At 37.5% G+C, this 144179-nt stretch overlaps 1 protein-coding gene and 1 pseudogene across 2 annotated transcripts; both read right to left on the bottom strand.

Annotated features, from left to right (window-relative positions):
* Positions 1-32599: 32599 nt before the first annotated feature.
* Positions 32600-127995, bottom strand: LOC136153287 (zinc finger X-linked protein ZXDB-like). Of its 2 annotated transcripts, XR_010660385.1 has the most exons (3): positions 125504-127995; positions 106354-106447; positions 32600-34638 (listed from the first exon to the last, which is right to left on the bottom strand). XR_010660385.1 is itself a non-coding variant. In XM_065914939.1 (2 exons), the coding sequence occupies exons 1-2, from the start codon at positions 127940-127942 to the stop codon at positions 34624-34626; spliced, it is 2454 nt and encodes an 817-aa protein (XP_065771011.1). In that variant the 5' UTR covers positions 127943-127995; the 3' UTR covers positions 32600-34623. The 2 variants fall into 2 exon arrangements, 1 of the variants encoding a protein (XP_065771011.1); XM_065914939.1 differs by lacking the exon at positions 106354-106447.
* On the bottom strand, positions 56213-56518 carry LOC136153934 (cAMP-regulated phosphoprotein 19 pseudogene; annotated as a pseudogene).
* Positions 127996-144179: the final 16184 nt, after the last annotated feature.

Raw genomic sequence — 144179 nt, 5'->3', positions numbered from 1 at the left:
GGAGGTGGAAGTCCCACGGCTAATGTGGGGGTGGTGTAGTCCTGGCTAGCCGCTTCTTGAGCATCAGTGGCATGATTTCCCCGCGCCTTAGGGTCTTCTCCTTTCTGGTGACCGGGGACATGTACTATTGCTACTGCCCCGGACAGCTGGACAGCTTCCAGGAAGCTGCGAATCTTGGGCAAATTTTTGACCTCCTTTCCCTCAGCTGTCCGAAATCCCCTTTCTTGGTATATTGGACCTTGAATATGGGCAGTGCTGAAAGCATATCGACTGTCAGTAAAAATGGTAACTCTATTCCCTTTGGCTAGCTCCAGAGCCTGTATTAGGGCAATCAGTTCTGCTCTTTGTGCAGAAGTGTTTGGGGGAAGTGTCTCAGCCCATATCGTCTGTCCTGAATCATCAACTATGGCGGCTCCCACTTTCCTTTGCCCATCTTTTACATAGCTGCTCCCATCGGTGAACCATACTAGCTCACTGTTGTCTAGGGGTACATCAGTTAAATCTTTTCGTGCCGCCAAGGCCTCAGACAGTATCTCACTGCAATCATGGAGAGGGCGATCTTTCTCTGGGTTGAGTAGGAGCGTGACCAGAATCAGGAAGCAAGAGGTCTGAAAACACACCCATGGAGCATCGAGCAGCAAGGCCTGATAATGTGTCAAGCGGGCACTGGAGATCCACTTACCCGGTGGCTGCTTCAAAACCCCTTCAATGGCATGGGGGGTGTAAACCAAGAGTTGCTGTCCATACGTCAACTTGTCAGCGTCGTGGACGAGGAGGGCAGTGGCTGTGATGATGCAAAGGCAAGGGGGCCACCCAGCAGCCACCGGGTCTAATCGCTTCGAAAGGTATGCCACCGGCCACTTCCACAGTCCCCATTGTTGTGTCAAGACCCCCTTTCCTATTCCTTGCTTTTCATCTACAAACAGCTGGAATGGCTTATTTGGGTTAGGCAGGGCAAGGGCTGGGGCTTCTAGTAGGGCCCGTCTGAGTGTCTGGAAAGCCTGTTTCATTGGCTCAGTCCAAGTCCAGTTTGGGGTCTCTTTACTCCCCTCATACAAGGGCCGGGCCTTCTCAGCAAACCCCATGATCCACAGTCTGCAATATCCAACAGCCCCCAGAAACTCTCTCACCTGGCGGGGGGTCTTGGGCTCTGGTATCTGCAATATTGTTTCCTTCATGGCCTGGGTTAGCCACCTTTGCCCCTGCCTGATCTTATACCCCAAATAGGTGACCTCTTCCCGGGCTATTTGCACCTTCTTTGTGCTAGCACGATACCCCAAGGTGCCTAGGGTCCGTAAGAGGTCACCAGTGGCACGGTTGCATGCCTCCTCGGTGGTTCCAGCCAACATAAGGTCATCTACATATTGTAGCAGAATGACCTCTGGGTTGCAAGTCCGATATTCATAGAGGTCTTTCTTTAGGGCCTGCCTTTTTGGTTTCTCTTTTTCTTTTGTCCGGGGGTCTCGAGGTTCCCTCAATTCTGTTTCGGCCTTTATCCCCACAAAAAGAATCTGGGCTAGCTCCCTCTGGTTCTTCCGGTTTTCCCTCGCTCTATGTTCTCTATATTCCTTCCTGATCCTCTCAGCTAATTCCCTTTCCTCCCATTGAATTCGTTCTTCCCTTTCTTCTAGGGTCTCCCTATTATTAAATAATTTTTCAGCTGCTTTCAGTAAATCCTGTATCATCTGTTCTCCCAATCCCTCTATCTTTTGTAATTTCGTCCTAATATCTGGGGCTGCCTGATTTACAAACGCTAATAGAACTGCAGCGTGTGACTCCTCAACCTGGGGATCCATATGTGTATATTGCCTGAAAACATCCATCAGCCTCTCTAGGAAGGTTGCCGGGCTCTCAGTGGGCTCTTGCCTTTATTAAATTTACCTTTGCCAAATTTGTCAGCTTTCTTGCTGCAGCCCGCAGGCCTGCCATCAGAGTCTGGTGGTACACTCGGAGACACTCCCTACCTTCTGCTCACTCAAAATCCCAGTTAGGCCGCAACAGAGGAAACCCCTCGTCCACGAGATGAGGCTGGGCGGTTGGCCTCCCATCGGCCCCTGGGACCCGTTTCCGCGCCTCTGCCAGAATTCGCTCCTGTTCTTATGTGGTGAAAAGCACCTGCAACAGCTGCTTATAATCATCCCAGGTGGAGTTGTGAGTGGGAAGAGAGAGGGAGAGAGGAAGTCACTGAGAACGACCACCAAAAATCCTACCGGGACTGGCGGCGGCCAAGAGGTTGGGCTTATGGTATGCTTTTGAAACTGTTTATGTGCCTGCATCATTGCACGGAAGTTTCCTTGCTGGGGGCGGGCACCCTAGGGGCTTCTAGCCCATTCCGTGACCCCCTTATCCTCTCACGGGAGACTTCAAGTGGCAGGCGCCCTAATGGCCTTTAAGTGCCTGACCCGTGCCCACACAAAGAATTTTAGGCCACGTCCTCAGTTAAGAATGTTAAAGGAGAGTTTCACCCGCTCGGGCTCTAGTTACTGAGGCTCACTTATTGTAGGGCCTTCAGAGTCCGCCATAGTGTAGCCCTGGCCGGGACTCATCAATTGCCCCCACAACCGTTTGCCTGTTCACTGAAACTCCTGAAAAGAGTAGGAGTTGAGGGCAGATCAGAGAAGAAGGGGGGAAGGAAGAGAATGATGCACCAGAAGAGAACGAGACCAGAGACAATGCCAGCACACACACAAACACGGAGAACTGAAGACAAACACACAGACAGACAAACGTCAGCTGACAACACAGCGCTAGGTTTTTGGGCCCCCTGAGTTTTCGTCCACTGCTCACCAGACTCGGGATCAGGAGAGAAACTCTCCTTCTTGCAGAGCCAGCTGCCTTCCAGAGCGCTCGCTGGCCTTGGCCTTACACCGGCTGGAACATTTAATCCATTCCCCCCTTTATAGAAAGCTTTCTCCTGTGCCAGATATCTTCCTGCTTCACAGCAGGGCCTCGGATTTACACTGGACTTTCCTGTCCTGCCTGAGCACCGGTGCTATTATCTATCCTTCCCCCCTGTCCTGGAAGTGTTCTCTTCCCCAGGTCAAGGGATCCCAGACGAGCCCCCAAATGTTATGCCCGATGTCCGAATCCCCGAGCGGGAAGAGAGAAGGCTTCCAAGACAATGCAACTCACAAAAAGGGAAGTTTATTGCTGACTCGGGTCAGGGCTCCTACCGCATCCAACGCAGTGGTGCGGGTCAAAGAGCTCCGAGCCCAAGCTGTTACACAAATTTATAGGGTGAGCACACGCCGTTGGTAGTTGGTTTAAGCGGATTGGTTACAAGTTTGCAAAGCAATTTCATTGGTCAAAACTTTCGCATGTGTGGGACTTTCCTGGGGGTTTCTGCCCTGTTCCTAATTTCCTAATTGGCAAACAGCAGTCAGTGTTTAAGCAAAAGCTGATTGATTGTATCCAGGTGGCCTGATAATCTTACCACCCAGAAGTAGGAAGGCCTGCTCCTAATCTAAACTGCCTGCCATGGCGTTACTTCTGCTTGCCTCACAGTTACCATCTTTCTAAATGCCATATGTTTATGTTAATATACTGTATTGGTGCTTTTCGTTCTGACTTACTTTGCTCTGTATAATAAGCTCCAGTTTCATCCACCTGATCAGAACTGATTCAAATGCATTCTTTTTAATAGCTGAGTAATATACCATTGTGTATATGTGCCACTGCTTTCTTATCCATTCGTCTGTTGATGGACATCTAGGTTGCTTCCATGTCCTGGCTATTGTAAACACTGCTGCAATGAACATTGGGGTACACATGTCTCTTTTTTTTTTTTTTATTTTTCAGTGAGTTTTGTCATACATTGATATGAATCAGCCATAGAGTTACACATGTCTCTTTCAATTCTGGTTTCCTCAGTGTGTATGCCCAGCTGTGGGATTACTGGTCATATGGCAGTTCTATTTCCAGTTTTTAAGGAATCTCCACATTGTTCTCCATAGTGGCTGTACTACTTTGCATTCCCACCAACAGCATAAGAGGGTTCCTTTTTCTCCCCACCCTCTCCAGCATGTATTGTTTGTAGACTTTTGGATAGCAGCCATTCTGACTGGCTTGAGATAGTACATCATTGTGGTATTGATGTGCATCTCTCTGATAATGAGTGGTGTTGAGCATCTTTTCCTGTATTTGCTAGCCATTTGTATGTCTTCTTTGCAGAAATGTCTGTTCAGCTCTTTGGCCCGTTTTTTGATTGGGTTGTTTATTTTTCTGGAATTGAGCTGCATGAGCTGCTTGTATATTTTTGAGATTAACTCTTTGTCAGTTGCTTCCTTTGCTATTATTTTCTCCCATTCTGAAGGCTGTTGTTTCACCTTGCTTATAGTTTCCTTCGTTGTGCAAAAGCTTTTCAGTTTAATTAGGTCCCGTTTGTTTATTTTTGCTTTTATTTTCATTACTTTGGGAGGTGGGTCATAGAGGATCCTGCTATGATTTATGTCAGAGAGTGTTTTGCCTATGTTTTCCTCTAGAAGTTTTATAGTTTCTGGTCTTGCATTTAGATCTTTAATCCATTTTCAGTTTGTTTTTGTGTATGGTGTTAGAAAGTATTCTAGTTTCATTCTTTTACAAGTGGTTGACCAGTTTTCCCAGCACCACTTGTTAAAGAGATTGTCTTTTCATGATTGTATATTCTTGCCTCCTTTGTCAAAGATAAGGTATCCATAGGTGTGTGGATTTATCTGGGATTTTTATTTCATTCCATTTATCCATGTTTCTGTCTTTGTGCCAGTACCATACTGTCTTGATGACTGTAGCTTTGTAGTATAGCCTGAAGTCAGGCACGTTGATTCCTCCAGTTCCATTCTTCTTTCTTAAGATTGCTTTGGCTAGTCAAAGTTTTTTTTTTTAATTCCATAAAATTGTGAAATTATTTGTTCTAATTCTCTGAATAATGCTGTTGGTAGCTTAATAGGGATTGCATTGAATCTATAAATTGCTTTGAGTAGTATACTTACTATCCCTATATCAGTTCTTCTGATCCGTGAGCATGGTATATTTCTCCATCTATTTGTGTCCTCTTTGATTTCTTTCATCAGTGTTTTATAGTTTTCTATATATAGGTCTTTTGTTTCTTTATCTGAATTTATACTTAAGTATTTTATTCTTTTTGTTGCAGTCTTGAATGAAATTGTTTCCTTAATTTCTCTTTCTGTTTTCTCAGTGTTAGTGTATAGGAATTCAAGGGATTTCTGTGTGTTAAATAATTTTATATCCTGCAACATTGTGTATTCATTGAATAGCTCTAGTAATTTTCTGGTGGAGTCTTTAGGGTTTTCTATGTAGAGGATCATGTCATCTGCAAACAGTGAGAGTTTTACTTCTTCTTTTTCAATCTGGATTCCTTTTATTTCTTTTTCTGCTCTGATTGCTCTGGCCAAACCTTCCAAAACTATGTTGAATAGTAGTGGTGAGAATGGGCATCCTTGTCTTGTTCCTGACTTTAGGGAAATGGTTTCATTTTTTCACCATTGAGAATAATGTTTGCTGTGGGTTTATCATATATGGCTTTTGTAATGTTGAGGTATGTTCCTTATATGCCTGCTTTCTGGAGGTGTTTTTTTTTTTTTTTTTAATCATAAATGGATGTTGAATTTTGTCAATGGCTTTCTCTGCATCTATTGAGATCATCATGTAGTTTTTATCTTTTAATTTGTTAATGTGGTGTATCACATTGATTGATTTGCAAATACTGAAGAGTCCTTGCATACCCAGGATGAAGCCCACTTGGTCATGATGTATTATCTTTTTGATATGTTGTTGGAACTTTGTCAAGGATTTTTGCATCTATTTTCATCAGTGATATTGGTCTGTAGTTTTCTTTTTTTGTGGCATCATTGTCTGGTTTTAGTATTAGGGTGATGGTGGCCTCATAGCATGAGATTTGAAGTTTACTTTCCTCTGCAATTTTCTAGAAGAGTTTGAGTAGGATAGGTGTTAGCTCTTCTCTAAATTTTTGGTAGAATTCAGCTGTGAAGCCGTCTGGTCCTGGGCTTTTGTTTGCTGGAAGATTTCTGATTATGGTTTCAACTTCTGTGCTTGTGATGGGCCTGTTAAGATTTTCTATTACTTCCTGGTTCAGTTTGGAAAGTCATACTTTACTAACAATTTGTCTACTTCTTCCAAGTTGTCCATTTTATTGGCATATAGATGCTGACAATAGTCTCTTATGATCCTTTGTATTTCTGTGTTGTCTGCTGTGATTTCTCCATTTTCATTTCTAATTTTGTTGACTTGATTCTTCTCCCTTTGTTTCTTGATGAGTCTGGCTAATGGTTTGTCTATTTTATTTATCTTCTCAAAGAACTAGCTGTTAGCTTTGTTGATTTCTGCTATGGTCTCTTTTGTTTCTTTTGCATTTATTTCTGTCCTAATTTTTAAGATTTCTTTCCTTCTACTAATCCTGGGATTCTTCATTTCTTCCTTTTCTAGTTGTTTTAGGCATAGAGTTAGATTATTTATTTGATTTCTCTCCTGTTTCTTGAGGTAGGCTTGTATTCATATGAATTTTTCCCTTAGCACTGCTTTTACTGAATCCCACAGGTATTGGGTTGTTGTGTTCTCATTTTCATTCGTTTCTATGCATATTTTTATTTCATTTTTTATTTCTTCTGTGATTTGTTGATTATAAAAAAGTGTGTTGTTTAGCCTCCATATGTTTGTATTTTTCATATTTTTTCCCTGTATTTGACGTCTTGTCTTGAGATGCTTGAGATGATGTCAGTTTTTTTGAATTTACCAAGGCTAGATTTATGGCCCAGGATGTGATCTCTCCTGGAGAAGGTTTCGTATGCACTTGAGAAAAAGGTAAATTCATTGTTTTAGGGTGAAATGTCCTATAGATATCAATTAAATCTAACTGGTCCATTGTATTATTTAAAGATTTTGTTGCCTTGCTAATTTTCTGTTTAGTTGGTCTATCCATAGGTGTGAGTGTGGTATTAAAGTCTCCCACTATTATTGTGTTACTGTTAATTTCCCCTTTCATATTTGATAGCATTTGCCTTAACATATTGCAGTGCTCCTATGTTGGGCACATATATATTTATAATTATATCTTCGTCTTGGAGTGATCATTTGATCATTAGGTAGTGTCCTTCTTTGTCTCTTTTCACGGCCTTTATTTTAAAGTCTATTTTATCTGATATGAGTATTGCTACTCTTGCTTTCTTTTGGTCTCCAATTCCATGAAATACCTTTTCAAGCCCTTCACGTTTAGTCTGTAGGTTTGAGGTGGGTCTCTTGTAGACAGCATATATAGGCCTGTTGTTTTTGTATCCATTCAGCCAGTCTTTGTCTTTTATTGGGGCATTCAGCCCATTGCCATTTTCTTTGTTGTTATGGGTTTGAGTTTATAAACCTTTTATGTGTGTCCTGTCTAAAGAAAATCCTTTAGCGTTTGTTGAAGAGCTGATTTGGTGGAGCTGAGTTCTCTGAGCTTTTGCTTGTCTGTGAAGCTTTTGTATCCTCCTTCATATTTGAATGAGATTCTTGCTGGGTACAGTAATCTGCTTTGTAGATTTTTCTCTTTCATTGCTTAAGTATGCCCTCCTAGTCCCTTTTGGCTTGAAGAATTTCTATTGAAAAATCAGCTGTTATCCTTATGGGCATCTTGTGGGTTATTTGTTGTTTGTCCCTTGCTGCCTTTAATATTTGTTCTTTGTGTATTTTCTCCATTAATTTAATTAATATGTGTCTTGGGGTGTTTTGCCTTAGGTTTATCCTGTTTGGGACTCTCTTGGTTTCTTGGACTTGGGTGGCTATTTCTTTCCCCTTTTTAGGGAAGTTTTCAACTATTATCTCCTCAAGTATTTTCTCATGGACTTTCTTTTTGTCATCTTCTGTGACTCCTATGATTCGAATGTTGAGGCATTTAACATTGTCCCAGAGGTCTCTGAGGTTGTCTTCATTTCTTTTATTTGTTTTCTTTTTTCCTCTCTGCTTCATTTATTTCCACCATTCTATCTTCCACCTCACTTATCCTATCTTCTGCCTCAGTTATTCTACTGTTGGTTCTCTCCAGAGTGCTTTTGATCTCAGTTATGGCACTATTTATTATTGATTGACTCTTTTTTATTTCTTCTAGGTCCTTGTTAAAATTTTCTTGCATCCTCTCAGTTCTTGTCTCCAGACAATTTATCTGTAACTTCATTTTATTTTCAAAATTTTGGATCATTTTTACTATCATTATTCTGAATTATTTTTCAGGTATACTCCCTATCTCTTCCTCTTTGGTTTGGTTTGGTGGGCTTTTATCATGTTCCTTTATCTGCTGAATATTTCTCTGCCTTTTCATCTTGTTTAGGTTGCTGTGTTTGGGGTGCTCTTTCTGTAAGCTTTAAGTTTGTGGTTTCTCTTTATTGTGGAGGTTCCTCCCTGTGGGTGGGTTTGGACGAGTGTCTTGTCAAGGTTTCTTGGTTAGGTAAGCTTGTGTCAATGTTCTTGTGGGTGGAGTGGGATCTCTTCTCTCTGGAGTGCAATGAAGCATCCAGTAGTGAGTTTTGAGTTGTCTATGTGGTGTGACTTTTGGCTACGTGTATTTTTGTGCTTAGGATTATGTTCCTGCTTTGTTGGATAATTATCTTGGTATGTCTTCCTCTTAAACTTGTTGGCTCTTGGGTGGAGCTTGGTTTCAATGCAGATATGGAGGCTTCTGGATGAGCTTTTGACCTTTAATGGTCCATGGAGTCAGGAGTTTTCTGGTGTTCTCAAGTTTTGGATTTAAGCCTCCTGTCTCTGGCTTTCAGTCTTATTCTTATAGTAGCCTCAAAACTTCTCCATCCATACAGAACCGATGATAAAACATCTAGGTTAGTGGTGAAAAGATTCTCCACAGTGAGGGACACCCAGAAAGATTCACAGAGTTACATGAAGAGGAGAAGACGGAGGAGAGAGAGAGGTGACCAGGAGGAGAAGAGGGCAAATCAAAAGTGGAAAGAGCAGTCTAGCCAGTAATCAGTTCCCTATTTGCTCTCCACAGTCTGGAATACTCAGAGAGGTTCACAGAGCTCCATGGAGAAGAGAAGAGGGAGGAAGGACATAGAGGTGACCAGGAGGAGAGGATGGGGATTCTAAAAAAGAGAGACCAATCTAGACTGTGATCAGTTCCCTAAGTTTTCTCCACTGCCTGGAACACCCAAAGAGATTCACTGAATTAAGTGGAGAAGGGAAGGGAGAGGGAGGAGATAGAGTTGACCCGGGGGAGAAAAACGAGAGTCAAAAGGGGGAGAAAACAATCAAGCCAGTAATCACACTCCTAAGTAAAAATGGGTACTGAAGATTGGATTCATAAAGATACAAAATTAATAACAAATACCAAAAAGCAAAGATTAACAATCTAGGGTATAGGTTCAGTTCAGTTCAGTACAATCACTCAGTCGTGTCTGACTCTTTGTGACCCGAAGAATAGCAGCATGCCAGGCCTCCCTGTCCATCACCAACTCCCGGAGTCCACCCAAACCCATGCCCATCGAGTCAGTGATGCCATCCAACCATCTCATCCTCCATCGTCCCCTTCTCCTGCCCTAAACCTTTCCTAGTATCAGGGTGTTTTCCAATTAGTCAGCTCTTCGCATCAGTTGTCCAAAGTAATGGAGTTTCAGTTTCAACATCAGTCCTTCCAATGAACACCCAGGACTGATTTTTAGGATGGACTGGTTGGATCTCCTTGTAGTCCAAGGGAGTCTCAAGAGTCTTCTCCAACACCACAGTTCAAAAGCATCAATTCTTCGGCACTCAGCTTTCTTTATAGTCCAACTCTCACATCCATACTTGACTACTGGAAAAACCATAGCCTTGACGAGACGGACCTTTGTGGGCAAAGTAAATTCTCTGCTTTTTAATATGCTATCTAGATTGGTCATAACTTTCCTTCCAAAGAGTAACTGTCTTTTAATTTCATGGCTGTAATCACTATCTGCAGCAATTTTGGAGCCCAGAAAAATAAAGTCAGCCAGTTTCCACTGTTTCCCCATTTATCTGCCATGAAGTGATGGGACTGGATGCCATGATCTTAGCTTTCTGAATGTTGAGCTCTTAGCCAACTTTTTCACTCTCCTTTCATTTTCATCAAGCGGCTCTTTAGTTCTTCTTCACTTTCTGTCATAAGGGTCGTGTCATCTGCATATCTGTGGTTATTGATACTTCTCCCCAGAATCTTGATTCCAGCTTGTGCTTCCTCCAGCCCGGCGTTTCTCATGATGTACTCTGCATATAAGTTAAATAAGCAGGGTGACGATATACAGCCTTAACGTACTCCTTTTCCTATTTGGAACCAGTCTGTTGTTCCATGTTCAGTTCTAGCTGTTTCTTCCTGACCTGCATACAGGTTTCTCAAGAGGCAGGTCAGGTGGTCTGGTATGCCCATCTCTTGCAGAATTTTCCACAGTTTATTGTGATCCACACAGTCAAAGGCTTTGGCATAGTCCATAAAACAGAAATAGGTGTTTTTCTGGAACTCTCTTGCTTTTTCGATGATCCAGTGAATGTTGGCAATTTGATCTCTGGTTCCTTTGCCTTTTAGACTCTCAAAAATACAATATAATAAAAACAAAAACAAAATCGCAGAAACTTTTTAAAAAAATATGAAGTCTGCTTTAACAATAGAGTCTTCCCCCCCCCAAGGTAATAGTAGGTTTTAAAAAAAAATTGAAGGAATAATAAAAAAGTTAAAATTTTTTAAAAATTTAAAAATGATAATAGTAAAATATATCTAGGAATTTTTCTGGAACTTTTGAGGGCAGTGTGTGGTCAGTTTAGTTTCAGATAGTTTCTTATTCCACCTTATACTTCTTCTCAAGGTCTCTAGGTCACTTCCAATCTAGCCAGTGCTAACTACAGGGTTTTAATCTATTGCACCTGTCACTTCCAAAACTGCTCCCTCTTCTTTGTTTATTTTGGCTTCCTCTGTTTGCAAGTCTCTTCAGTATCTAACTTCTGCCCTGACACAAGGGGGCAAAGGTTGTCATTTATTTAGGCTCACTTGTTCAATTGTTCTGCAGGGAGGGAGGAACACTGCAAACAAATATAGCTGGCATGTGTGGGGAGTGTTTGCAGTGTCTGAGTCACACTGGGTTTGTCCCTGCTCACAGCATGTGTGCTTTCTCAGTCTGCAGTGCTCAGGCTCCATGTTACTCTGCCCTGCAACTGTTTAAGGCGGGTTCTGGGTTGTGTGCACTTCCCAGATCTATGCCCCTCAGGTTCAGGTTCTTGGGTGCTCCACAAAGGTATAGACTAGGTTGGGCCTGAGTTTTGTGCCCTTCCCAGGTTCGAGTGGCTCAGGCGACCAGGTGCTTGGCGAGTGCACTCTCCCCAGGTACAGTGCATCTTATCACTTCCCCACTACCAGCCACTCGGTTTCCTGGGTGTGCAGCAGGAGCACCTTATCAGGTGTGCCGTGTGTCTCCTCTGGAGAGCTGATCTCTGGCTGAGGCCCTCCCGGCGGTTGTCAATCATCCAGGATGCCAGGGGGATTTGGTTATGAGAGAGTCATTTCCTAGGCAGGTTGATAAGAAATCTAGGGGTCCCCAAGGAGAGAGGGGTCTGAAATTCTCAAGGACGAAGAAAGGACAAACTTTTTTTTCCCCCCTCTACATTCCTTAGGATTATATAACAATAATGTATCCTGCCTGAGGACAGTCTCTGGATTAAACCTTCTGGCTAATCCTGTTATCTTAAAATGTAAATTATGGGAGTAGGTCTGGTGAGGTCTTTACAACCTCCAGACATTCTTTGGATTCATTGGAGACTATGTAACTCCCTTGCTAACACTAGCAAGCGGGTACTCTTTCTACCCCCTTCTGATGTTTATGTCAGAAACTTTCTCTATCTCCTTTATACTTTAATAAAAATTTTATTACACAAAAGCTCTGAACGATCATGCCTCATCTCTGGCCCCAGATTGAATTCTTCTCCTCTGGAGGCCAAGAATCCTGGTGTCTTTGCGTGGTTCAGCAACAACCTTTCAGTTAGCAACTGGAAACCTACTCACAGTTTGGTAGGGTATGACATCTCTGGGACCGAGTTTGCCCCTTTCCTTCCAGCTCTGGCTGGTGCCTGCCTGCCTCCCTGCCTCCAGCGAGGGATGGCCTGGTCCACACCCGGCTAACTCTCCTCTGGTCTTTGCTCAGTCCTTTGTCCTGTGAGCAGGCCTAGCAGTGCCCTAGGTTAGAGTTTTTCATGGGAAAGTTCTCTATCTCTTTCCTCTTTTTTTTTTCTTTCTCTTTTCCTCTCTGGCTATCCCAAGGTTTGGGTTGTTATCTCCTGTTAGCTCCCTCAGATTGCCCTCAGGGCATTCAGGCCTGGTCCTTACCCTAAGCAATACAGCCCATGCCTCCCTGTTCAGCCCCTGCTGCTGGTGCCAGACGCAAGCATCTGGTCTACTTCTCCACTGGGAGTTGCCATTAGGCACGTAATCTGTGGGTTTTATTTATTTTTTCCTCTTGGTTATGCTGCTTTATGAGATTCCAAAGCTCCGCACAAACCTGAAAGTGAGAGGATTTTCTGGTGTTTGGAAACTTCTCTTTTAAGACTCCCTCTGCAGGATGGGCATCTGTCCCTAACTCTTTTGTCTCTCTTTTTATCTTTTATAATCTGTCCTACCTCCTTTTGAAGACAATGGGTTGCCTTTCTGGGTGCCTGGTGTCGTCCGCCAGCATTCAGAAGTTGTTTTGTGGTATTTGTTCAGCGTTCAATTGATCTTTTGATGAATTTGTGGGGGAGAAAGTGGTCTCCCCGTCTTTTTCCTTTGCCATCTTTGTGACTTCCCTATTCAATTTTTGAAAGAGTTTTAGAAAGATAGGCATGATCTCTAAATGTTTGATAGAATACTCCTTTGAAGCCATCTGGTCATGGGCTTATGTGTTTTGGAAGATTTTTGATCACAGCTTCAATTTCAGTGCTAATAACTGGGTTGTTCATAATTTCTATTTCTTCCTGATTCAGTCTTGGAAGATTGAACTTTTCTAAGAACCTGTCCATTTCTTCCAGGTTATCTATTTTATTGCCATATAGTTGTTCATAATAGTCTCTTATAATCCTTTGTATTTCTGCATTGTCTCTTGTAACCTCTACTTTTTCATTTCTAATTTTGTTGATTTGATTCTTCTCTCTTTGTTTCTTGTTGAGTCTGGCTAAGTGTTTGTCTATTTTGTTTACCTTCTCAAAGAAAGAGCTTTTAGTTTTATTAATCTTACTACTACTTCTTTCATTTCTTTTTCATGTATTTCTATTCCCATGTTTATTTCTTTCCTTCCACTAATATTGTTTCTTTTTTCTTTTTTCCATTTGCTTTAGATGTAAAGTTAGGTTCTCTATTTGATGTTTTTCTTGTTTCTTGAGTTAGGCTTGTATTGCTATAAACTTCACTCTTAGAACTGCTTTTGCTGCATCCCATAGGTTTTGAGTTGTTGTGTTTTCATTGCCATTTGTTTCTAGAATTTTTTTTTATTTCCCTTTGGATCTCTTCAGTAATCTGTTGTTTATTTAGAAACGTGTTGTTTAATCTCCATGTGTTTGTGTTTCTTACAGTTTTTTCTTGTAATTAATATCTAGTATCATAGCATAGTGGTCAGAGAAGATACTTGATATGATTTCAATTTTCTTAAATTTACTGAGGTTTGATTTGTGACCCAACATGTGGTCTATCCTGGAGGATGTTCCTTGTGCACTATAAGAGGTGTATTCTTCTTCATTTGGCTGCAATGTCCTCAAGATGTCAATGATATCCATTTCACCTAATGTAGCATTTAAGATTTATATTTCCTTATTAATTTTTTGTCTTGATGATCTGTCCATTGGTGTGAGTGGGGTGTTAAAGTCCCCTACGATAATTGTGTTGCTGTCAATTTTTTCTTTTATGTCTGTTAGTGCTTGTCTTCTGTATTGAGATGCTGCTGTGTTGGGTGCATAGATATTCCATTTGTTATGTCTTCCTCTTGGATTGATCCTTTGATCATTATGTAGTGTTTTTCCTTATCTCTTTAATCTTCTTTATTTTAAGATCTATTTTGTCTGATATGAGGATTCCTACTCCAGCTTTCCTCTGCTTGCCATTGTCATGGAATATATTTTTCCATCCCCTCACTTTCAGTCTATGTGTGTCTTGAGGTCTGAAATGGATTTCTTGCAGACAGCATATATATGGGTCTTGTTTTTGTATCCATTCAGCCAGTCTGTATGTTTTGTTTGGAGTATTTAATTCATCTACATTTAAAGTAACTATTGATATATATGTTCCTATTGCCATTTTCTAATTGTTTTGGGTTGATTTTGCAGATCTTTTTTCTTCTGTTGTATTTCATGACTATAGAAGTCCATTTAACATTCCTTGTAAAGCTGGTTTGGTGATACTGAATTCTCTAACTTGTGCTTGTCTGAAAAGCTTTTTAGTTCTCCATCAATTTTGAATGAAATCCTTGCCAGACAAAGTAATATTGGTTGTAGATTTTTCCCTTTCAGTACTGAAATATATCCTCCCATTCCCTTCTGGCTTGCAGAGTTTCAGGTGAAAGATCAACTGTTAAGCAGGTGGAGTTTCCCTTGTGTGTTACTTGTTGATTTTCCCTTGCTGCTTTTAATATTATTTCTTTGTGTTTAGTCTTTGTAAGTTTGATTAGTCTGTGTCTTGGCATGTTTCTCCTTGGGATTATCCTATATTGGACTCTTTGTGCCTCTTGGGCTTGATTTGTTATTTCTTTTTCCATGTTGGGGAAATTTTCAACTATGATCTCTTCAAAAAATTTCTCATGCCGTTTCTTTCTATTTTCTTCTTCTGGGACCTCTGTAATTCGAATTTTGGTGCATTTGATGTGGTCCCAGAGGTCTCTGAGACCGTCCTCAGCTCTTTTCATTCTTTTCTGTTTTTTCTGCTCTTCAGAAGTTATTTCCACCATGTTATCTTCCAGCTCACTGATTCGTTCTTCTACATCAGATATTCTGCTATTGATCCTTCTAGAGTATTTTTAATTTCAGTAATTGTGTTGTTTGTCTCTGTATGCTTATTCTTTAATACTTCTACGTCTTTGTTAATTGATTCTTGCATTTTCTCCATTTTATTTTCAAGGTTTTTTATCATCTTTACTATCATTATTCTGAATTCTTTTTCATGAAATTTTCCTTTTCCTTCTTCGTTTATTTGGACTTCTGTGTTTCTAGTTTGCTCCTTCATTTGTGCAGTATTTCTCTGCCTTTTCATTTTTTCAAATATTGTGTGTGAGATCTCGTTTCCCCAGGCTTCAAGGAAAGTTGATTTCTTTCCTTGAAGAAGGTTGAATTCTTTCTTCCTTTTGGTTTCTGACCTCCAAAAGTTGGCTCAGTGGTTTGTGTGAGCTTTATATAGGGTGAGATTTCTGCTGGGTCTTTGTTTGTTTGATTTTCCTCTGATGGGCAAGGTTGAGTGAGGTGATAATTTTGTCTGCTGATGATTGGGTTTGTATTTTTGTAGTGTTTGTTGTTTAGATGAAATGTCCTGCAGAGGGTGCTTCGGGTAGTTGGATGATGCCTGGTCTTCTATTCAAGTGGTTTCCTTTGTGTGAGTTCTCAGTATTTGGTACTCCTTAAGGTTAGTTCTATGAACTACAGCCTTGTCTAACTCAGTGTAACTAACTCATGCTATGTGGGGCCACCCAAGACAAGATGGGTCATGGTGGAGAGGTCTGACAGAATGCGGTCCACTGGAGAAGGGAACTGCAAACCACTTCAGTATTCTTGCCTTGAAAACCCCATGAACAGTATGAAAAGGCAAAATGATAGGATACTGAAAGAGGAACTCCCCAGGTCGGTACATGCCCAATATGTTACTGGAGATCAGTGGAGAAATAACTCCAGAAATAATTAAGGGATGGATCTAAAACAAAAACAATCCACCAGTTGTGGATGTGACTGGTGATAGAAACAAGGTCCGATGCTGTAAAAAGCAATATTGCATAAGGACCTGGAATGTGAGTTTCATGAATCAAGGCAAATCGGAAGTGGTCAAACAGGAGATGGCAAGAGTGAACGTCGACATTCTAGGAATCAGCCAACTAAAATGGACTGAAATGGGTGAATTTAACTCAGATGACCATTATATCTACTACTGTGGGCAGGAATCCCTTAGAAGAAATGGAGTAGTCATCATGGTCAACAAAAGAGTCTGAAATGCAGTACTTGGATGCAATCTCAAAAACGACAGAATGATCTCTGTTCGTTTCCAAGGCAAACCATTCAATATCACAGTAATCCAAGCCTATGCCCCAACCAATAATGTTAAAAAAGCTGAAGTTGAATGGTTCTATGAAGACGTACAAGACCTTTTAGAACTAACACCCAAAAAAAGATGTCCTTTTCATTATAGGGGACTGGGATGTAAAAGTAGGAAATCAAGAAACATCTGAAGCAACAGGCAAATTTGGCCTTGGAGTATGGAATGCAGCAGGGCAAAGGCTAATAGAGTTTTGCCAAGAGAACGCACTGGTCATAGCAAACACTCTCTTCCAACAACACAAGTGAAGACTCGACACATGGACAGCACCAGATGGTCAACACCAAAATCAGATTGATTATATTCTTTGCAGCCGAAGATGGAGAAGTTCTATACAGTCAGCAAAAACAAGACCGGGAGCTGACTGTGGTTCAGATCATGAACACCTTATTGCCAAATTCAGACTTAAATTGAAGAAAGTAGGGAAAACCACTACACTATTCAGGTATGACCTAAATCAAATCCCTTATGACTATACGGTGGAAGTGAGAAATAGACTTAAGGGACTATATCTGATAGACCGAGTGCCTCATGAACTAAGGACGGATGTTTGTGACATTGTACAGGAGACAGGGATTAAGACCATCCCCAAGGAAAATAAATGCAAAAAAGCAAAATGGCTGTCTGAGGAGGCCTTACAAATAGCTGTGAAAAGAAAAGAAGCAAAAAGTAAAGGAGAAAAGGAAAGATATTCCCATTTGAATGCAGAGTTCCAAAGAATAGCAATGAGAGATAAGAAAGCATTCCTCAGCAATCAATGCAAAGAAATGGAGGAAAACAACAGCATGGGAAAGACTAGAGGTCTCTTCAAGAAAATTAGAGGTACCAAGGGAACATTTCATGCAAAGATGGGCTCGATAAAGGACAGAAATGGTATGGACCTAATAGAAGCAGAAGATATTAAGAAGAGGTGGCAAGAATACACAGAAGAACTGTACAAAAAAGATCTTCATGACCCAAATAATCATGATGGTGTGATCACTCACGTAGAGCCAGACATCTTGGAATGTGAAGTGAAGTGGGCCTTAGAAAGCATCACTACGAACAAAGCTAGTGGAGATGATGGAATTCCAGTTGAGCTATTTCAAATCCTGAATGATGATGCTGAGAAAGTACTGCACTCAATATGCCAGTAATTTTGGAAAACTCAGCAGTGGCCACAGGACTGGAAAAGGTCAATTTTCATTTCAATCCCAAAGAAAGGCAATGCCAAAAATGCTCAAACTGCCGCACAATTGCACTCATCTCACACGCTAGTAAAGTAATGCTCAAAATTCTCAAAGTCAGGCTTCAGCAATACATAAACTGTGAGCTTCCAGATGTTCAAACTGGTTTTAAGAAAGGCAGAGGAACCAGGGATCAAATTGAAAACATCCACTGGATCATTGAAAAAGCAAGAGATTTCCGGAAAAACATCTATTTCTGCTTTATTGACTATGCCAAAGCCTTCGACTGTGTGGATCACAATAAACTGTGGAAAATTCTTCAAGAGATAGTAATACCAGACCACCTGACCTGCCTCTTGAGAAACTTGTATGCAGGTCAGGAAGAAATAGCTCGAACTGGACATGGAACAACAGACTGGTTCCAAATAGGAAAAGGAGTACATCAAGGCTGTATATTGTCACCCTGCTTGTTTAACTTCAATGCAGAGTTCATCATGAGAAACGCTGGGCTGGAAGAAGCACAAGCTGGAATCAATCAGGAGAAATATCAATAACCTCAGATATGCAGATGACACCACCATTATGGCAGAGAGTGAAGAGGAACTAAAAAGCCTCTTGATGAAAGTGAAGGAGGAGAATGAAAAAGTTGGCTTAAAGCTCAACATTCAGAAAATTAAGATCATGGCATCTGGTCCCATCACCTCATGGAAAATAGATGGGGAGACAGTGGAAACAGTGTCAGACTTTATTTTTGGTGCTCCAAAATCACTGCAGATGGTGACTGCAGCCATGAAATTAAAAGACGCTTACTCCTTGGAAGGAAAGTTATGACAAACCTAGATAACATATTTAAAAGAAGAGACATTACTTTGCCAACAAAGGTTTGTCTGGTCATGACTATGGTTTTTCCAGTGGTCATGTATGGATGTGAGTGTTGGACTGTGAAGAAGGGTGAGCATGGAAGAATTGATGCTTTTGAACTGTGGTGTTGGAGAAGACTCTTGAGACTCCCTTGGACTGCAAGGAGATCCAACCAGTCCATCCTAAAGAACATCAGTCCTGGGTGTTCATTGGAAGAACTGGTCCTGAAGCTGAAACTCCAGTACTTTGGCCACCTCATGTGAAGAGTTGACTCAGTGGAAAAGACCCTAATGCTAGGAGGGATTGGGGGCAGGAGGAGAAGGGGACAACAGAGGATGAGATTGCAGGATGGCGTCATCGACTCCATGGACATGAGTTCGAGTAAACTCTGGGAGTTGGTGATGGACAGGGAGGCCTGGTGTGCTGCTATTCATGGGGTCAGAAAGAGTCAGACACAACTGAGTGACTGAACTGAACTGAACTGAAGATTAGTTCTTTGGTAGTCTTGGTTATTGAAGTCAGTGCTCCCCCTCCAACAGCTCTGGGTTTGATCTCTGGTCAGGAACAAATATTCCAGAAGTGGTTTTTTATGGCATTAAGGGAGAGTATAACAAATGCCCAGGAATGAGAAACCAAAGATGAACCACAGACCAATAGCAGTTATAAAATCAGGCAAATAATAATTAAAATAATAGACTATACACATATACATATACACCCATGAACAAAGGGAAAAACAGTCCAACAAAAATACAGTAGATTGATCCGGTGAACAAAGGAAATAAAAAATTATATTTACCAGTTAAGAACAAAACTAACTTAAGAACGAACTGGAAAGTAAAACTAAAGCAAGGTGCCAACTGGGGGATAAAGCAGTGAAAACAAAACTAAGAAATATGTTGAGAGGAAAAGAAAGAAAGACTAAATATGCAAAGTTAAATAAAGGTAGATGAATAATATTTGTATGCATTAAAGATTAACTTTAAGGGGAAAAGAACAGTAAGAAAGTCAAACAAAGGAATGAATGTAGAAAAAATATAATAGGTTTTTAAAAATTAAAATTATTAAAAAAAAAGAAAAGAGTAAAAATGAAAGAAGAAAGAAAAAAGGGGTATAGAAAGAACACTCCACAGAACTGCAAAAGCCCAATGTAGAGGCGGAGGTTTATAACAGCAATAGAAGTGTGACTTAATATACACATATACACACATAAGCAAAATCAAAACAGTCCAACAAAAATTAAGTACAATAGATTGACCTGGCAAACAAAGGAAACCAAAAATTACATCTACCGGAACAAAATTAATTAAAGCACAAAGTGGAAAACAAAACTAAAGCAAGTTGCCAATTGGGGAATAAAACAATGAAAATAAAACTAACAAATATGTTTTGAGGAAAGGAAAGAAAAAAAAGAAAGAAAGAATAGATAAGCAAAGTTAAATAGAGGTAGATAAAGAAGATTTATACACATTAAAGATTAACTGCAAGGGGAAAAGAACATTAGGAAAAACAAACAAAGGAATAAATGTAAAAAAAAAAAAGGTTTAAAAAATATAATTAAAATAAGAGAAAAGAAAAGAAAAAGTGGGAAACTCCACAGAACTGCAAAAGCCCAACAGCGGTTTATGACAACTATAAAAAATGTGACTGAGGAAAAAGAAAAAAAAAGCTCAAAGGCTTAATTGAATTTCTTAGTGCCAATAAAATTGACAACTACAATAGACATGAAAAAAAGGGGAAAAAAGAAAGAGAAAACACAAAGGAATCTACAGAAAAAAATAAGAATAATAAGAATAATAAGTGTTTTTCTTGTGTCTCTGCTGTCAGAGTCCTTTCCCGTGCTGGAAATCACAGTCCACCTTACCTCCCTAGGATGCCCTCCAACATTGTACTGCTCTCTGGACCTGCTGTGGGGGCTCCTCATATTCTAATCCGGTCCTACTCCTGTGTGTTCTTGCCTCCAATGTCCACAGCTGTCAGAGCTAGTACGTTTTCTTTTGTGGGAGCTCTCAATGGCCTTTTATATATTCCATAGACACAGAGTCTGCTTAGTTGATCATGTAGATTTAATCTGCAGCTTGTACAGCTGGTGGGAAGGTTTTCAGTCTTCCTCCTTAGCCACATTGCCCCTGGGTTTCAGTTGTGGTTTTATTTCCACCTCTGCATGTGGGTCGTCCACTGGTGTTTAGCTCCTGAGGCTGCCCTGGAGGGCTTGGGTTTGCCCCTGTGAGGGCCAGGTGTGGAAGTGATACATCTGCTTGGGTCGCAGGGGTTCTGGCAGCAGCATGTACTCTGAGGGGTTGGTGTCCAGGGCAGCAGGAAATATAGTGCTCTAGAAGGCTATGGCAACCTGTATTGGCCAATACGCTTCAGTATTATTGCCTGGAGAACCCCCTTTCTGACAGAAAAGCCTGGCAGGCCACAGTCTAGTAGGTTGCAAAGAGCTGGACAGGACCAAAGCGACCCTGCGTACATAAACACAATACTTTTTTTTTTGTTTGTTTTTGCCTGTGGCAGCTCTGCCCCAGTGAGAGTTGAGGGTGAAGGTGGTGCAACTTCTTGGTTTGCAGGGACACTGGCAGCACCGAGTGTTCAGGGACACAAACTGCCTCCAGGGCAGCAGTTACAGCCCTATAGGAGGCTTTTTTCAAGCCTCTTGAAGCTGGTGATTAGAAGGCTTCTTTGGCCAGTCTTTCTCTGTAGCTCCGCCCATTCAGGCACTTAAAGGGATCCCTTGACTGGGGTCCTTCTCTGTTTTTTGGCAAGTCAGACACATAGAGGGGCCCCCATGATTGGTGTCCTACTGTATAGTTTGGTGCATGAGGCACTTAAAGGGGCACCCTGGGTGGGGTCCCACTCTGTAGTTCAGTGTGCTGCCTATGTTGGCATGTGGAGAGAGAGGCTGTGGTGATGGGTCCACCCCCTATGTGTGACTCAGCAGTATTGCCTTGCTTCCATGACTGCCCAGCTTTCCTCCACAGGCTTTTCCCACCATGATCTCCTCCCTCATATCCCTTTGATTCATCTCTCTGTAGTCAACAGCAGCCCTCACACTGGGATTGCTTCACAATCCCTTAAGTCCAGCTCCCAGCCTTTGCCCCTTCCAGGAGACCCACGTTCCTGCCCAGCGTATGTATGGCTGTGGCAAGGACTGTCTGATTCTCATTCCATTTAGGCTGCCACAGATCAGCTGTTTCACTCTCAGCCTTAAATATTTCTCCTCTGATTCAGACAATTGCCCCGTTGTGGGGATCGGAACCCTGCTTCAGTTCCCCTACCCGCGGAGGGTAGGTCCAGTCCTACTAATACTCTTGTTTTTCCCCACTGTTCCTCTTACAGGGTTTTGCGTGGTTCTATATATTCTTTTCCACCTGTCAGGTCCTTCTTTCTTCTCTCAGCTGGTATTCTGCATGCACTTCTGTGTTTGAAGGTGTATTCTTGATGTATCCGTGGAGAGAGCTGTACTCCACATCCACCTACTCATCCACCATCTTTTTCTCTATATATGTTTTGTTCTGTATATATGTGAGTATGTTTCTGTTTCACTACATAAATTCACAAGTTTTATATTTTAAACTTAACAAGTGATAACATAGAGTATTTGTTTTTGTCTCACATTTCACTAAAGATAATGCTATCTAGATCCATCCACATTATTCTAATTGGCAGAATTCCATTCTTCTGTATGATTGAGTAATATCCCATTGTATACATATATCACATCTTTATTTATTCATCTCTTGATGGACATTTAAGTTGCTTCTATATCTTGGTTGTTGTAAATATTGTTGCTGTGAACACTGGGCTGCATATATCTTTTCACCAATTAGTCCTTTTATCAGATATATATAGCCAGGAATTACTAGAGGATATGGTCATTTTATTTCTATATTTTAAGGAAATCTCATTACTGTTTTCCATAATGCTATGCCAATTTACATTCCAACCAACAGTGTAAAACTGTTTCCTTTTCTTTACATTCTTATTAACATTTGTTATTTGTGGAATATTTGATGGCAGCCATCCGGATATTTGTGAAGTGATATCTCATTGTGGATTTAAGAAGGACTTTGTATAATGTCAAATTTGCCACAAAGACACAGAAACTTTAAGCTCATATGCCTCAAACACCACAGATCCTAAATATGTGAAGCAAACATTGACAGAATTAGAGGGAGAGAAGGCAGGTCAGATAAATAGTAAAATTCTATTTTCAATATTGAATAGAGCAACCAGACAGGAAATCAGTTTTAAAAAAAGCAAGCAAGAAAGAAAAATAACAAACATGAAGAATACTATAAAACAATGGACCTAAGCTGATGTATAGAGAAAATTCTATCCAACAATGGCAAATTCATATTTTCTCAAATTCACACAGAACAATCTTCAGGATAGATCACATGTTAGTCCAAAGGAAAAAAAAAAAGTCTTGTAAATTTAAGAGTATCAAAATCATATAAAGTGTGTTTACAACAACAATGGAATAAAACTAGAAATTAATGGTGGAGGGAAAACTGAAAATCTAGAAATTAAAAATGCAGATACAATACTAATTAAACAATACACTTAAACAATCAATGATCAAAGAAGAAATCACAATGATCAAAGATAGATCAGAAAGTATACTGAGACTATTGATTATAATAACATATCAAAACCTAATGCTAAGAGAAAATTTTAACTGTAAATACTTACATTATAAAAATAATGACTCCCTCAAAAGAAATCCCTGACTGCACACATTAAGAAAAAGAGAAAAGAAAAAATAAACAAACCCACAGCTAAAAGCAGGAAGGAAATAATAAAGATTAGAACAGAGATAAACAAAATAAAGAATTCTTTAAAAGAAAAGAGAAAATCAATGAAATCAAGCATTGGATCATTGAAAAGATCAATGGCCTTGATAAACTTTTAATAAATTCAGATAAAAGAAAGAAGATACCAGAAACTAAAAACATAAATAAAAGAGATATAACAAAATATCTTAAAGAAATAAAGGTATTATAATAAAATACTGTTAACAGTTGGATCTTCTAGATAAAACGGACAATATTTTTTTTTTAGAAACTCACAGTCTTTCAAGCTGAATCATGAAGAAACAGATCATCCGAAAATACCTAAAACTACTAAGGAAATTAAATCAGTAATCAAAAACCTCGCAGAAAGAAAAGTCCAGGACCAGATGTCTTCACTGGTGAATTCTAACAAACATTACTGTAAGGAAGAATTAACATCAATCCTCCTAAAAGTCTTCCAAAATATTTAAAATGGAACATGTCCAAATGTATTACCCTAGCACCAAAGTGAATAAAAAATATGACAAGTTATCTATGAAACAATATCCCTCATGAATATTGATATAATACTACCAAACAGAATTCAAAAGCAGGGTATAAGACCATGTAAGATTTATTCATGGAAAGCAAGAATAGTTCAATATATAAACACCAATCAATATAATATGGCTCATTAAAAAAATGAAAGGGAAAAAACAAAATCATCCCAATTGATGCAGAAAAAGAATTGGAATTTGACAAAATCCAACACACAGTTTGTAACAAATTACAAAAAAAAACCCACTAAGAATAGGACAAAAACTTAATATAATAAAAGTCATATAGTAAAATCTCACATCTATTATACTAAGTATTGAAAGGCTGAAAACTTTACCTCTAAAATTAGGTACAAAACAAAGATGCTTGCTTTTGCCACTTTTATTCAAGATAGTGTAGGAAATTCTAAACAGAGCAGTCATGCAATAAAAAGAAACAAAAGATATACAAATGGGAAAGAAAGAAAGTAAAATTTTTTGCTCACAGAGAGCATAATTTTATATGTAAAATATTCTGAATATAAAAAAACTATTGAAACTAACAAATGAATATAACAGAGTAGCAGGACACTAAATCAACATGCAAAAATCAGTTGTGCTTCTATACAATAAAATAAACAGTCTAAAAAGGAAATTTAGAAATCACTTCCTCTTCCAATAACATATTTGGGAACAATCTTAAAAGGAAATAATAGGCTTGTACAATAAAATTTACAATACGTTGGTGGAAGAAATATTATATATATATACATTATATATATATATATTATATATATATATATATACATATATTAGTACCACCCAGGGAAATCTATTGCTTTGATGCAATCCTTATCAAAATTCCAGTGGTGATGTTTACACAAATGAAAAGTACCATTATAATATCTATATGGGATCTTAAAGAATAGAAAATAAGCAAAATATTCTTGCAAAAGGAAAACCTGAAACTTTTATATTTATAATGATTTCAAGATCTATTGGAAAACATCTTTCATCAAAGCAATGTGGTACTGAGATAAACATAGATATATAGAAAGTAGAATGAAATACAGAGCCCAGGGGAAAAAAAAAAAACTTTATATATATAGTCAAAAATATTTTGACAATGGCATCAAGATAATACAGTGGGTAAAAGCAGTCTTGTCAGTAAATACTGTTGGAAAAACAAGATGTCCACATACAAAAGAATGGAGATAGATTCTTACACCATGCAAAAAAATTAACTCAAAAAGGATCAAAACCTAAATGCAATGGCTACAGCTATAAAAACCTTAGTCAAAAACATAAGGAAAGAATTCAACAGAAGATTTCAAAATGTTTTCTTTAATATAATACCCTACTCACAGGCAACAAAAGAGAAAACAAATAATGTGGGCAAGCTGGAGACAAGTGGTGGAGTAGAAGGACATGAGCTAATCTATTCTGATGAAAACACAAAATCACAACTAACTGTTGATCAACCATTGACAAAAAATTACAAAAAAGAAAAAAAAAAAAAACAAACACTGGAGCCTATCAAAAAAGATATCCTACATACAAAGACAAAGAAGAAAGCACAAGGAGATGGTGAAAGTGAAAGTCACTCAGGCGTGTCTGATTCTTTATGATCCCATGGACTATACAGTCTGTGGATTCTCCAGTCCAGAATACTGGAGTGGGTAGCCATTCCCATCTCCAGGGGGTCTTCCCAACCAAGGGATCAAACCCAGTTCTCCCACATTGCAGGCAGATTCTTTACCAGCTGAGCCACCAGGGAAGCCCAAGGAGATGGTAGAAGGGGTGAAATCACAATAAAATCAAATCCTATATCCACTGGGTGAGTAACCCACAAACTGGAAAATAATTATGCCACAGAAGTTCTCCTGCAATAGTGAAGGTTGCGAGCTCAGTACTAGGCTCCCCAAGCTGGCGATCTGGAAACAGGTGGAGGACCACCCAGAGAATCTGGCTTTGAAGGCCAGTGGGATTTGATCACAAAAATTCCACAGGACTTGGGGAAACAGAAACTCCACTCTTGGAGGGTTGCACACAAGATCACATGTGCCCCCAGGACTCAGGGGGAAAAGCAGATAGAACCTGGGCCAGACCTACCTGCTAGTATTGGAAGTTCTCCTTCAGAGGCCAGGAGCAGATGTGGCTCACTGTGAAGACAGAGACAGTGACTGTGGTGGTTCTGGGGAATATTTTTTGGCATGAGATCTCCCAAAGGCTGTCATTTTCTCACCAAGACAAGGCCCCACCCAACAACCTGTAGGCTACAGTGCTGGGATGCTTCAGTTCAAACAATCAACAGATGAGGTAGCATAGCCCCATCCATTAGCAGACAGACTGCTTATCTTCTTGAGCACACAGCTTCCCAGTGAAAGCAACTGTTCACACATCTCTGCCACCAGAGGAAAAAACTCAGCTTCATCCACCAGGGTTGAGACAGCAGAAGCAAGAACTACAAGCCTGCAGCCTTCTGAAAGGAAACTGCAATCACAGAAAGTCAGACAAAATGAGTTGGCAGAGGAATATGTCCCAGATAAAAGATCAAGATAAAACCCCAAAAGTATAACTAAGTGAAGCAGAGATAGGAAATCTGAATGAAAATAATTCAGAGTAATGAAAGTAAAGATGATTCAAGAACTCAGAAAAAGAATGGAGGCACAGATTGAGAAGGTACAAGAAACAATTAACAAAGACCTAGCAAACTAAAGAAAAAAAAAAAGATGAACAATACAATAACTAAAATGAAAAATGCACTAGAAAAACTCAAAAGAAGAATAACTGAGGCAGAAAAATTAATGAACTGAAAGACAGAATGGTGGGAATCACAGATACAGAACTGAATAAAGAAAAAAGAATGAAGTGAGAACAGTCTCAGAGACTGATAGGACAACAATAAATGCAACAACATCACATTATAGAACTCCCAGAAAGAGAAGAGAGAGAGAAAGGGAAGGAGAATATATTTGAAGAGATAATACCTGAAAACTTCCCTAACGTGAGAAAGGAAACAGTCACCCAATTTGAGGAAGTACAGTATCCCATACAAGATAAACCCAAGGAGGAACATGGCAAGACACATATTAAACAAATTATCAAAAATTAAATGCAAAGAAAAATATTAAAAGCAAAAGGGAAAATCAAGAAATAACTTACAAGGGAACTCTCATAAGGTTATCATCTTATTTCTCAGCAGAAACTCTGCAGGCCAGACATGATAGCAATGATATATTTAAAGTGAGGAAAGGCAGGAACCTACACCCAAGAATAATCTACTCAGCAAGGCTCTCATTAAGATTGGACAGAGAAATCAAAAGCTTTACAGACAAGCAAAAGCTAAGAAAATTCTTCACCACCAGAACAGCTTTGCAACAAATACCTAATGAAAATTTCTAGGTGGAAAAGAAAATTACAAATGGAAAAGCTCTCTAGTAATGGCAAATATACAGTAAGTGTAGCAAATCATTCACACACAAATATGAGATGAAAACCATAAAGAATGAGAAGAGGAGAATACAAATGAAGAATATTTAAATGGATTTGAAATTAAGAGACCAGTAACTTGAAAAAACTTATTTGCATATAGATTGCTACATCAAAACTTCATAGTAACCACAAACCAAAAATCTACAATGTATGTGCACAAAAAAGTAAAAGCAGTCCAAGCATAACATTAAAGTTAGTCATCAAATCACAAGAGAAGGTAACAAAAGAGAAAGGGATAAAAAAAAACCTATGAAAATGAATCCAAAACAACAAAATAGCATTAAGAACATACATGTTGATAATTATCTTAAACATTAATGGATTAAATACTCCACTGAAGACATAGACTGTCTGAATATATACAAAAATAAGACTCATATATATGCTGTCTAAAAGAGAGCAATTTCAGATATATGGACACACACAGATAGAAAGTGAGTGGATGGAAAAAGTATTCCATACAAATGGAAATCCAAAGAAACCTGGAATAACAATACTCATATCAGTAGAAATAAACTTTGAAACAAAGACTGTTGCATGAGACAAAGGACACTATATAGAGATCCAGGCATCAATCCAAGAAGAAGATATAAAAATTATAAATATATATGCAACCTATATAGGAGTGCCTTAATATATAAGGGAAATACTAAAAGTCATAAAGGGTGAAATTGACAGTAATAAAATAACAGTGAAGAAATTTGATACTCTAATTTCATCAATGGACATATCATCCAGACAGAATATTAATAACAAAACACAGGCCTTAAATGACACACTGGACTATGTGGATTTAACTGATATGTATGGATTATTTCATCCAACAGCAGAAGAATACACATTCTTTTCAAGTGCACATGGAACATTCTGAAGGATTGATCACATGCTGGGCCACAAAAAGAGTCTTGATAAATTTAATAAAATTGAAATATTATCAAGTATCTTTTATGACAACAAAGCTATGATATTAAAAATCAACTGCATGAATAAAACTAAAAAACACAAACATGTGGAGGCTAAATAATATGCTACTTAACAACCAATAGGTAATAGGAGAAATCAAAGAAGAAACCTCAAAATACCTAGAAACAAATGAAAATGAAAGCACAAGAATTCAAAATCTATGAGACATAGCAAAAATATTTCTTAAGAGTAAGGATTGTAGCAATACAATCTTACGTAAGGAAAGAAACATTAAAAAAAATCACAAATAAACAGTCTAACCTTACACCCAAAACAGCTACTGAAAAGGGAAAAAAAGCAAAACCCAAAGTCAGCAGAAGGAAAGAAATTATAAAGATAAGAGCAAAAATAAATGTCATAGAGACCAAGAAAAATCAATGAAACTAAAAGCTGATTCTGAAAGGATAAACAAAATTGGTAAGCCTTTAGTGAGACTCACCAAGAAGAAAACTGATAAACTTTTAGTGAAACTCATCAATTAATAAAATTAAGAAAGAAAAAGAATGTTACAATGGACACCACAGAAATAAAATGGATCATAAGAGACTACTACAAGCAACTATATGCAATAAAATGAATGACTAAGCAATAAATGGACTAAGGTAAAATACCCCAAGACAAGAGAGGATGAAATAGAAATAAAAATAGACCAATCACAATTATTAAAATTGAAACTGATTTTGAAACACCAAACAAAGTCTAGAACCATTTGGCTTCACAAGAGAATTCTATCAAATACTCAGAGAAGAGTTAATAGTTATCCATCTGAAACTATTTCTAAAGATTGCAGAGGAAGTACTCATAAACTCATTCTATTGGGTCTCCATCACCCTGATACCAAGACCAAAAATAGATGCCTCCAAAAAAGGAAACTATAGACCAGTATCACTTATGACATAGACACATCAATCCACAACAAAATACAAGCAATCTGAATCCAACAATACATTAAAAGGATCATACACCATGATCAAGTGGGATTTATCCCAAGGATACAGGTATTTTTCAAAAACTACAAATCAATCAGTGTGACACACTACATCAGCAAATTGAAGGAAAAAATATATAGTCATATTAATAGACGAAGGAAAAACTTTTGACAAAATTCAACACCCATTTATGATAAAAAACATTCCAGAAAGTGGGCATAGAAGGAACATATCTCCACATAATAAAGGCCATATATGACAAACTTAGAGCTAATAGAATACTCAGTGTTGAAAAGTATTTCCTCTAAGATCAGGAACAAGATTAAGATATCCATTCTTGCCAATTTTATCCAACGTAGTTTTGGAAGTCCTAGCAAAAGGCAATCAGAGAAGAAAAAAAATAAAAGGAATCCACATTGGAAAAAAAGAGTAAAACTGTCACTGTTTGTAGATGATATGTTCCCACAAATAGAAAAGCCTAAAGATGGTATCATCAATAAATTTGGTGAGATTGAAGGATACAAAATCAATACACAGAAATCTGTTGCATTAATACACACTAAAAATGAAATATCTGAAAGAGAAATTTAAAAAACATTCCCATTTACCATCAAATCAAGAAGAATAAAATACTTATGAATAAACCTGAGGAGACAAAAGACCTGTACTCTAAAAAAGGCACTGATGAGCTAAACCAAAAGGTACTGATGAAATAAATCAAAGATTAAACAAATAGATGGAAAGATACACCATGTTCTTGGATATAAGAAATTAATATTGTCAAAGTAACTATAGTCCTCATGGAATCTACAGATTCAGTGCAATTCCCATCAAATTACCAGTGGCATTTTTCACAGAAATAGAACAAAAATCTTAAAATTTTTAAGAAACACAAAATACCCAGAATAGCCAAAACAATCCTGAGAAAGAAGAAAGAAGCTGGAGGTATCAGCCACCCTATCTTCAGACTATACTACAAAGCTACAGCCATCAAAAACATATGATACTGACACAAAGAAAGAAACGCAAGTCAATGGAACAGGATGGAAAGCCCAGAAATAAACCCATGCACCTATGGTTAATTAATCTATGACAAAGGAGGCAAGCATATACATTCTTAAAAAGACAAGGTCTTCAATAAATGGTACCGGGAAAACTGGACGGCTACATGTAAAAATAAAACTATGACATTCTTTAACATGACACACAAAAATAAACTTAAAATGGAATAAAGACTTATATGTAAAACTAAACACTATAAAACTCTTAGAGGACAACATTGGCAGATCACACTTTAACATACATTGTAGAAATGTTTTTGATCCATGTCTTAGAATAATGATTATGGAAATAAATAAATGGGACTCAATTAAACTTAAAAGCATTTTTACAGTAAAGGAAACCATAAAAAAAAATGAAAAGACAACCAACAGAGTGATAGAAAATAATTTCAAAGGATGCAACCTAAGGGATTAGTCTCCAAAGTTTTCAAACAGCTCATGCATCTCAATAAAAAAAAAAAAAACACTCCAGTCAAAAAATGAGCTAAAGACATATACATTTCTCCAAAGAACAGATATACACGGCCAAGAGGCATATGAAATGATGCTCAACATCACTAATTACTGGAGAAATCCAAATCAAAACTGCAGTGAATTACCACCTCACACTTGTCAGAATGGCCATCATCAAAAAATCTACAAACAATGAATTATGGAGACGATGTGTAGAAAAGGGAAACTTTCTACACTATTTGTTGACATATAAATTGGTACAGCCACTATGGAGAATATGGAGGTTCCTCAAAAAACTAAAAATTGAGAGCTAGCATATGACCCAGCAATCCCATTTCTTGGCATATAGCTGGAGAAAATTATAATTTAAAAATATATATACACCCCAATGTTCATCTTAGCACAATTTACAGTAGCCAGGACATGGAGGGAATCTAAATGTCCATCAACAGAGAAATGTATAAAGAAGATGTGGTGCATATATACAAAGGGATGTTAAGTGGGTCACAAAAAATAAAGTAATGTCATTGCAGCAACATGGATGGACATAAAGATTATAATACTGAGTGAAGTAAGTCAGATAGAGAAAGACAAATGCCATGTTATCACTTATATGTGAAATCTTAAAAAGGCTACAGATGAACTTATCTACAGAACAGAAATGGAGTATCAGATACAGGAAACCTACTTATGGGCTCCAGGGTGTAAGAGGGGAGGGAAAAAATTGGAGATTAGCATTAAGATATACACACTACTATATATAAAATAGATTACTAATAATAACCTACTGTACAGCACAGGGAACTCTATTCAATAGTCAGTAATAACCTATATTTGACTACATGAAAGTATTTGTGTAGATAACAGCAAACTGTGAACAATTCTTAAAGAGATGAGAATACCAGACCACTTTACCTGTCTCTGGAGAAATCTGTATTCGGATCAAAAAGCAACAGTTAGAAACGACCATGGGAACAACTTAGCAACTAAACAACAATAACAATGAACAATGAATGAGGAAAGAATCTAAAAAATAAAAAAGTTGACAAATAAATATGTGTAACAGAAACTGACACAGCAATGTCAATAAACTATATAGCAATAAAAATTTTAAAATTGAAATTGTCACCTGAAATAAGACCTTTCATAATTATAAAGGTAGGTAGTTTTAGTCACTAAGAAGTGTCCAACTCTTGCGACCCTATGGACTGTAGCCCTCCAGGGTCCTTTGTCCATGGGATTTCCCAGGAAGAATACTGGAGTGGGTTGCCATTTTCTTCTCCAAGGGAATCTTCCCAACCCAGGTATTGAGCACAGGTCTTTGCATTGCAAGCAAACTCTTTACTGACTAAGCCACCAGAGAATAATTATAAAACATAAATGCAAATTAAAAGAGATTTTTAAAGTAGGTCAAGCCACTATACAACTGTAGTTGTCTACAAGAAACCTACCTATTTTAAATACAAAGGCACATATAGATAAAAGGTAAATGGATTAAGAAAGCTTGCCATAACACTAGTCAAAAGAATGTGGGACTTTGTAGTACAAAGTCCTCTCCTTTATCTCCCTCTACTGGTAGAACTCACACTCTGCCCTGATTTCTGTCCTTGACATTAGCTATGTGACATTTGCCAATCCAGATATGGACTGTAGCCCTCCAGGCTCTCTGTCTATGGGGATTCTGCAGGCAAGAATACTGGAGTGGGTTGCCATGCCCTTCTCCAAGAGATTTTCCTGACCCAGGGATCAAACCTGGGTCTCCCGCATTACAGGTGGATTCTTTACCATCTGAGCCACCAGGGAAGCCCAATCCACATTGTAAATGTTAGTAAAGATTGCATTCTTTCCTAATTGTAGATAAATGTACAAATAAAACACCAGTACCTCCCCCCAAAAAAAGAATATAGGAGTAGCAAGATTAATTTTAGAGCAGACTTCAAAGGAAGGACAGTTATAGCAGATTTAAAAGGGACATTTCATAATGAAAAATATTCAATTCTCAAAGAGAACATAATTTTTAATATGTGTATACCTAACAACACAGCATCAAACTACATGAAGCAAAAACTGATAGCAGAAATAGACAAACCCGCTATTATAGTTGACGACTTTAACACCTTTCCATAGAAATGTAAAGGCTCAGGAGGGAGAAAATCAAGAAAGACATGGCTGAACTCTACACCATTTATCAACTGGCAATAATGGACATCATTTGAATACTTCATCAAAAAACAGAATACACACATTGTTCTCAAGCTCACACAGAAAATTCATCATTATAGAACACATTCTCATCTATAAAAGATCTTAATAAATTTAAAAAATAGAAATCATACAATGTCTGCTCTCAGTCTACCAGAGAGCAGACATAACAAGGGAGCTAAACTAGAAACAAATAATATAAAGATAGGTGGAAAATTCCAGACTATGTGGAGATTAAGAAACTTACTTCAGAAAAATGAATTAAAGAGGAAATTTGAAAGAAATCTAATCATATGGTGAACCACATGAAAACAAAACACAACTTATCAAAATTTGTGTATGCAGTGAAAGCAGTGCCTACAGGGAAATCTAGAGCCTTGAAGACATGTATGAGAAAGGAAGGAAGATCTAAGCCAATAACTTAAGTTTCTACCTTGTATGACTAGGAAAAGAAGGATTAATTAAATCAAAGTAAACATAAGAAAAATAATAATTAGAGTAGAAATCATTGAAATTAAAAGCAAGAAATCAATAGATATAATAATAGTAATAAAAAGCTTGGCCTTTGAAAAGGTCAATAAAATCAATAAGTATCTGGTCAACTAAGAAAAGAAGCTAGAACACAAATTACTAGTGTTAGAAATGAAAGAGGACATAAATACAAAAGTTATGAGAATTAAAAGGATAACAAAGTATGAAAACTTTATGTTCACAAATACAATAACTTAGATGAAAGAAGATCAATACTTTAAACTATATAATTTACCAAAATTCACAAAGGAATAAGCAATCTGAATAGGCTTATATCTATTAAAAATGAAATAACTAACCAATAAATTTTGAATATAGAAGGCACCTGTACCAGACAGATTCACTGGTAAATTCTACCAAACATGTAAGAAAAACATTATACTGAGTCTCTTAAATTTCTTTCAGAGTATAAAAGTTGAGGAAATACATTTTTTACTCATTCTATGAGGATGGCATTATATTAACTCCAAAATCAGACAAAGATATTACAAAAAAGAAAACTAAAACCTGATATTTTTAATGAATATGAAATCCTCAACAAAATATTAGTCAGCCATATCCAAAAGAGTCTAAAAAGAATTACACACCGAGACTGAATGAGATTTGTCCCTGGTGTGCAAAGCTGGTTCAACATTCTACATAAAATCAATTAATGCAATCTATCATATCAACAGACTGAAGAACAATCATATGATCATATCAATGTTGTTATTCATTCACTAAATCCTGTCCGACTCTATGCAACTCCACCGACTGCAGCATGCCAGGTTAATTTGGTGACACCATTCAACTAGCTCATTCTCTGTTGCCCCCTTCTCTTCCTGTCCTCAATCTTTCCCAGCATCAGAATCTTTTCCAATGAGGCAGCTCTTTGCATCATGTGCCCAAAGTGTTGGAGCTTCAACATCAGTCTTTCTAATGAATATTCGGTGTTGATTTCCTTTAGAGTTCACTGGTTTGATCTCCTGCAGTCCAAGGGATTCTCAAGCATCTCCAGCACCACAGCTCAAAAGCACCAATTCTTCAGCCCTCAGCCTTCTTTATGGTCCAACACTCACATCCGTACATGACTACTGGAAATATCATAGCTTTGACTCTACAGACTTTTGTCAGCAAAGTGATGTCTCTGCTTTTTAATATATTGTCTAGGCTTGTCATAGCTTCTCCTCCAAGCAGCAAGCCTCTTTTAATTTCGTAACTGCAGTAATTATCCACAGTGATTTTGTAGCCCAAGAAAATAAAATCTGCCACAATTTCCATTTTTTCCCATCTTTTTGCCATGAAGTGTTGGGACCAGATGCCATGATCTTAGTTTTTTGAATGCTGAGTTTTATGAAAGCTTTTTCATTCTTCTCTTTCACCTTCACCAAGAGGCTCTTTAGTCCCTCTTCACTTTCTGCCATTAGGGTGGTATCATCTGCATCAATAGAAGAAGAAAAAACATTTTAGCAAAATCCATACCCATTTATGATAAAACTCTCAGATCTTTCACAGATTGATAAAGACTACAAAAACTGTACAAATAACATTACATTTAATGGTGAGAAACTGGGAGCTTTCCCACTAAGATCACATACAAGGCAAGGATGCCTCCTTACTATTTTTTTAATACTATACTGTATAACCTTAGTAATGAAATAAGGGAAGAAAAGGAAATAAATGTTATACAGATTGGAAAGCAAGACAAAAATTGTCTGTCTTCACTGATGATAAGTTCATCTATAAGAATATACAAAAGAGACAGGAAATAATAAGTGGTTACAGAAAGCTTGCAGGATATAAGGTTATTATACAAAATTAAAGTGCCTTCTTATATATCAATAATAAACAAGCAGAATTTGAAATTAACATAAAATATCATTTATATAAATACATATGAAAATGAAATACTGAAGTATAAATCTAAAAAAATATGTATAAGATCTGTATGAGAAAAACTACAAAATTCTGACAAAGAAAATTTTAAAAGAACCAAACAAATGAAGATATATTCCATGTTCATGGATAGGAAGACAATATTATCAATATGTTATTTCCTTTCAACTTGCCTTACATATGCGGTCTATCCCTAATCTAAATCTCAGCAAATTACCTAATGAATTTTGATAAGCTGAATCTAAGTTAAACAGAAAGGTAAAAGACACATAATAGCCAACACCACATTAAAGGAAAAGTCAGAGGGCTGACATTCATAACTTCAAGGAAGTCATGACTTAAAGCAAAATATATATGACAATATGGTATTGGGGAAAAATAGACCAAAAAAACCTGAGGAACAAAGTAGAAAGCCCAGAAATAGACACCATACTTATGGTCAACTTATCTTCGACAAAGGAGCAGAGGCGATATAAAGGAAGAAAAAAAAATTATAACAGTACTGGAACAACTAGATATACACATGTAAACAAGGAAGAAAGAAAGAAAAGAATCTAGAAACAGACATTATGTATTTCAAAAAACTAAAATAAATTGTAAACAAGTGTGAAATACAAGGTTATAAAATTCTTAGAAGATAGTATGACCCAGAGGTATGGGATGGGGAGGGAGGTGGAAGGGGACTTCAGGATGGGGAACACATGTAAATCCATGGCTGATTCATATCAATGTATGGCAAAAATCACTACAACATTGTAAAGTAATTAGCAAACATAGTAAACAATTAGCAAAATATCAAAAGACACAAGAAAGAGGAGTGATATTGAAAATGGTGGTGTAGGGGTATCCAAAATTCCATCTGTTCATTAAGGCATTAAAAAATAAATATGGTAGAAATATCAATCAGAATAAAATTTTTAGAGTCCTAGAATATGCTCAAAGCTTTGCAAAAAAATGCTTACCAGTGATAGAAACTGCTAAATTTCAGTAAGAGTGTTGTGGCACTTTAACTTACTCACCTACCATCCCTCACTCACCAGCTCGGAGGTGACTGTGGGGAGAGTAGTTTCCATCCATTTGTGTGACTTGCCAGAGGGGTTAATACATACCTCGTTATCAATGAATTGTTATCTTTTAATAATCCCAACTTGGAAAGTACCTAGTTGCCTTTTAAGAGGAGAATAGTTTAAACAAACTGCAGTGTGTGTATATATATGTACCATGTAATCATGAAAATGCAAGGAAACAAGATTTTGGTGCATGCAGCAACTTAGATGAATATCCATGGAATTATGTTGAGGAAAAAAATTTAATTCAAAAAATTAATATTCACTGTTATTACATTTACAAAACATCACAAAAATTATAAATTAATAAAAATGATGAACAGATTAGTAATCCCAGTGGAGGAAAGGGGGTTGTGGAAGAAACAAGGAAGTGATGTGACTACAAAATAAAAAAGCAACAAACAGGAAGGTTCTTTGTGATGAGGGAGATGCCGTGTATCTAGACTGTATTAATGTCAAAATTCTGATTTTGATATAGTACCCCAGTTTTGAAAGGTATTAACACTGGAGAAACTGGGTAAAGGGTGAATTGGGACTCTTATCATTTCTTCCACCTGCATGTGAAACTGTAATTATATAAAAAATATGAAGTTTAATTTTTAAATGTTACATAGTATAAAAGCACATTTAGATAATATTTTTTTAATTTATTTATTTTAATTGGAGTATAATTACTTTACAATACTGTAGTGGGTTTTGACAAGAATCAGCCTTGGGTGTACATGTGTACCCCTTTCTAGAACCCCCTCCTACCTCCCTCCCCATCCTATCCCTCAGGATTGTCCCAGTCCACCAGCTTTGTGTGCCCTGTTTCATGCATCAAACTTGGATTGGTGATCTATTTCACATATGGTAATATACATGTTTCAATGCTATTCTCTCAAATCATCCCTCCCTCACTTTCTCCCATAGAGTCCAAAAGTCCATTCTTTGCATCTGTGTTTCTTTTGCTTTCTGGCATATAGGGTCATCATTACCATCTTTCTAAATTCTATATGTATGCGTTAATATACTGTATTGGAGTTTTTCTTTCTGACTTACTTCACTCTGTATAATAGGCTCCAATTTCATCCACCTCATTAGAACTGATTCAGATGCATTCTCTTTAATAGCTGAGTAATATTCCATTGTGTATATGTACCACTGCTTTCTTATCCATTCATCTGCTGATGGACATCTAGGTTGCTTCCATGTCCTGGCTATTGTAAACAGTGCTGTGATAAACATTGGGGTACATGTGTCTCTTTCAATTCTGATTTCCTCAGTGTGTATGCCCAGCAGTGAGATTGCTAGGTCATATGGCAGTTTTATTTCCAGTTTTTAAAGGAAACTCCACACTGTTCTCCGTAGTGGCTGTACTACTTTGCATTCCCACCAACAGTGTAAGCGGGTTCCTTTTTCTCCCCACCCTCTCCAACATTTATTGTTTGTAGACTTTTGGATAGCAGCCATTCTGACTGGCATGAGATGGTACCTCATTGTGGTTTTGATCTGCACTTCTCTGATAATGAGTAATATTGAGCATCTTTTCATGTATTTGTTAGCCATTTGTATGTCTTCTTTGGCGAAATGTCTACTTAGTTCTTGGGCCCATTTTTTGATTGGACTTTATTTTCCTGGTATTGAGCTGCATGAGCTGCTTGTATATTTTTGAGATTAACTCTTTGTCAATTGCTTTGTTTGTTATTATATTCTCCCATTCTAAAGGCTGTCTTTTCACCTTGCTTAGAGTTTCCTTCATTGTGCAAATCTTTTTAAGTTTAATTAGATCCCATTTGTTTATTTTTGTTTTTATTTCCATTACTCTGGGACATGGGTCATAGAGGATCCTGCTGTGATTTATGTCAGAATGTTTTGCCTATGTTTTCCTCTAGGAGTTTTATAGCTTCTGGTCTTACATTTAGATCTTTAATCCATTTGAGTTTATTTTGTGTATGGTGTTAGAAAGTGTTAAAAGTTTCAGTCTTTTACAAGTGGTTGACCAGTTTTCCCAGCACCACTTGTTAAAGAGATTGTCTTTTCATGATTGTAAATTCCTGCCTCCTTTGTCAAAGATAAGGTGTCCATAGGTGCATGGATTTATCTCTGAGCTTTCTATTTTGCTCCATTGATCTATATTTCTGTCTTTGTGCCAGTACCATACTGTCTTGATGACTGTAGCTTTGTAGTATAGTCTGAAGTTAGGCAGCTTGATTCCTCCAGTTCCATTCTTCTTTCTCAAGATTGCTTTGGCTATTAGAGGTTTTTTATATTTCCATACAAATTGTGAAATTTTTTGTTCTAGTTCTCTGAAAAATAACATTGGTAGCTTGATAGGGATTGCATTGAATCTATAGATTGCTTTGGGTAGTATACTCATTTTCACTATATTGATTCTTTCACTATATTGATTCTTCTGATCCATTAACATGGTATATTTCTCCATCTATGTGTGTCATCTTTTATTTCTTTCATCAGTGTTTCATAGTTTTCTATATATAGGTCTTTTGTTTCTTTAGGTAGATGTATTCCTATTTTATTCTTTTATCACAAAGGTGAATGGAATTGTTTCCTTAATTTCTCTTTCTGTTTTCTCATTGTTAGTGTATAGGAATGCAAGGGGTTTCTGTGTATTAGTTTTATATCCTGCAACTTTACTATATTCATTGATTAACTCTAGTAATTTTCTGGTTGTGTCTTTATGGTTTTCTATGTAGAGGATCATGTCGTCTGCAAACAGTGAAAGTTTTACTTCTTCTTTTCCAATCTGGATTCCTTTTATTTCTTTTTCTTGTCTGATTGCTGTGGCTCAAGCTTCCAAAACTATGTTGAATAGTAGTGGTGAGAGTGGGCACCCTTGTCTTGTTCCTAACTTTAGGGGACATGCTTTCAAATTTTCACCATTGAGGATAATGCTTGCTGTGGGTTTATCATATATGGCTTTTATTCTATTGAGGTATGTTCCTCTTATGCCTGCTTTCTGGAGGGTATTTTTTTAATCATAAATGGATGTTTAATTTTGTCAGAGATTTTCTCTGAATCTATTGAGACAATCATATGGTTTTTGTCTTTCAATTTGTTAATGTGGTGTATCACATTGATTAATTTGCTAATATTGTAGAATCCTTGCATCCCTGGGATAAAACCCACTTGATCATAATGTATGATCTTTTATATAACATTCTTAATGGCAAAATGGCAAAATGGAGAGCACATTAGTTGTTACTAAAGGATAGAGATGGACGTGGGGAAGTGAGTATGACTATAAAAAGGGTAACATGAAGAAATTCTTTTGTAGTGACTGACCAGTTGTGTATCTTTTTTTTTTTCATTTATTTTTATTAGTTGGAGGCTAATTACTTTAAATTAATATTTATTGGAGTATAGTTTCTTTACAATATTGTGTTAGTTTACTGTACAGCAAAATAAACATACATACCCTCCCTTTTGGACTTCCTGTCCATTCAGTTATCAGTGCATTAAGTAGAATTCCCTGTGGTATACAATATGTTCACAATTATCTATTTTATACATAGTATCAATAGTGTATATGTATAAATTGCAGTCTCCCAATTCCTCCCACCCCCTTCCCCCAGGTATCAATATATTTTTTTCTATACATTTGTGTCTCTATTTCTGGTTTCCTAAAAGATAATCTATACCATTTTTCTAGATTCTACATATATATGTTAATATATGATAATTGTTTTTCTCTTTCAGACTTACTTCACTCTGTTTGACAATCTCTAGGTCCATCACTGTCTCTGCAAATGACCGAATTTCATTCTTTTCTGTGATTGAGTAAAATTCCATTGTGTGTGTATATATATGTATATAAAACATCTTTTCTACCATTCCTTTGTTGATGGATATTTAGGTTGTTTCCATGTCTTGGCTATTGTAAATAGTGTTCCCACAAACATTGAGAAGAATGTATCTTTTGAATTATGGATTTCTTAATGTATATGCCCAGGACTGGATTTCTGGATCATATGGTAGCAATATGTTCAGTTTTAAAATGAACCTCCATACTATTCTCCATAGAAGCTTTAACAATTTATATTCACAAAAACAGTGCAAGAGGGTTCCGTTTTCCCCACACCCTATCCAGCATTTATTGTTATAGATTCTTCAATGATAGCCATTCTGACCTGTGTGAAGTGATACCTCGTTGTAATTTTGGTTTGCATTTATGTTGAGCAACACTTTTCTGTTTGCTTTGTTTTTAATTTTTTAATTGGTAAATTTCTTTACAATGTTGTGTTGGTTTCTCCCATACAATAACACAAATCACTCATGAATACACAGACACACACACACACACACACACACACACACACACACACAGATATAGATATATATATATATATATATATATATATATATATATATATATTCTCTCATTCTTGAGCATCCCTCCCTTCCCACCATCCCTCCCCTCTAGGTCATCAAAGAGCACCAGGCTGGGCTCAGTGTGCTGTATAACAACTTCCACTAACTATTTTACACATGACAGTGTATATAGGTCGATGCTGCTTTCTCAGTTAGTCCCATCCTCACCTTCCCCCACTATATCCAAAGTCTGTTCTCTACTAGGTTCATCAGTACTTTTTTTCTAGATTCCATACATATATGCATTAATATGTGATATTTGATTTCCTCTTCCTGACTTACTTCGCTCTGTATAAGAGGCTCTAGGTTCATCTACCCTGCTACAACTGACTCAGATTCACTTATTTTTATGGCTGACATTCCAATACCTTGCTACAACTGACTCAAATTCACTTATTTTTATAGCTGACATTCCATTGTATATATGTACCACAACTTCTTTATCAATTATCTGTCAATGGACATCTAGGCTGCTTCCATGTCCTGGATATTGTAAATATTGCTTCAATGTACATTAGTATATATGTGTCTTTTAGAACTCTGTGTTTTGCTTTGTTTTTGGTTTGTTTGTTTTTTAGTACATGTGTCTTACAACTGTGGTTTCTCTTTTAGCATTGTGATTTTCTCAGGGCATATGTCCTGTCGTGGGAGTGCTGGTAGATTTATTGCAAGGTTTTTTTTTTAAGGAATCAACATACTGTTTCCCATAATGGCTGTATCAGTTTACATTCCCACCAACAGTGCAGAAGGGTTCCCTTTTCTCCACATCCTCTCCAAAATTTATTTTATATAGAATTTTTTATGATGGCCATTCTGGTGTGAGGCAATACCTCATTGTAGTTTTGATGTGTGTTTCTCTAATAGTGAGTGATACTGAGCATATGTTCATGTTTATTGGCCATCTGTACATCTTTGCAGAAACATCTGCTTAGGGCATCTGCCCTTTTTTAATTGGGTTGTTTGTTTATCTGATATTGAACTGTATGATCTGCTTATATATTTTGGAGATTAATCCTTTTTCAATTTCTTTGTTTGCAATTATTTTCTCATTACATATTGTTTATAGTTTCTTTTGCTGTGCAAAAGCTTTTAAGATTTATTAGATCTCATTTGTTTATTTCTGGTTTTATTTCCATTAATCTAGGAGGTGAGTCAGAGAATCTTGCTGTGATCTATGTCAAAGAGTGTACTACCTATGCTTTCCTCCATAATTTTTGGTTATACATTTAAGTGTTTGGGCTTCCCTTATGGCTCAGATGGTAAAGAATCTGCCTGCAATGCAGAATATGTGAGTTTAACCCCTGGGTTGAGAAGATTCCATGGAGAAGGGAATGGCAACTCACTCCAGTATTCTTGCTTGGAGAAATTCATGGACAGAGGAGTCTGGTGGACTACAGTCCATGATGTCTCAAAGAGTTGGAAACTGAGCAACTAATAGTTTGTCTTTAATACATTTGGAGTTTATTTCTGTGTGTGGTGTTAGTAAGTGTTCTAGTTTCGTTCTTTTACACATAGCTGTCCAGTTTTCTCAACACCACTTATTGAAGAGGCTGTCTTTTCTCCATTGTATATTCTTGTCCCCTTTGTCAAAGATAAGGTTCCCATATGTGCATGAGTTTATCTTTGCACTTTCTACTTTGTTTCATTGGTCCATATTTCTGTTTTTGTGCCAGTACCATACTATCTTGATGACAGTACCTTTGTAGAATATTTCGAAGAAAGTGAGTTTGATTCCTCCAGCTCCGTTTTTCTTTCTCAAGATTGCTTTGGCTCTTTGGGGTCTTTTGTTTTCATACAAATTTTGAATTTTTTTGTTCTAGTTTGGTGAAAAATGCCATTGGTAATTTGACAAGGATTTCACTGAATTAGTAGATTGCTTTGGATAGTATAGTCATCCTGATAGTATTGATTCTTCCAATCCAAGAACATGGTGTATCTCTCCATCTGTTTGTATTGTTTGCATACAGATTGTTTTGTCTCTTTGAAAGTGAAAGTGTTAGTCACTCAGTCGTGTCCGACTCTTTGCGATCTCGTGGTCTGTAGCCTGCCAGGTTCCTCTGTCCATAGAATTCTCTAGGCAAGAATACTGGAGTGGGTTGGGTTGCCATTTCCTTCTCCAAGGGATCTTGCTGACTCAGGGATCAAACCCAGATCTCCTGAATTGCAGGCAGATTCTTTACCATCTGAACCACCAGGGAAGGTTTACTCCTAGATATTTTATTCTTTATGTTGCAGTGGTGAATGGGATTGTTTCCTTAGTTTCTTTCTGATTTTTCATTATTAGTGTATAGGAATGCAAGGAATTTCTGTGTATTAATTTTGCATCCTGCAACTTTACTAAATTCATTGATTTCCTCTAGCAGTTTTGGGGTGGCATTTTAGGGTTTTCTATGTACAGAATCTTGTCATCTGCAAAGAGTGAGAGTTTTACTTCTTTTCCAATATGGATCCCTTTTATTTCTTTTTCTTCTCTGATTATTGTGGCTAAGACTTTCAAAACTATTGAGTAAAAGCGGCAAAAGTGGGCATCCTTGTCTTGTTCCTGCTCTTAGAGGAAATGCTTTCAGTTTTTCACCATTGAGAATAAGGTTTGCCATGTGTCATCTATAACCTTTATTATGTTGAGGTAGGTTCCTTCTATACTGATTTTCCAGAGAGTTTTTTTAATTGTAAATTGGTGTTGAATTTTGTTAAAGCTTTCCTTTCATCTATTGAAATGATCATATGAATTTTGTCTTTCAATTTGTTAATATGATGTATCACATTGATTGATTTGCATATAGTGATTCCTTGCACCCATAGGATAAACCCTTTTTACCATGGTGTGTGACTCCCTTAATGTGTTGTTGGATTCTGTTTTCTAGAACTTTGTTGAGAATTTTAAAAATCTATGTTCATCAGTGATATTGGCCTGTAATTTTGTTTTTGTGATATCTTTGTCTGCTTTTAGTATCAGGGTGAGGATGGCTTTGTAGAATGAATTTGGGAGTTTTCCTCCTTCTGCAATTTTTTTGGAACAGTTTGAGCAGGATAGTTGTTAGCTCTTGTCTAAATGTTTGATAGAATTCGCCTGTGGGCCAGCTGGCCCTGGGCTCTTTGTTGGAAGATATTTTATCAGAGTTTCAATTTCAATGCTTGTGATTGGCCTGTTCATAGTTTTTATTTCTTCTTAGTTCAGTCTTGGAAGTTTGTTCTTTTCCATTATTGGCATATAGTTGCTCATAGTAGTCTCTTATGATCCTTTGCATTTCTATTGTGTCTATTGCAACTTCTTTTTCATTTCTAACTTTATTGATATGAGTCTTCTCCCTTTTTTTCTTGATGACTGGCTATGGCTTGTTAACTTTGTTTATCTTCTCAAAGAACCACCTTTTATTTTTATTGATATTTGCTATTGTTTCTTTTATTTCTATTTATTTCTGTTCTGATAGTTATTATTTCCTTCTTCCTGCCAACTTTGGGTTTTGTTGTTGTTGTTGTTCTTCTTCTTCGTCTTCTTTTTCTAGTTGCTTTAGATATAAGGTTAAATTGTTTATTTGATGTTTTTCTCATTTTTTTAGGTAAATTTATATTGCTATAAACTTCTCTTGCCACTGTTTTTACTGCATCCCATAGTTTTTGAGTTATCATGTTTTTATTTTCATTTGTTTCTAGATTTTTTTATTTCCTGTTTGATTTCCTCAGTGACCTCTTGGCCTATGAAGTACTGTATTGTTTAGCTTTCATGTGTTTGTGTTTTACAGTCCTTTTCCTGTAATTGATATCTAATCTTATAGCATTGTGGTCTGAAAAAAGGCTTAATACAATTTCAATTTTCTAAAAGTTAACCAGTGTTTGTTTTCTGACCCAAAATGTGATCTATTCTGAAGAATGTTCTACATGCTCTTGAGAAAAAAACTGTATTCTGCTGTTTGGATATGGAATGTCCTATAGATACCAATTAATTCTATCTTGTCCAATGTGTCATTTAAGGATTGATTCCTTATTAATTTTCTGTCCAGATGATCTGTCCATTGGTGTGACTGGGGTGCTAAAACCCCCCATTATTATTGTATTACCCTTTAATAGTTGTTAGCATTTGCATTATGTATTGAGGTGCTCCTATGATGGGTGCATAAATATTTAAAATCATAATATCTCCTTCTTGATCCCTTGATCATTATGTAGTGCCCTTCCTTGTTTCTTGAAAGAGTCTTTATTTCAAAGTTTATTTTATCTGATATAAATGTTGGTGTTCCTGCTATCCTTTTTTTTTTTTTTTTTTATTATTATTTTTTTTAATATTATTTTATTAGTTGGAGGCCAATCACTTTACAACATTTCAGTGGGTTTTGTCATACATTGACATGAATCAGCCATATAGTTACATGTATTCCCCATCCCGATCCCCCCTCCCACCTCCCTCCCCACCCGACTCCTCAGGGTCCTCCCAGTGCACCAGGCCCGAGCACCTGACTCATGTATCCCACCTGGGCTGGTGGTCCGTTTCACCATAGATAATATACATGCTGTTCTTTCAAAACATCCCACCCTCACGTTCTCCCCCAGAGTTCAAAAGTCTGTTCTGTATTTCTGTGTCTCTTTTTCTGTTTTGCATATAGGGTTATCGCCACCATCTATCTAAATTCCGTATATATGTGTTAGTATACTGTAATGTTCTTTATCTTTCTGACTTACTTCACTCTGTATAATGGGCTCCAGTTTCATCCATCTCATTAGAACTGATTCAAATGAATTCTTTTTAACGGCTGAGTAATATTCCATGGTGTATATGTACCACAGCTTCCTTATCCATTCATCTGCTGATGGGCATCTAGGTTGCTTCCATGTCCTGGCTATTATAAACAGTGCTGCGATGAACATTGGGGTGCACGTGTCTCTTTCAGATCTGGATTCCTCAGTGTGTATGCCCAGAAGTGGTATTGCTGGGTCATATGGCAGTTCTATTTCCAGTTTTTTAAGAAATCTCCACACTGTTTTCCATAGTGGCTGTACTAGTTTGCATTCCCACCAACAGTGTAAGAGGGTTCCCTTTTCTCCACACCCTCTCCAGCATTTATTGCTTGTAGACTTTTGGATAGCAGCCATCCTGACTGGCGTGTAATGGTACCTCATTGTGGTTTTGATTTGCATTTCTCTGATGATGAGTGATGTTGAGCATCTTTTCATGTGTTTGTTAGCCATCTGTATGTCTTCTTTGGAGAAATGTCTGTTTAGTTCTTTGGCCCATTTTTTGATTGGGTCGTTTATTTTTCTGGAATTGAGCTTCAGGAGTTGCTTGTATATTTTTGAGATTAATCCTTTGTCTGTTTCCTCATTTGTTATTATTTTCTCCCAATCTGAGGGCTGTCTTTTCACCTTACTTATAGTTTCACAAGCAAAAGCTGAGAGAATTCAGCACCACCAAACCAGCTCTTCAACAAATGCTAAAGGATCTTCTCTAGACAGGAAATGCAGAAAGGTTGTATAAACGTGAACCCAAAACAACAAAGTAAATGACAACGGGACCACACCTATCAATAATTACCTTAAATGTAAATGGGTTGAATGCCCCAACCAAAAGACAAAGATTGGCTGAATGGATACAAAAACAAGACCCCTATATATGCTGTCTACAAGAGACCCACCTCAAAACAAGGGACACATACAGACTCAAAGTGAAGGGCTGGAAAAAAATATTTCACGCAAACGGAGACCAAAAGAAAGCAGGAGTCGCAATACTCATATCAGATAAAATAGACTTTCAAATAAAGGATGTGAAAAGAGACAAAGAAGGTCACTACATAATGATCAAAGGATCAATCCAAGAAGAAGATATAACAATTATAAATATATATGCACCCAACATAGGAGCACCGCAATATGTACGGCAAACACTAACGAGTATGAAAGAGGAAATTAATAGTAACACAATAATAGTGGGAGACTTTAATACCCCACTCACAACCATGGATAGATCAACTAAACAGAAAATCAACAAGGAAACACAAACCTTAAATGATACAATGGACCAGCTAGACCTAATTGATATCTATAGGACATTTCACCCCAAAACAATCAACTTCACCTTTTTCTCAAGTGCACACGGAACCTTCTCCAGAATAGATCACATCCTGGGCCATAAATCTGGTCTTGGAAAATTCAAAAAAATTGAAATCATTCCAGTCATCTTTTCTGACCACAGTGCAGTAAGATTAGATCTCAATTACAGGAAAAAAATTGTTAAAAATTCCAACATATGGAGGCTAAATAACACGCTTCTGAATAACCAACAAATCATAGAAGAAATCAAAAAAGAAATCAAAGTATGTATAGAAATAAATGAAAATGAAAACACAACAACCTGCTATCCTTTGATTTCCATTTGTGTGGAATATCTTTTTCCAGCCCCTCACTTTAAGCCTGTCTGCTTGTGTCTGCTGAAATGAAGTTGGTCTCTAGTAGACAGCACATATAGGGGCCTTGCTTTGTATCCATTTGGCCAGTCTGTATCTTGGTTGGATAATTTAATACACTTACATTTAAGGTAATTGGTATATATGACCCTATTATCATTTACTTCATTGATTTGGGTTTGTTTTTGTAGGTCTTTTCTTTTTCTTGTGTTTCCTGTCTAGAACTTCATAGAGAAGATCCTCTTGCATTTGTTATAGAGCTGGTTTGGTGGTGCTTAATTCTCTTATCTTTTTCTTATCTATAAACCTTTTGATTTCTCTGTCAAATCTGAATGAGATCTTTTCTGGGTAGAGTAGTCTTCATTGTAGTTTTTTTTTTTTTCCCCTTTCATCATGTTAAGTATATACTGCCATTCCCTTTTTTTCTGCAGTGTTTCTGCTGAAAAATCAGCTGTTAACTTTATGGGGATTCCCTTGTATGTTATTTGTTGGTTTTCCCTTGCTTCATTTAGTAACTCTTCTTTGTGTTTAATTTTTGTTAATTTTATCAATGTGTCTTGGCCTGTTTCTTTCTGGGTTTAATTTGTATGAGACTCTCTGGGCTTTCTGGACTTGGCTGGGCATTTCCTTCCCTATGTTAGAGAAGTTTTTGACTATAATCTCCTCAAATATTTTTTCATGCTCTTTCTTTTTCTCTTATTTTTCTGCAATCCCTGTAATTCAAATATTGGTGCACTTAATGTCCCAGATACCTCTGCAACTGTTCTCATTTCTTTACAGTATTGCTTCTTCATTCTGCTCTCCTTCAGTTATTTCCACAATTCCATCTTCCCATTCAATTACCCATTCTCTTGCCTTGGTTAATCCTTTATTGTTTTCTTCTACTGTATTTTTATTTCAGTTTTTATGTTGTTTATTGTTCTTTATTTCTTCTAGGTTCTTGTTAAATATCTCTTGCATCTTCTCAATCCATGCCTCCAGTCTATTTATCTGTGCTTGTACTTTATGTCGGATGTTTTGGATCTTTCCCATCATTACTCTGAGTTCTTCATGTTCAGTTCATTCAGTTGCTCAGCTGTGTCCAACTCTTTGTGATCCCATGGACTGCAGCACACCAGGCCTCCCTGTCCATCACCAACACCCAGAGTTTACTCAAACTCATGTCCATTGAGTTGGTAATGCCATCCAACCATCTCATCCTGTCGTCCCCTTCTCCTCCCGCCATCTTTCCCAGCATCAGGGTCTTTTCAAATGAATCAGTTCTTCACTATATTGGAGTTTCAGCTTCAACATCAGTCCTTCCAATGAATATTCGGGACTGATTTGCTTTAGATTGGACTGGTTGGATCTCCTTGCAGCCCAAAGGACTCTCAAGAGTCATCTTCAACACCACAGTTCAAAAGCATCAATTCTTCGGTGTTCAGCTTTCTTTATAGTCCAACTCTCACATCCATACATGACTACTGGAAAAACCATAGCTTTGACTAGATGGACCTTTGTTGGCAAAGTAATGTCTCTGTTTTTAATATGCTGTCTATGTTGGTCATAACTTTCCTTCCAAGGAGTAAGCATCGTTTAATTTCATGGCTGCAGTCACCATATGCAGTGATTTTGGAACCCCCCAAAAATAAAGTCTGTCACTGTTTGCCCATCTATTTCCCATGAAGTGATGGGACTGGATGCCATGATCTTAGTTTTCTGAATGTTGAGTTTTAAGCCAACTTTTTCACTCTCTTCTTTCACTTTCATTCATCAAGAGGCTCTTTAGTTCTTCTTAACTTTCTCCCATAAGGGTGGTGTCATCTGCATATCTGACGTTATTGATATTTTTCCCAGTAATCTGGAATCCAGTTTGTGCTTCATCCAGCCCAGAGTTTCTCATGATGCACTCTGCATAGAAGTTAAATAAGCAGGGTGATATATGCAGCCTTAACATAGTCCTTTCCCTATTTGGAACCAGCCTGTTGTTTCATGTCCAGTTCTAACTGTTGCTTCCTAACCATGTAGACTATCTATTTTGTCTTCATTTATTTGGACTAGTGTGTTTTTACCATGCTCCTTCGTTTGCTGCATATTTCTCTGTCTTTTCATTTTGTTTAATTTACTGTTGGGGGGGGGGGGTCTCCTTTCCACAGGCTGAAAATCTTAGTTCCTCTTGGTTATGTAGTTTTCCCCCAGTGTGTAGGGTTGGGCCAGTGCTTTGTGAAGATTTCCTGGTTAGGGGGACTTGTGCCTGTATTCTGGTGGGTGAAGTTGGATCTTGTCTCTCTAAAAGACAGTTTTGTGCCCAGTGGTGTGCAGCCTATTGCCTAATGGGAAGGGCTGTGGGAAGTGTTTTGCTAGCTGTTTGTCACAAGGCACCCAACAGTGAAGCTGACTGGCCTTTGGTTGGTCCAGGTCTCAGTGTTGAGATGCAGGCCTTTGGGAGGTTTCTCACTAATTAGTATTTCATGGGGTCAGGAGTTCTCTGGTGGTCCAACATCTTGGACTAAGTCTGTTCAAAAGTCTGTTCTTTACATGTGTGTCTCTTTTGCTGTCTTCCACATAGGGTCATTGTTGCCATCTTTCAAAATTTCCATATATATGTGTTAATTTACAGTATTTGTCTTTCTGTTTCTGACTTACTTACTTCATATAATAGGCTCCAGTTTCATCCACTTCATTAGGACTGACTCAAATGTATTCCTTTTTATAGCTGAGTAATATTCCATTGTGTATATATAACACAACTTTCTTATCCATTCATCTGCTGATGGACATCTAGGTTGTTTCAATGTCCTAGCTATTGTGAATAGTGCTTCAATGAACATCGGGGTATGTGTGTCTCTTTTTATTCTTGTTTCCTTGGAATGTACACCCCATAGTGGGATCGTTGGGTCATTTGGCAGTTCTTTTCCCAGTGTTTAAGGAATCTCCACACTGTTCTCCATGGTGGCCGTACTAGTTGGCATTCCCACCCACAGCATAAGAGGGTTCCCTTTTCTCCACACCCTCTCCAGCATTTATTGCTTGTAGACTTTTTGATTATGGCCATTCTGACCAGCGTGAGATGGTGCTTCATTGTGGTTTTGATTTGCATTTCTCTAACAGTGAGTGATGTTAAGCATCTTTTCATCCCTCCCTCTCCACAGCTCAACTGAGCAAGTGAGCCTGAATAAGTGGCTACTTTTGACCCCTCATGTCAGGGTGGAGATAAGATACTGAAGAGACTTGCAAACAGAGGAAGCCAAAATAAGCAAAGAAGGGGGACCACCCTGAAAGTGACAAGTGCAGCAGATTAAAACCCCATAGTTAAGCTGAGACTGTGCATTTGAGGATGTATTTTTCAAAGAATTTCTCAATTTCTTCCAAGTTTTAAATTTTATTGGTATATAGTTGCTTGTACTACTTTCATGATCCTTTGTATTTCTGTTGTGTCAGTTGCAATGTCTCTGTTTACATTTCTTTTTTGCAGTAGGAATTAAGTAGATATTTATTTTTTGTGTATTTCACAAGTATAACTTTGGAAGAGTTATTTGACAATTTTCATCTTTAATTGCAAACTCTATAGACATATTCAGCAAAAAAAAAAAGGCTTTTATTCTTGGCCTTTTTAATACAGACAAGTGTCCCATTGCATCTGTATAATTTGCAATATTTAAAATGGATAACCAAAGGGACCTACTGTATGGCACATTGAACTGTGGTTAATATTATGTAGCAGCCTGTATGGGAGGGGAATTTGGGGGGAAATAGATACACGTATATGTATTGCTGAATCCTTTTTTTGTTCACCTGAAACTATCACAACATTGTTAATTGGCTAAACCCCAATACAAAGTAAAAAGTTTAAAATAACAAATAAGAGATGCAGTAACAGATTTGAGGGCTTATTTAAAAAATTAGATTTTTCTTCCAGATGCTGTTTAGTTGATCAATAACATTACAAAGATAGTTAATGGTTTTCATGACTATCAGTGATTTATGGAATAAAATCAATTAGTCTACCTATTAAAAGGCAGAAATTAGTAAAATAGTATTAAAATCGGGGTTTTTATCCTTTGAATAACAACCCCAGAATAAGACTTCTTTGATCCCACTTTTATAAGTTGTGATGTGGTGCCAGAGGTGGAAAGGATATGGGGGAAGCCTGGCAGTGCATGCTGAATTGCAGAATTAAGACAGGGGTTCAAACCTGTTCTTGTCCAGATAAAGATACTGTTTTTAAAAAAATTTTAAACGGTTCCTTGCATGTGTGCATGCCAAGTCACTTCAGTCATGTCTGACTCTGAGACCCTATGGACTGTAGCCTGACAGGCTCCTCTGTCCATGGAATTCTCCAGGCAAGAATACTGGAGTGGGTTTCCCTACCCTCCTCCAGGCGATCTTCCCAACCCAGGTGTTGAACATGCATTTCTTATGTCTCCTGCATTGGTAGTTGGGTTCTTTACCACTAGTGCTAACTGGGAAGCCCAAAATGCATCCTTAATTATGGTATACTGGAAAGGACATTAAAGGATTGATAATTAATCAGCCCTAAATACCATTTCATAAATGCCATCAGGGGCCTTAAGAAACAAGCAAGGATGATAACAGGATGGGGGAAGTGAAGTAAAATGAGATAAAAAAGGAAAATGAAAAATGGAAGTAATGTGTCTGAAAGTTGGGGAATGTGAAAAGGCCACAACAGAAGCTTTTAGTTGCCACTCGGACATGCCCTTCCTTCCTATAGGGTACTTGTCCCTGGATCACCAAACACCAAGTTTAGAGCACAGTCCAAGGAGAGTTCACATTTAAGTGGTTGATAAAATTTCAGTAATTTGGGTTGAAAGAATACATATCTGGTTTAGTAAAATGTATCAATAAATACTCAGAGGTATAGTTTTATTGCATCAAGTAAAAAGAGCAACAAATTTCCAGTGAAGTAACAACAAATAGAGGCTGTGGTGAACATTTTGAACTTGTTTTTAGGTGGACAGCACAAGAATTTTGAATAACTTGTAAATAGATTGCAAGCATGCTCCTTCTAGTTCATCAGGACAGTCATTCTTTACTATCTCAACAAGCCAATAAATATAATTTAGTCAGATGTAGCCTTTAAAAATGAAATGTTTCTCAGAACTCTACTATCAAACAGGAGCTACTGGGCATGAAACAGGTAATTTATTTTTATCTGGTTTTAATGAAGTATTTATCTCCAACTTATTTACTCCAACATTCATTTATAATAAAGACAATGATTCAAATTGGCCCTTTCTCAAACCACAAATCTGAAATCATAAAAAGGTTTAATTAAGTTCAACTTAGTCAAAAGTATCAAGCAATGGTGAAACAATCTGCAAATATGTCTTCAATGAACTGAGCTTCTAAACAGAACAAAAACAGAAAAGTGCAAAACCCCTATCCCAATCACCAACAATGAAGGCTAAGCAATTAATCATACCTACAAGTCCTACATGGCAGGTCTTTCCTGATGGAAAGTCCTGAGATTTCAATCACTGTGACTTTACAGAAGGCAGGTTGGTTTAATGAGAAAATTTACCTTTAATAAAAAGACAATATTTTATTAATGAGGAAACTTCCTCTTAATAAAAAGACAGTATTTTATTTTGGGTACTTAGTATTTCACAGATCTGCAACAAATTTTGAGGTAGATAAATATAAGCATTTATTATACAAACTAATACTTCACTAATCAGGGCATCCCTGATAGCTCAGTTGGTAAAGAAAACCACCTGCAATGCAGGAGACCCTGGTTTGATTCCTGGGTTGGGAAGATCCTCTGAAGAAGGGATAGGCTACCCACTCCAACATTGCCATTTCCTTCTCCAGAGGATCTTCCCCACCCAGGTCTCCCACACTGTAGGCAGACACTTAACCATCTGAGCCACCAGGGAAATCAAAAAACAAAAAAACAAAAACCTACTAAATATTACCAAAATTCCACTTTGGGGTATTTTGCAATTCTTAAATAAATCCCACAATGATTATACATACTTTGGTATAACCTACTCACTCCCATTACAAATCTGTTTATATATATAATTAATCTTTATAACAAATTAGCACGTTATTGATTTTGTTGTTTTCTGCTTTTGGAGTGGATGGATCAGGAAGACAATCAGCAAGCTTTTCTCAGAGTGCTAGGCAGTCTTTAAGTGCAGGTGCTATGCTTAATGCACCATTTATGGTAATTTGGGGTCATAGGAAAGCATGTGTACAAATGAAGCCAAGATCTAAAAAAGATGCCTGGATCCAAAAGAGATGGCAGTCCTGAACAATTCGAAGATGAAGAAAAAAATACTATCATCTCAGGCTACAGATCCTCAGTGTCATGCTACAGCATCACAGCTTATAGGCAGAGCTCTGAAAAGAGCAGTAAATTTGTCCCAGTAAAGTCCATTAAAGTTCTAACTAGATAAACGACAAGTAAAATTATATTTACATTTTACTAAAGTGACATCTATAGAAGCAAAATATCTAAATATGAATTATCTGTTCCACATATCATGTAAATTGCTCTAATTGTCACAAGCCTAATTCACTTAGTTCACTATAATTACTTAAAATTCATTTCAACATAACTAGGTTTCTGGGCCAGTCTTCTCAAATATGTGTTTCATTATAAATTTCCTTTTATTTAAACAATTGTCAATTAGTAATAATACAGGATTAAGAGTAGTTAAAAACTGAGAAATCATTGTGTTAGAAAATACAGCATTCAAGAGTAAACTTATAGATACATATGTTTCTGAATAGACTGAACAGCACTGCTGCTGCTGCTAAGTTGCCTCAGTCGTGTCCGACTCTGTGCGACCCCATGAACGGCAGCCCACCAAGCTCTGCCGTCCCTGGGATTCTCAGGCAAGAACACAGTTGAGGCAAAATTATAGATACATATGTTTCTGAATAGACTGAACAGCGCAGCCTGACACAAGTTGAGTCAAAGAAGCAAGAAAAAAAAAAAGGAGGGGCTACAGGAAGCAAATTATTTTATTCTGTATATATGCTTAGTCACTCAGTGGTGTCCAACTCTTTTCAACCACATGGACTGCAGCCTGCAAGGCTCCTCTGTCCATGGGGATTCTCCAGGCAAGAATACTGGAGTGGGTTGCCATGCCCTTTCTCCAGGGGATCTTCCCAACCCAGGGATTGAACTCAGGTCTCCTGCATTGTAAGTGGATTCTTTTTTTTCTTCTTTTTTTTTGTGGATTCTTTACTGACTGAGCCACCAGGGAAGACATTTTATTCTAATGTCCCTCAAATTGACTATGGAAATAAAATGTTTCTACATTAAAAAATGTTAATATAAATTACATGAATTAATTTTCATAAAAGTCAAATATGTTCTGCATAGGACAAAAGACATGCATAAGCAACATAACATATTTGCACGAGGCCACTGAATGTCATGAATATTAGTAACAAATGAAAATTAAGTATATGACAGACTGAGCAATTACCGACTCAATGGACACAAATTTGAGCAAATTCCAGGAGATAGTTAAGGACAGGGAAACGTGGCATGCTGCAGTCCATGGGGTCACAAAGAGTTGAAACCACTTAGTGACTGAACAACAACAAGACTGAGCAAACATTTCAGTTTGGTATTCTATAACCCCAAGACTATAAACTACTCTTGAGAGGGTTAGCAGGTAGGAAGGCCAGAGGTCCCCAAGTCACAGGAGGAAATAAACTGCAAATGGCAGGCAGACATTTTTTCCCCTTCTCTGTTGAGGAAGCCAGTTCTACCTAAGACTAACCTTTTTTATTTATTTTTTTCTTTTCTTAAACCTTGGGCTGATAATGACTCAACAAACCAATATTCATCTCAATTGTTTTATGGCCGAGTATGACACACCTTGTACCATTCTAGCTCAACAAAGAATATTGTGGGAGAGGGGCCTGATGAAACTCCCTCAGTATTGAGGTGTCTCTGTTATCTGATTAGGAGCTCACTGCAAACTGCAGTCCATGTGGTTGCAAAGATCGGGATGCGACTGAGCAACTTGCACTCACTCACTAACAGACTTAAAACACCTTGCTAAAGACTAGAAAGCAGGCATTCTTTCTGTCCCCTTCTGATGTCTATGTCGGAAGCTTTCCCTATCTCTATTGTAATGTAATAAAACTTTGCTACACAAAAAGCTCTGAGTAGTCAAGCCTTGTCTCTGGCCCCAGATCAAAACCGTCTCCTCTGGGCGTCATGAATCCCAGCATAGCAAACAGCTCACAAGCCACAACCTTTCACTCTTACAATATACAAATGACAAATGACATATAGAGTTTTGTATAGGAATTCTTGTACTTCTGGTTAGCACATCATCTACTCTTTAATATATTAAATTAATACAGACAGTTGTGAGAAGTTGTGAAAAAAAATGTACTTACAAAAGTGGCACAAAAGTGAATTCAACAGTTAACGCACATGCACACCTCACATCTTCAACAACAAAAGGTATTTTAACACTATGGAACTTAATAAGAATATTAGCTTCAACGGTTAAGCACCAGAGTCACATAAGTTACAACAGAATGGGCAAATATTGCCTAAGTAACATTCTACTGTTGAAGCTGAAACAGAGTTAAGGTCATTATAGTTCAAGCACAGGATACAAATCTTTTGGAGTCCTGTCTGTATTTGAAATATGTGACTTTTCTTCAAATTTGTGGTCTTAAATTTCTGTTTTACAAAATCCAAAAGGAAAATGTAGAAGAAACCAATACAGTAGAGGCTATATTAAATAAGAGTAACGTACAAAGCTATAATTTAATGAGTTAAAGAAAGCCAAAACATTAAAATTGTAAAACTTACTTGTTACTTGTTGGAACCAGCACTACACTAGGAGTTAGGTAATACATACAATTATTTTCAAGTAGATTACTTTACTCTACCAGTGCACTGTTAAACTAGTAAAAACTCTACATAAATATTAGTATATTCCCTTACCAGGGCTTCCCTGGTAGCTCAGTCAGTAAAGAATTTACCTGCAGTACAGGAGATCTGGATTTGATCCCTGAATTGGGAAGATCCCTGGCAAAGGAAATGGCAACCCACTCCAGTATTCTTGCCTAGAAAATCCTATAGACTGAGGAGCCTGGTGGGCTACAGTCAATGAGGTCGCAAAAGTCAGACACAACTTAGCAACTAAACCACATCCCCTTACAATAGCAGCACACACTACTGCTACCTGCGAAGTCATCAATCTTGAATGACTTAGTGAAAGGAAATAAAAAGCAGAGAAGTAATATATTAAGGGGAAATAATGGGAATTACAAGATACATGCAGTCCAACTCTTTTAATCAACCAGCCAGTTTGCTAACAAGAGATGATTACCATTGAGGAAGGGTGTATGGAGTGGGAATGTGGTCACCAATGACCTCTGTCTTATCTGTGGCTGTGGTAGGAAATTGCTTGTCCTTCATTTTTGCTTTAGCCATACTGTAATTCCCAGAATCAAAATATTTTTGCCCTTTAGGCAATCATTTCTTTAAAAAATCTGAACCTCTAGGCTTTTGTCTCAGATGAGGTTACCTTGCTTTTAATTTTGTTTCTTCAGCTTTCTCTGGACTAGTCACTTTATCTTCCATTTTTTTCTGCTCCTCCATGGAGGTGTCTCAGAGACTTCCATGAACATACTTCTCACTATGTGGAGGAGACACCAGAAAGAGAAGCAGTTATCCGGTAACTGAGGCTGCCCAGCTGCCTGTCTGCCTCAGGTATGCTGGATTCCCACCCAACTCCCTAAGCATTTGGCTGGGCCACCTCCACCCACCTCAATTTTCATTTCTAATTTTAATGATTTGAGTCCTTTCCCTTCTTTTCTTGATGAGTCTGGCTATCAACTTTGTTTAGCTTCATGAGTGGGTAACCATTTCCTTCTCCAGGGGATTGTCCTGACCCAAGGATCAAACCCAGGTTTCTTGCATTGCAGGCAGACTCCTTACTGTCTGAACCACAAAAGAAGCCCAATCAGCTTCTAGTTTTATTGATTTTTTCCATTATTTTCTTCACTTCTATTTCATTTATGTCTGCTCTTATCTTCCTGTTTCCTTCCACTAATGTTAGGTTTTGTTTGATCTTTATTCTCTGATAGCTTTAGGTGTAAGGCTGTTGTTGTTCTTCAGTCACAAAGTCGTGTATGACTCTGCGACACCATAAACTGCAGCACGCCAGGCTTCCCTGTCCTTCACAATCTCCCTGAGTTGCTCAAACTCATCTCCATTGAGTCAGTGATGCCATCCAATCATCTTATCTTCTGTTTCCCCCTTCTCCTCCTGCCCTCAATTTATTTCCCAGCATTAAGGTCTTTTCAAGTGAATCAGCTCTTTGCAGTGGTCAAGGCAAAGAAATAGAGGGAAACAATAGAATAAGAAAGACTAGAGATCTCTTCAAGAAAATTAGAGAGACCAAGGGAACATTTCATGCAAAGATGGGCACAATAAAGGACAGAAATATTATGGACCTAACAGAAGCAGAAGATATTAAGAAGATGTGGCAAGAATACACAAAAGAACTATATGAAAAAAATCTGCATGACCTAGATAAATAGGATGGTGTGATTACTCACCTAGAACCAGACATCCTGGAATGCAAAGTCAAATGGGCCTTAGGAAGCATCACTATGAACAAAGCTGATGAGGTGATGGAAATCCAGTTGAACTATTTCAAATCCTAAAAGACAATGCTGTGAAAGTGCTGCATTCAATATGTTAGCAAATTGGAAAACTCAGCAGTGACCACAGGGCTAGAAAATGTCAGTTTTTCCAATCCCAAAGAAAAGCAATGCCAAATAATGTTCAAACTACTGCACAATTGCACTCATCTCACACACTAGTAAAGTAATGCTCAAAATTCTCCAAGCCAGGCTTCAACAGTATGTGAACCATAAACTTCCAGATGTTCAAGCTGGACTTAGAAAAGCCAGAGGAAGGAGAGATCAAATTGCCAAAATCCGTTGGATCATCAATAAAGCAAGAGAGTTCCAGAAATTCATCTACTTCTGCTTTATTGACTATGCCAAAGTCTTTGACTGTGTGGATCACAACAAACTGTGCGAAATTATTCAAGAGATGGGAATAACCAGACCACCTGACCTGCCTCCTGAGAAATCTGTATTGCAGGTCAAGAAGCAACAGTTAGAACTAGACATGGAATGACACACAGGTTCCAAATCAGGAAAGGATTATGTGAAGGCTGCATATTGTCACTGTATTTATTTAACTTATATTCAGAGTACATCATGCAAAATGCTGGGTTGGATGAAGCACAAGCTGGAATCAAGATTGCCAGGAGAAATATCAATAACCTCGGATACGCAGATGACACCACTCTTATGGGAGAAAGCAAAGAACAAAAGAGCCTCTTGATGAAAGTGAAAGAGGAGAGTGAAAAAGTTGACTTATAATTCAACATTCAGAAAGCTAAAATCACGGCATCTGGTCCCACCACTTCATGGTAAATAGATGGGGAAACAATGGAAACAGTGATAGACTTTATTTTTTTTTTGGGGGGGGGGCTCCAAAATCACTGCAGATGGTGACTGCAGCCTTGAAATTAAGAGATGCTTGCTCTTTGGAAAGCAAAGCTATGACCAAACTAGACAGCATATTAAAAAGCAGAGACATTACTCTGCCAACAAAGGTCCATCTAGTAAAAGCTATGATTTTTTCCAGTAGTCATGTATGGATGTGAGAGTTGGACTATAAAGAAAGCTGAGCACCAAATAATTGATGCTTTTGGACGGCGGTGTTGGAGAAGACTCTTGAGAGTCCCTTGGACTGCAAGGAGATCCAACCAGACCATCCTACAGTAAACCAGTCTTGAATATTCATTGGAAGGACTGATGCTGAAGCTGAAACTCGAATAGTTTGGCCACCTGATGCAAAGAACTGACACATCTGAAAAGATGAGTATCCAGCTATCTAGGAAATGCACACCCTCATGTTGGAGGGTCACTTCGTATGCCACAGACAAAAATACAACTTGGAAGAGCACAAGTTATTGCTCCCGTAGTAGTATCGATAATATCTTCATTTTTAGAGAGTGCGGATATTACTTTTTCCACCCAAGGGTGGGATCTATTGCAAGTTTTTCATATTCCATTAACATGATTCAGTTCAGTTCAGTCAGTCAGTCTGGCCCGACTCTTTGCAACCCCATGGACTGCAGTATGCCAGGCTTCCCTGTCCAGCACCAACTCCCAGATTGTACAAACTCATGATGATCAAGTCGGTGATACCATTCAACCATATCATCATATGTCATTCCCTTCTGCCTTCAATCTTTCCCAGCATAAAGGTCATTTCTAATGAGTCAGCTCTTCACACCAGGTAGTAAAAGTACTGCAGCTTCAGCTTTAGCATTAATCCTTTCAATGAATATTCAGGATTGATTTCCTTTAGGATTGACTGGTTTGATCTCCTTGCAGTCCAAGGGACTCTCAAGAGTCTTCTCCAAAACCACAGTTGAAAACCATCAATTCTTTGGCATTCAGCCTTCTTTATGGTACAACTTTCACATCCATACATGACTACTGGAAAAACCATAGCTTTGACTATACTGAACTTTATCGGCAAAGTAATACCTTTGCTTTTTTAATATGCCAATGATCAAGACCATCCCCAAGATAAAAAATGCAGAAAAACAAAATGGTTGCCTGAGGATGCCTTGCAAATAGCTGTGAAAGGAAGAGAAGTGAAAAGTAAAGGAGAAAGGAAAGATATACCCATTTGAATGCAGAGTTCCAAAAAATAGGAAGGAGAGATAAGATAGACTTCCTTAATGATCAATGCAAGGAAATAAAAGACAATAATAGAATGGGAAAGACTAGAGATCTCTTCAAGAAAATTAAAGATACCAAGGGACCGTTCCATGCAAAGATGGGCACAATAAAGGACAGAAATGGTATGGACCTAACAGAAGCAGAAGATATTAAGAAGACGTGGCAAGAATACACAGAAGAACTACACAAAAAAGATCTTCATGACCTAGATAACCAGTATGGTGTGATCACTCACCTAGAACCAGACATCCTGGAATGAAAAGTCAAGTGGGACTTAGGAAGCATCACTTCAAAGCTAGTAGAGGTGATGGAATTCCAGTTGAGCTATTTCAAAACCTAAAAGATGATGCTGTGAAAGTGATGCACTCAATATGCCAGCAATTTTGGAAAACTCAGCAGTGGTCACAGGGCTGGAAAAGGTCAGTTTTCATTCCAATCCCAAAGAAAGGCAGTGCTAAAGAATGTTCAAACTACTGCACAATTTCAATCATCTCACATGCTAGCAAAATAATGCTCAAAGTACTCCAAGAAAGGCTTCAACAGTATATAAACTGTGAAATTCCAGATGTTCAAGCTGGATTTAGAAAAGCCAGAGGAAGCAGAGATCAAATGGCCACCATCCATTGGATCATCAAAAAAGCAAGAGAGTTCCAGTAAAACATCTATTTTTGCTTTATAGACTCTGCCAAAGCCTTTGACTTTATGGATCACAACAAACTGGAAAATCCTTAAAGAGATGGGAATACAAGTTCACCTTACCTGCCTCTTGAGAAATCTGTATGCAGCTCAGGAAGCAACAGTTAGAACTGGACATAGAACTACAGACTGGTTCCAAATCAGAAAAGGAGTATGTCAAGGCTATATATTAACACCCTGCTTGTTTAATTTATATGCAGAGTACATCAAGTGAAATGCCAGGCTGGATGAGGCACAAGCTGGAATCAAGATTGATGGGAGAAGTATCAATAACCTTAGTTACACAGATGACACAACCCTTATGGGAGAAAGTTAAGAACTAAAAGAGTGTCTTGATCAAAGTGAAAGAGGAGAGTGAAAAAGTTGACATAAAACTCAACATTCAGAAAACTAAGATCATGGCATCTGGTCCCATCACTGCATGACAAATAGTTGGGGAAACAGTGGAAACAGTGAGAGATTTTATTTTTGGGGGGGGGTGGGGGGCTCCAAAATCACTGCAGACGGTGACTGCAACCATGAAATTAAAAGACGCTTTCTCCTGGAAGAAAAGCTATGACCAACCTACTAGCATTTTAAAAAGCAGAGACATTACTTTGCCAGCAAAGGTCCATCTAGTCAAAGCTACGGTTTTTCCAGTAGCCATGTATGGATGCGAGAGTTGGGCTATGAAGGAAGTTGAGTGCTGAAGAATTGATACTTTTGGACTGTGGTGTTGGAGAAGACTTTTGAGAGTCCCTTTGACTGCAAGGAGATCAAACCAGTCACTTCTAAAGGAAATCAGTCCTGAATATTTATTGTAAGAGCTGATGCTGATGCTGAAGCTGAATATGATGGTCAACTGATGTGAAGAACTGACTTATTGGAAATGACCCTGATGCTGGGAAAGACTGAAGGCAGGAGAAGGGGATGACATAGGATCAGATGGTTGGATGGCATCACCAACTCAGTGGACATGAGTTTTAGTGGGCTCTGGGAGTTGGTGATGGACAGGGAAGCCTGGCGTGCTGCAGTCCATGGTGTCTCAGAGTCAGACATGATGAGTGACCGAACTGAACTGAACTGAACTGAATTCATACATATGTATATGTAGATAAATAGATCTGTGTGAAGGGGTATGTATTTGTACTACATATATTGGTACTGATACTTAGAAAAAAATTTATCTGAATATTTGTCTTATTGTAACCTGTACCTGAAAATTTGTCTTGTTGCAACCCCAACCTGAATCATAAATATTTTTCTAATCCTGATTCTAATATAGCCTGTCCTTTTATTTAGATTAAAATTTTGCTACTTTTCACTAGGGTTTTGCAAATTTTATGGATTCTAAAAATGGGCTTAAGAATTCCTTAGTTTTAGGTTTCCCTTTATATCTGTAAACTTCACAATATTCAAAGACTTCAATATACTTTCAAACCTTATTGACTCTACCAAGCCAGGTTTCATTACCTAGTTTTACACGTGAGGTAATTAAGGCTTAGAAAGGTGGAACAATTTACTCAAGCTCTCATTATGAGTGAGAAACAGAACTGGCATATGAACCCATGTCGATAGATTCCCACAATCTTGGTTTTAAGAGTGTGATAAAAAAAGAAGAAGAAGAAGAAGAAAGTTAGACTGCTTTAGGTCAAGGTATTAGTGCTATCTCAACAAAGCAAAAATGTTTTCTAAAAATAAATATGCTAACGTATTGAAAATTGAACTTTCAATAAAATCAATTTCTAACCTATGTTTTTCTTTCTTTAAACAGTACTGTTATCAATAAAATGTCTTCCTTGTTAGATTTACTTACATAGGAATTCATCTTCCATTTTGGAACTCTTTTGAAACTTTTGTTTGAAACATACAGCATTCTCTGTGTGGACAAAAACTGTTGCCTGTCACCTCAATAAATAAAAAATGTTGCTTTCCATTCCCTTGAACAAAAGATGTTTTGACCATCAAGCTATCAATCACTGAACTGCTCCTGAAAATACACTCAGAGGGGAATTCAAGATAGAGATAAAGAGGATACTGGCCCTAGATAGTTAAGATGTATATGAAAGGAGTAATTTCAATGAATCCAGACTCTTGCATTTTACTATCTTTGGAAAGGCAATAAAAAAAAAAATTAACTTGAGATGTCTATATTGTGATTAGCAACAGTCTTTGAATGTTTTACTACATGCTATTTTTTTTTTTTTCCAGCAAAAAATTTCCTCTATTATCTGGCTCCTCCCTTATCCCTTTGGAACAGTTTCTAAGAACTATCTGAGAGGCTTTATCCTCAGCTGTAGTATTCAGGAAGCCATCAAATAAAACACAATTCTCAACTTCTAGGCAGAGCTTTTTTTTTCTTTTCAGTCATCAGTTTTGGCAACCACAAAAGGATACAGAGCAGATTTCTCTCTTTCACCTGAACTCTATGAGGAATCAAAGCTTTGGTACCAGCAGAGGCCCTCTTGTGTCTGCTCACCTCCTTGGAGAGTTCAAATTAATTTGGGTGAATTTCTCTTGGGCCTTGGATCTCCTGTTACTGGCTGGTTATCCTAAGTTCTATTCAATATTATTAAACTTCTTACTGGATGAATAGATTTTCCTTGAAACATAGTTTCAAGAAGAGGTACTTGAGTACCTCTGAGTTGGGAATCCTCAGCCAAAAGATGCTGGAAAGATTTTGTTCAGTTGAAAGACACCAAGTGGGTTATCATCAGTTGAGAGACACTGGGAATATTTTATTATGTTACATAAAAAATTTATACTTATAATAACTTGCTTAACTGAGAATTAAAGGAAATCTCAACTAAAAATAGCCTAGTCAGGGTTCCTCTGACATACTAAAATTACTTTTTTAAAATTTTCTTGCTTGTTCAGCTAGAAAAATTCCAGTTTGATAAAATGTATTTTCAGAATTTTGACCTTAAAAGAACAAAAGCCCTTCTACAGGAAACTTGAATTTCTTATGTCTTTTAGATGTAGATGTTCTAACTGATCTTCTTTTATATAAAGATGTTCTAGCTGATCAGATGTTCTAACTCATCTTCCTTTAGATGTAGATGTTCTAACTGATCTTCCTATGAAAAGTTTTGTCACTGCAATGCAGAAGGTACATTCTGTGCATATTTGGCAGCCAGGCAAACAGACTGAGATTATGAGCAGCGTTTGGCTGGCTGTGACAACTCTCTGAGGTCTTTGACAACTTCACCTTCGTGCATCTGCCTGTACAACGAGACCTTTTCTTCCTAAGACTCTTTTGAGAAGTAAACTTTCTAGATTTTGTGATTTTGTGAAACTTTCTAGATTTTCCTTTGCACTCTCTTGTTTGGATGCCCCTCGTGTCTTACTGGTTTGAGTCAATATTAAGATACTATTTGTCAATGGGCAGATGATGGATTATTTAAATTGGAGAAGCTTTTAAACTTGTAAATTTTTAAAGAGGTTTCTGTTTTATTGGTATTTATTTTAAAAAATAAAAACAAATTAGAAAGTGTATAAAAAATATGTAACAGCTAATTTAAGAACTACCTTGCTATCATTGTTCAGTTTCCAAGTCGTTTCTGACTCTGTGATCCCATGGACGGCACAGCACACCAGGCCTGTTTGTCCCTCACCATCTCCCAGAGTTTGCCCAAGTTCATGTTCATTGAATAAGTGATACCATCTTATCCTCTGCTGCCCTCTTCTCCTGCTACCTTCAATCTTTCCCAGCATCAGGTTCTTCCAGTGAGTCAACTGTTCATATCAGGTGGCCAAATAATTGGAGCTTCAGCTTCAACATCAGTCCTTCCAATGACTATTCAGGGTTGATTCCCTTTAGGACTGACTGATTTTATCTCCTTGCTGTCCAATAGACTCTAAAGAATCTTCTCCAGCACCACAGTTCAAAAGCTTCAATTCTTTGGCACTCTGCCTTCTTTATGGTCCAACTTTCACATGCATACTTGACTAACCAAGAACTACCTTAGGCTAAAACAAAAAACAATAACAAGGAAAAAATTGTTTAGGATGTCTTACTTGTGGTCTTGATTTCACCTTAATGTGTCTTACAGATGCTAACAGAAACATTGGTTAATTACAGCTCATGTGGCTCAATATAAAAAAAAATCCAATCAAAAAATGAGGGAAGATCTAAATAGACATTTCTCCAAAGAAGACATATGGATGACCAAAAAGCACATGAAAAGATGCTCAACATCACTCATTATTAGAGAAATGCAAATCAAAACTAAAATAAGGTATCACCTCACACAGGATAAAGTGGCTACCATCAAAAAATTTATACACAATAAATGCCATAGAGGATGTGGAGAAGAAAAGAAGATGTGGTACATGCAATAGAATAGTACTCAGTCATAAAAAGAACAAAATAATGCCATTTGCAGCAACATAAGTGGGTCTAGAGATTTTCATACTGAGTGAAGTAAGTCAGACAAAGAAAGGTTAATATCATATGATATTGCTTATATGTGGAATCTTAAAAAGGGGGAGTACAAATAAACTTACTTACAAAACAGAAGCAGAGACACAGATGTAGCAAGCAATCTTGTGGTTACCAGGTGATAAGTTGGGGGGAGGGATAAATTGTGAGTTTGAGACTGACAGGTACACACTACTATATATAAAATAGATAACAATAACCTGCCATATAGCACAGGGAACTATACTCAGTACTCTGTAATGAGCTACATAGAAAAAGAAACTTTAAAAAAAGAGTGGATTTGTTTACATGTACAATTGATTCACTTTGTTGTATACCTGAAAATAAAACAACATGGTAAATTAACTATGGAGGAGAAAGGGACGACAGAGGATGAGATGGCTGGATGGCATCACTGACTCGATGGGCATGAGTCTGAGTAAACTTCGGAAGTTTGTGATGGACAGGGAGGCCTGGCGTGCTGCGATTCATGGGGTCGCAAAGAGTTGGACATGACTGAGCGACTGAACTGAACTGAATAAAATTTTTAAAAACATCATTGGTCAATTAATGCTAACTAGATTGATTAACAGAAAAAAAAAAAATGAGGGAAAGTCTATAGACTTCTTCCCAACAAGATGGAAAATTTTTAAATGGACTATAATTGATTTACAAAATTGTGTTAATCAAATTAAAGATTGACAAAAGGGCCTGAGCCCCTTGATTCAATCCCTCACTTGAGGACCCCAAAGCCTTTATATAAAAATAGATAAAGTGGCTGGAGGATAAAAAGGAAAGCTTCTAGGATTTCCTCTGAGACCAAAGCTTGTTGATAGGCTCTTAATGAAAACTAAAGGTATAAAAGTTGATAAGATTGAGGTGAAAGTTCTTCTTTGCCATTCAGCCATGTCCAACTCTTTGTGACCCCATGGACTATAGCCTACCAGGCTCCTCTGTCCATGGAATTTTCCAGGCAAGAATACTGGAGTAGGTAGCCATTTCCTTCTCCATGGGATTTCCCCAGCCCAGGGATCTCTTGTGTCTCCTGTATTGGCAGGCAGATCCTTTACCACTGTGCCACCAGGAAGCCCATATTGAAATGGGCTTTGAATAAAATGATTACATCTCTTTCACCCAATTTTTATCATGAAATAGACATTATGTCTCATTGGGGAATGCTTCCCCTTCCTGGAGTTATAAGACAGGATATATAAATCTGCCCCTCAGACAATCTTCACTAAACATACTAAAAGAATCAACAGGGTTAATTGAGTCTGCACAATATGAAGTAAAAACTGGGAGCTAATATCCAGGGGCTAGTAAAAATAGTAATAGAGATTTTTTCTCTGGGTATAAACTGTGTGCTCAGAAAGAGGGCCATTGTGCAATCCTTTGAAGGCATGGTAAATTGATCATAAAGTTCTAGAACATAAAACACTTGAGGGGGAGTCTTCAAGATGGCAGAGGAGTAAGATGTGGAGATCAACTTCCTCACAACAAATACATTAAAAACACATCTGCATGTGGAAGACCTCCTAAAGAAAACCTACTGAAGGCTGGCAGAAGATCTCAGACTTCCAAAAATGCAAGCTAATCTCAACCCAATGGGGTAGCACAAAAGAAACAAGTGAAAAAGAGACAAAGGAATTGGGATGGGACATATGCCTCTAAGAGGGAGATGTGAAGGAGGAAATTTTTCCATACACTCAGAAATCTCCTCGCTGGTAGCTTAGCTTATGGTGTTTGGTGAATGGTATTTCTGGATTCATGGACTTTGAAGAAGATTTAACTCTGGGATCAAAGACGTGGTCTCAGTCTCCCAGAGCTTTTTATTAAAGTAAAAATGATAGAAAAAGTTTCTGACATAGACATCAGAAGAGGTGGAAAGATCACCTGTCTCACTAGTTTAAGTATTGTATACTTTTTCTGATAGCTGCTGAGGATAAATAGAAGGAATACCTCAAGGTAGTGAAAATTTTGTCTAGACTTTTTCCCATAATATATATCCTGGGATGACATCAGCATGAGATTAGCCAGAAGGAATAGGTTAACCCAGAGCTCAAGGCTGTGGTTTTACCTGGACCTTCTCCTATAACATGCATTCTGAGATAACATTGGCCCAAGACTAGCCAGGGAGAATGTGATCTGAGCAGCATGTCCCTGGCTGAGATATATCGTTTGTAGTCATTAGCTCCAGGCCTAAGGAAAGCTAACCTTCAGGTGAAATAGATTTTTGCCATAGTAACATAGAGCTTAAGAGAAACATGTCCTACATGACTAGGGCAAAAGAATTGTATGAATGAAGGGGAAAAAGATGTTTGCCACCTCCTCCTTAGGGGTTTCTGCACTCCCTATCAATCTGCCTAAACATAACTCTCTCAGTGGGGAACTTTAGAACCTCAGAAGAGAGAACAACAACAGGTGTGCAGAGGGCAAAGTGGAGAGATTTTTGCACAGAGATTGTTGCCAACCAGTACCCCCAGCCTGAAATGCCTGTCTACATGCCCACTGGGGCGAGTGGAGGCTGAGTGCTGAGGCTCAGGCTTCAGAGGTCAGACTCCAAGGAGAGGACTGGCCTTGACTGCCTATGAAGATGATCTGAGGGGGCTAGTACAACACAGCTGTTGAAGTTCAGGAAAAGCCTGGGATTTTCGGAGGGACAAGAGATCATTGTCTTGGGATACAAGAGGAGAAGGGCAGGCCAGTCATGAACTCTCTAATTCCATGCATTCACAGATGGTAGAACTCCACCTAGGCAAGCTCAAGAGCTGGTGTGAGTCATGGCTGTTGTCTCCTACAGCAGAGGTGGGAATGACAGATGCCACGGCCGCCATCAAGCTTTGAGCAGGCATAGGTCCCTGTCCACACCTTCCTGGGAGCCTGTACAGTTTGGCACTGACAAGGGACTACAACCCGGGGCCAACTCCCCTAGGAGAGCACATGACCCACCTCAGACTGCAGTTATTTCCCACAGACCTCTGCCACCACAGGCACTCCCAACAGATCCCACCCGTGACTGTCCTAACCATCCCTCTCCCCTGCCCCAGTGAGCAAGTGAGCCTTAATCAGATACTGTTTTTGCCCTCTCTTGGCTGGGTGTTGAAAGGTTGCCACTATGAACCATGAACGATGCTGGGATTCTTGCCCTCGAGAGGCAAGGTATTCGATCTGGGGCTAGTGACGATACTTGATCACTCAGAACTTTTGTGTAATAAAGTTTTATTACAATATAAAGCAGACAGAGAAAGCTTCTGACATAGACATCAGAAGCGGGCAGAAAGAGTGTCCCCTTGCTAGTTTTTAGCAAGGAGTTTTATACCTATTAGCAAGCTCCTAATTAGAGAAAAGAAATACCTCAAAATTGAGAGTGGCACCAGACCCCTGACCCACAACATGCATTTTGAGATAGCATTGGCACAAGGTGAGTCATTCCAGGCCATAACCAATTAACATGAATCTTGAAGAAAGGCAGGTTTCCAAGCAAATACATAGTTTCATTAACATAGCTTATGAGAATATTTCCATTAGTAAAACATACTGGTTTGTTGAGTCATTATTGGTTCTGGGTCTTAGGCAGAACAGACTTGAAGAAAGGCAGATTCTGAGGTAAATACATAGTTCATTAACACAGCTTAAGAAAAACATTTCCATAAGAAAATGCATTGGTTACCTCAAGGTTTGAGAAAAGTTAGGTTCAGGTGGAAATAGGTGTCATCATGGCAACACAGAATTTTAAAAGAAATCTCCTTTTAATTTTGTATAGAGAAGGGAAAACAACAACAACAACAACAACAAAAACATGTCTGACACTCAGTTTGTTTCCTCCTGCCACTTAAGAGAGAAAAAACAAGTCTGACAATTGCAGTCTATTTCCTCCACTTGGGAACCCCTAGCCTTCCTGCCTATTACCCTCTCAGTGGGGAACAGATGCCTGAGGGCAGCATACAAACAGAGGTGAGGCCAAAACCAAAGTTGATCACCAAGGGCTGTATGAGCAGAGAACCGGAAGGAAATTTGCTCATGCAGTCGCAAGAGCACTGCATTAAACCCCCTCTGTTGGCTTGGTAAGCCTTGTATCTGTGGAATATCTGAATAAACAACAAGGGTTCCCACATTTGAGGCTGCAGGCTTTGGGGATAATTGTGAATTTTGGAAGCAAGTACAAGCTGGAGTAGGGCCGTATCAGAGTCTGAGTTGGCCCCACAGTGACCACAGCAGGTCCAGAGAATTTCCTAGAAATATTGGAGGACTTCCTGAGTAAACAACTTGGCTGGAGCTTACCGTGGGGTCAAGAATACTGACACTAAGAACACAGGAAAATATTCTTCTTATTATCACTCTCTCTTTCTCACTTCACTCCCATATATAGACATATTTCTTTGGTTTGTTCTATTGCTGTTCCCTTTAAATTATTACTCTACTTTTTAAAATTTTTATTTACTTTTAATGTTTGTATGCTTTTATTAAAGAAATTTATTTTATTCTATTTCTGCAGTACTTTTTCATTATATTGCATTTTCCATGTTGTTTTCTTTGTTTTTTATCTTATTTTTAATTATATTTTATATTTATCTAATCTTTACTTCTTTGGTGTTTTGTATTTTTCCTTTTGTTTTCATCATGCTTTTATTTATTTATTTTTTTATTGTATTGGTGTATCTCTTTCATATTTTCTTTGCCCCTTTTTTTGCTTTCTGAACTTGATTTAATCTTGGTTTTGTGTTTTTGTTAGTTTAGTTTTTAGTGGTTGTTTTCATTTATGGGTTTGTTTTTTGTTTGTTTGTTTGATTTCTCCCTTTCATTTTGTTTCCTTTATTTCTCTTCTTTTTGTGCATGTGAGTCTTTTTTTGTGTTTATGTTTGGTTTTCCTTTATAATTTCTCTTGGAGATTTTTCTGTCTTTGCTTTTTTGTTTGATGGTTTTTTTCTTATATTTTTCTCTCTCTTCTGTGCTGTGTGGCTTGCAGAACCTTGGTGCTTCACCCAGTGGGTTGGGCCTGAATCTCTGAGATGGGAGAACCAAGTCCAAGAGGTTGGACCACCGGAGAACTCCTGACTCCCTGGAATGTTAATCAGTGAGAGCTCTCCCAAAGGCCCTTATCTCAACATTAAGATCTAGCTCCACCCAAAGACAAGCAATCTCAAGTTTTGGATGCCTCACACTCACAGCTAGGAAACAGGAACACAAATCCACCCATTTTCTGAGAGGATGCCTAAAGCCATACTAAGTTCATAGATACCTCAAAACACACCATTGGATGCAACACTGTCAAAAAGAGAACAAAATTCACCTTCACCATCAGAACACAGGCACAGGTTCCCCCCATCAGGAAACCTTCTCAAGGCATGGGTCCAAACCCAACCACTGGGGGCAGACTCCACAATCCTGCAGCCTGTGGAAAGGAAACCCCCTAAAAGGATAAGTAAGATAAACAAAATCAGTAAAAGAAACATGGGGAAGATGAAGGAGCAAGGTAAAAAGTCACACAACAAAAAAATGAAGAGTAAATAGAATCTAGCTGAAAAATAATTCAGAGTAAGAATAGTAAGATAATGAAAATTTCAGAAATAGAATGGAGGCACAGATAAAGAGAATTGAGGCACAAATTGAGAAGACACAACAGATATTTCATAAGGACCTAGAAGAAATAAAAAACAGAAAATCAGCAGTGAACAATACAATAACTGAAATTAAAAATGCACTAGACACAGAAGTACAGAACAGACTTTTGAACTCTGTGGGAGAAGGTGAGGGTGGGATGTTTCAAAAGAACAGCATGTATATTATCTATGATGAAACAGATCACCAGTCCAGGTGGGATGCATGAGACAAGTGCTCGGGCCTGGTGTACTGGGAGGACCCAGAGGAGTCGGGTGGAGAGGGAGGGGGGAGGGAGGGTCGGGATGGGGAATACATGTAACTCTATGGCTGATTCATGTCAATGTATGACAAAACCCACTGAAATATTGTGAAGTAATTAGCCTCCAACTAATAAAAAAAATTTTTTTAATGCACTAGAGAAAACCAATAGCAGAATAACTGAGGCAGAAGAATGGATAAATAGATATGTGTGCTAGAAGATGGAGTGGTGGAAGTAACTGAAGGAGAACAGAACTCAGAAAAAAGGAATGAAATGGAATGTGGACAGTCTCAGAGACCTCTGGGCAACATTAAGCACACCAACATTTGATTTATAGGGGTCCCAGGAAAAGAAGAGAAAAATAAACTGTATGAGAAAATATTTCAAGATATTATACTCAAAAACGTCCCTAACATGGGAAAAAGAATAGTCACCCAAGTCCAGAACTCAGAGAGTCCCATACAGGAAAAGTCCAGACAGAAAAATGCCAAGACACATATTAATCAGACTTAAAAAATTAAATACAAAGAAAAAGTATTAAATGAAGCAAGTGAAAAACAATAAATAACATACAAGGGAATCCTCATAAGGTTAAAAGCTGATTTGTCAACAGAAATTATGCAGGCTGTAGGGAGTGGTGGTAGGATATACTTAAAGTGGTGAAAGGAAAAATCCTACAACCACGATCACTCTACCCAGCAAGGATCTCATTAAAATTTGATGGAGAAATCAAAAGCTTTACAGACAAGAAAAGTTAAGAGAATTCAGCAACACCAAACCACCTCGACAACAAATGCTAAAGGAATTTCTCTAGACTGGAGAAACAAGAGAAAGAAAGACTTTCAAAAGTAAACCCACAACAATAAAGTAAATATTAATAGGATCATACATATCAATAATTACCTTTAATGTAAATGTGCTAAGTACTCCAACCAAAAGACACAGATTGGTTGAATGGATACAAAAGAAGACACATATGTATGTTGTCTACAACAGATCCACTTCAGACCTAAGGGCACATACAAACTGAGGGGTTGGAAAAAGTTATTCCATGCAAATGGAAATCAAAACAAAGCTGGAGTAACAATACTCATATCAGATAAAATGGACTTTAAAATAAAGATTGTTAAAACAGACAAAGAAGGATACTACATAATGGTCAAGGGATCAATCTAAGGAGATAATATAACAATTATGAAAATATTAATATATGCATCTAACATAGGAGCACTTAAATACATAAGGCAAATGCTAACATTTATTTGAGGGGAAATCGATAGTAACACAATAATAGTGGGGGACTTTAACACTTCACTCTTACCAATGGACAGATCATCCAGACAGAAAATTAATAAGGAAAGAGAAGCCTTAAAAATGACAGATTAGAACTGATGAACTTAATTGATATCAGAGTACATTATATACAAAAGCAGCAGGATACATTTTTTTTCACAAACGCACATGGAAAATTCTCCAGAACAGATCACATTTTGGGTCACAAATCAAGTCTTGGAAAACATAGAAAATTGAAATTGTGTTAGGCATTTTTTCTGTCCACAAAGCTATGAGATTAGATATAAAGCATAGAAAGGAAAAGACACAAACACATAGAGGCTAAACTATATGCTTCTAAATCATCAAGAGGTCACTAAAGAAATCAAAGAGATCATACCTTTTGAAAGAAAACCGATGTTCTTAGTATTAGTAATTTCCTTTTCATCATCTGTGCATGAAAAACAGGGCTGGATTTTGCTTTTTGCTTCATCAGAATACTGACATCGTTAAAATTTATACTAAAACTCCTTACCAGAGTAGAACTGTTTCTAGATTTGTCATTTGAAAAAGGAACTTCTGGTTCTCTTCTAGGAGAGAGTTCAAAACCCTGAAGAATGTTTGAGGGTGAGGGAATCAAGAACTTTCAATCAAATGTACAGTTACACTGTGTAACAAATATTAGGAAGTTGAATCGTCCAAAAAGAGGAAGTGAATACATCCAACTGAATTTTCTCATTCATTACCAGTCTTATACATCTCTAAGGACCTAATTGAACATAAGATCTACCTTTTAAATAGTTCATACCTTGGTTTTTCAGTATGGGGATGATTAAACTGTATCCATTCATTTTTACTGATGCAGTATGTCCAGGCATCACCTGATTAAAGCAAAGAAAAAAACAAACAAACAAAAAAAAAAGGAATGAAAGAAAGAAAAAAAAAAAGAAATCAAAGAGAAAATTTAAAATACCTAGAAACAAATGATATTGAAAACATACCAACCCAAAATATATGGGATGAAGCAAAAGCAGTGCTAAGAGAGAAGTTTACAGCAATAGAAGCCTACCTCAGGAAACAAGAAAAAACATCAAATAAAGAAACTAACCTAATCTAAAGCAACTAGAAAGAAAGAACAACCCACCCCCAAAAAGGAACAAAGACACCAAAGTTAGCAGAGGGAAAAAAATAATAAAGATCAGAGCAGAAATAAATGAAAAAGAAGTAAAAATAAAGATCAGTAAAATTAAAATATGTGTTTTGAGAAGATAAATAATATTGACAAACCATTAACCAGAGTCATCGAGAAAAAAAGTAAGAAGACTCAAATTAATAAAATTAGAAATGAAGAAGACAATACATGAAATGAAAAATGAAAAAGTTACAACACACAATGCAGAAATATAAAGAATTGTAAGGAAATACTATGAGCAACTATATGCCAATAAAATGGACAACCTGGAAGAAATGGACAAATTCATAGAAAAGTACAAACTTCCAAGACTGAACCAAAAAGAAACAAAAAATATGACCAGATTAATCACACTGAAATCAAATTTGTAATAAAAAATCTTCCAACAAACAAAAGCTCAGAGCCAGATGGCTTTACAGATGAATTCCACCAAATGGGTAGAGAAGAGCTAACACCTATCCTGCTCAAACTCTTCCAAGTAATTTCAGAGTGAGAAAAACCTCCTAAACTCAATTCTACAAGGTATCATCCTGATGCCAAAACCAGAAAAAGATATTACACACAAAAAATTACAGGCCAATACCACTGATAAACAATATGCACAAATTCGCAACAGAATTCTAACAAACAGAATTCACAACATATTAAAAGAATCATAAATCATGATCATGTAGGGTTTATTTCAGGGTTGCAAGGATTCTTCAATATATGCAAATCCATCAATGTGACAAATATATTAATAAATTGAAAGATAAAAAACATATGATCATCTCAACAATGAGAGAAAGCTTTCAACATAATTCAACACCTATTTATGATTTAAAAAATACTCCAGGAAATGGGCATAGTATGATAATAAAGGCCATATACAACAAGCCCACAGCAAACATTATTCTCAATGGTGACAAACTGAAAACATTAACTCTAAGATCAGGAAAAAGATAAGGGTGTCCACTTGCACAACTATTATTCACTATCGCTTTGGAAGTCCTAGCCAAGGCAGTCAGAGAAGAAAAAAAAAAAAAAAAAGTAATCCAGATTGGAAAAGAATCCAGATTGGAAAAGAATAAGTAAAGTACTTAGTCTTTGCAGATGACTTGATACTATACATAGAAAACCCTAAAGATGCCACCAGAAAACTACTAGAGTTTATCAATGAATTTAGTAAAGTCACAGGATACAAAAGTAATACACATAAATCTCTTGTGTTCCTACACACTACCAATGAAAAATCAGAAAGATAAATTAAGGGAATGGTTCCATTCACCACTGTCACAAAAATAATAAATTACTTAGGAAGAAACCTACCTGAAGAGGCAAAAGACATGTATGCAGAAAACGATGAGACACTGATGAAAAAAATCAAAGATGACACATACAAATGGAGAGACATATTATGTTCTTGGATTGGAACAATCAATATTATGAAAATAACTATATACTACACAAAACAATTTACAGATCAAGTGCAACTCCCATAAAATTACCAATGGCATTTTTCACAGAACTAGACAAAAATTCTTTACAATTTTTATGGAAATACCAAAGACCCCAAATAGTCAAAGCAATCTTGAGAGAGAAGAAAGGAACTGAAGGAATCAAGCTCCTTAACATCAGGCTACACTAAAAAGCTACAGTTTATCAAGAGAGTATGTTAGTGAAACAAAAACAGAAATATAGACCAATGGAACAAGGTAGAAAGCCCAGAGATAAACCCACACTCTTATCGGCACCTTATCTTTGACAAAGGATGCAAGAGTAGATAATGGAGAAAAGATAATCCTCCAATAAGTGTTCCTGAGAAAACTGGACAGCTCTATGTAAGAGAATGAAATTAGAACACTCCCTAACACCATACACAAAAATACACTCAAATGGATTAAAGACTTAAATGTACAGCCAGGAACTATAAGCCTCTTAGAGGAAAAAAATAGGCAGAATACTCTTTGACATAAACTGTAGCAATATGCTCTTTGACTCATGTCTAGAGTAATGGAAATAAAACAAAAGTAAACAAATTGTGCCTAATTAAACTTAAACCTTTTGCATTGCAAAAGAAAGTATACACAAGATGAAAAGACAGCCTTCAGAATGGGAGAAAACAATCGAAAATGAAACAACTGATATTAAACAAGGGTATAATCTCCAAAATATACAAGCAGCTCATTAAGCTCAATATCAGAAAAGCAAGCAACCAATCAAAACATGGGCAGAAGACCTATACAGACATTTATCCAAAGAAGACACACAGTTGGCCAATAAACACATGAAGAGATGGTCACTTCTCATTATTAGAGAAATGAAAATCAAAATGAAAATCAGGTATTACCTCACACTGGTCAGAATGACTGCCATCAAAAAGTCCACAAACAATAAATTTTGGAGAGGATATGGAGAAAAGAGAACCGTCTTGCACTGTTGGTTGGAATGTAAATTGATATAGCCACTATGGAGAACAGAACGGAGATTCCTTTAAAAACTAGGAATAAAACTACCGTAAGACCCAATAATCCCACTACTGGGCATATACCTTGAGAAAACCATAATTCAAAAAGACCCATATAACCTCAATGTTACATGGGGTTACAGCCTATAACCCCAAATGTTGCAATTGCATTACTATTTATAATAGCCAGGACATGGAAGCAACCTAGATGTCCATCGACAAATGAATGAATAAAGAACATGTGGTACATATATACAATGGAATATTCAGGTCAGTTCATTCACTCAGTCGTGTCTGACTCTTTGAGACCCCATGAACCGCAGCACGCCAGGCCTCCCAGTCCATCACCAACTCCTGGAGCTTACTCAAATTCATGTCCATCGAGTTAGTAATGGCATCCAGCCATCTCATCCTCTGTCGTCCCCTTCTCCTCTTGCCCCCAATCCCTCCCAGCATCAGGGTCTTTTCCAATGAGTTAACTCTTCGCATGAGGTGGTCAAAGTATTAGAGTTTCAGCTTCAGCATCAGTCCGTCCAATGAACACCCAGGACTGATCTCCTTTAGGATGGACTGGTTGGATCTCCTTGCAGTCCAAGGAACTCTCAAGAGTCTGCACCAACAACACAGTTCAAAAGCATCAATTTTTCGGTGCTCAGCTTTCGTCACAGTCCAACTCTCACATCCATACATGACCACTGGAAAAACCATAGCCTTGACTAGATGAACCTTTGTTGGCAAAGTAATGTCTCTGCTTTCTAATATGCTATCTAGGTTGGTCATAACTTTCCTTCCAAAGAGTAAGCGTCTTTTAATTTCATGGCTGCAATCACCATCTGCAGTGATTTTGGAGCCCCCAAAAATAAAGTGTGACACTGCTTCCACTGTTTCCCCATCTATTTGCCATGAGGTGATGGGACCAGATGCCATGATCTTAGTTTTCTGAATGTTAAGCTTTAAGCCAACTTTTTCACTCTCCTCTTTCACTTTCCTCAAGAGGCTTTTTAGTTCCTCTTCACTTTCTGCCATAAGGGTGGTGTCATCTGCATCTCTGAGGTTATTGATATTTCTCCCTGCAATCTTGATTCCAGCTGTGCTTCCTCCAGCCCAGTGTTTCTCATGATGTACTCTGCATAGAAGCTAAATAAGCAGGGTGACAATATACAGCCTTGATGTACTCCTTTTCCTATTTGGAACCAGTCTGTTGGTCCAAGTTCAGTTCTAACTATTGCTTCCTGACCTGCATATAGGTTTCTCATGAGGTGGGCCAGGTGGTCTGGTATTCCCATCTCTTTCAGAATTTTCCACAGTTTATTGTGATCCACACAGTCAAAGGCTTTGGCCTAGTCAATAAAATAGAAATAGATGTTTTTCTGGAACTTTCTTGCTTTTTTGATGATCCAGCGGATATTGGCAATTTGATCTCTGGTTCCTCTGCCTTTCTAAAACCAGCTTGAACATCTGGAAGTTCACAGTTCATGTATTGCTGAAGCCTGGCTTGGAGAATTTTGAGCATTACTTTACTAGCATGTGAGATGAGTGCAATTGTGTGATAGTTTGATCATTCTTTGGGATTGCCTTTCTTTGGAATTGGAATGAAAATATTACTTAGCCATAAAATGGAACAAATGTGAACCAGTTGAACCTAGATGGATGAACCTAGAGCCTGCTATACAAAATGAAGTTAGTCAGAAAGAGAATAAGAGAACTCCTGGGAAGATGGCAGAGGAATAGGACTGGAAGACCACATTCAGTTCCCACAGAGCATCTTCAGAACACTGGCAAATGATCCCAGACTTCAGAAAGACAAATCAATCTCCTTTGAATGGGGCATGGTGAATGATAAAGACAAAAAGCAACACAAAGGATTTGGGGACAGTGACCCCTGCCCTGAGGAGTGAGTCATGAAGGAGGAAAACTTCTGCACACTAGGAAACCCCTTCACAGGCAAGATCAAGGGGAGCTTTGGAACCACAGAAGGGAGCACAATGAGACAGGTGAAGGCAAAATGGAGAAAATTCACCACAGAGAATGTACCAAATGGCACTTCCTAACCAAGAAGCAGCTCACAGGCTCATGTTCACCCACAGCAAGTGGGGTCAGGGTGCAGAAGATCAGACTCTAGGGGTTGGTCCTCAGGCAGAGGTCCGGGTTTGAATAACATGAAAATACCCTGAGGGGTCTGGTACAACACAGTAAAAGCGGACCAGGGAAAACCCTGTGTCCAGCAGAGAAACAAAACATCATTGCTGTAGGAAAGTTCTAAAGTTGCACTGGCTCACAGAACAAAGGTCTCTACCCTAGTGAATGCTGAAGAGCAGTAAGCCAGCTGTGTTATACAACCCCAGGAGTGGTGAGTAGACATGAGTACCAAAGGCAGAAGGCAGAATAACACTGTGAGGGATTTCACAGGTGCCACTAAGCTGTGAGCAATTGTGGGTCACTTCCTGTGAACCTGAGTTGCCTAACTTGGCCAAGGGACTCACAATCCAGGACCAGTTGGGGAAGAACACAATTTGTCTCAGACTGGGTCAACATCCCACAGGTCCCAGCAGGGAGCCCAGGTGGCTTGGCACTGCCAAGGGTCCCAAAACACAGGACCAACTCCCCTGGGGAAGTGCATAATCGACCTAAAACTGTGGCGACCCCCGAGCAGCCCAGCCACAGTGATGATTCCCCACACACCCGGTGGTGCCTGCTGAACCCTGCACTCTCCCCAGCACAACAGAGACAGTGAGTATGTATAAGCCAGCTACTTTCACCCCCTTGTGTCTGGGCAGAAAACAGACATGGGAGAGAGACTCACAAGCAGTGGCAGGCCCATAAACAAAACAGAACACCAAGGGCTGTGTGAGAAAAGGAAAGAAGTGGAAACAATCCCAGAAAGTACAGGGGCAGTGGTTTAAATTTCCACGAATAACCTGAGTCTCTGTGCTTTAGGGGCAATTGTAAACTTTGGGAGGAAGTACAAGCTGGACCAAAGGAAGATATGTTTCTGAACTGACTCCACACTGTCCACAACAGGTCCAGAGACCTCCCTCGATATATTGGAGGACTTTCTGAGTATGTAAAGCGACTGGAACAAGAAAATGGAGGAATCACTCTGATAGTCCTCTCATTTCCAGTCTACATATACTTCCCATCCCATTTTTTTTTCTTTTTTCTCATATTGTACTAATATGGCTCTTTATTGCTCTTTTAATATTTCTTTTTTTATAACCCACTGTTACTTTAAAAATACTATATTTTTTAAAATTCCATATTTTTTTATTTTGGGGCTAGCTGATTTGTTTTTTATTTTCTATTTCTGAGAGACAAATTTTTTCTAGACGTATTATTTTTGTTTTTTTCAACCTTTTGTTTTTAACTTTGTATCTTTGAGAATCTAATTTTTACTACACTTTTTCACTTAGGGGTTTGATTATAGGCTTGATGGCTCTCTTCTCTTTTGACCCTTCTCTACATCCTTTTATTTTCTCCTTTTGCCCTCTTCTTTTCTCTATATAAGTCTATGAATCTCTTGGGGCATTCTTGGCTGTTGAGAGTGGCTTCACCATTAATCTAGGGGTTTTGTCTTCTGTGCTATGTGACCTTAAGTCCTGATGCTACTGTAGCAAGTCAAGTGTGAACCCACAAGGCAGGAAATACAACTCCAGGACTTTGGACAATCAAGAATTCCTGACACCATAGAACACTAATAGATGAGAGCCCACTTAAAGGCTGTCATCTAAGCACTGAATCCAAACTCCACCAAAAAGTCAAGAAACTTCTGTCCAGCAAAAGAGGAGCACAACTCTGAACATTAACAGACAGGCTGCTAAAAGCCATACCAACACCTCAGCCACCCCAAAACAAACTACTGGACATGGCACTACCCTCCAGAGAGACAAGATTGAGCTCCATTCACCAAAATGCAGGCACAAGCCACCCCAACAAGGAAACATTCATATGGCACTTGTCCAATCCTATCCAACAGTGGGTGGGGGTGGGCAGACTTCATAATTAAGAATTAAGAGAAACTACAACCTTCCAGCCAGCAGATAGGAGATCCCAAACACAGTAAATTAAACAAAATGAAAAGATAACAAAACATGCAGCAGATGAAGGAACATGGAAAAAACCCAGAACACCAAACAAGTGAGGAGAAAATAGTCTACCTGAAAGACAATTCAAAATAATGATATTAAAGATGATTCAAAATCTTCAAAATAAAATGGATGCATGGATAAACAGATTGAAGACCTGGACTGAGAAAATGCAAGAAATGTTTGACAAGGACCTAGAATAATTTAAAAATACACAATCAACAATGAATAATAAATAACTGAGATTAAACTATATTGGAGGGAACCAACAGTAGAGTAAATGAGGCAGAAGAACAGATAAGTGAGCTGGAAGATAGCTGAAGAATAGCAGAAATAACTGAAGTAGAGAGGAATAAAGAAAAGAGAGTAAAAATAAATGAGAATAGTCTCAGAGATCTCTGGGATAACATTAAGTGCCACAACATTCAAATCATAGGAATCCCAGGAGAAGAAAATGAAAAGGGCACAGGAAAATATTTGAGGAGATTAGTGTCAAAAACTTCCCTAAAATGGGAAAGGAAAGAGCCACTCAAGTCCAGGAATCCCAGAGAGACCCACACGGGATAAACTCAAGGAGAAACATGACAAAATGCATACTAATCAAGCTAACAAAAATTAAACACAAAGAAAAAATATTAAAAGCAGCAAGGGAAAAACAACAAACAACACACAAGGGGATCCCCATAAGGGTACCAGCTGATCTTTTGACAGAAACTCTCCAGGTCAAAAGGGAATAGCAGGATGTATTTAAAGAGATGAGAAGGAAAAACCTACAACCAAGATTACTTTATGTAGTAAGAATCTCATTCAGATATGAAAGAGAAGCAAAAGTTAAGAGAATTCAGCACAATCAAATCAGCTCCTTAACAAATGTTAAAGGAAATTCTCTAGACAGGAAACATAGAAAAAGAAGGGCTATAAAAACAAACTCAAAACAATAAAGTAAATGATAACATGATCATACTTTTAAGTATCTTAAATGTAAATGGGCTAAATGCTCCAACCAAAAGACACAGATTGGCTGAATGAATACAAAAATTAGACCCCTACATATGCTGTCCACAAGAGATCTACTTCAGACCTAAGGACACATACAGACTGAGAGTGAGGGGTTAGAAAAGGTATTCCATGCAAACAGAGATCAAAAGAAAGCATGAATAACAATATTTCTTATCAGATAAAATAGAATTTAAAATACTGTTACAAGAGACAAAGAAGGACACTCTTTAGTGGTCAAGGGATCAATCCAAGAAGAAGATATAATAATTATAGCCATATATATGCACCCAACATGTGAGCACCTCAATACATAAGGCAATTGCTAACAACTATTAAAACGGAAATCAACAGTAACCCAATAATAGTGGGAGATTTTAATGCCTCACTCATAACAATGGAAAGATCATCCAGACAGAAAATTAATAAGAAAATATAAGCTTTAAATGATACATTGGACCAGTTGGACCTAATTGATATCCACAGGGCATTTCATCCAAAAACAATAGATTTCACCATTTTCTCAAATTCACATGGAATATTCTCCAGGCTAGACCCCACATTGAGCCATAAGTCAAGATTGGTAAATTTCTAAAAATTGAAATAATTTCAAGCATCTTTTATGACCACAATGCTATAAGATTAGATATCAACTATAGGGGAAAAAACAATAAAAAACACAAACACACGGAGGCTAAACAACATGCTTCTGAATAACCAACAGATCACTGAAGAAATCAAAATATGATTAGAAGGAAATGACAATGAATATATGACAACTGTTTTGAGCTGCAGTAAATGGGACTATGGGATGCAGTGCTAAGAGATAATCTTACAACAATGCAAACCTACCTGAAGAAACAACACAGACATCAAATAAACAATCTAACCTTACATGGAAAGCAACTAGAAAAAAAGAACAAAAAACTCCAAAAGTTAGAACAAAAGTAACCATAAAGATCAGAGCAGAAATAAATGAAAAAGAAATTAAGAAAAGTATAGCAAAGATCAATAAAACTAAAAGCTGATGTTTTGAGAAGATGAAATTAACAAACTATTAACCAGACCTATCAAGAAAGAAGGGAGAAAACTCAAATCATTAAAATTAGAAATGAAAAAGGAGAAGTTACAATAGGTAACAGAGAAATATAAAAGATAATAAGAGACAACCATGAGCACCTATATGCCAATAAAATGGACAACCTGGAAGAAATGGACAAATTCTTATAAAACTATAAACTTCAAAAACTGAACCAGGAAGAAACAGAAAATATGAACAGACCAATCACAAACGCCAAAATTGAATCTGTAATAAAAAAAACCTTCCAGCATACAAAAAGGCCCAGGGACAGATGGCTTCATAAGGAAATTCTATCAAAAGTTTAGAGAAAAGCTAATACATATCCTACTTAAAATCTTCCAGAAAATTGTAGACAAATGAAAACTCCCAAACTCAGTCTACAAGAATTGCATCACCCTGATAACAAAACCAAAGATGCCACAAAAAAACATAATTATAGACTAGTAACACTGATGAAATTAGATGAAAAAATCCTCAACAAAATTCTAGCAAATGGAATCCAACAACACATTAAACAGCTCATACATCATGATCCAGTGGGCTTTATGCCAAGGATGCAAGGATTCTTCAATATACAGAAATCAATGTGATACACCATATTAACAAATCAAAATATAAAAACCATATGATCATTTCAATAGATTCAGAGAAAGTCTTTGACAAAATTCAATGCCCATTTATGATAAAAACTCTCCAGAAAGTAGACATAGTACGAACATACTTCAACATAATAAAGGTCATATATGACAAACCCACAACAAATATTATTCTCAACAGTGAAAAACTGAAAGCACTTCCTTTAAGACCAGGAAGAAGATAAGGGCGCCCATTCTCACTATTATTCAACATAATTTTGGAAGTCTTAGGCATAGCAATCAGAGGATAAAAAATAAGTAGAAGAAATGCAGACTGGAAAAGAAGAATTAAAACTCTCACTGCTTGAAGATTACATGATTCTTATATAGAAAATCCTAAAGATGCCACCAGAAAACTACTAGAGCTTAGAAATGAATATAGTAACCTCTTAGGATACAAAATTAATACCCAGAAACCCCTTGCATTGCTATACACTCAATGAAAAATCAGAAAGAGAAATTACAGGAACTGTATCATTTCATCATTGCAACAAAAAGAATAAAATACATAGGAATAAATTAACCAAAAGAGACAAAAGACAAATATGCAAAAAACTATAATACACTGATGAAAGAAATTAAAGACTACCCAAACAGGTGGAGAGATATTCCATGTTCTTGGATTGGAAGAATTAGTATTTTGAAAATGACTATACCCAAAGCAATCTATAGATTCAGTGCAAACCCTATACAACTAACAATGATATTTTTCACAGAACTAGAAAAAGTAATTTCACAAATTGTATGGAAACACAAAAGACCCCAAATAGCCAAAGCAATGTTGAGAAAAAACAATGGAGCTGTAGGAATCAACTTTCCTGGCATCCGGCTATACTACAAAGCTAGTTATTAAGACAGTATGGTAATGGCACAAAAAAACATAGCCCAATGGAACAACATAAAAAAATTTCAGAGATAAATCCATGCACCTAGGGTACCTTATCTTTGACAAAGGAGGCAAAAACATACAATGGAGAAAAGACAGTCTCTTCAAGTGCTGCTGGGAAAACTAGTCCATTATGTGTAGAAGAATGAAATTAGAACACTTCCTAATACCACACAACAATAAACTCAAAATGGATTAAAGACCAAGATATAAGACCAGAAATTATAAAACTCTTAGATGAAAACATAGGCAGAATACTCTTTGACATAAATCACAGCAAGCTCCTCTATGACCCACCTCTTAGAGTAATAGGAAATAAGAACAAAGATAAACAAATTAGACGTAATTAAATTTAAAAGCTTTTGCATAATGAAGGAAACTATAAGCAAGGTGAAAATACAACCCTCAGAATAGGAAAAAATAATAGCAAATGAGGGTGGTCCCAAGATGGCAGAGTAATAGGACAGGGACCCCACTTTCTCCCCCACAGATTCATCAAAAGGCCATCTGAATGCTGAGCAACTTCCACAAAACAACTTTTGACCTCTGGTGGAAGACACCAGGCACCCAGAAAGTCAGCCCAATCTCTTCAAAAGGAGGTAGGACAAAAGATAAAAGATAAAAACTGAGACAAAAGATTTAGAGACAGAGACCCTTCCTGGGGAGGGAGTCAGGAAGGAAGAGAAGACTCCACACAGTAGGAAACCCTCTTACAGGCGTGTCTATGGGGAGTTTTGGGACCTCAGAGAGCAACAAAACTGCGGTGGGGGGGGGGGCACAGAATACACACCTAACCACATCTGCCAGCAGAGAAGTGGCATAGATGCTCATATCCACCACCAGCGAGTGGGGGCTGGACAGGGAGGCATAGGCTGCAACATCAGCCCTTAGGGTAAGGACCAAGCCTGAATGCCGTGAGAACAATCTGAGGGAGATGATGTGATATAGCAACCAAAACCATGGGATCGACAGAGAAAAAAAAAAAAAAAAGACCTTTCCCTCTAAAGGTTCTATCATCACACAATGACCCCTGGTGCATCCACAGAACAAAGAATTGAGCGGATACCAAAGGAGAGCAAGCCAGCTGCTTAGGGCCCTCCCTCCCCAGAGGCAGAGAGGCAGGCCAGCGACAGTCGGAGACAGAAGGCAAATAGCTGCTGCAATCTCGGCCCCAGAGACAGAATCTTTCACCAAACTGTGAGCTGGCTCCCAGTTGCTAACCTCATCTTCCTGGGATTGTGGGTGGTTGACATCTGCCAGGGGTGTCACAGCCTGAGATCAGCTCCCCAGAGGAGACACATGGCATACCTGGGACTGTGCTCTCGTGGCACACCCAGAACACTGAACAGCGGGGACCGTGCAAGTAAATAAGATGCACAGCCCACCTGGGAGTGTGCTTACCAAGCACTAGGTTACCTAAGCTGCTCGGACTTGGGAAGGGATCAAAACGCACAGCCCATTCGGGTCTGTGCCCTTGCAGAGCACACGAGAACTTGAGTGGTTAGACCTGGGAAGTGCATGAAATGCAGGGCCCTTTTGGGACAGTGCCCTTATAGAGCACCCTGGAGACTGAGCAGTGTAGACCTGGGAAGTACACAGCACCTTGGGATGTGACAAACCCAGTGTGGTCCATCCACTGCAAGCACTCTCCACACATGCCAGTGATATCTGTTTGCAGTGTCCCTCCCTCCCCATAACACAACTGAACAAGTGAGCCTGTATAAGTGGCCACCTTTGCCCCTTTGTGTCAAGGGTAGAAATCGACCCTGAAGAGACTTGCAAATAGAGGAAGCCAAAATAAACAAAGAAGGGGAAACTGCTCTGCAAGTAACAGATGCAACAGATTAAAACCCTGCATTTAATACTGGAGATATTTGAGGGACACCTATAGACCCTGAGAACAAATACAAGCTGGAACAAGGGACTATCTGATACTGAAGACACCACACTGCCCACAACAACTCCAGAGAAATTCTTAGATATATTTTTATTGTTATCTTTTATTTATGTTTTTCCCATTTATTTTTATTAGCTGGAGGCTAATTACTTTACAATATTGTAGTGGTTTTTGCCATACATTGACATGAATCAGCCTTGGATTTACATGTGTTCCCCATCCCGATCCCCCCTCCAGCCTCCCTCTCCATCCCATCCCTCTGGGTCTTCCCAGTGCACCAGTCCGGAGCACTTGTCTCATGCATCCAACCTGGGCTGGTGATCTGTTTCACCCTTGATAGTATACTTGTCTCAATACTGTTCTCTCTGAACATCCCACCCTCGCCTTCTCCCACAGAGTCTAAAAGTCTGTTCTGTACATCTGTGTCTCTTTTTCTGTTTTGCATATAGGGTTATCATTACCATCTTTTTAAATTCCATATATATGCGTTAGTATACTGTATTGGTCTTTATCTTTCTGGCTTACTTCACTCTGTATAATGGGCTCCAGTTTCATTCATCTCATTAGAACTGATTCAAATGAATTTTTTTAATGGCTGAGTAATATTCCATTGTGTATATGTACCACAGCTTTCTTATCTTTTAATCTAAAAAAATAGTTATTTATTACTTCTTTAAATTTCACTTTAATTTTCCAAAAAATCCTGCATTTTAAAAAACATTTTCATATTTTTTTAATTACTGTGATTGATTTTGTTTTCTATTTTTATGTTGTATTTTGAGAGTCTAACTTCTTGGTTTTTAATCTTTGCTTTTTGATATTTGTTAGCAATTTTGTATCTCAGAATCTAATATTCATTATCCATTCTTACTTAGGAAATTGACTATGGGCTTGATTGCTCTCTCCCATTTTGACTCACCCTTTTCTCTTCTAGGTCACCTCTATCTCCCTCCTCCCTATTCTCTTCTCTACATAAATCTGTGAATCTCTCTGGGTGTTCCAGGATGTGGAGAGCACTTAGGGATTAGATTGATGGCTAGACTGCTCTCTCCCCTTTTGACTCAACTTTTCTCCTCCTGGTCACCTCTATCTCCCTCCTCCTTAAGGAGGAGATAGGGAGTTTACTTGAAAAAGAATTCAGAATAATGATAGCAAAGATGATGAAAATCTTGAAAACAATATGGAGCGACAGATAGACTAGAGACAAGCATTGATAAGATGCAAGAAATACTTAACAAGAACCTAGAAGAAATAAAGAAAAATCAATCAATAATGAAAAAGGCAATAACTGAGGTCAAAAGCACTCTGGAGGGAACCAACAGTAGAATAACTGAGGCAGAAGAGAGGATAAGAAAGGTGGAAGATAGAATGTTGGAGATAAATGAAGCAAAGAGGGGAAAATAAATAAGAATTAAAAGAAATGAGGACAACCTGAGAGGCCTAAGGGACAATGTTAAATGTCCCAACATTTGAATAATGGGTGTCACAGAAGAAGAAGACAAAAATAAACGACATGAGAAAATACTTGAGATAATGGTCAAAAACTTTCCTAATATGGCCAAGGAAACAGCCACCCAAGTCCAAGAGACTGAGAGTCCCAAACAGGATAAACCCAAGGCCAAACAACCAAATACATATGAATCAAACTAAGATCAAATGCAGAAAGTAAATATTAAAAGCAGCACAGGGAAAGCAACAAATAACACACAAGGGGATGTCCATAAGGATAACAGCTGAACTTTCAATAGAAACTCTCCAGGCCAGAAGGGAATGGCAGGACATACTTAAAGTGAAGAAAGAGAAAAACCTACAGTCAAGATTATTCTAGCCAGTAAGGATCTCATTCAGATATGAAGGAGAATTCAAAAGCTTTACAGACAAGCAAAAGCTGAGAGAATTCAGCACCACTAAACCAGCTCTTCAGGAAACACGGAAAAGTTTTATAAAGATGAACCCAAACAAAAAATTAAATGGTAATGGGATCATACTTATCAATAATTACCTTAAATGTAAATTGGTTAAATGCCCCAACCAAAAGACAAAGACTGACTGAATGGATACAAAAACAAAACCTGTATATATGCTGTCTACAAGAGACTCACCTCAAACCAAGGGGCACATACAGACTGAAACTGAAGGGCTGGAAAAAGATATTTCATGCAAATTGAGACCAAAAGAAAACAAGAGTAGCAATATTCACATTAGATAAAATAGACTTTGAAATAAAGACTGTGATAAGAGACAAAGAAGGATACTACATAATGATCAAAGGATCAATCCAAGAAGATATAACAATTATAAATATATATGCACCCAACATAGGAGCACCTCAATATGTAAGGCAAATGCTAAGAAGTATGAAAGGGAAAATTAACAGTAACACAATAATAGTGGAGGGCTTTAATACCCCACTCACACTAAATCACCTAAATCAACTAATAAATCAACTAAAGCAAAAATTAGCAAGGAAACACAAACTTTAAATGATACAATGGACAATTTAGACCTAATTGATATGCATAGGGCATTTCACCTAAAAACAAGGGAAATAAACTTTTTCTCAAGTTCACAAGGAATCTTCTCCAGGATAGATCATATCCTGGGCCATAAATCTCGCCTTGGTAAATTCAAAAAAATTGAAATCATTTCAAGCATCTTTTCCAATAATATCACAGTAAGATTAGATATCAACTGCAGGAAAAAAAATTATTAAAAATACAAACATATGGAGGCTAAACAACATGCTTATGAATAACCAACAGATCATGGAAGAAATCAAAAAGAAAATAAAAATATTCATAGAAACAAATGAAAATTAAAACATGACAACCCAAAAGCAATAGGATTCAGGAAAAGTAGTGTTCAGAGGGAGATTCATAACAATACAAGCCTACCTCAAGAAACAAAAGAAACATCAAACAAACAACCGAACTTTACATCCAATGCAACTAGAAAAAGAAGAACCACAACGTTAAAAGAATGAAAGAAATAATAAAAATCGGAGCAGAAATAAATGAAAAAGAAATGAAGGAGACTATGGCAAGCATCAACAAAACTTAAAACTGGTTCTTTGAGAAGATAAGTAAAACAGATAAACCATTATCCAGACTCATCAAGAAAAAAATGCTAGAAGAATCAAATCAATAAAATTAGAAAACAAAATGGAGAAATCATAACAGACAACACAAAAATACAAAAAAAAAAAATCAGCAGAGACTACAATGAGCAATTATATGCCAATAAAGTGGAAAACTTGGAAGAAATGGACAAATTCTAAGAAAAGTATAACCTTCCAAAACTGAACCAGGAAAAAATAGAAAATCATAGCAGACCTGTCACAAGCATGGAAATTGAAACTATAATACAAAATCTTCCAACAAACAGAAGCCAAGGACCAGATGGCTTCACAGTGAATGCTACCTAAAATTTAGAGACGAGCTAAAACTTATCCTACTCAAACTCTTCCAAAAAATCACAGAGGAAGGCAAACTCCCAAACTCATTCTATGAAGCCACCATCACCCTAATAACAAAAATAAAGATGCCACAATAAAAGATAAATATCAGCCAATATCATTGAAAACATAGGTGCAATAATCCTGAATAAAATTCTAGCAAACAGAGTCCAACAACATTTTTAAAATATCATACATCATGACCAAGTGGGCTTTATCCCAGGAATTCAAGGTTTCTTCAAACTTTGAAAATCAATCAATGTGATATACCACATTAACAAATTTAAGTCCTAGCCACAGCAATCAGAGAAGAAAAATAATAAAGGAATCAAGATTGGGGAAAAAAAGAAGTAAAACTCTCACTGTTTGCAGATGAGATGATCCTCTACATAGAAAACCCTAAAGACACCACTAGAAAATTACTATAGGTAGTCAACGAATATAGTAAAGTTCCAAGATATAAAATTAATACACAGAAATCCCTTGCATGCCTATACACTATCAATGAGAAAACAGAAAGAGAAACTAAGGAAAAAATCCCATTCACCATTGCAACAAAAAGAATAAAATACTTAGGAATAAATTTGCCTAAAGAAACAAAAGACCTATATATAGAAAACTATAAAACACTGATGAACAAAATCAAAGATGACACAAATATATGGAGAAATATGACATGTTCGTAGGTTGGAAGAATCCATATAGTGAAAATGGGTATGATACTCCAAAGCAATCTATAGATTCAACACAATCCCTATCAAGCTACCAATGGTATTTTTCAGAGAACTAGAACAAATAATTTCACATTTTTTATGAAAACACAGAAAACCTCAAAGAGACAAGGAATCTTGAAAGAGAAGAATGGAACTGGAGGAATCAACCTGCCCAACTTCAGGCTATACTACAAAGCTACAGTTATCAAGACAGTATGGTGCTGGCACAAAGACAGAAATATAGATCAATGGAACAAAATAGAAAGCCCACAGATAAATCCACACACATATGAACACCTTATCTTTGACAAAGGAGGCAAAAATATACAGTGGGGAAAAGACAACCTCTTTATCAAGTGGTGCTGGGAAAACTGGTCAACCACCTGTAAAAGAATGAAACTAGAATACTTTCTAACACCATACACAAAAATAAACTCAAAATGGATTAAAGATCTAAATGTAAGACCAGAAAGTATAATACTCTTAGAGGAAAACATAGGCATACCTCTCTTTGACACAAATCACAGCAAGATGCTCTATGATCCACCTCCCAGAGAAATGGGGAAAAAAGCAAAAATAAACAAATGGAACCTAATTAAACTTAAATGTTTTTGCCACAACGAAGGAAACTATGAGCAAGTTCAAAAGGCAGCCTTCAGAATGGGAGAAAATAATAGCAAACGAAGCAACTGACAAAGAATTAAGCTCAAAAATATACAAGCAGCTCATGCAGCTCAATACCAGGAAAATAAACAACCCAATCAAAAAAATGGATCAAAGAACTAAATAGACACTTCTCCAAAGAAGATATACAGATGGCCAACAGACACGTGAAAAGATGCTCAACATCACTCATTATCAGAGAAATGCAAATCAAAACCACAATGAGGTACCATCTCATGCTGGTCAGAATGGCTGCCATCAAAAAGTCTATAAATAATAAATGCTGGAGAGGGTGTGGAGAAAATGGAACACTCTTACACTGTTGGTGGGAATGCAAACTATTACAGCCACTATGGGAAACAGTGTGGAGACTCCTTTAAAACCTGGAAATAGAAATGCCATATGACCCAGCAATCCCAATGCTGGGCATACACACTTAGGAAACCAGAAATTAAAGAGACACATGTACCCCCAATGTTCATTGCAGCACTGTTTACAATAGCAAGGACATGGAAGCAACCTAGATGTCCATCAGCAGATGAATGGATAAGGAAGCTGTGGTACATATACACAATAGAATATTACTCACCTATAAAAAAGAATGCTTTTGAATCAGTTCTAATGAGGTGGATGAAACTGGAGCCTATTATATAGAGTAAAATAAGCCAGAAAGGAAAAACATCAATATACTATATTAATGCATATATGTGGATTTTAGAAAGATGCTAATGATGACCCTATATGCAAGACAGCAAAAGAGACCCAGATGTAAAAAGCAGGATTTTGGAGTATGGATTATAAGAGCAGACTTCTGGAGTAGAAGGCGAGGGTGGGACGATATTAGAGAATAGCAATGAAATGTGTATATTACCATATATAAAACAGACGACCATTTCAAGTTTGATGCATAAAACAGGGCACTCAAAGCTGGTGCTGTGGGACAACCCAGAGAGATAGGGAGGGGAGAAAGGTGGAAGGGAGATTCAAGATGTTGGGACACATATACAACCACGGTTGATTCATGCCAATGCATGGCAAAAACCACCACAATATTGTAAAGTAATTAGCCTCCAATTAAAATAATTAATCAAAAAAAAAAAAGAAAAAGGAATAACAAATGATAACAACTATCAAAGGATTAATCTCCAAAATATACAAACAACTCATGTAGCTCAATTCAAGGAAAACAAACAACCCAATTAAATGTGGGCAGAAGACCTAAACAGACATTTGTCCTTAGAAGACATAGAGATGGATAATAAACACGTGCAATGATGCTCAACATCATTCATTAATAGAGAAATGCAAATCAAAACTACAATGAGGTATCATCTCACACTGGTCAGGATTACCATCATCAAAAGTTTACTAACAAGAAATGCTGGAGAGGGTGTGGATAAAAGGGAACCTTCTTGCATTATTAGTGGGAATGCAAATTGATACAGTCACAATGGAGAACAGTATGGAGATTTCTTTAAAAACTGGAATAAAACACCAGTTCAAGTGGAAGAGTAGAAGGACGTGTGCTCATCTCCTCCTTCAAGAGCATCAAAATCACAATTAACTGTTGAACAGCCATTGACAGGAGGATGCTGGAGTCTACCATAAAAATATACTTCACATTCAAAGACAAAGAAGAAGCTTCAGTGAGACAGTAGGAAGGGCACAACCATGATAAAATCAAGTCCTATATCTGCAGGGTGTGTGACCCACAAATTGGAGAATAATAATACCAAAGAAGTTCTCCTACTGTTGTGAAGGTTCAGAACCCCACGTCAGGCTTACCAGCCTGGGGACCCAACAAAGCTACTGGGGAATCTCCAGGGAATCTGACCTTGAAGGCCAATGGAATTTGATTACAAGGCTTCCACAGGACTAGGGGAAACAAATACTCCAGTTTTGTAGGGCACAAACAAAACCTTGTATGCACCAAGACTGAGAGGAAAGGAGCAGTGACTTCACAGGAAACTGAACCATAATGACCTGCTAGTATTGGAGGGTCTCCTGTAGAGGTACGTGTTGGCACAGGCTCACCACAGGGACTGGCAACAGCTGTCTAGGAAAGTCTCCTTTGGTGTAAACCCTCTTGGAGTTTGCCATTAATTTGACCATAGAGCCAGTAGACCTGAGAGCTTGGTCACCTCAGGCCAAAAATCTACCAGGGAGGGAGCTCAACACCACCCATCACCAGATAAATGGATTAAATCTTTACTGAGCAAGGCCCTGCCCACCAGAGCAAGACCAAGTTTTTCCCACCACCAGTCCCTTCTATCAGGAAGCTTACACAAGCCTCTTAGACTCCTCCATCAGAGGGCAGACAGAAGAAATAAGAAGAATCACAGTTCCACAGGGACTAAAACAAAACCACATTACAGAAAGCTAACGAGCACAACAAAGCATAAAGTTACTTCCCAGATGAAGGTACAAGATAAAACAAACAAACAAACAAAAAAAACAATTCAATGAAGTGGAAATACCCAACCTTCCAGGAAAAGAATTCAGAATAATCATAGTGAATATGATTCAGGATCTCAGAAAAAGAATGGAGGCAAAGATTGAGAAGATGCAAGAAATGTTTAACAAAGACCTAGAACGAAACAACAAACACACAGAGATGAATAATTCAGTAGAAGGAGTCCATAGCAGAATAACTGAGGCAGAAGCACAGATAAGTGACCTGGAGGACAGAATGGTGGAAATCACTGCCACAGAATAGAATATAGAAAGAAGAATGAAAAGAAATGAAGACAGCCTAAGAGATCTCTGGGAGAGTATTAAATACATGATCATTCACATTATATGGGCCCCAGAAGGAGAAGAGAGAGAGAAAGGAGCTGAGAAAATATTTAAAGATATAATAGCTGAAGACTTCCTTAATATAAGGAAGGAAATAATCAACCAAGTCCAGGAAGTACCGAGAGTCTCAGGCAGGATAAACCCAAGGAGGAACACACTGAAACACATAGTAATAGAACTGACAAAAATTAAAGACAGAGATAAAATATTAAAAGCAACAAGGGGAAAATGACAAATACAAGGGAATTCCCATCAGGCTATCAGCTGACTTCTCAACAGAAACTCTACAAGCCAGAAGGGAATGGCATGACATATTTAAAACGATTATAGGGAAGAACCTATAACCAAGAAAGTTCTACCCAGAAAGACTCTCCTTCTGATTTGATGGAGGAATCAAAAGCTTTCAAGACAAGCAAAAGTTAAGAGAATTCAGCACCACCAAACCAGCTTCCCTGGTGGCTCAGACGGTAAAGCGTCCACCTACAATGTGGGAGACCCAGGTTAGATTCCTGGGTCAGGAAGATCCCCTGGAGAAGGAAATGGCAACCCACTCTAGTATTCTTGCCTGGAAAATCCCATGGATGGAGGAGCCTGGTAGGCTACAGTCCATGGGGTCACAAAGAGTCAGACATAATGGAGGACTTCACTTTCACTTTCACTTTCAAACCAGTTTCACAACAAATGCTAAAGGAACTTCTCTAGGCAGGAAACAAGAGAAGGAAAAGCCCTACCTACAGAAAATAAACCCAGAACAATTAAGAAAATGGTAACAGGATCACACATATCAAAAATTACTTTAAATGCAAATGGATTAAATGCACTAATCAAAATTCCTCAGCCATTAAAAAGAATTCATTTGAATCAGTTCTAATGAGATAGATGAAACTGGAGCCCATTATACTGAGTGAAGTAAGCCAGAAAGATAAAGAACATTACAGTATACTAACACATATATATGGAATTTAGAAAGATGGTAACGATAACCCTATATGCAAAACAGAAAAAGAGACACAGAAGTACAGAACAGACTTTTGAACTCTGTGGGAGAAGGTGAGGGTGGGATGTTTCGAAAGAACAGCATGTATATTATCTATGGTGAAACAGATCACCAGCCCAGGTGGGATGCATGAGTCAAGTGCTTGGGCCTGGTGCACTGGGAAGACCCAGAGGAGTCGGGGGGAGAGGGAGGTGGGAGGGGGGATCGCGATGGGGAATACGTGTAACTCTATGGCTGATTTATATCAATGTATGACAAAACCCACTGAAAAAACAAACAAACAAACAAAAAAGACATAGACGGGCTGAGCAGATGAAAACATGTGCGTATATGCCCTTCTACTTACCACATATCACTCTGCTTGAGTCCCTAAATTTTATTTAATTATTCTATACCATTAGGTTAATCATTTTCCCATTATGACTTTCAATTGTAAGTATCTTTTTTTGTCTGGCTATTGATTGTGAAAACTGATAAACATCTTTTACTATTGTGATTATATAACTATTACTTACTTAAAACCATTGTATCATGATTGATCAAAAGAAAAATTTTAGAATTCTATATAACCAAAACTACCATTTAATAGAAAACCCTGTAATCACTTTTTAAAATCTGGATGCATATCAGAATTACCTTGGAATTTTTTGAAAAATACAAATGATCAGGCATTTTTTTTGGTCAGAACTCCAGATGTGTTTCTAATGAGGGGCCGTGTTTAAAACCAGTGTACTTTATGAGAATCTTTTACTTTTATCTAATCTGTTTCACTTTTTCTATTTCATATTCAGTGCTCCCATTTCCTTTCTCCAATTCTTTCTCCAATTTCTCCATTTTTTATGTTCTTTCTCAAGCCTTTATCAACCATAGTCAAAAAGCTTTTGTATACATGTATATAAGTAATATGTATAATATATATTTTAGAAAACTTAGGAATTTTTGCCTAACCAAAAAATTTTTGACACTTTGATTCCACTTGTTTGACTTTGTAAGAATAGAAAACTACATTACTAATTAAAAAAAAAATAGATATGCAACAAGCAACAAAAGTTTACTATATAGCACAGGGACATAGAGTCTATATCCTGTAATAACCTATAATGGAAAATAATTTCAAAAGATAATATATGGGATAACTGAATACACATTTATTTTGTGTGTGTATAACCAAATCACACACACAAAAAAAGAATTCTACTTTTTGAAATTTAATACTTTTTATCTTTTTGTGAGTTTTTCTAAATGCTCTATGGACATCTAATAATAACATGCTGCACTGTGCTGTGTTTAGATGCTCAGTTGTGTCCGACTCTTTGTGACCCCATGGACCATAGCCTGCCAGACTCTTCTGTCCATGGGGATTCTCCAAGCAAGAATACTGGAGTGAGTTGTCCTCCTCCAGGGAATCTTCCCAACCCAGGGATTGAACCCAGGTCTCCCACATTGAAGGCAGATTCTTTACCATTTGAGCTACCAGAGAAGCCCAAGAATACTGGAGTGGGTAGCCTATCCCTTCTCCAGGGGAACTTCCCAACACAGGAATTGAACTGGAATCTCCTGCAGTGCAGGCATATTCCTTATCAGCTGAGCTACCAGGGAAGCCCGATGACAATGTGTAAGATACAAAATTTTAAATATATTTGTGTAAAATATGGTACTAATTAATTAATTAAGTACAAATCTATTGTATTTAAATTATTAGTGACATTACTCAAGATTCTCTGATTATTTTTTCTGCACTTGATAAAATATCCTCAGAGAAATGTTAATATGTTTCACTGTGATTATATATTTTTTTCCCTAATATTTCTTCTGATTCTTGCTTTATGTATCTGTTTCTTCATTCTTTAAATTTAAGATAGAATTTAAATTCTATATTCTTTGTGAATTGTACCTTTTATCATTAAAATGTTAATCTTTGTTTCATTTAAAATAAATAAATTATAAAAAGAGAATAGAGAGGAAATCTAGCAATCCTCATGGGTAGACAAATTTTGTTTTTATTTTTAATTATCATGCAAACTTCAAAACTGTTATTAGATTTTCATGAAACTTTGTCAAGTTTCTGTCATATCTGTACGATTTCAGGAATTTTAAAGTTTCCTTTTTTAGTGTCCAGTGTTAATTACTCTGCTTGATATATTAATGTTCATTTGTAGCAGTATTTTGTGTAAAATCAGCAAAAAGTTTAAATATTCTTATAGTGTTTATAAATGGTTTAATTACCTTCATTAACTAGTCTATGAAAAATTCTAAGAAACTATTAATAACTTAGGGCTTCTCTGGTGGCTCAGATGGTAAAGAATCTGCCTGCAATGCAAGAGACCTGGGTTTGATCCTTGGGTTGGGAATATCCCCTGGAGAAGGGGATGGCTACCCATGCCAGTACTCTTACCTGGAAAATCCCATGGACAGAAAAGCCTGGAAGGCTACATAGGGTCCATAGGGTCACAAAGAGTCAGACATAATGGAGCACATACAATCATTACTAATTCTATTAAAAACTTATCTATTCCTTTTTAAAAATTGCCATTTTTGGCTTAATCTGTATGTGTTCTGGCTGTAAGTTGACTCTCAATATAAGAATCATTTTTATTAATTTCATTGCTCATATTTATCACTTTTGTTTCATATTTCATTGATTTGTACCAGAATGTTATTTTAATTCTTTAATCAATACATTTAAATTTGAGAAAGAAGATACCCATCATGCATTCCCAAGCCAAATGCCTCTAATTTCTCCATAAAATTCTTATAAACATTATCTCAAACTGGAAATAAAATTGTATATTTAAGCTTAATTACATATTCCATTTCTATTAAAATATATTGTGGATTTTAATTGAATATGCTGCTTTACTAAGAACATTCCTGAAAGTAGAAAATTTTGCTTTCAACTATGCTTTAATGAGAAACAAATTCTTCACATACAATTTTACATTTCTGATTTTATGAAATATTTTCCACACACTAGCTTCCAGTTCCAAAAATCTTAAATCTATTTTTTCTTCTCTTCTCCCACATTTTCAATATTGGATCTTAATAGCTCCATTCATAATGTGCAGAACTCTAAGATGGTCTTTTCAAGCTTCCCAAACACCAGTGTACTCACCTTCTAGATAATTTGTACAGTAATTCAGGTACTGAAGTTAAGGGACTATATACATATATATTATGTTTATGAGAATTTTATGGTGAAATTACAGGCATTTGGCTTGGGTATGTATGATGTGCATTTTCTTTGTCAAATTTAAATTTATTGATTAAAGAGATTGAAGAATGTGTGTGTGTGTGTGTGTGTGTGTGTGTGTGTGTGTATAGATGTGAAAGAGTGGACTCATTGGAAAAGACCCAGATGCTGGGAAAGAGTGAAGACAAAAGGAGAAGGAGGAGGCAGAGGATGAGATGCTTAGATAGCCTCACCAACTCAATGGACATGAGATTGAGTAAACTCTGGGAAATAGTAAAGGACAGAGGAGTCTAGCGTGCTGCAGTCTATGGGGTCACAAAGAGTCAGAGACAGCTTAGCATCTGAACAACAATAAAAAAAGAAAATAAAAACTAGAAATAAAACTACCATATGACCTTGCAAACCCACTACTGGACACACACCCTGAAGGAATAATAACTGAAAAAGACAAATGTACCCCAATGTTCATCACAGCACTATTTACAATATCTTGGACATTGAAGCAACCTAGATGTTCATTGACAGATGAACGGGTAAGGAAGTTTTGGTACATGTACACAATGGAATATTACTTAGCTCTAAAAACTGCATTTGCATCAGTTCTAATGAGGTGGATGAACCTAGAGCCTATTATATATAGTGAAGTAAGTCAGAAAGAGAAAGATAAATATCATATATTAACTCAATGTGTGGAATCTAGAAAGATGGTACTGATTATCCTATTTGCGGGGTAGCAAAGAGACACAGATGTAAAGAACAGACTTAGGGTCACAGTGGGGCAAGGAGAAGGTGGGATTACTTGAGAGAGTAGTATTCAAACATATATATTACCATATGTAAAATAAAATAGATAATTGGTAGGAATTTGCTGTATGATGTAGGGAACCCAAAGTTGTTATTCTGTGATAACCTAGAGGGGTAGGATGAAGAGGGAGGTAGGAGGGAGGTTTAACAAGGTGAGGACATATGTATACCTATGGCTGGCTCATTTTGATGTATGACAGAAGCCATCAGAATATTGTAAAGTAATTATCGTACAATTAAAAATAAAATTTAAAAAAGAGTAGTGTATATATATATATGTGAGAGAGAGAGAGAGAGTTATGACTGATTCATGTTGTTTTATGACAGAAACCACACAGGATTGTAAAGCAATTGCCCTTCAATTAAAAAATAAATATGTATACCCATGGCTAATTTATGTTGATATATGGCAGAAACCAGCATAATATTGTAGAATATTATCCTCCAATTAAAAACAAATAATTTGTTTTAAATTAAGTAAAAATAATACAAAACCCCCTTGATTTCCAGTTTTGTTGGAAATCTTCTCACTGATTTAACAAAGCAAATGAAAAATATTTAGCTAGACAAATCATCCTTTTTATGTCATTCAAGTAGCAGACAAGGTCATTGCAGAATTTGAAAGCAAATGTTTGTGTCTTACAAACCTCTACAAACTAGAAATGAAACTACAATCCATACTGACCTGAGGCAGAGCCTAATTAGCTCAATCAGGTAAAACCTGAAATCAAAAGGGGACTAACGGGGAAAGGATTTTAACACTCAAAGTGCTGGAAATTCTCCTTCACCCAAAATCTGATTCACAGCTTCCTTAAAGATTTATCAAGGACAAATACAAATCTTGAAGCATTTTCCACAATTAGTAATGCCTAAGGAAATAAATTTAACTTTTCCAAGTGCTACCTATAAACTAGTAAATGTATAATACCTGATTCATAACTAGATGTTAAAGCTGAGATATATAGTGTTGTCTGTTTATATGTTTTGTGTACATTATACATATAACATATGTCTACCTCTGGATATTATCAAAATTAAATTTATAAAAAAAGCTCTTTCTGTTGATTTTAAGACCTTACAAATCAAATATTTCTAAATATAAAGAAAACTGGCAAGAATTAAGTCCAGATTCACATGATCTAGAAATACTCAACATTAATATCTGGTACTAAAGCTAACTTAAGCTATTTGGTTTATCAAACAGACTTTTTTAATTGCAACTAGGTTTACTGAAGGTCAATAAGTTTATGTTATTTGTCTTGTAGACTTTGTCAGCAAGGAAAATCAACTTGGTATGATGATATTTTCATAAGTTATGAAATAAAGGTTAAGTGAGATAGTTTTCAAGTGAACTCTTTAGGAATAATTATGTTTTGGGTACATCTATTTAAAATAGTTTCTCAAGATTTTTGGTAATTGAAACTTTACAGTTTTCCTAACCTAAATTATGGAATTTGTTAAATATCAGTTCATTTCCAATAAAATAAGATGCTGGATCATTGACTGCTAATTAGGTCTATATTTACTTACTTTTGCCTCCTTACAAGAGGGAAACTAAAGATTTGAGGATTTAATAAACATGTTTTGCCACACATTGAGGGGGAAAAATGTGCTATGAGAAGATATATGTTTTTAGAGGTTGTGGAATATTCCTATGTTTGCCTATCAGGAAATGCTGATACGGCAAAGAGTTCAAAATTATTGCTAATCGGTTTTCATTAGAGGTTAAGGTTTTTAAGAATTCAAATTGTGAAATACATAATTAAGCTACTGGGATAATAAGGAAAGCATTTAAGTGTTCAAGGAATGTAAGATGTATATTTTCAGCAAAAGAAGGTATTTGTTATTCAGTTGCTCATTCGTATCTGACTCTGCAACCCCATGGACTGCAGCACGCCAGGCTTCCCTGTCCAACACCAAGTCCCGGAGCTTGCTCAAACTCAAGTCCATTGAGTCGGTGATGCCCTCCAACCATCTCATGCTCTGTTGTCCCCTTCTCCTCCTACCTTCTATCCTTCCCAGAATCAGGGTCTTTTCTAACAAATCAACCCTTTGCATCGGGAGGCCAAAGTATTGGAATTTCAGCTTCAGCATCAGTCCTTCCAATGAATATTCTGGGTTGATTTCCTTTAGGACTGACTGGCTTGATCTCCTTATAGTCCAAGGGGCTCTCAAGAGTCTTCTCCAACACCACAGTTCAAAAGCATCAATTCTTTGGCATTCAACCTTCCTTATGGTCCAATTCTCACATCCATATATGACTACTGGGAAAACCACCGCTTTGACTGCCAAAGTGATGTCTCTGCTTTTTAATATGCTGTCTAGGTATAAAGAATTGAAATGCACTTTATTAAAGGAAAGTGACTTTGTCCTAAAGCTTGTTGTTTTCTGAATGGGAAGGAAAATAAGAGATGAAAGAATACAGATACAGAAAGTTACAGGAGGTTTGTAAAAGGAAATTTTGAGAAAAGTTTTGTGCAACATCAAGCTGGGATTGGATTGAATTTAATTAGGTAAATGAATTTTTTTATTGAGGGTAGGCTGGTACAGGATCAGAGTTTTGTTTTCTCTGTTATGAGAACTAAGTATTCTTGGAATGGTAATCTACATTTAATAACAACAGATTATGAGTTTCTTTTCTTTCTAAATGATCTGCATGTGCCTTAAAAATATTTTATTGTCACTTTGATTGAATGAATAAGTATTGTATTATTTCACAGAGACTCATGATCCTATTTGACCAAGTGTTTTAAAATATTTATTTACCTTTGGCAAATTTCCCAAAAATAAAATTCTCAGTGTTCTAAACCTTTTGATATTTACTGACATAATTTCCTAAATCAAAATTTAATGAAGTCTTTTGACCTCCAGCCAACTTCTGAATGCATCCAAGAGCCCCTGAAACTACACAAAGAGAAATATTAAACTAATTAGGCTTAGATATGTTAAATTATATGGGAAACATTGTCATATAAATGTTGATAAAAGCTTCTTAGGTTATATTCTATGGGTATCATTAATACACATACTCCAAAAGTTATATGAAACCCTTAAAATTTAAGTATCTGCCCAGGTGTTGCTAGTGGTAAAGAATCAGCCTGGCAATGCAGGAGATGCAAGAGATGCAGTTTTGATCCCTGGGTTGGGAAGATCCCCTGGATGAGGAAAAGACAACGCACTCCAATATTCTTGCCTGGAAAATTCCATGGACAGAGGAACCTGGTGGGCTACAGTCCATGGGGTCACAAAGAGTTGGACACTACTGAGCCACTGAGTGCACACACACACAAATCTGAAATGTATAATATTTTCAGTTATAAAGATATATATATAAATATAAATGTATAATATTTTCAGGTATAATATTTTCAGTTATTAGTACCTTAAAATGTTATATGTTACAGAAATAACCAAATTTCATGTCAATTTCATTATAATCAGATCTTTAGCCACAGCATTTTAAATGTTTTAGTTTATAGCTAATCATTACTTTACTTTGATGTTTTATAAAATGAATATCTTCAAAGAGATTCATAAAAAAGAATTTTGACAAATATAAATGTCTGATAACTTTCAGATAATACCACTAAATTGGGTAAGAAATTATAAAACTCTAATGGAAAACCTAATAACTTCATTCACGTCAACAGGAATTAATTACATGGGCCTGAAGTGTTAGTCGCTCAGTAATGTCTGACTCTTTGTGACTATATGGAGCCCACCAGGCTCCTATGTCCATGGAATTTTCCAGGCAAGAATACTGGAGTGGGTTGTCATTCCCTTCTCCAGGGGATATTCTGGACCCAAGGATATAACCTGGGTCTCCTGCATTGCAGGCAGACTCTTCACTGTCTGAGCCACCATGGGACTGAATGTGTTTTTTTTTCCTGAAATATGCTGTTTTTTCATCTTTGTTTCCCAGAAAAACTTATCTTTTACACTATAACCTACAACAATTTGATAAAGTATATTTTGTAAATGAAGATGAAACACTTATCTTTTTCTCTTGACCTGATCCCTCACTAATTTGGTTTCTGCAGCTGCCTCCTTTGTGGACTTAATGGTTTATTGTGACCAGATTACAACTAGTTATATTAATCATTGTTTTAGTTTGCTGTCTCTTGTTTTCAAATTATTTATGCTTTGTGTCTCTCTGATGTACTATGGCTTTATTAATATTACCAGCTGTATTGCTTATATCCTGTATATTTTATAAGATTATTATCTCTTGCATTACCCAGTGTGTGACCTGGCTTCCAACAAAATTACTGATGGCTAAATATCTTGAAGTAGTCGATCATGTATACATACATATTACATATATGTGTGTGTGTGTGTATGTATAAAACTCTACACAGAATAATTATAATAGTGCAACTCTAGATATGGGAAGAAGCAACAAGGGAAAACATTTTCTGGATCATAATAGACTAATAATAGACTAATAAAAAAAGACTAATAAAAAAAACTAATAGACTAATAAAAAAACTAAAAAAACCCAAAGAATTTTAGGTTATCAGTATGGACTAATTCAAAAATTAGCACATTGTGTCTATCAAGAGAAGCCCCACCTAATCTAGGATGAGACTTCCTAGTGTTGTGAGGAAAATTGGTCTGGAAATGCCTCAAACCTTGGTTGAATTTATGACCAAGAGGAGGTTCTGTGGGCCAAAAAAGTGCAGACTTTCACTAAACAAGAATGTTTTGCTGTTCTCTCACTAAACAAAGAAAGCTGCCTGTCATTCTGGTAAACAATAAATGTTGCCTGTCATTAAGCCATCAGCTACTGCAATCATCCTCCAAGGTGTGATCTGAGAGGAATTCATGATGGCCCTCGATAGTATGGATGCATATGAAAGGAATATTTTCAATGATCCCAGATTCTCCCATCTTACCATAGATAGATAGGCACTAAAGTCATTAAATTGAGGTGTATCTGTTTTCTGTGATTAGCAGTAATCTTGATCTTTGTCTACATATTTGTTTGTTTTTCAGGAAAATATCCTATATATTCTGACTCCTTCTAGAACTCTTTGGAACAGCTTCTCAGAAATATCTGAGCAGTTGTATCCTGGGCTATAGTCCTCAATGAGGTCACTGAATAAAGCATAATTCTCAACTTTTAGGTTGTGCTTTTAAGTTGACATCTGAAAATATTTCACATCTTATAATTTATGACTGTTTTGGTTTCTACCTTGTTGTATTTTTAGGGGCTTTCATCTACAAATGGCACAGAATATTTTAGGCAAACTATGTGCTGTATACTAATATAGAAACATTTCCATCACATAGAAACATATGTGACCCATGTGCATATTTCAACCATTCTATATAGAATTGCTGTTTTTCTCCTAATTTGAGAAGTACATTTAAAACCATAAGCCAAATTCAATTTGATCTCCATATTTTTCCAATAATTGATATTTAAATTATTTATCAATATGAATTAATAGCAGCAGTAGTATATATAGATACAGTTTACAAGTCACTAGGTCAATTTACACTGTGATTTTTATTAATCACCAAAGGTACATAATATACATTTCTTTGGTATTCTACTTCCATCAAACAGAAACCTCAAAAAAATTCACTATAAAGCAGATTTCAAATAAGTTGTTAGTTATATCTAAATTTTAAAAATAAGCTTAAGATTTATTTTATAATTATCTATGCAACAATTTCTGATTTTTGTTGAGAAATGTAAAACAAAACTAAAATGCTATTCCAGTCAACACCCTCTAGAATGGCTAAGTGAAAAAGTCAAACATTAACAGGTCATGGTGAGTCTGAGAAATAACTAAACCTTTCATAACTGCTAGGAGGAGTGTAAATTAGTAAAAGAACCTTCGAAAACTGGTTGAGAGTAGTTACTAAAACTAGACATATCAAGCTGCACTCCTAAAGCTCATAGGAATGAATATATGTCCTTAATTAATACTTGCCCAAACCTGAAAACAACATTAATGTCCATAAACAGAATATGAGAGTAATTATGATATAGGCATACAATAGAACTCTGTACAAGGAAAAATGAACTATTTCTACATGCAAAAGTGTGGCTGAACCTTACAAACTGCTGAGTAATATTTCACTTATTTTGACTTACTATTCAGAGACAAAAGGAATACATATTATAAAGCTTAAAAATAAGCAAAAACAAATTCCCAAGTAGCCCGGTGGGTAAAGAATCTGCCTGCAATGCAGGAGGCACAGGAGACATGAGTTCAATCCCCGGGTCTGGAAGATCCCCTGGAGGAGGAAATGGCAGCCCACTCCAGTATTCTTGCCTGGAAAATCCAGACAAGAATGGACAGAGGAGCCTGGTGGGCTACAGTCCATGGGGTCACAAAGAGTCAGACACAACTGAAGGACTAAGCAATCTATGATGTTAGTATATTCAAACAAAAACCTGTACACAAATGTCCATAGCAGCATTATTCATAATAGTCCCAAAGTGGAGACAATTCAAATATTCATTAATTAATTAATAAATAAACAAAATGTGGTATACCCATACAATGGAACATTATTAAGCTATAAAGTGAATGAAGTACTGATATGTCCTATAACATAGATGAACATTGAAAACAGTATTATATTAAGTAAAATAATCCAGACATAATAGGCCACATATTGCATAATTCCATTCATATGTAATATGAAGAATAGCCAAATCCATAGATACAGAAAGTAAATTAGTAGTTTCTAGTGGATGGGAGGAATGAGGGATTGCTGCTCAATAGGTATGGGGTTTCTTTTAAAATGATGAAATATTCTGGAAATAGCCATGATGGATCCATGACACTGTGAATGTACTAAAAACCATTGAATTGTACACTTTAAATAGTTAAAATAGTGAATTTTATGTTGTGTGAATTTTATCTCAGTAATAATGAATAATAATAAAAAACCAACAAAAGCATTAATTTATGGTTTTAGAAGTCAAGATAATATTTTTTGGTTCAGAATAGTGACTGGAAGAGGGCATCAGGGAACTTTAGATTCTGATAGTATTCTAGTTCTTGATCTGGGTAGTAGTTACATGGATGTATCCACTCTGTGAAAATTCATGTAGCTATACATTTATTATGATCTATTTGTAATGTATGTAATGTTTCATATAAAATATAAAAAAATAAAAAAAATTACAAATAAAATGCTTTGTAGAACCAGTTAAGATTCAATATTTGGTAGCTTAAAAATTAAAGCAAGGAATGATTAAATTATACAATGTAGTTTCAAAACAGATAACCTATAGGTTATCTGAATGTTTATTGAATCAAGAATGCATCAATCTTGCAAAGGAAAATCAATAAAAAATGAATTATCAACTTTACATTTAGGTTTAAATTACTTTTTAAATTTTTGTTGTAGAAAGAGTTGAAAGCATCAAACAGTGAAAAACCAAAAATGTAAAATAATTAACAGCATCTAATTTGGACACATTTTGGCATTTCAACAGGCAAGCCTAAATTTGACAAACTTTTCTCTTCACTTCTTATCTTTATGAAAATTCTGAAACCTAGACAGTATTAGATAGATAATTTATGCTGCAATAACATCTATTTGAAGGTTTCATATCGCTAACTGTAACTAGAAAATACTGGGCATTGAAAAATCGCCATTAAGCTTTTATACATATGTTAAAGACCAAAGACACTGAAGAAAAGACTAAACATTTGGCTGTAGAAAAAACTTATCTTTTTTTGTTGTTTAAATTTTCATTTCTGTTTCCGGGAAGAATCCTTAATGATTTTTGTAAATTCAGGTAACATTTTATCTTTGAGGAATTTTTTACCCCAAAAGAATCTGAGGTGAAGGACAAGAGTCATTTTGCAAACAAGATCCTAAGCAGCGAGTCTTTATAATATTCAGTAGATTTGGTATACAGATTTAGTAATAAAAAGGACTATCAAATGCCTACTATAGATATAGAAAACAAACTGGTGGTTGTCAGAGGGGAGGTGGTGGGAGGCAGGCAAAAAGGGTGCGGGGATTAAGAGATACAAATTTCCAACTACAAGGCTGGGGGTGTAATGCACAGCATAGGGAATATGGTCAACAATATTGTAATAACTTTGGATGGTGACAGATTAAACTAGACTTATTGTGGTGATCATTTCACAATGTATAAAACTGTCAAATCTCATTTAATAGAATGCTTCTCTTCCATTTTGCTTTCTCGAAGTCTTTTGATAAAAAGAAATGTGGCAAGAGCAAGAGAACAAGATGGTGGAGGTGTAGATAGACATGGAGTACATCTCTCTCCGCGGATACATCAGGAATACACATTCAGACACAGAAGTGCATGCAGAGCACCAGCTGAGAGCAGACAGGAGGACCTGACCAGTGGAAAAGAATATATAGAACCACTCAACACTCAGTAGGAGGAAGGAACTAGGGGGAAAAAACAGGAGTATTAGTAGAACTGGACCTGCCCTTGGCAGGTGGGCTAAATGAAGCAGGGGTCCCATCCCCACATCGGGGAAATTGTCTGCGTCAGAGGAGAAACATTTAAGGGTGAGAGTGAAACAGCTGATCTGTGGCAGCCTAAATGGAATGAGAATCAGACAGTCCTTGACTCAGTCATACATACATACCTTGGACAGGGATGCAGGTCCCCTGGAAGGTGCAGCGGCTGGGAGCTGGAGTTTAGGGACTGTGGAGCAATCCCAGGGTGAGGGCTGCTGTTGACTGCAGAGAGACAGATAGAGAGGGTGTGAGGGAGGAGATTGTGGTGGGAAATGCCTTGTGAAAGAAAGCCAGGCAGTCATGGAAGCAAGGCAATACAGCTGAGTCATGCCTAGGGAGTGGAACCATCACCATAGCCTCTCACTCCACACGCCAGCATCACATCAGGCAGCTTAACAATAGAGAGGCTGGCGCATCAAACGCCTGAAGCACTGAACTACAGAATAGGACCCCACCCAGGGTGCCACTTTAAATGCCTGATGCACGGAACAACAGAGAAGGACCCCAGGCAAGGGAGCCCTCTAAGTGCCTGAACAGGCAGAGCTATGGAGAAAGACTGGCCAAAGATCACCAGCTATAAGAGGCTTGAAAAAAAGACTCTGATAGGGTCATAACTCCTCCAGCAGAGGCAGTTCGTGTCCCTGCACACTTGCCGCCATCAGGGTCCCTGCAAGCCAAGCAGCTGTGCCACGTACATGCTCAGCCCTCACTGGTGCAGAGTAACCAAAGGCAAAAAAAAAAAAAAAAAAAGCCTTGAGGCTATGTGTGCAGGGTAGCTTTGGTCATGTCCAACTCTTTGTGACCCTGTAGACTGTGACCTGCCAGGCTACTCTGTCAGGGGAGCTCTCCAATCAAGAATACTGGAGCGTATTGGCCAATACTAGTTGCCATACCCTTCTAGAGCACTATATTTCCTGCTGCCTAGCCAACTCCCCTGAGTACCTGGTGCTACCAGAACCCTGCGACCCAAGCAGCTGCCTCACCTCCACACGTGGCCCTCAGAGGGGCAAACCCAAGTCCTTCAGGGCAGCCCCAGGAGCAAACTCCAGTGGATGACCCACATGCAGAGGTGAAAATAAAACCAAAATTGAAACCCAGGGGTAGTATGGCAAAGGAAGAAGACCCAAAACCTTCCCACCAGCTGTACAAGCTGAAGATTAAATCCACATGTTCAACTAGGCAGACTGTGTGTCTATGGAATATAGAAAAAGACATTGAGAGCCCCCACAAAAGAAAAAGCACTAGTTCTAATAGCTGTGGACATTGGAGACAAGAACACACAGGAGTAGGACCAGATTAGAATCTGAACTGCCCCCACAGCAGGTCTAGAGATCAGTACAGTGCTGGAGGGTATCCTAGTGAGGTGAGGTGTACTGTGACTCCCAGCCAGGGAAAGGAATCTGACAGCAGTGACTCAAGAAAAACTTTTATTAGTCTTATGTTTTCACTTGCTCTGTAGATTCTGTTGGATTTTGTTTTTCTTTTCTTTTCTTCCCCTCTCCCTGCCCACCCCCTACCTCCACCGTTGTAGTTGTCGATTTTATCAGCACTATGAAATCTAATTAAGCTTTTGAGCTTTTCTTTTCTCAGTCACATTTTTTATTGTTGTTATAAACCTCTGCCTCTACATTGGGCTTTTGCAGTTCTGTGAAGTTTTTCTTTTTTTTTTTTTTTTCTTTACTCTTTTAAAAATTTTAATATTTAATTTTTAAACCTACTATTATTTTTTACATTTATTCCTTTGTTTGCATTTCCTACTGTACTTTTTCCCTTGTAGTTAAACTTTACTGTATATAAATCTGCTTTACATATCTCTATTTAACTTTGCATACATATTATTTCTTTCTTTCCTTTCCTCTCAGCATATTTGTTAGTTTTACTTTCATTGCTTTATTCCCCAATTGGCATCTTGCTTTAGTTTTGTTTTCCAGTTTGTGCTTTAGTTAGTTTTGTTCTTAACTGGTAGAAATAGTTTTTGGTTTCCTTTGTTTGCTGGGTCAATCTATTATACTTTACTTTTGTTGGACTGTTTTGATTTTGCTTACGGATGTATATGTATTTGTGTATATTCAGTCACACTTTTTATTGTTGTTATAAACCTCTGCCTCTACGTTGGGATTTTGCAGTTCTGTGGAGTTTTTTTTTTTTCTTTCTTCTTCCATTTTTTTTCTTTTTTTTTCTTTTTTCTTCCATTTTTTTTCTTTTTTTTATAATTTCAATTTTTAATTTTTTAAACCTATTATATTTTTCTAAATTTATCCCTTTGTTTGCCTTTCCTATTGGTCTTTGCCCCTTGAGTTAATCATTAATGGATATAAATCTTCTTCACCTACCTCTACTTAACTTTGCATACCTATTCCTTCTTTCTTTTCTTTCTTTCTTTTCCTCTCAACATATTTGTTAGTTTAGTTTTCCAGTTGTGCTTTAGTTAGTTTTGTTCTTAACTGGTAAATAAAATTTTTTATTTTCTTTGTGCGTTGGGTCAGTCTACTGTACTTTATTTTTGTTGGACTGTTTTGACTTTCCTTATGGGTGTATATGTATAAGTTTATATTCCATTACTTTAATTATTTGCCTGATTTTGCAACTGCCATTTGTCTGGGGTTCATCTTTGTTTTCTCATTTTTGGATATTTGTTTCAATATCACTTAATGCCATAAGAAACCATTGTGGAATCTTTGTTCCTGTCCAGAGATCAAGCTCTGAGCCTTTGGAGTGGGAACACTGACTCCAAGACCCTATTCTATCAGAGAACTAACCCTGGAACTATCAAATATTGAGAACTCATACAAAGGAAACCACTTGAATACAAGACCCAGCATCACCCAACCACCAGTAGCATCATGGGCAGGATGCCTCATCTAAACAACAAACAAAACAAAAGTACAAATCCAATCATCAGCAGGCAGGATTACCACCTCACTCAACCTTGCCCATCAGAGGAAAAACAAACAAACAAACAAAAACAACAAAAAATACTCAGCACAAATCTCACCTTCTACAAAGTTTACACAAACCACTGGACCAAACTTAGGAGGGAAGAAACCAAAAGGAAGAAAGACTTCAACCTTGAAGCTTGAGAAAAGGAGACCTCAAACACAGTAAGTTTTAAAAAAAAGTAATAATGAAAAGGCAGAGCGATACTACACAAATGAAGGAACAAGCTAGAAACACAGAAGTCCAAATAAATGAAGAGGGAATATGGAAACTACCTGGAAAATAATTCAGAATGATGATAGTAAAGATTACCAAAAACCTTGAAAACAAAATGGAGAAAATGCAAGAATCAATTAACAAAGAACTAGAAGAATTCAATGATAAACATACAGAGACAAACAACACAATTAATGAAATTAAAAATACTGTGGAAGGAATCAATAGCAGAATATCTGAAGCAGAAGAAAGAAACAGTGAGCTGGAAGATAAAATGGTGGAAATAACTGCTGAATACCAGATTAAAGTACAAAGAATGACAAGAACTGAGGATGATCTCAGAGACCTCTGAGGCAATATCAAACACACCAATATTTGAATTATAGGGGTCCCAGAAGAAGGGAAAAAGAAAGGGTATGAGAAAATTTTTGAAGAGATTATAGTTGAAAATTCCCCCAACATGGAAAAGGAAATAGTCAATAAAGTCTAAGATGTGCAAAGAATCCCATACAGGATAAACCCAAGTAGAAACTCGACAAGACACATACTAATCACACTAACAAAGACTAAACACAAAGAAAATATTAAAAGCAGCAAGGGAAAAGCAACAAGTAACATACAAGGGAAACCCCATACATTTAACACCTGTTCTTTCAGCAGAAACTCTGCAGGCCAGAAGGGAATGGCAGGATATAGTTAAAGTACTGAAAGGGAAACATCTACAACCAAGATTACTTTACCTGGCAAGGATCTCATTAAAAACTGATGGAAAAATAAAAAACTTTTCAGACAAGCAGAAGTTAAGAGAATTCAGTACCACCAAACCAGTTTTACAACAAATGCTAAACAGATTATATAGTCAAGAAATATAAGATAAGAAAAAATATCTACAAAATAAACCCCCCAAAATTAAGAAAATGGCAATAGGAACATACATATCAATAATTACTTAAAATGTAAATAGATTAAATGCTCCAATCAAAGACATGGACTGGCTGAATGGATCCAAAAACAAGACCCATATACATGCTGTCTACAAGAAACCCATTTCAGACCTCAAGACACATATAGACTTAAAGTGAGAGGATGGAAAAATATATTCCATGCAAATGGGAAGCAAAAGAAAGCTGGAGTAGCAATCCCCGTATCAGACAAAAGAGACATTAAAATAAAGAAGATTACAAGAGATTAGGAAGGGCATTACATAATGATCAAGGGATCAATCCATAAGGAAGACATAACAATTGTAACTATCTATGCACCCAACATAGGAGCACCTCAATACAAAACACAAACACTAAGAGACACAAAAGGAGAAACTGAAAGTAACACAATCATAGCAGGAGACTTTTAACACCCCACTCGCACCAATGGACAGATCATCAAAACAGAAAATTTAATAAGGAAACACAAGTCTTAAATGATATATTAGATGAGATGGATTTCATTGATATCTTGGGGACGTTCCAGCCAAATCCAGAAGAATATACCTTCTTCTCAAGTGCACATGGAACATCCTCCAGGATAGACCACATCTTGGGTCACAAGTCAAACTTCAGTAAATTTAAGAAAGTTGAAATCATATCAAGGATCTTCTCCAACCACAACGCTATGAAACTAGACATCAATTACAAGAAAAACCTGTAAGAAACACATGGAGATTAAACAATGCATTTCTAAATAACCAACAGGTTACTGAAGAAGTCAAAAGGGAAATCAAAAAATTTCTAGAAACAAATGACAATGAGGACATGACAACTCAAAACCTATGGGATGCAACAAAAGCAGTTCTAAGAGGAAAATTTATTGCAATACAATCCTACCTCAAGAAACAAGAAAAACATCAAATAGACAACCTAATTTTACACCTAAGGCAACTGGAAAAAGAACAAAAAAAAAAAAACCAAAATAAGTAGAAGAAAAGAAATCATAAAGATATGAGCAGAAATTAATGAAAAAGAAATGAAAGAAACAATATTAAAGATTAATGAAGTTAAAAGGTGTTTCTTTGAGAAGATAAACAAAATTGACAAACTTTTAGCCAGACTCATCAAGAAAAAAAGAGAGAAGAATCAAATCAAAATTAGAAATGAAAAAGTAGAGGTTACAACAGACAATGCAGAAATACAAAGGATTATAAGAGACTATTTTAAACAACTATATGGCAATCAAATAGATGACCTGGTTGAAATGGACAGATTCTTAGAAAAGTTCAATATTCCAAGACTGAGCCAGGAAGAAATAGAAATTATGAAAAACCTGATTACAAGCACTGAAATTGAAGTTGTGATCAAAAATCTCCCCAAAAACAAAAGCCCAGGATGAGATGCTTTCACAGGAGAATTCTATCAAACATTTAGAGAAGAGCTAATGCCTATCCTTCAAAACTCTTTCAAAAAATTGCAGAGGAAGGAACACTTCCAAACACACTCCATGAGGCCACCATCACCATGATAAGAAAATCGGACAAAGACAACACAAAAAAGAAAACTACAGCAGGTCAATATCACTGATGAACATAGATGCAAAAATCCTCAACAAAATTTTAGCAAACAGAATTCAGCAACACATCAAAAAGTTCATACCACATGATCAAGTAGCATTTATTCCAGGAACGCAAGGATTCTTCAACATATGCAAATTAATCAATGTGACACACCATGCTAACAAATTGAAAGAAAAAATCATTATGACAATCTCAAGAGATGCAGAAAAAACCTTTGAAAAAATTCAGCACACATTTATCATTAAAATTCTTCAAAAAAAAATGGGCATAGAAAAAACCTACCTAACATAGTAAAAACCATATATGATAAGCCTAAAGCAAATATTATTCTCAATGGTGAAAAACTGAAAGCATTCCCCCTAAGATTCGGAACAACACAGTGGTATCCACTTTCACCACTATTATTCAACATAGTTATGGAAGTCCTAGCTACAGAAATCAGAGAAGAAAAATAGATAAAAGTAATACAGATCAGAAAAGAAAAGTAAAGCTCTCACTCTTTGCAGGTGACATGATGCTCTACATAAAAAAAAACCCTAAAGACACCACCAGAAAATTAATAGAGCCAATCAGTGAATTTAGCAAAGTTGCAGGATACAAAACCAATACAGAGAAGTCACTTGCTTTTCTATATACCAAAAATGGAAAATCAGAAAGAGAAATTAAGGAATCAATCCCATTCACAATCTCAACAAAAAGAATGAAATTTGTAGGAATAAACTTCCCTAAAAAGACAAAAGAAAACAAATGGAGGGATATTCCATGTTCCTGGGTAGGAAGAATCAATACTGTGAAAATGAATATACTACCAGATGCAATCTACAGATTCAATGTGATCCCTATCAAATTACCAATGACATTTTTCACAGAACTAAAGCAAAAAATATCACTATTCATATGGAAACACAGAAGATCCCAAATAGGCAAAGCAGTCTTGAGAAAGAAGAATGGAGCTGGAGGAATCAACCTTCATGATTTCGGATTATACTACAAAGCTACAGTCATCAAAACAGTATGGTACTGGCACAAACACAGAATTATAAAACAATGGAACAAGATAGAAAGTCCAGAAATAAACCCATGCACCTATGGGTACCTTATTTTTGGCAAAGGAGGCAAGAATATACAATGGGGGAAAGACAACCTCTTCAATAAATGGTGCTGGGAAAACTGGACAGCTACATGTAAAAGAATGAAATTAGAACGCTTCTAACACCATACACAAAGATAAACTCAAAATGGATTAAAGACCTAAATGTAAGATCAGAAACTATAAAACTCTTGGAGGAAAACATAGGCGGAACACTCGATGACATAGATTAAAGCAAGACCTCTATGACTTACCTCCTGGAGTAATGGAAATAAAAACAAAAGTAAACAAGTGGGACCTGATTAAACTTAAAAGTTATTGCCCAAAGAAGGAAACTATAAGCCAGGTAAAAAAGAAACCCTCAGAATGGATGAAAATAATAGCAAATGAAACAACTGACAAAGGAATAATTTTCAAAATATACAAGCAGCTCATACAATTAAATGCCAGAAAAACAAGCAACCCAATCAAAAAGTGGGAAAAAGACCTAAACAGACATTTCTCCAAACAAGACATACATATAGCTAACAAACACACAAAAAGATGCTCAACATCACTCATTATTAGAGAAATGCAAATCAAAACTACAATGAGATATCACCTCACACCAGTCAGAAAGGCCACCCTTAAAAATTCTACATGTAATAAATGCTGGCGAGGGTGTGGACAAAAGGGAACACTCTTGCACTGTTGGTTAATGCAAATTGATACAGCCACTATGGAAGACAGTATGAACATTCCTTAAAAGACTAGAAATAAAACCACCATATGACCCAGCAATCCCACTCCTAGGCATATACACTGAGGAAAACAAAATTGAAAAAGACACATGCATCCCATTGTTCATTGCAGCACTATTTATAATAGGTAGAACATGGAAGCAACCTAGATATCCATCAACAGATGAATGGATATAGAAGTTGTGATACATATACACAATGGAATATTCAGTTCAGTTCAGTTCAGTCACTCAGTCGAGTCCAACTCTTTGCGACCCCATGATTCACAGCACACCAGGCCTCTCTGTCGATCACAAACGCCCAGAGATTACTCAAACTCAAGCCCATAGAGTCGGTGATGCCATCCAGCCATCTCATCCTCTGTCATCCCCTTATCCTCCTGCACCCAATCCCTCCCAGCATCAAGGTCTTTTCCAATGAGTCAACCCTTTGCATGAGATGGCCAAAGTACTGGAGTTTCAGCTTCAACATCAGTCCTTCCAATGAACACCCAGGAATGATCTCCTTTAGGATGGACTGGTTGGATCTCCTTGCAGTCCAAGGGACTCTCAAGAGTCTTCGCCAACACCACAGTTCAAAAACATCAGTTCTTCGGCACTCAGCTTTCGTCACAGTCCAACTCTCACATCCATACATGACCACTGGAAAAACCATAGCCTTGACCAGATGGACCTTTGTTGACAAAGTACTGTCTCTACTTTTTAACATGCTATCTAGGTTGGTCATAACTTTCCTTCCAAGGAGTAAGCATCTTTTAATTTCATGGCTGCAGTCAATATCTGCAGTGATTTTGGAGCCCAAAAAAATAAAGTCTGACACTGTTTCCACTGTCTCCCCATCTATTTCCCATGAGGTGATGGGACCAGATGCCATGATCTTAGTTTTCTGAATGTTAAGCTTTAAGCCAACTTCTTCACTCTCCTGTTTAACTTTCATCAAGAGGCTTTTTAGTTACTCTTCACTTTCTGCCATAACGGTGGTGTCATCTGCATATCTGAGGTTATTGATATTTCTCCCGGCAATCTTGATTCCAGCCTGTGATTCTTCCAGCCCAGTGTTTCTCATGATGCACTCTGCATATAAGTTAAATAAGCAGGGTGACGATATACAGCCTTGACGTATTCCTTTTCCTATTTGGAACCAGTCTGTTTTTCCATGTCCAGTTCTAACTGTTGCTTCCTGAGCTGCATACAGGTTTCTCAAGAGGCAGGTCACTCAGCCATAAAAAGAAATGCATTAAAATCGGTTCTGATGAGGTGGGTGAACCTAGAACCTATTATACAGAGTGAAGTGAGTGAGAAAGAAAGAGATAAATATTGTATTCTACCGCATATATACAGAATCTAGAAGAATGGTACTAAAGAACTTATTTATAAGACAGCAGTGGAGTAACAGTCAGAGAATAGACTTATGGACATCAGGAGAGGGGAGGAGAGGGTAAGATGTATGGAAAGAGTAACATGGAAACTTACATTACCATATGTAAAATAAACAGTCAACTGGAATTTGCTGTATGGTTCAGGAAACTCAAACAGGGTCTCTGTGTCAATCTAGAGGGGTGGTTTGGGGAGGGAGATGGGACAGACTTTCAAAATGGAAATGATATATGTATACCAATGGCTGATTCATGTTGAGGTTTGACAGAAAACAACAAAATTCTGCAAAGCAATTATACTTCAATAAAAAATAAATTAAAAAGAAAATGATGAACTATGGACGGAGGTTTATGACATTGTACAGGAGACAGGAATCAAGACCATTCCCAAGAAAAAGAAATGCAAAAAAAAAACAAACAACAAAAAAACGCAAAATGGCTGTCAGGAGGCCTTACAAATAGTTGTGAAAAGAAAGGAAGCGAAAAGCAAAGGGGAAAAGGAAAGATATTCCCATCTGAATGCAGAGTTCCAAAGAATAGCAAGGAGAGATAAGAAAGCCTTCCTCAGTGATCAATGCAAAGAAATAGGGGAAACCAACAGAGATCTCTTGAAGAAAATTAGAGATACCAAGGGAACATTTCATGCAAAGATGGGCACAATAAAGGACAGAAATGGTATGGACCTAACAGAAGCAGAAGATATTAAGAAGAGGTGGCAAGAATACGAAGAACTGTACAGAAAATTTCTTCACGACGCAGATAATCACGATGGTGTGATCACTCACCTAGAGCCAGACATCCTGGAATGTGAAGTCAAGTAGGCCTTAGGAAGCATCACTTTGAACAAAGCTAGTGGAGGTGATGGAATTCCAATTGAGCTATTTCAAATCCTGAAAGATGATGCTGTGAAAGTGCTGCACTCAATATGCCAGCAAATTTCGAAAACTCAACAGTGGCCACAGGACTGGAAAAGGTCAGTTTTCATTCCAATCCCAAAGAAAGGCAATTCCAAAGAATTCTCAAACTACTGCACAATTGCACTCATCTCACACACTAGTAAAGTAATGCTCAAAATTCTCCAAGTCAGACTTCAGCAATACATGAACTGTGAACTTTCAAATGTACAAGCTGGTTTTAGAAAAGGCTGAGGAACCAGAGATCAAATTGCAAACATATGCTGGATCATCAAAAAAGCAAGAGAATTCCATAAAAACATCTATTTCTGCTTTATTGACTATGCCAAAGCCTCTGACTGTGTGGATCACAATAAATTGTAGAAAATTCTGAAAGAGATGGCATACCAGAGCACCTGACTTGCCTCTTGAGAAATCTGTATGCAGGTCAGGAAGCAACAGTTAGAACTGGACATGGAACAACAGACTGGTTCCAAATAGGAAAAGGAGTACATCAAGACTGAATATTGTCAACCTGCTTATTTAACTTATATGCAGAGTACATCATGAGAAATGCTGAACTGGAGGAAGCACAAGCTGGAATCAAGATTGCTGGGAGAAATATTAATAACCTCAGATATGCAGATAACACCACCCTTATGGCAGAAAGTGAAGAAGAACTGAAGAGCCTCGTGAGGAAAGTGAAGGAGGAGAGTGAAAAAGTTGGCTTAAAGCTTAACATTCAGAAAACTAAGATCATGGCTTCCGGTCCCACTATTTCATGGCAAATAGATGGGAGAAACAGTGGGAATTGTGGCTGACTTTATTTCTCTTGGCTCCAAAATCACTGTAGATGGTGACTGCAGCCATGAAATTAAAAGATGCTTACTCCTTGGAAGGAAAGTTATGACCAACCTAGACAGTATATTAAAAAGCAGAGACAGTACTTTGTCAACAAAGGTCCATCTGGTCAAGGCTATGGTTTTTCCAGTGGTCATGTACAGATGTGAGAGTAGGACTATGGTGAAAGCTGAGGGTCAAAGAATCGATGCTTTTGAACTGTGGTGTTGGCGAAGACTCTTGAGAGTCCCTTGGACTGCAAGGAGATCCAACCAGTCCATCCTAAAGGAGATCAGTCCTGGGTATTCATTGGTAGGACTGATGTTGAAGCTGAAACTCCAGTACTTTGGCCATCTCATGCGAAGAGTTGACTCATTGGAAAAGACCCTGATGCTGGGAAAGATCGAGGCAGGAGGAGAAGGGGAGGACAGAGGATGAGATCGTAGGATGTCATCACCAACTCAATGGACATGGTCTTGGGTGAACTCCGGGAGTTGGTGATGGACAGGAGGCCTGACGTGCCGTGGTTCATGGGGTCGCAAAGAGTCAGACACAACTGAGTGACAGAACTGAACTAGTTAAAAGTTTAAAAAAAAGATTGTTAAATCCCTATGTTGTACACTTGAAACTAACATTATATTGTATGCCAATTATAATTCAATAAAAATTAAATATATAAAAGTCACCAAATTTTTAAAGTCTCTTCTAAAGAAAGACTCAATCCTGTATATAGAGTCTTCTGAAATAAGACTATAATATGCTGTAAAATATACAAGATTAGTCACAAGGATTGATTAAACAAAGTCTGATTTAATAACAGAAAGAAATTTCTTTTTTTCCCCAATGAATTTCTCCTTCATTCCTTTCCATATGCCCTCTCCAGGCAAGTAGTTTTACATCTGGCCTAGGTTTCTCCATTTTCAAGGTACCCAAATTACTAAGATTATAATTGCAAAAACATTAATATTTTAACAATGCTCCAAAGTCCTATTGCTTTCTAAGTACATAAACAATGACATAGCCATGGGAAAGTGAATCTTCAAAGGAAAAGAAATAGAAAAACAAGCTTTACTTAATTAACATTCTGGTAAGTGAAGCAAAAATAATAAATATGACGTCCCCTTTTTTCTACTAGTATGTAATGGCATCTGATAACAGTTCTTATTTATATTATTGATAATTAATAATAAAGTAATAATAATAAACTCCAAGAAGCACAGGAACATAAGGTGACTTTAAGGGAGAAAAAATGTTGCATTTCCTTAGAAACACCAAATGCTATGTTTGGTATTAATTAATTCCAACATGAATAAAGAGGAAAAAACATCTGTCCAGCAGTACACAATCTAAAATTGGAACTATCCTGGAATGAACTTTTACTCTATTCACTGAGTCATTGCCTGAGGAATTTCCACTTCAGCTCTGTTTTGGCTAATTCCCCACAAACAGATATGTAACCAGCTTCCTTCTTCCACATCCAGCATAATGTTGTTTTATACCACAGTTATCCCTCCACTGTATCAGGTAAACAAGAAAGGGAAATAGAGCCTGCTAAAGATTAACAATTTTTTGGCTTCATTCCAAAGGGAGAATGCCTAGAGCTGAAATGTCTTTGTTTTAGATACCATTTGTAATTGTTTTTCATCTCAGAAACACAGTGTTGCTTGTCACTAAAGAGAGTCCTGTTTTGCTATGGTGGACTTTGTCCCCTTTTCCAAATGTGTTAAGAACTTTTATTTATCTTAGTACTATTATCTATAGTTTTCTCTTTGAAAATGACATTTATTTTATGGTTTCCAGAAGATCACTTTCATATATAATACTACATTCAGGATTCCAGTATAGAATAAATAAAAATAAAGCATAATTTAAAATGTATTTGCCAAAGGATTCTGCTATAATTATTTAAGTACCACTTACAATTTTGTTTGAATTTTAATTTAGGATAGTTTAATCTAATTGCTGTATCCCAAATTAAAGTTCAGATTCTTAAAAATTTTTGAAGTACCTTTGATAATCTGTGTATTGAATGTTTTTCTTATCACAATTTTTAGTCCATACTCTAAGAATGACCAGCTGCTATTTAAATCTTTATCATTCTAAAGTATAACTATTTAGAACTTGACTATATATTATTTTTCATTGCTTGAGTTTTCTTTACTTATATAATAATGTTTGTGAGCATAAGGACAGATTGTCAAATATGTGCTCAAAAATGTTTGTTTGAATGAATTGTTAAAGAACCCACCTGCCAATACAAGAGATATAAGAGACACAAGTTCAATCCATGGGTTAGGAGGATCCCCTGGAGGACAGCATGGCAACCCACTCCAGTATTCTTGCCTGGAGAATCCCATGGATAGAGGAGCCTGGCAGGCTACAGTCCATAGGGTCACAAAGCCAGACACGACTGAAGCAACTTAGCATGCATGCAAGCTTTTGTTTTAAACTTTATAGTGTCTCACACAGAGTAAGCACTCAGTAATTACTCATTTCTTTAAAAAGCTGATAACAGTAAGAGATATTCCTAAGGGATTCACACTTTATTAGTGCTCTTACAAACCACTGTCTTGCTTTGTTTAAAATAGTGAATGGTTATCTGTAGGCCAAGTGTTTTTTCAGGTCCATAAATGTTACCTTGTTCCTTGGAAGAAAAGCTATGACAAACATGAAAGTGTTAGTCACTCAGCTGTGTCCAACTCTTTGCGACCTCATGGTCTGTCCATGGAATTCTCCAGGCAAGAATATTGGAATGGATTTCTGTTCCCTTCTCCAGGGGATCTTCCCGACCCAAACTCCCTGGGTTGGGAAGATCCCCAGAAGGAAAAGGCTACCCACTTCAGTATCCTGGCCTGGAGAATTTCATGGACTGTATAGTCCACAGAGTTGCAAAGAGTTGGATATGAGTGAGAAAAATATCTACTCCTGCTTTATTGAATACACCAAAGCCTTTCATTGTGTGGATCACAACAAACTGTGGAAAATTCTTCAAGAGATGGGAATACCAGATCACCTTACCTGCCTCCTGAGAAATCTGTATGCAGGTCAAGAAGTAACAATTAAAACTGGATATGTAACAACAGACTAGTTCCAAATTGGGAAAGTAGTACATCAAGGCTGTATACTGTCACCCTGCTTATTTAACTTATATGCAGAGTGCATCATGCGAAATGCCAGGCTAGATGAAGCACAAGCTGGAATCAGGATTGCCAGAAGAAATACCAATAACCTCAGATATACAGATGACACCACCCTTATGGCAGAGAGTGAAGAGGAACTAAAGAGTCACTTGATGAAAGGGAAAGAGGAGAGTGAAAAATCTGGCTTAAAACTCAACATTCAAAACACTAAGATCATGGCATCCAGTCCCATCATTTTCATGGCAAATAGACAGAGGAAACAATGGAAACAGTGACAGACTTTATTTTGGGGGGCTCCAAAATCACTGCAGATGGTGACTGCAGCCATGAAATTAAGACACTTGCTCCTTGGAAGAAAAGCTATGACTAACCTAGACAGCATATTAAAAAGCAGAGACATTACTTTGCCAACAAAGGTCCATCTACTCAAAGCTATGGTTTTTCTAGTGGTCACGTATGGATGTGAGAATTTGAATATTAAGAAAGCTGAGTGCCGAAAAATTGATGCTTTTGAACTGTGGTGTTGGCGAAGACTGTTGAGAGTCCCTTGGGCTGCAAGGAGATCAAGTCAGTCAATTGAAAAGGAAATCAGCCCTAAATGTTAATTGGTAGAACTGATGCTGAAGCTGAAGCTCCAGTACTTTGCCCACCTGATGCGGAGACCTGACTCCTTAGAAAAGACCCTGATGCTGGGAAAGACTGAAGGCAGGATGAAAAGGGGACAACAGAGGATGAGATAATTGAATGGCATCACCAACTCAATGGACATGAGTTTGAGCAAGCTCCAGGACTTGGTGGTGGACAGGGAAGCCTGGCATGCTGCAGTCTATGGGGTCACAAAGAGTTGGACATGACTGAGCGACTGAACTGAACTGACTGAAATGTTAGCAGAAACTCAGAATGAGATGAAGTGTTTTGTTGATGACAGAACATCAGATGGAAAAATTCACCATCAAACAAAACATAATTGCTATGCAATTATTTATGCTACTTTTTTGTTCTCTCTTTCTTTGAATTCCATTCCATCTGAGTTATCACCATTAGTGGTAAGGGTAACAAAAAATGGGAAAATATGCTAGGATATATAAATAAGAGAGGATGTGATCCCTGTGGCTGAGTTCCTACACCACATTGTTAGTCACAGAGGGAATCATGAATAAGGAGCCCCAAGGATCACATGGAAGTTAGCTTTGGACAATTCTGGTACTATCTCTTCTCATATGAGAAAAATATAGGCAAAATTCAATCTAGCAGAGTTTATATTGAGGAACTATTGAGAGTAATGACTACACAGCACCCCTCAATTCTGGAGAAGTGATTTATTATATTACTAAGTACTACATAAAACATCTTTTGAATATCCATCATAGGGAAGAGAATTGTAAGAAAATATTGTCAGATGAGGTAACATAGCACATTTTGATGCAGAGTATTGTGGGAGGGTGTTGTATGAGGTTGAAGATGACTGCAGATATTAACACTCAAAGGCAAACCAGTGTACAGACATTAAATGTAAATCTGAGACTATATGAAGGAGCCAAGAGAGATGAAATGGCCCCTGTCTAATGGTGTGTATAAACCACAATATGTATAGTTTATTCAGGGTAAACTGATTCTTCACTTCTCAATAAATTAAACATGCCCTAAATTAATTTTATTTCAGTATATATTTCTGAAAAAAAGTCAACACCCAATCTTTTATGTTAATGAAATGTAAGTTTTAGTTTTCAAAAAAAATCCTTAAAGTATCATTTCTGATCTTCTGTTTTCTCATAGATGTCTCATATATTCAGTGAGTCACCAAGTTATATATTTCTCCAATTTAGAAACATCTCCAATCTGTCCTTTTCTGCCACAACTCCAGTCCAAGCCTTCATCACAGAACCGTGAAATTATTACAGTAGAGTCCTAAATGATTTTCCTATTTCCCCTAACCAAATTCACATTGTACATGTCTACTACATTAAACTTTCTATATGTTCATCATTTAACTTCTCTTCTTAAATATTAATATTTTCACTGACTCTTAAACATGTCCAGAATAAAGTCCTATCCAGTGTGACTGGTTTTCATAGTTCTTCAGAGATTGGTTCCATATTTGCAATCTAACCCTAAGACCTAGCACTTATCAAACATGCATCCTACATTTGAGCTAGTTGTCTTTCCAAGTGTTTTGTGGCCAATTGCATTTCAAATTCTTTCCTTGTGCTTTTTTTTCCTGACTGCAATTTATCTATTTTCTTATCTATTTAATTAAATCTAACAATACATTAAAGCATAGCTATTGCTCCTCCTTATCTCAAGACATTAATTTAATGTCTGAAAACACACTTGCTGATATTGTTTTGATGTGAAATATTTAATGTAAATTCGCATTTCCTCTCCAAAATTAAGAAGTAGCTCACATTTTATTCCTCTTATCTGAATCCCTAGTACTATTCTGTCTTGCATTTTGTATATAGGCTGTAAATTAGCATGAAATATACAATAAGTTTATAATGTTACCAAATCAACTTAGACTTGAAATATAAAAAATTCATTTGTAATAAGTGTTTTGCTTTTAATATATAGTTGTGTTCTGACAAAGTGCTTGATAACCTGTTCTCTAAATGTGCATAACATATTTCACTTTCTAAAAAATTGTTAAGTAAATCTTTTGTTCAGAACCATGAATTACATAAATTTCAGGTCAGTCTTATATTTCAATCATCACTGTTATCAATAGTTTGAGTGAGTTGCAACCAAATTAGGTTTTATTACCAAATCATCAAGTGGATCTGTTTGATGTCAGTAATTACTAAGGGATTATGGATATTCACAAACAGGGAATTAATCAATGCTTTATCTGGAATCAAGGAATAGTCATAAGTACCCTTCTTTTATTTTTCCTGGATAGGAATATGAAGTATTAGATCCAGAGAAAAACGACTCTTATATCAAGTTTCACTTCTATTACTCAAGGCTTTCAATTATGTAATACTATAGTGAGATCAAGGTAAAAATGTAAAGATAAAAGTATTTTAACTCATGATGAACACCCTGGGGATGCAAATCTTTCTACAAAGTATTTTGTTATTAGGATTTCAATTGGTAAAATTTTAATAAATCAAAGACTGAAAAAGCACAAAAAGCAAATGAGATAATATTAAATCATACCCCATTGTTTTCTTCTGAATGGCAAATTTATGCCAACACTAACAAAAATTAACCATAATGCTTGTAGTGATACTTCTGACTGTAGTTTCATGCTATTTTCACTGTCAGTTTGGAAAAAAGGTATTGAGTGAGAAATCTTTTCACCAAATTGACTGAAAGAAACCATATGGGCCCATAAATACAAGATTTTTATCTTCAAGAAAAATAGAGCCTGTCCTTTGACAATGCCATAGAATATAACAAAAGCATATTTTAAGATCATTTTTAATGAGGGATAAAAGAAACAAAATGACAGGATTTTAAAATATCTTTATGGTTATATATATTAACAGATGCTTAAGACCTTCCTCTTGGACTTAAGTGATGACAACACATTTCTAAAATGGGCTTAAAATATTTTGAAAGTGCTGAGGGAGAACTGTTAAACGGTTAGAAACAATTACACTCTGACCATTTCTTTGGATTACAAACTGATGTATACTTTTTGCTTTTTCACTGAATAAGTACAACCAATTTAAAAATTAGACAGTACAGATGCATTTCAAGATGGCAAATTATAAAGTGCACTGCCAAAGTGCTACGATAATTGTTATCAACAAACGTACATACAAACAGTACTGGATTAGAATGCTTCATAGCAATAGTGTTTGCTAGCAGAATTACATAGTAAAAAAAATTAGAAAAATAAAAAACTACATGTCTCACTAAAACCTTACATAAAATATGTTCACTATTATTTGATTCATATACAAACACTCTGACCTCTAATTCCAGAAAATAATTTCTTAATTCAGACTTGCAGTAAATATTGGGACTGAAAAATGGGCCACGTCCTGAATGGTTGAGAGATGGTGACCATGAAAAAAACTTACCTAATTAAAAAAACAGAGATCATGGCAAGGAATGTAATGCACATGTGAGAGAATAGTTTAGAGAGGGGGCAGAGCTGGTAGAAGGTAACAGACATCAATTATGGTGGAACAGAACAAGTGGTTATAAACAAAAGTTACCATGAAACTCTGAAGAATAGAATGAAAGTTGATGTGCATACACACACACACACACACACAAACACAGACACGAGTTAGGTAAACATTAATATGACTTATAGTTGCAACTTTGCCACAATTATCTCAAAATATCGTGAGGATCAAATATAACAGTTGTGAAAGTGCTACATAAACTATAAAATGCTATGCTCAGGTAAGACATAGTATTTACTCAAAATGCAAAGTAAATCTCTCATTCCAACTCTGGAAGAAGGCAAACAATGAACTCTCTGGAGCACAGAGGGAAGAAAATCTTACTCTGGTCCATTTCCAGATTTTCTTGGAACCACAGGCTCTTCCGTCACTCTACAAGACAGCTTTGAAGGCAGAGCAAAAACACTGTCCTGGTCTAATGAACAGGTTGGCAAAGTCACAGAATTGTGTGGTAAAAATTCCTTAATCTGTGGGAGACAGAGATTCCCTTTTCTGTTTGTTAACCTGTATCAAGCATTATTGTCTGCACAACATGATGTTAATTTATGCTACTTGTTTCTCTTTGAAGAAGGGAATGAGAGGGCAGAAAAGGTCATAAAATTTCACTAAAGCATGCCAAAGTACAAAACATTTTCCCTCCAAACCTAACTAATAGGATAGAAAAGGATGTCTACAATGCATCAGGTATGTGTAAATTACAATGAATTCATGACACCTAGGGAAATAAGGGTTAGTAAGAGAAAATGACTTATTTAAGGCCACTTTTTCAACACCACAAAGTCAATATTTCTGACTCTGAGTCATATCAAACACTTGGCACTTTCGCCAACACAGTTTTCCATCAAAAAAAAAAAAAAAAAAGAGGCTAGAAAGATAAAAATGTAAAAAGAGCTAACCCAGACTTTCAGCTTTCTTTTTTAAGCACTACCCCTAGATTTTAGAGAGATTTTGGCACTGCAGAAAATTTCTACTAAAATTTTAAAGTTAAACACCAGTTCCATGTTCTCAGATCATTAACTCTCAGTGCACTTTTCCTTACATTAGCAGCACATGCAGTTGTTAATCATTGTAAAAAGTCCTAAAATTTTCGCAAAAGAGCACAATCTCAAGAAAATAGAGCTAAAATGACCTCATGAACAATCTATTCAAACCACCTCATCTTATAAATAAGGAAATTAAGGCTCAGATAGGATAAGTGACTTGTTCAAGGTCACACAACCTGCCAGTTCCAGACTCTAAGATCAAGATTTAAATCTCCAAACTTGCAGCCCAGGGCTCTGTTCTTCTTCAGACCTATAAGAAATGACTGTATTTAAGCATTCAGTCCAGAATATTCTCAAAATTGAGTGTCATCAATAAAAGTAAGCCATGTGGCAAGGAATGAACAGAGTTTAGTTCATACCAAAAATGAGCTGCCAGTCACTGTGATAAGATCTGTTTCTTTCTGAGACCCATGGTTTCCTGCTGGATTGGAGAATCCAAACTGGGTTTCTTCCTCCTGTGCAAAGAAGTCAGAGTCAGGATGTACATTCCATTCTGTTTTGGTTGGTGGCAGTAGTTCTGAGACACTGTTTTCACAAAGGGTGCTTGAAGGAGTCAGAGCATCTGTGTCTACTGTTAGCTTACTACTAGGGGTCAAAGCTTGGGGCTCTTGACTCGAGTTTTTCACAGCCAAAGAGCTCAGAGATGCCAACGGCCCCGCACTTAGACTTGAGACATCATCCATATCTAAGGGACCCTGCTGAAAACCTGCTGCTGTCGTTCCAAAGAAGAGTGAGGTATCCAAACTTTGAGGAAGGTCACTGGTGGCCATCAAGGCCTGAGGGTCCACCGCCTGCCCTAAGGAATTATTATTATTAGCAGGGAGGTTTCCTGCCAGAGTTGAGTTCACAGAAGCCACATCAATAGTCAAGATCCCAGAGTTCACCAATGCCGTGTCCAGTACTGCAGCAGAACTATTACCAGGCACATCAGAGAAGAGAGACACAAGCTCAGCATCACTGAGGTCACTCTGCCCCTGGCTCGTAAGTTCACTGCTGGGTGTAAGAGAATTTGCAGCTTCCAGCTGAGCTAAGAGATCCTGGCGCAGGTTGTGCCTTTTGGCCATGTGGGTCTTCATGCTGTGCTTGGACGTGAAGAGTTTATTACAAGTGGCGACTGGGCACCGGCTTTTCCAAGTGTCCACATCCTGCAAGTGTTTCTTCGAGTGAATGTAGAGACTACTGCGAGCAGAGAACCTGGCACAGCAACCTTCCACCGGGCACACAAAAGGCTTCGTGCCCAGGTGGGTTATGCTGTGGCCTTTCAGATGTTCAGCCCTTGTGAAAGATTTCCCACAGCCTTCCACGGGGCACATGAACCTCCGGTCATCGTCGTGCTTCCGTTTGTGCCTTAGGAGTTTGGACATGCTAGTGAAGTTCCAGCCACAGCCCTCAAAGTCACAAAGGAACGGTCTCTCACCAGTGTGGCTCCGAAGGTGAATTTTCAGCCTACAAGCCTTGTCATACTGCTTACTGCAGCCGGGAAAGGAACAGGAAAAGAGTTCCTGTTCCCTGAAGTGGGCGCGGTTATGGGAAAACAGGGCACTCACTGTGATAAATGTCTTCTTGCAGCCGGAAAACGCACACTGGTAGGGCCTCTCAGGCTCGAAGTGGCTGCGCTGGTGGGCGCTGAGTTTGGCCTGCGTGGGGAAGGTCTCCTCACACACCTCACATTTGAATGAGTTCTCCTGCTCGTGGCCCTTCATGTGTGCTTTGAGGTTATACACGGTGGTGAAGCTCTTGCCACAGCCCTCTGCTGGGCAGCCAAAGGGCCTCAGTTTGTCGTGTGACTGCAGGTGCCTCTTTAGCTTGTAGGAGGTGGTGAAGGTCCACCCGCAACCACCCAGGGGGCACTTGAAGGGCCGCTGGCCCTGGCTGCTGCTGTGTGTCAGCAGGTGCACCTTCAGCTGGTGCTTCTTGGCAAAGGTTTGTCCGCACTGCACCTCAGGACACAGGTACAGCAACACGCCCTGGCCAGGGCCTGGCGGCCCGCGGGGGCTCTCAAGAGCAGCCGGGCCCTCCGCCTCCTCCTTGGGCGCTGGGGCAGGCGCAGGTTCTGCCCGCTCCGCCAGTAGGAGGTCGGGCGGCAGCTCCGGACAGTCTCCAGGCTGCGCGGCGTGCGGAATCCCAGCTTGCGGGGCTATCAGACCCCCGGGCTGCGGAGCAGGGGCGACCCCAGGCGCCCAGGCGGGCGGTGGCGGCGTGGCCAAAGTGAGGACGCCGTTCTCCAAGCTCAACAGCAGGTTTTGGTTGTGAATGGTGACAGTGCCTGCGAAGGCCGCGGCAGGGCCCAGGCCTGGAGCGGGGATCGGGGCCAAGGCCGGGACTGGGGCGGGGATAGCCGACAGGCAGCTGGGGCCCAGCGCAGGACGGCCCTCGGGGTTCGCGCCGCTTTCGCCCCCCAGGAGCCTTGGGCCCAGCCCGGCCTCCTCCCTCCACACGGGCCCTGTGGCCTGGCCAGCGCCCGCGGTATCTACGTCTCCACCCACCGGGTCCAGCAGCACCAGGAAGAAGTCATCGCCGCCGCCGCCGCCGCCGCCGCTGCCACAGCCGCTAGCGTGATCTGGCCTCAGCGCCAACGGGCTCGGGCCCGGGCCTGGGCACGAAGAAGCCGCGCTGGCCTCCTCACGCCGCCGCCCGGGCCCGCCATCTTGGGGGCCCCGGAGCAGCAGGAGGCGGCGCGCCGGGGCCTGACCGGCCCGCAGGTCAGGACCTCCTCGGATCCGGCCGCCGCCCTCGGGGCTGCCAGCCCCTCCGCCTTGTCGCATCCCGCGAGCCGGGAGCAGCCTCGGGATTTCCATTTCTGCGTCCGTGAAGCTCCACTGGAACCAGAGCCGCGGAGGAGGCGCGACCCCGCCCCCTGCCGGGCCCGAACACGTTCCTGAAAGAGGAAAAAAAAAAATGTGCACTGCGCAGAAACTGGCCCTATCAGATATTAAAACGTGTTTAACGCCACCGTGATTTAAATATTCTTGTACAGGGTCTCTAGAACAGAATAGAACGCCCAGGGGCAGAGCCTCCTATACCTATATAAGTTCCACTGTTAATATTAGTAGGAAATCAAGGAGGTCTTCAGAGATACAAGGGAAACGGCAGTTCACTTCAGTAAAGTGCTGGAATGAAAACCTTAGGTATCTATCTACTAAACGGCAACATAAACCGGAACCTCACGGTATGTACCAAAATAAACACACATACCCCAGTCCCTCCCAGTGCTAAGCATGGCAGTTAGCACTTACCATGTGTTAAACACTGTGTATTGGATGGCTGGATGGCTGGATTGATAGGTGACAGAAAATTTCTGAGAGAATACACTATGGAAAAGGATGTATTTTAAAAATTTTCCTGGAGACTTCCATATTCAGAACTTTCTTGAGCAATGTCCTCAGGAAAATTTATCCCATAGTTAATTTTTTCGTCCTGCTGGTGCAGAGACTAGAATGAGTAAGAGGTGGGGGTCAAAGCAGATTAGCACTGTTGAGCCTAGAAATGCAAGGCCTGGAGGATGAAGTAATTTATATTGAAATCTGGAAGACTCAACCTACTCCTGGGTTCTCCCTATAAAGTGCATAACCTAAACCAACTCTTTGCTCTTCCAGCTTTGGGTACACCACGGTAAATTTCATGTCAAATCTCACAGCATGATGAGGACATTCCTCAGCTTACTCTAGATTCTCCAGCACGTGGAGGTCTCTGGATAGCAGTACTGGTGAAATGTGATAAGGTTAAATCCTAAGTTACTGTAGTGGACTCTCCTGAGAAAAAGGCGCAGATGCCTTTTGCCTGCCCAGGAGCCTTGGTGTGCCTGCTTGCATTTAAGTGTGGTGGCCTAGTCTCACTGTAATGGGTTTGGCCTTTGATGCCTAATGATCTTATTAATGTTGATGATGATCCTCCAATTTGTCAGTCATCAGTGAGTTGGGAATTGATATAAACATAGGGTGAATTATCTGGCAAGAGAAAGGTTTCAAGGGCTGACTAGATTATGGGATACCTGTAGTTTAAATGGGCTTCCCTGGTGGCTCAGTGGTAAAGAATACGCCAGCCGATGCAGAAGACGTGGGTCCATCCCTGGGTCAAGAAGATTCCCTGGAGAAGGAAATGGCAACCCTCTCCAGTACTCTTACCTGAGAAATCCCATAGACGGAGGAGCCTGTCTGGTTACAGTCCATGGGGTCCGAAAAGAGTCAGACGTGTCTTGGTGAAAAATCGACAGTTTAAATAATCCCTTCTTTCCCCTCTTTTAATAATGGACACTTGCTGGTCTCTTGATTAAAAGATCAAGTTTTTAATCCATAACAATTCAAACCTCATCAAAATTTTTACATCACACGTTTTTCTTTCTATTATGTTTTTGGAGGAAGCATTTTTTTTTTTAAATCTGAGGCCCAGTTCAGTTCAGTTCAGTCACTCAGTCGACTCCGACTCTTTTCTACCTCATGAACTGCAGCATGCCAGGCCTCCCTATCCGTCGCAAACTCCCAGAGTTTACACAAACTCATGTCCGTTGAGTTTGTGATGCCATCCAACCGTCTCATCCTCTGCAGTCCCCTTCTCCTCCCACCTTCAGTCTTTACCAGCATCAGGGTCTTTTCAAATGAGTCAGTTCTTGGCATCAGGTGGCCAAAGTATTGGAGTTTCAATTTCAACATTAGTCCTTCCAATCAATATTCAGGAATGATTTCCTTTAGGATGGGCTGGTTGGATCTCCTTGCAGCCCAAGGGACTCTCAAGAGTTTTCTCCAACACCACAGTTCAAAAGCATCAATTCTTCAGCACTCAACTTTCTTAATATTTAAACTCTCATGTCCATACATGACAACTGGAAAAACCATGGCTTTGACTAGAAGGACCCCTATTGGCAAGGTAATGTCTCAGCTTTTTTTTTTTTAGATGTGTTGCATTTTTTAATTTTTAATTAATTAATTAATTTTAATTGAAGACTAATTACTTTACAATATTGTAGTGGTTTTTGCCATACATTTGACATGAATCAGCCATGGGTATACATGTGTTCCCCATCCTGAACCCCCCTCCCACCTCCATCCCCCATCCCATCCCCCAGGGTCATCCCAGTGGATCAGCCCTAGCACCCTGTCTCATGCATCAAACCTAAACTGGTGATCTATTTCACATATGATAATAAACATGTTTTAATGCTGTTATCTCAAATCATCCCACCATTACCTTCTCCCATAGAGTCCAAAAGTCCATTTTTTACATTTGTGTCTCTTTTGCTGTCTTGCATATAGGGTCATCGTTACTATCTTTCTAAATTCCATATATATGCATTAATATACTGTATTGATGTTTTTCTTTCTGAGTTACTTCACTGTATAATAGGCTCCAGTTTCACCCACATCATTAGAACTGATTAAAATGTATTCTTTTTAGTAGCTGAGTAATATTCCATTGTGTATATGTACCACTGCTTTCCTACCCATTCGTCTGCCAATGGACATCTAGGTTGCTTCCATGTCCTTGTCATTGTAAACAGTGTTGCGATGAACAGTGGGGTACACGTGTCTCTTTCAATTCTGGTTTCCTCAGTGTGTATGCCCAGCTGTGGGATTGCTGGGTCGTATGGCAGTTCTATTTCCAGTTTTTTAAGGAATCTCCACACTGTTCTCCATAGTGGCTGTACTGGTTTGCATTCCCACCAACAGTGTAAGAAGGTTCCCTGATCGCTGAACCCTCTCCAGCATTTATTGTTTATAGACATTTTGATAGCAGCCATTCTGGCTGGCATGAGATGGTACATCATTTTGGTTTTGAATTGCATTTCTCTGATAATGAGTGATGTTGAGCATTTTTTCATGTGTTTGTTAGCCATCTGTATGTCTGCTTTGGAGAAATGTCTATAGTTCTTTGGCCCATTTTTGATTGGGTCATTTATTTTTCTAGAATTGAGCTACAGGAGTGCTTGTATATTTTTGAGATTAATTCTTTGTCAGTTGCTTCGTTTGCTATTATTTTCTCACATTCTGAAGGCTGTCTTTTCACATTGCTTATAGTTTCCTTCATTGTGCAAAAGCTTTTAAGTTTAATTAGGTCCTATTTGTTTATTTTTTCTTTTATTTCCGTTACTCTCGGAGATGGGTCATAGAGGATCTTGCTGTGATTTATGTTGGAGAGTGTTTTGCCCATGTTTTCCTCTAGGAGTTTTATAGTTTCTGGTCTTACATTTAGATCTTTAATCCATTTTGAGTTTATTTTTGTGTATGGTGTTAGAAAGTGTTCTAGTTTCATTCTTTAACAAGTGGTTGACCAGTTTTCCCAGTGTTTTATTTTTTTCATTGCAATGGTGAATGCAATTGTTTCCTTAATTTCTCTTTCTGTTTTCTCATTGGTAGTGTATAGGAATGCAAGGGATTTCTGTATGTTAATTTTATATCCTGCAACTTTACTATATGCACTGATTAGCTCTAGTAACAGTCTGGTGGAGTCTTTAGGGTTTTCTATGTAGAGGATCATGTCATCTGCAAACAGTGAGAGTTTTACTTCTTCTTTTCCAATCTGGATTCCTTTTATTTCTTTTTCTGCTCTGATTGCTGTGGTTAAGACTTCCAAAACTATGTTGAATAGTAGTGGTGAGAGTGGGCACCATTGTCTTGTTCCTGACTTTAGGGGAAATGCTTTCAATTTTTCACCATTGAGAAATAATGTTTCCTGTGGGTTTATCATATATGGTTTTTAATGCATTGAGATATGTTCCTTCTATGCCTGCTTTCTGGAGGGTATTTTTTTTATCATAAATGGATGTTGAATTATGTCAAAGGCTTTCTCTGCATCTATTGAGAATATCATATGATTTTATCTTTCAATTTGTTAATGTGGTGTATAACATTGATTGATTTGCAAATATTGAAGAATCCTTGCATCCCTGGGATGAAGCCCACTTGGTCTTGATGTCTGATCTTTTAAATATGTTGTTGAATTCTTTTTGCTAGAATTTTGTTCAGGATTTCTGCATCTATGTTCATCAGTGATATTGGCCTGTAGTTTCCTTTTTTGTGGCATCATTGTCTGGCTTTGGTATTAGGGTGATGGTGGCCTCATACAATGAGTTTGACAGTTTACCTTCCTCTGCAATTTTCTGAGTTTGAGTAGGATATGTGTTGGGTCTTCTCTAAATTTTTGGTAGAATTCAGCTGTGAAGCCGTCTGGTCCTGGGGTTTTGTTTGTTGCAAGATTTCTGATTACAGTTTCAATTTCTGTGCTTTGCTGGGTCTGTTAAGATCTTTTATTTCTTCCTGGTTCAGTTTTGGAAAGTTATACTTTTCTAACAATTTGTTCAATTCTTCCAAATTGTCCATTTTATTTGCTTATAGTTGATAATAGTAGTCTCTTATGATCGTTTGTATTTCTGTGTTGTCTGTTGTGATTTCTCCATTTTCATTTCTAATTTTGTTGATTTGATCCTTCTCAATTTTTTTTCTTGATGAGTCTGGATAATGGTTTGTCTATATTATTTATCTTCTCAAAGAACCAGGTTTTAGCTTTATTGATTTTTGCTATGATTTCCTTTGTATTTCTGTCCTAATTTTTAAGATTTCTTTCCTTCTACTAACCTTGAGGTTCTTCATTTGTTCTTTTTCTAGTTGATTTGTGTGTAGGGTTAGGTTATTTATTTGATTTTTCTCCTGTTTCTTGAGGTAAGCTTGTATTGCCTTGAATCTTCCTTTTAGTGAATCCTGCTTTTACTGAATCCCATAGGTTTTGGGTTGTTGTGTTTTCATTTTCATTCATTTCTATGCATATTTTGGTTTCTTTTTTGATTTCTTCTATGATTTGTTGGTTATTTTGAAGCATGTTGTTTACCCTCCATATGTTTGTATTTTTAATAGTTTTTGTTTTTTCCTGTAGTTGACATCTAATCTTACCACATTGTGATCAGAAAAGATGCTTGGAATGATTTCAAATTTGTTGAATTTACCAAGGCTAGATATGGCCCAGGATGTGATTTATCCTGAAGAAGGTTCTGTGTGCACTTGAGAAAAAGTGAAATTCATTGTTTTGAAATGTCCTATAGATATCAATTAGGTCTAACTAATCCATTGTATCAATTAAAGTTTGTATTTTCTTGTTAATTTTCTGTTTAGTTGATCTAGCCATAGGTGTAAGTGGGGTATTTAAGTCTCCCACTATTACTGTGTTATGGTTAATTTCCCCTTTCATACTTATTAACATTTGCCTTTCATATTGTGGTGCTTCTATGTTGGGTGCATAGATATTTATAATTTGTTCTATCTTCTTCTTGGATTGATCCTTTGATCATGATGTAGTGTCCTTCTTTGTCTCTTTTCACAGTCATTATTTTAAAGTACATTTTATCTGATATGAGTATTGCTCCTCTTGCTTTCTTTTGGTCTCCATTTGCATGAAATATCTTTTTTCAGCCCTTCACTTTCAGTCTGTATGTGTCCCTTGTTTTGAGGTGGGTCTCTTTTAGACAGCATATATAGGGGTCTTCTTTTTGTATCCATTCAGCCAGTCTTTGTCTTTTGGTTGGGGCATTCAACCCATTTACATTTAAGGTAATTACTGATAAGTATGATCCCATTGCCATTTACTTTGTTGTTTTGGGTTCAAGTTTATACACCTTTTCTGTGTTTCCTGTCTAGAGAAGATCCTTTAGCATTTGTTGACGAGCTGGTTTGGTGGCACTGAATTCTCTCAGCTTTTTTCTTGTCTGTAAAGCTTTTGATTTCTCCTTCATATCTGAATGAGATCCTTGCTGGTTACAGTAAATTGGGTTGTAGGTTTTCTCTTTCATCACTTTAAGTATGTCCTGCCATTCCCTTCTGGCCTGAAGAGTTTCTGTGGCCAGATCAGCGGTTACCCTTATGGGAATCCCCTTGTGTGTTATTTGTTGTATTTCCCTTGTTGCTTTTAATATTTGTTCTTTGTGTTTGAGCTTTGTTAATTTGATTAATATGTGTCTTAGGTTGTTTCGCCTTGGGTTTACCCTGTTTGGGACTGTCTGTGTTTCTTGCACTTGGCTGACTTTTTCCTTCCCCATTTTAGGGAAGTTTTCAACTATTATCCCCTCATATATTCTCTCATGGCCTTTCTTTTTGCCTTCTTCTTCTGGGATTCCTGTGATTTGAATGTTGGAGTGTTTAACATTGTCCCAGAGGTCTTTGAGGTTGTCCTCATTTCAATTATTTTTTTTCTTTTTTCCTCTCTGCTTCATTTATTTCCACCATTTTATCTTCCACCTCACTTATCCTCTCTTCTGCCTGAATTATTCTACTGTTGGTTCCCTCCAGAGTGTTTTTGATCTCAGTTATTGCATTATTCCTTATTGATTGACTCTTTGTTTCTTGTAGGTCCTTGTTAAACATTTCTTGCACCTTCTCAGTCATTGTCTCCAGAATATTTATCTGTAATTCCATTTTGTTTTCAAGATTTTGGATCATGTTTACTATCATTATTCTCAATTCTTTTTCAGGTAGACTCCCTATCTCCTCCTCTTTGGTTTGCTGGGCATTTATCATGTTCCTTTACCTGATGAATATTTCTCCTCCTTTTCATCTTGTTTAGATTGCTGTGTTTTGGGTGACCTTTATGTATGCGAGAAGTTTTTGGTTCCTCTTTATTGTGGATGTTCCTCCCTGTGGGTGGGGTTAGACAAGTGGCTTGTCAATGTTTCCTAGTTAGGGAAGCTTGTGTCGGTGTTCTGGTGGGTGGAGCTTGATTTATTCTCTCTGGAGTGCAGTGAAGTGTCCAGTATGAGTTTTGAGGTGTCTATGGGTTTGGTGTGACTTTAGGCCGCCTGTATTTTAATGTTCAGGGTTATGTTCCTGTGTTGTTGGAAAATTAACTTGGTATGTCTTGCTCTGAAACTTGCTGGCTCTTGAATGGAGCTTGGTTTCAGTGTAGGCATGGAGGCTTTTGGATGAGCTCTTATCTATGTTCCCTGGAGTCAGGAGTTTTCTAGTGTTCTCAAGTTTTGGATTTAGGCCTCCTGCCTCTGGCTTTCAGTCTTATTCTTACAGTAGCCTCAAGACTTCTCCATCCATACAGCACCAATGATAAAACATCTAGGTTAACGGTGAAAAGATTCTCCACAGTGAGGGACACCCAGAGAGGTTCACAGTGTGACATGGAGAAGAGAAGAGGAAGGAAGAAGATAGAGGTGACCAGAAGGAGAAGAGGGGGAGGGGGAATCAAAAGGGGAGAAAGCAATCTAGCCAGTAATAAATTCCCTATATGCTCTCCACAGTCTGGAACCCTCAGAGAGTTTCACAGAGTTACATAGAGAAGAGAAGAGGGAGGAAGGAGATAGAGATGACCAGGAGGAGAAGAGGGGGAGTCAAAAGGAGAGAGACAGATCTAGCCAGTAATCAGTTCCCTAAGTGTTCTCCACAGCCTCAAACACCCAAAGAGATTCACAGTGTTGGGTGGAGAAGAGAAGGGGGAGGGAGGAGATAGAGGTGACCTGGGAAAAAAAAGGAGAGTCAAAAGGGGGAGAGAGAAATCAAGCCAGTAATTGCACTCCTAAGTAAAAATGGGTACTGAAGATTGAATTCTTAAAGGTACAAAATTGATAACAAATAAAAATCTTTAGTAGAGGTCAGACTCTCAAAAATACAACATTAAAAAAACAAAACAAAATCACAAAAATTATAATATATATATATATATACACACACACACGCACATATATATATATATATATATATATATATATATATATATGAAATTTGCTTTAAAAATAGGGTCTTTTTTGCAAGGTAATAGGTTATAAAAATGAATATTAAAGGAGTAATAAAGAACTTAAAAATAAAAAAAATTTATTTAAAAAAAGATAATAGTGAAATATGTCTGAGAATTTCTCTGGAGCTGTTGAGGGCAGTGTGGGGTCAGTTCAGTTTCAGATAGTTCCTTGTTCCAGCTTATACTTCTCAAGGTCTAAAGGGCCCTTCCAATGTAGTCAGTGCTAACTACAGGGTTTTATTCTGTTGCACCTGTCACTCCCAAAGTGGTTCCCTCTTCTTTGTTTATTTTGGGTTCCTCTGTTTGCAAGTCTCTTCAGTGTCTAGTTTCCTCCCTGACACAAGGGGGCAAAGGTGGTCACAATTCATACCACAAATCCATCATACCACAAGTTCATCCCTACAATTCTACAGCCAATTCTGATATTTGGATAAGGCCACTCAACTCTACCTTGTTCTTCAAGAATGTCTTCATCAAGAATGTCTAGGTTATTTTTTACCTCTCTCGAATCCTTTTCAAATATCAATTCATTGGAAAAAATTCAACCAAAATCCCATTTAGGGTTCTAATTGGGACTGCATTGCACTTTTAGATTTGATTTCTTGTCTATAATATAGAATGTTATTGAATGGATATAGTGTGCCTTTCCTTTTAATAAAAACTTCATTAATATGTCCCATTAATATTTCATTTTTTTCCCATAAGAGAGCATTTTATCCTAGGCACTTCATATTTTACAAATACTGCCTTTGAAATTTTCATTTTGTAAATGTGTTGCTGGTAAATAGAATAAAACTGACTTCTGTATGTTACTATTTTATCCTATAAATAGCCACCTAAACTCTTTTATTGATTCTACCAATTTGTCTGTAAATACGTGTAGAATTTAGTGTACAGAATTATATCATCTGCAAATAATGCCAGTTTCACGTCTTCCTTTCCAAGCACTTTGTTCCTTCTTTTCCCACCTACTATACTTTCTTGGTGATAGTGGACATTCTTAATTGATGAAACTCTCAAAAGAAAGCTTTCAGTAATTCCAAGAATAATATTTGCTGTAGGTGTTGTGTTCTGTAGCAATCTGTATACAATAGTTGAAAATTCCCTAAAATGGGGAAGGAAAAAGTCAGCCAAGTCCAAGAAACACAGAGAGTCCCAAACAGTATAAGCCCAAGGTGAAACACCCAAAAACACATATTAATCAAATTAACAAAGATCAAACACAAAGAACAAATATTAAAAGCAACAAGGGAAATACAACAAATAACACACAAGGGTATTCCCATAAGGATAACAGTGATCTTTCCATCAAAACTCTTCAGGCCAGAAGGGAATGGCAGGACATACTTAAAGTGATGAAAGAGAAAACCTACAACCCAATTTACTGTTCCCAGCATGGATATCATTCAGATATGAAGGAGAAATCAAAAGTTTTACAGACAAGCAAAAGCTGAGAGAATTCAGTGCCACCAAACCAGCTCATCAACTAAATGCTAAAGGATCTTCTCTAGACAGGAAACACAGAAAAGGTGTATAAACTTGAACCCAAAACAACAAAGTAAATGGCAATGGGATCATACTTATCAATAATTACCTTAAATGTAAATGGGTTGAATGCCCCAACCAAAAGACAAAGACTGGCTGAATGGATACAAAAAGAAGACCCCTATATATGCTGTCTAAAAGAGACCCACCTCAAAACAAGGGACACATACAGACTGAAAGTGAAGGGCTGAAAAAAGATATTTCATGCAAATAGAGACGAAAAGAAAGCAGGAGTAGCAATACTCATATCAGATAAAATGTACTTTAAAATAATGACTGTGAAAAGAGACAAAGAAGGACACTACATCATGATCAAAGGATCAATCCAAGAAGAAGATAGAACAAATTATAAATATCTATGCACCCAACATAGGAGCATCATAATATGTAAGGCAAATGCTAACAAGTATGAAAGGGGAAATTAACCATAACACAGTAATAGTGGGAGACTTAAATACCCCACTTACACCTATGGCTAGATCAACTAAACAGAAAAATAACAAGGAAACACAACCTTTAAATGATATACAGTGGGGCCCACCCCAGGCTGGTGGTGGGCTGAGGAGTTAAGATGCCAGCTGGGCCCTGGGCTTATGGAGCAATTACAGGGCAGGGTCAGGCCCTCGCCAGCGGGTGTGAGTGTCCCGCCTCACCTCCTTCAGTGCAACCCATCGCCTCCACAGCAAATTTCTTAGTAATGAAGAAAACCTGAAATTATTTGGTAAATGCAACAACCCAAATGGCCATGGGCACAATTATAAAGTGGTGACAGTACATGGAGAGATTGATCCTGTTACAGGAATGGCCATGAATTTTACTGACCTCAAAGAGTATATGGAGGAGGCAATTATGAAGCCCCTTGATCATAAGTATCTGGATCTAGATGTGCCATATTTTACAGACATTGTAAGCACAACAGAAAATGTAGCCGTATATATCTGGGAAAACCTCCAGAAATTTCTTCCTGTGGGAGTTCTTTATAAATTAAAAGTACATGAAACCGGCAATAATATTGTATTCTATAAAGGAGAATAAATCTCAGAGATTAATTTCCATCCATATTTGAAGAAGATCTTTATCCCCTTGAACAATGAACAAGTCAGCACTAACTGTTGCACTTCCACATTGTGTTCTGGAATCATTGTGAGTGAGTCCTGTTCTATACTCAAATCTATTTTAAAACCAAATTTGTTGTAAAGTAATTAGCCTCCAACTAATAAAAATAAATGGAAAAAAATAAAACCAAATTTGTAATGTATTCTGAGTATCATTTAAAGAGTCTTTCAGCTATAGATTAAAATCACTTCACCAAAATGTTCTGGTGTAGAATCATTTGGAGCAAAAAAAATCTGTTTTTTTTTTCAATTATCTCATTTTTCGTATTCATTTTTTTCTTGGTGCAATATAAATGGCAAAAATGTTTATAAGACAGACAGAAGGTGAATCTTATAAAAAATACCAGTGACCACAAAGTCTGGAAACAGAGACTACATAATACTTCTAGTAGATTGAGCTCCCTTGATTACTTCTTCTAGGATATGCTAAACATGTTCCACTGGAAAAGGGAATGGCAAAGCACTTCAGCATTCTTGCCTTGAGAACCCCATGAACAGTATGAAAAGGCAAAAGATATGACACAGAAAGATGAAATCCCCAGGTCGGTAGGTGCCCAATATGCTGCTGGAGAAGAGTAGAGAAATAGTTCCAGAAGGAATGAAGAGGCTGAGCCAAAGTGAAAACAACACCCAGCTGTGGATGTGTCTGGTGGTGAAAGTAAAGTCCAATGCTGTAAAGAACAATATTGCATAGGAACCTGGAATGTTAAGTCCATGAATCAAGGTAAACTGGAAGTGGTCAAACAGGAGATGGCAAGAGTGAACATCGGCATTTTAGGAATCAGTGAACTAAAATGGACTCTAAAGGGCTAATTTAATTCAGATGACCATTATATCTACTACAGTGGACAAGAATCCCTTAGAAGAAATGGAGTAGCTCTCACAGTCAACAAAAGAGCCTGAAATGCAGTACTTGGGTGCAATCTCAAAAATGACAAAATGATCTCTGTTCATTTCCAAGGCAAACCATTCAGTATCAAAATTCATCACAATATCAGTAATCCAAGTCTATGCCCCAACCACTAATGCTGAAGAAGCTGAAGTTGAATGGTTCCATGAAGACCTATAAGACCTAGAACTAACACCAAAAAAGATGTCCTTTTCATCATAGGGAACTGGAATGCAAAAGTAGGACGTTATGAGATACCTGGAGTAATAGACAAGTTAGTCTTTGGAATACAAAATGAAACAGGGCAAATGCTGACAGAGATTTGCCAAGAGAATACACCGGTTACAATGAACACCCTTTTCCAATAACACAAGAGATGACCCTAAACATGGTTACCACCAGATGGTCAATACTGAAATCAGATTGATTATATTTTTTGCAGGCAAAGGTGGAGAACCTCTATACAGTCAGCAAAAACAAGACCAGGAGCTGACTGTGGCTCAGATCATGAACTCCTTATTGAAAAGTTCAGATTTAAATTGAAGAATGTAGGGAAACCCACTAGGCCATTCAGGTATGACCTAAATCAAATCCCTTATGATTATATAGTGGCAGTGACAAATAGATTCGATGGATTAGATCTGATAGAGTGCCTGAAGAACTATGGGCAGAGGTTTGTGACACTGTACAGGAGGTGATAATCAAAACCATTCCCAAGGAAAAGAAATGCAAGAAAGCAAAGTGATTGTCTGAGGAGACCTTACAAATAGCTGAGAAGAGAAGAGAAGCAAAAGGCAAAGGAGAAAAGGTGCAAGCTCATTCAGTGAAAATTAGACCTGAATCATCTGGAACAATGCATTGTAAATGCATGTATAAGGACTGATGGGAATGCCTTTTGGTAGTGCATGTTGTTCATTGGAAATTTGCTTATTGAACCATGAACTGCTAGTAAGGAACCCTGAACGTATCATAGAAGATGAATAAACTGCTTATGTATATTTGTCTGTTTTCAGACCTTATGGCTACATGAACAATTTAAACTCTGAAGACTGAAAAAAATCACATGTATTAAACCTTGTTAAGATAATCAGCATGAAAAGGATATGTTACTCTGTACAGCAGTTCTTTATGGAAGTTTATCCTAGTTAATCTTGTTTTGTTCTGATCACTAAATTTACCTAATTAAAGTTGAGCTGCTTTTGTGGCATTTATCTCTGGTATCTTTCTTCATAACAAAATCTACAAGAATATATTTGCTTTCTTCCCATAAAGAACCGTTCTCACTTGTGTTCTCATTTGTGTGTTAAACTCCTTAAATATAGGGTTCATTTTTCTCTCCACATAACAACTAGTACACAATGGGTTCTTAGAATATTGCTGCCTGAAAAGAGTAAAAGGACTTGTGTCATGATTAGTACACTAAAAAAAAAAAAAAAAAAAAAACAAATCAAAAGAGTATACTTTTATTTTGAAGAGTTTTTAACTACATAAATTTTACAATAAATTTTGAAAAAAAATAAATGAATGACACGATGGACCAGTTAGACTTAATTGATATCTATAGGACATTTCACCCCAAAACAATGAGTTTCACCTTTTTCTCAAGTGCACACGGAACCTTCTCCAGGAGAGATCACATCCTGGGCCATAAATCTAGCCTTAATAAATTCAAACAAATTGAAGTCATTCCAAGCATCTTTTCTGACCACAATGCAGTAAGATTAGACATCAGTTACAGGAAAAAAAAAAAACTATTAAAAATTCCAACATATGGAGGCTAAACAACACGCTTCTGAATAACCAACAAATCACAGAAGAAATCAAAAAAGAAATAAAATTATGCATAGAAATGAATAAAAATGAAAACACAACAATCCAAATCCTATGGGACACTGTAAAAACAATGCTAAGGGGAACGTTCATAGCAATACAGGCTTACCTCAGTAAACAAGAAAAAAGTTAAATAAATAACCTAACTCTACACCTAAAGCAACTAGAAAAGGAAGAAATGAAGGACCCCAGAGTTAGTGAAAGGAAATAAATCTTAAAAATTAGGGCAGAAATAAATGCAAAAGAAACAAAGGAGACCATAGCAAAAATCAATAAAGCTAAAAGCTGGTTCTTTGAGAAGATAAAAAGGATTGACAAACTATTAGCCAGACTCATCAAGAAACAAAGGGAGAAGAATCAAATCAATAAAATGGGAAATGAAAAAGGAGAAGTCACAACAAACAACAGAAATACAAAGGATCATAAGAGGCTATTATCAGCAACTATATGCCAATAAAATGGACAACCTGGAAGAAATGGACAAATTCTTAGAAAAGTATAACTTTTGAACTGAAACAGGAAGAAATGGAAAACCTTAACAGACCCATCACAAGCATGGAAATTGAAACTGTAATCAGAAATCTTCCAGCAAACAAAAGCCCAGGACCAGATGGCTTCACAGCTGAATTCTACCAAAAATTTATAGAAGAGCTAACACCTACCCTCAGAGAATGCAATGGCACCCCACTCCAGTAAGCTTGCCTGGAAAATCCCATGGATGGAGGAGCTTGGTAGCCTGCAGTCCATGGGGTCGCTAAGAGCTGGACACGACTGAGCAACTTCACTTTCACTTTTCACTTTCACACATCAGAGAAGGAAATGGCAACCCACTCCAGTGTTCTTGCCTGGAGAATCCCAGGGACGGGGGAGCCTGGTGGGCTGCCGTCTATGGGTTGCACAGAGTCAGACACGACTGAAGTGACTTACCAGCAACACCTATCCTACTCAAACTCTTCCATAAAATTGCAGAGGAAGGTGAAATTCCAAACTCATTCTATGAGGCCACCATCACCCTAATACCAAAACCAGACAAAGATGCCACAAAAAAAGAAAACTACAGGCCAATATCACAGATAAACATAGATGCAAAAACCCTTAACAAAATTCTAGCAAACAGAATCCAACAACAAATTAAAAAGATCATACATCATGACCAAGTGGGCTTTATCCCAGGTATGCAAGGATTCTTTAATATCCACAAATGAATCAATGTAGCACACCACATTAACAAATTGAAACATAAAAACCATATGATTATCTCAACAGATGCAGAGAAAGCCTTATACAAAATTCAACATCCATTTATAATAACAACCCTCTGGAAAGCAGGCATAGAAGGAACATACATCAACTTAATAAAGCATATATGACAACCCACAGCAAACATTATCCTCAATGGTGAAAAATCGAAAGCATTTCCCCTAAAGTCAGGAACAAGAAAAGGGTGCCCACTCTCACCACTACTATTCAACATAGTTTTGGAAGTTTTGGCCACAGCAGTCAGAGCAGAAAAAGAAATAAAAGGAATCCAGATTGGAAAAAAAAAAGAAGTAAAACTCTCACTTTTTGCAGATGACATGATCCTCTACCTAAAAAACCCTAAAGACTCCACCAGAAAATTACTAGAGCTAATCAATAAATACAGTAATGTTGCAGGATATAAAGTCAACACACAGAAATCCCTTGCATTCCTATACACTACCAACGAGAAAACAGAAAGAGAAATTAAGGAAACAATTCCATTCACCATTGCAATGAAAAGAATAAAATACTTAGGGATATATCTACCTAAAGAAACAAAAGATGTATATATAGAATACTATAAAACACTGATGAAAGAAATCAAAGATGACATAAATAGATGGAGAAATATACCATGTTCATGGATTGGAAGAATCAATATAGTGAAAATGAGTATACTACCGAAAGCAATATATAGATTCAATGCAACCCCTATCAAGCTACCAACAGTATTTTTCACAGAACTAGAACAAATAATTTCACAATTTTTATGGAAATACAAAAACCTCGAATACCAAAGCAATCTTGAGAAAGAATAATGGAACTGGAGGAATCAACCTGCCTGACTTCAGGCTATGCTGCAAAGCTACAGTCATCAAGACAGTATGGTACCATCACAAAGAGAGAAATATAAATCAATGGAACAAAATAGAAAGCCCAGAGATAAATCCATGTACCTATGAACACCTTATCTTTGACAAAGGAGGCAAGAATATACAATGAAGAAAAGACAATCTCTGTAACAGATGGTGCTGGGAAAACTGGTCAACCACTTGTAAAAGAATGAAACTAGAAAACTTTCTAACACCATACACAAAAATAAACTCAAAATGGATTAAAGATCTTTATGTAGGGCCAGAAACTATAAAACTGCTAGAGGAAAATGTAGGCAAAACACTCTCGGACATAAATCACAGTGGGATCCTCTATGGCTCACCTCGCAGAGTAATAGAAATAAAAGCAACAATAAAAAAAAAGGGGGGGACCTAATTAAACTTAAACTTTTGCACAACGAAGGAAACTATAAGCAGGGTGAAAAGACAGCCTTCAGAATGTGAGAAAATAATAGCAAATGAAGCACCTGACAAAGAATTAATCTCAAAAATATAGAAGCACTCCTGCAGCTCAATTCCAGAAAAATAAATGACCCAATCAAAAAATGGGCCAAAGAACTAAACAGACATTTCTCCAAAGAAGACATCCAGATGGCTAACAAACATGAAAAAGATGCTCAACATCACTCATTATCAGAGAAATGCAAATCAAAACCACAATGAGGTACCATCTCATGCCAGTCAAAATGGCTGTTATCCAAAGTCTGCAAACAATAAATGCTGGAGAGAGTGTGGAGAAAAAGGAACCCTCTTACACTGTTGGTGGAAATGCAAACTAGTACAGTCACTATGGAGAGCAGTG

This window comes from Muntiacus reevesi, chromosome X (genome assembly GCF_963930625.1).
Source record: "Muntiacus reevesi chromosome X, mMunRee1.1, whole genome shotgun sequence".
NCBI lineage: Eukaryota > Metazoa > Chordata > Mammalia > Artiodactyla > Cervidae > Muntiacus > Muntiacus reevesi.
Note: the sequence above shows the minus strand (reverse complement) of the source record. Positions and strands in the feature narration are given on the sequence as shown.

Coding starts and splice junctions, on each gene's coding strand:
- LOC136153287 (XM_065914939.1), bottom strand. CDS start 127,942: ATGGAAATCCCGAGGCTGCTCCCGGCTCGCGGGATGCGACAAGGCGGA.